At 37.3% G+C, this 140,993-nt stretch overlaps 12 protein-coding genes and 1 non-coding gene across 19 annotated transcripts; 8 read left to right on the top strand and 5 right to left on the bottom strand.

Annotated features, from left to right (window-relative positions):
- The first annotated feature begins 16,889 nt into the window (after positions 1–16,889).
- Positions 16,890–26,531, top strand: LOC137966502 (protein SCO1 homolog 1, mitochondrial). The gene is made up of 7 exons (XM_068813142.1): positions 16,890–17,151; positions 17,685–17,945; positions 24,580–24,670; positions 24,933–25,145; positions 25,549–25,638; positions 25,858–25,990; positions 26,197–26,531. Exons 1-7 carry the CDS (start codon positions 16,999–17,001, stop codon positions 26,303–26,305), a joined length of 1,050 nt encoding a protein of 349 aa, XP_068669243.1. The 5' UTR covers positions 16,890–16,998; the 3' UTR covers positions 26,306–26,531.
- A 5,068-nt stretch (positions 26,532–31,599) lies between these two features.
- On the bottom strand, positions 31,600–42,127 carry LOC137965888 (AMP deaminase-like). Of its 2 annotated transcripts, XM_068812267.1 has the most exons (21): positions 41,902–42,127; positions 41,148–41,564; positions 40,492–40,679; positions 39,195–39,402; positions 38,687–38,865; positions 38,505–38,556; positions 38,245–38,372; positions 37,956–38,135; positions 37,638–37,705; positions 37,395–37,537; positions 36,983–37,044; positions 36,567–36,680; positions 36,276–36,416; positions 33,765–33,917; positions 33,550–33,603; positions 33,344–33,454; positions 33,071–33,244; positions 32,916–32,996; positions 32,728–32,826; positions 32,427–32,580; positions 31,600–32,311 (listed from the first exon to the last, which is right to left on the bottom strand). In XM_068812267.1, the coding sequence occupies exons 2-20, from the start codon at positions 41,512–41,514 to the stop codon at positions 32,512–32,514; spliced, it is 2,571 nt and encodes an 856-aa protein (XP_068668368.1). In that variant the 5' UTR covers positions 41,515–41,564; positions 41,902–42,127; the 3' UTR covers positions 31,600–32,311; positions 32,427–32,511. The 2 variants fall into 2 exon arrangements, with proteins under 2 accessions (XP_068668368.1, XP_068668369.1); XM_068812268.1 differs by lacking the exon at positions 41,902–42,127 and having other exon boundaries at positions 41,148–41,827.
- A 1,474-nt stretch (positions 42,128–43,601) lies between these two features.
- On the bottom strand, positions 43,602–53,577 carry LOC137965975 (chlorophyll synthase, chloroplastic-like). Its single transcript, XM_068812396.1, has 15 exons — positions 53,248–53,577; positions 53,120–53,164; positions 52,921–53,012; positions 52,367–52,454; positions 51,597–51,682; positions 51,415–51,501; positions 46,303–46,368; positions 46,131–46,214; positions 45,968–46,029; positions 45,215–45,290; positions 45,063–45,125; positions 44,826–44,907; positions 44,350–44,426; positions 44,124–44,171; positions 43,602–43,999 (listed from the first exon to the last, which is right to left on the bottom strand). Exons 1-15 carry the CDS (start codon positions 53,360–53,362, stop codon positions 43,937–43,939), a joined length of 1,134 nt encoding a protein of 377 aa, XP_068668497.1. The 5' UTR covers positions 53,363–53,577; the 3' UTR covers positions 43,602–43,936.
- A 502-nt stretch (positions 53,578–54,079) lies between these two features.
- Positions 54,080–56,994, top strand: LOC137965964 (probable protein phosphatase 2C 25). Its single transcript, XM_068812379.1, has 4 exons — positions 54,080–54,953; positions 55,445–55,783; positions 56,187–56,366; positions 56,465–56,994. Exons 1-4 carry the CDS (start codon positions 54,498–54,500, stop codon positions 56,648–56,650), a joined length of 1,161 nt encoding a protein of 386 aa, XP_068668480.1. The 5' UTR covers positions 54,080–54,497; the 3' UTR covers positions 56,651–56,994.
- A 3,312-nt stretch (positions 56,995–60,306) lies between these two features.
- On the bottom strand, positions 60,307–67,376 carry LOC137965819 (ras-related protein RABB1c-like). 3 transcript variants are annotated; one of them, XM_068812175.1, is made up of 8 exons: positions 67,224–67,376; positions 66,834–66,937; positions 65,291–65,412; positions 62,440–62,579; positions 61,379–61,461; positions 60,831–61,035; positions 60,667–60,735; positions 60,307–60,575 (listed from the first exon to the last, which is right to left on the bottom strand). In XM_068812175.1, exons 3-8 carry the CDS (start codon positions 65,334–65,336, stop codon positions 60,483–60,485), a joined length of 636 nt encoding a protein of 211 aa, XP_068668276.1. In that variant the 5' UTR covers positions 65,337–65,412; positions 66,834–66,937; positions 67,224–67,376; the 3' UTR covers positions 60,307–60,482. The 3 variants fall into 3 exon arrangements, with proteins under 3 accessions (XP_068668276.1, XP_068668275.1, XP_068668277.1); XM_068812174.1 differs by lacking the exon at positions 66,834–66,937 and having other exon boundaries at positions 67,224–67,375; XM_068812176.1 differs by lacking the exons at positions 66,834–66,937; positions 67,224–67,376 and adding an exon at positions 63,113–63,181 and having other exon boundaries at positions 65,291–65,373.
- Positions 67,377–68,706: 1,330 nt separating this feature from the next.
- Positions 68,707–73,853, top strand: LOC137965945 (mitochondrial succinate-fumarate transporter 1-like). The gene is made up of 2 exons (XM_068812350.1): positions 68,707–69,239; positions 72,855–73,853. The coding sequence occupies exons 1-2, from the start codon at positions 68,817–68,819 to the stop codon at positions 73,389–73,391; spliced, it is 960 nt and encodes a 319-aa protein (XP_068668451.1). The 5' UTR covers positions 68,707–68,816; the 3' UTR covers positions 73,392–73,853.
- Positions 73,854–75,388: 1,535 nt separating this feature from the next.
- LOC137965336 (mitogen-activated protein kinase kinase kinase 17-like) lies at positions 75,389–76,664 on the top strand. The gene is made up of 2 exons (XM_068811645.1): positions 75,389–76,562; positions 76,615–76,664. Exons 1-2 carry the CDS (start codon positions 75,389–75,391, stop codon positions 76,662–76,664), a joined length of 1,224 nt encoding a protein of 407 aa, XP_068667746.1.
- Positions 76,665–77,196: 532 nt separating this feature from the next.
- LOC137966096 (clathrin heavy chain 2-like) lies at positions 77,197–88,918 on the bottom strand. Its single transcript, XM_068812581.1, has 30 exons — positions 88,692–88,918; positions 88,059–88,263; positions 86,432–86,520; positions 86,239–86,317; positions 86,010–86,137; positions 85,263–85,361; positions 85,032–85,140; positions 84,773–84,852; positions 84,456–84,683; positions 84,305–84,370; positions 84,100–84,216; positions 83,778–83,975; positions 83,458–83,574; positions 83,266–83,325; positions 82,866–82,952; positions 82,555–82,638; positions 82,331–82,465; positions 82,181–82,243; positions 82,006–82,110; positions 81,809–81,921; positions 81,458–81,710; positions 81,203–81,339; positions 80,839–81,117; positions 79,742–80,744; positions 79,126–79,611; positions 78,651–78,821; positions 78,350–78,535; positions 78,080–78,202; positions 77,884–77,994; positions 77,197–77,803 (listed from the first exon to the last, which is right to left on the bottom strand). The coding sequence occupies exons 1-30, from the start codon at positions 88,734–88,736 to the stop codon at positions 77,630–77,632; spliced, it is 5,130 nt and encodes a 1,709-aa protein (XP_068668682.1). The 5' UTR covers positions 88,737–88,918; the 3' UTR covers positions 77,197–77,629.
- Positions 88,919–94,183: 5,265 nt separating this feature from the next.
- LOC137966402 (ERBB-3 BINDING PROTEIN 1-like) lies at positions 94,184–99,663 on the top strand. 2 transcript variants are annotated; one of them, XM_068812996.1, is made up of 10 exons: positions 94,184–94,255; positions 94,342–94,456; positions 94,650–94,734; positions 94,832–94,981; positions 95,116–95,269; positions 97,868–98,083; positions 98,197–98,333; positions 98,419–98,510; positions 98,902–99,084; positions 99,271–99,663. In XM_068812996.1, the coding sequence occupies exons 2-10, from the start codon at positions 94,360–94,362 to the stop codon at positions 99,336–99,338; spliced, it is 1,182 nt and encodes a 393-aa protein (XP_068669097.1). In that variant the 5' UTR covers positions 94,184–94,255; positions 94,342–94,359; the 3' UTR covers positions 99,339–99,663. The 2 variants fall into 2 exon arrangements, with proteins under 2 accessions (XP_068669097.1, XP_068669098.1); XM_068812997.1 differs by having other exon boundaries at positions 94,201–94,258.
- Positions 99,664–100,124: 461 nt separating this feature from the next.
- LOC137965810 (uncharacterized) lies at positions 100,125–110,545 on the top strand. Of its 2 annotated transcripts, none has more exons than XM_068812162.1 (16): positions 100,125–100,234; positions 101,262–101,814; positions 102,279–102,552; positions 102,687–102,997; positions 103,243–103,422; positions 103,807–104,574; positions 105,155–105,249; positions 105,573–105,632; positions 105,702–105,790; positions 105,875–105,940; positions 107,176–107,703; positions 108,027–108,101; positions 108,917–108,987; positions 109,102–109,159; positions 109,257–109,524; positions 109,628–110,545. In XM_068812162.1, exons 2-16 carry the CDS (start codon positions 101,399–101,401, stop codon positions 110,302–110,304), a joined length of 3,936 nt encoding a protein of 1,311 aa, XP_068668263.1. In that variant the 5' UTR covers positions 100,125–100,234; positions 101,262–101,398; the 3' UTR covers positions 110,305–110,545. The 2 variants fall into 2 exon arrangements, with proteins under 2 accessions (XP_068668263.1, XP_068668264.1); XM_068812163.1 differs by having other exon boundaries at positions 105,702–105,766.
- Positions 110,546–125,156: 14,611 nt separating this feature from the next.
- On the top strand, positions 125,157–125,263 carry LOC137966801 (small nucleolar RNA R71). The gene has a single exon (XR_011116291.1). It is a non-coding gene; the product is annotated as a small nucleolar RNA R71 (small nucleolar RNA).
- A 4,329-nt stretch (positions 125,264–129,592) lies between these two features.
- Positions 129,593–132,617, top strand: LOC137965787 (pyruvate decarboxylase 1-like). Of its 2 annotated transcripts, none has more exons than XM_068812132.1 (5): positions 129,593–130,438; positions 130,976–131,626; positions 131,719–131,851; positions 131,964–132,152; positions 132,253–132,617. In XM_068812132.1, the coding sequence occupies exons 1-5, from the start codon at positions 129,750–129,752 to the stop codon at positions 132,421–132,423; spliced, it is 1,833 nt and encodes a 610-aa protein (XP_068668233.1). In that variant the 5' UTR covers positions 129,593–129,749; the 3' UTR covers positions 132,424–132,617. The 2 variants fall into 2 exon arrangements, with proteins under 2 accessions (XP_068668233.1, XP_068668234.1); XM_068812133.1 differs by having other exon boundaries at positions 131,734–131,851.
- A 2,405-nt stretch (positions 132,618–135,022) lies between these two features.
- On the bottom strand, positions 135,023–136,053 carry LOC137966662 (transcription factor MYB77-like). Its single transcript, XM_068813347.1, has one exon. The coding sequence runs from the start codon at positions 136,027–136,029 to the stop codon at positions 135,268–135,270; it is 762 nt and encodes a 253-aa protein (XP_068669448.1). The 5' UTR covers positions 136,030–136,053; the 3' UTR covers positions 135,023–135,267.
- Between the last annotated feature and the right edge of the window lie 4,940 nt (positions 136,054–140,993).

Here is a 140,993-nt window from a genome sequence, read left to right on the forward strand (position 1 = left end):
AATCACATCTTTTTCTCAATTACTCAAGAATTCATAGCATTCATGTCCTCAATATATTATCTCCTGTGCTCAAAGGATTGGATGCTTAGAAAGCACTAGGAGAAGTTTTTTTCCATAAGAAAATGGTGTAAGTTTTTCCTTTTCTTTGTGTATTTTCAATTTTCTTTTTAAAAAGTGTTTTAGAACTTGAAATCTAGAAGGAAAAGGCTTACTAGAGCTACAATCTAATTGTACAATTGCAAGGGGAGATTTGTCTTGTGTAATTGGGCATTACACATGGTTTAAAGAAATAAAATCTCATTTATGTAAATTTCAACTAGTTGAGTTTATTAATAAAAAAAATTTTGAGTAAGGGTTCATGCGGGATGACTACCAATAAGGGAACATCGAGAACAAAAAAAAAATTATCTCCTTTGTGGTGCATGTTTGTAGTACTTTTATTTTAATTCTTGTAATTATGCATTGAATTTTTAAAACAGAAAAGTGTGATTGAAAATTTTGTTGACCTAGGTTGACTCCCATCAATATTTTGATGATAATAAAACTTAATTGAGCTAATGATTTTAAATTAAGCATTTTAAATGTTATGCATTCAAGAGACACAAGGTCAACGATATTTTCCAAGAAATTGATGAATTCATCTCAAGACTTCAAGCTCAAGAGAAGTATCAAGTCATCTTCAAGAAACACCTATAAGAAGTTCGAAGACACTAAGACTAGAGTCAAGTCAAGCAAAAACATATCAAGAACTATAGTAATGTATAAAAATAGTCAATCAATCTTCAATCCAAAAGTACACAAAAAATTTGGAGCTTTAGGATAAAATCTTTCAAAATCTTGTCTAATCGATTCATAATAATGGCTAAAATTTGCTAGAACACCGTAAGATAAATTTTATCATGCTTAGAAGTCATTTAAGAAAGTTGACAATTGGCATGATCGATCATACTATTGGTAGTCAATCATCCAAAGTGGAGTCTAGCAAGCGATATAAAACATGATTAATAAACCTACCTGGCTTGATTGATCATATAGTATCCTACCAAAATGTGTCATAAAGCATGATTGATCACCCAAACTGGATCAATCAAACTACGTTCAAACATAATGAATTATAAAGCTTTATTGACCATACCAACTGGCTTGATCAATTGACCATGAATATGCCACAAAGGGACAGAGCATGATCAATCATACCCTTTACTTGATCGATCACACTAACGTTTTCACAAGCAAGACTACACAACATAATCAATCAATTGGCTAGGATTGGTCGATCAATTGTGATTTTTTGAAAAACATGAAAACCTATTGGTCAATGCTACAATCGATCAACAAGCATAAAAATATCATTACACATAATTGGTCGATCATAACTTTCCACTAATCGATTAGTATGTCAATTTTTTTATAAACAACTAAATAATTGCTAATTTAGTTAGGAAACTTATAAATAGTCCACCAAATGTCTCTTGCAACTAAAGCTCTTGATCTCAGTTGGATGTTCACTTATTAAAATATTTACTTAAAAATAACATTTTTTATATTTTATAAGATTTTATACTATAATTAAAGCATATAACATTTCAAATATTTTATGTACCTATTTATTTACCTATTTAACAATCGGGTTATAATCGGGCACCAAACACCCGTTCGGCTTAATACTCGAGTAAAGACACGACATTGCAGTGCGATGGTGCTCAGCGATCACCATTTCGCGCGTTCCACACGACTATATTACCTTAATTTCTACTTTGTTTTTGCTTGATACGTTGTAAGCCATAAAAGTAATAGGAGCTAAAGAGCCTAAGCCTGGCTCCCCGCATTACTGAAATGTTGTCCTTTAATACGTCAACACAGGGAAGAGAAGCGCTGAGAGAAAAAGAGAGACAGAGCGAGCTTCACCGTTCTAGTTGAGGAATGGGGCTCTGACAACATCCTTCTCCATTATCTCTATCCACCATTTTTTGTATGATGCTCTTCCATCGTGTATATAACGGTTGATTCAACAGGTCTCGTAAGAGCAGCTGCTAGGGTTCCATTTCCTTCGTTTGTACCGAGGACCCTTGCTTCGCCTCCTTCGACGAGTCACCGCTCCGTGAATTTTGCAAAGACCACGCCGTTTGTGGAAGAAATCTTAGCGGGAACTCTTATAGAATCTTGAATTCCCGATTCCGGAGAACGAAACTATGAAGTCGTTCAGGCCGTCATTAAGTTAATGAGTCGACTCATGAGTTTTTGAACCGAACCATGGTTCGCTCGAGTTTGGCTCGTTAACTTAAATGAGTCCTATCCGAGTTCAAAATCTAGATAGATCGAATCGAACCGAGTTAGAACCAGGTCGAGCTCAAACCGCTCACAAACTAGCTCAATTTGATGTCACCCCTAAACACACGATTCTAGGTGGGAAAGACAAGTCAAGGTGCCTTTTGTTTATTTTTTTTAGCTCACTAGAGTCTGCTCTATGAAGTAGTCTATTCTTTATGTTTTTGCTTTTATTAATTTCCTTTTGTTCTTTCTAGGGGTGGCTTCGAACCGAGTTGGCTCGCGAGCCGCTCGAATTCAGCTCAGTTCAATTTGTTATATATCGAGCTCGAGCTCAGAAATAGGTTTATTTAGATTAATGAGCCGAACTCGAGCAGATCCAGGTTTGGCTCGTCGGCTCGCGAACCGGCTCATTTTAATGAGCGGCGATTTGGGAATCGGGGGGAGTTCTAAAAAAAAATTCAGAAAAGTGAGTCCCGTCTCTTCCCTTCTGTCCTGCCGTCTGGGAACCCATACTTCTCTGCCGTTTCAGCATAATTTTCTCGCATAAATCATTGTCCGTCGGCGGGTATTCATGGGAAAGGGGGGATTTTGGTATTCAAATCCCTCGTTCTCCCTCTCCATCTCCGATTCCTCAATCTCTATCAAAGACTTCGATTTTTTTGTCTTCCTCTGCGATTTCTTCCTCTTCTATATTCTTCCTCTTCGATTTCTTCATTTGAAGTTCTTCCTTGCCGACGAACGAAAGCCACGGTCCGATGGGAGGTAAAAATTTTATTTAATTTTTTTTTTTTTTTTGCGTCGCCGACCTAACCCTACAAAATCTGTAACTCTCACTTCGTTTCAGCAGTGATTCTTCATTCTTTAAAAGGTTTTGGAGATATCGCCGAACGACGAACATATCTTCTGTATGTTTTCTTCCTCTGCGATTTCGGAGTTGATTTTTGTTTTTCATTTTTATCTTCTGTATGTTTTCTTCCTCTGCAATTTTGGTGTTGTTTTTTTTTTTCATTTTTATCTTCTGTAAGTCTAGTTAGCCTTTGGTTGACAGGACTCTGGGGTTCGTTGTATATGTTCCAGATAAAGTTAAATACATCATTTTAATCATTTTTTTACCTTTTTTCCTCAATCAATAAGTTTATCTCGTATCGTTTTCTATCATGTGGTTTTTTTTAAGCATGAAGAGAATTTAGCAGACCATGTAGTTGATTATTATCTTATTACTCACAGGCCTAAACTTTGACGTTCCAATTTCCACCTATATTGCTATCAACGGTATTGGTTTTAAATGCATAAAACTTTTGTTCTCTCTTAAGAATCTGCTTAAGCTGAAAAGGATCATTCATCCTTTGCTCGACATTGTATTCTGTATAGTCGTCATTCATATGTTGTCCTACATTTGATGTCCTGTACGATTTTCTCGTGGACAAAGTCTCAAAGCCCTTCTTCTAGTCACAATATGTGGATTATCAACATTTTCAATGTACAGTGCACATCTACTTTTGCTAGTTCACTACTTATATTGATCTCTGTTCATATAGATTGTGTCCATATTAATTATATTTTATCTGGTAGTGGATTTTTTTATCCAAAATGCAATGATTAGTCTTTATCTTTTTTCTGCAGCTTCTATTGTGACTTGGTTCTGTTTTTTTTTTTTTTTTTCAATAACTTGAGAGAATTAAAATTACGATAACATGCTCTTTGAAGCAATTGTGTAGACAAAAATCATGTCCTAACTGCAAAACTGTAAAAAAAAACCTATCTGGTGTGATCAGAGCTTGTTCTTTTTCATGTGTCTTTTTCTTATTCCTATGGAACTCTTTCTATTCCTAAATATAATATTGTGGTCCATAAAACAACCATAATAATTAAATTGTTGTTCACCAAAACAAAACTTTTTTTATGCATATGGAAAACCCAATTTTGTTATGTTAGACTAGTAACAAGTCTACTAAGCATGTATTCATCATACATATTAGATCAGAACATTTCGGAATACAGTACATAATTTTTATTTTTACACTCAATATTTCGTTGAATTGATACGTTAGATACATACGGATGTAAATTATCTCTCTTTTTTGCAATCGATTTTTATCCTTCCTCTTCGATTTCTTCATCTAAAGTTCTTCCTCGCTGACGAGACGAAAACGACGGTCCGACGGGAGGTACTCGTTTCGTTTCAACAATGTTCCTTCATTCTTGGAAAGGCTTTTGGAGATATCCCTAAACGGCGAACACACTTTCTGTTTCTGTAAGGTTTGACTTTTTTTTCTTTTTATCATTAATTTCTTGGTATTGAGGTTGAATTTCATCAGAATATTAGAAGAGAATGTTGGTGTGCTTATGTCCTTCTCTTAGAAGTTTTTAAATTTATATATAAAAAAGAATCGGTATATTGGACTGGAAATTATTGGGTGCAGGCCTATAGGCTCAAAGAGACCCCGCTGCATTGAAAGACAAGGGTCGTTCCCGATTGTCACAACGTCACGTACCTTCCTCTAAGAATAGACAAGTATCTTAAATTATGTGTAGGATCTTTGTTGTTTGGATAACTTTCTTTTCTCTATGTTTTTAATTTGTAATTTTATTTTTTTTAGAAGTAAGAATATCAACACCTCCTCAATTGACATCAATAATTAACACTAGTTCTAGTGTGGCCATAAATAGTGGCTCAACTCCACCAGAGTCACTATCCTCTATCATAGAAGTGGGCCCAGATGAAATTACCAGAAATGAGGATGAAGGTGACTCTACCCATACTTCAAAAAGACAAAAAAAGTCTCATGTGTGGTTGGAATTCAAAGAAGTATCACTTAATGGTACAAAAAAGGCTCAGTGTGTTCATTGTAAAATCAATTTGAGTGTTATTAATAGTGGAGTGACCACATATATGAGTCGACATTTGAAACGTTGTACTAGTAGAAAAGTGGCAATGAGAAAACAAAAAACCTTAAACTTTCAACCAGTGGGAGCGGGGTCTAATGTTGATTAGAGTCCATCTGGACTTCCTTTTATGGATTTTGGAGGAAAATATGATCAAGCTAAAATGAGACTGCTCATTGCTCATTGGATTCTTATGCATGAGTATCCATTCATGATAGTAGAAGAGGAGGGATTTAATTTTGTAATGAAGATGACAAATATGAATTATGAGAAAATATCCCGTAAGACCATTAAGAAGGAGTGTATGGAGGTGTATGAGGCAGAGAAAAAGAAATTGAAATTTTTTTTAAAAGAGATTAACAAGATTAATCTTACCACGGATCTTTGGAAGTCCCAAAATCAAAAGATTGAATATATGGTTATTACTGGGCATTTTATTGGCAGTAATTGGAAGCTACAAAAACGAGTCTTGAGTTTTGTGCATGTTCTTCCTCTTCGTAATGGCGTTGATATAATAGATGCTATTTACAAGTATTTGAAAGAGTGGGAGATCGAAAATAAAGTTTTTAGTATTTCAGTTGATAATGCTGCATATAATGATGTTTGTATCAGAATTTTGAAACAAGATTTTTCAAGGAAAAAAAAATTGGTGTGTGGTGGAAAGTTGTTTCATGTGCGTTGTTGTGATCATATTTTGAACTTATTAGACCAAGATGATCTTGTTCAGATTAAGGATATCATTGATAATGTGCGTGAAAGTATCAAATTCATAAATCTATTTGAGGCTAGACTTCGCACTTTTTCTGAAATTGGATAACAATTAGAACTTGGTGAAAAGAGGTTGGTTATTGATTGTCCAACTCGTTGGAACTCCACTTATGACATGTTGTCTTCTACATTAAAATTCAAAGGTGCATTATCTAGATTTAAAGTTAGAGAACCAACTTATGATTGTTTGTCACGTTTTGATGAATGGGAAAAGGTTGACATGGTGTGTGAGATTCTAGAAGTTTTTAATGTAGTTACTAATATAATTTCTGGGAGTGACTACCCTACTTATTTGTACCTTAGTGAGGTATATAGGGTAAAAGAAGTTCTAGATTTTTATTCTACAAATGAAAATGTTTTCATTAGGACAATGGTTAGTAGAATGAAAGAGAAATTTGAGAAGTACTGGGGTGAATGCAATTTATTAATGGTTGTTGCTTCAGTTTTGGATCCAAGGGTCAAATTAAAGTTGATCGAAATGTGTTTTCCAGTGATATATTCTGAGGAGGAAGCTACAATGAATATAAATTTAGTTCGACACACCTTATATGAGATCTACGATGAATATGTATCCTTATATAATGTGGAAATTAGAAATGAAGAGATTGTTTCAAGTACTAGCTCTATGGGTGTTTCCACAAGTCGTAGGCCTTCATCAAGTTCAGGTTGGTCAAAGTTAATGAGTTATATGAAAACAAAAGAATGTAGTTAATTCACCAAGGTCAGAATTGGAAATTTATCTTGAAGAAGGTGTATATAGTTGTGAGGAAACTTCACAATGTGATTTTGATGTTTTAGAATGGTGGAAAGTGAATCATATGAAATTTCGGGTATTATCTAAGATGGCAACAGACATCCTTGTAATTCTCATATCCACAGTAGCTACAGAGTCTATATTTAGTGTTGGTGGTAGATTAATAGACTCATATCGTTCTTCCTTGGCACCAAATACAGTTCAAGCTTTGATTTGTGGCAGTGATTTGGTTCGGGTTCTTCACGATGTAAAGAAAATTCAAAAGGTGAATTTCTTTGATTGATTATTTATTATGATATTTATTAAAATTTTGTTTTATGATTACAGCCTGAGAAGAAGAGTGTAGAGATAATGTTAACAGTTACATGATTTTTCATGTTTTTCTCATCGTAGTAATTTTAATATTTTTAACGACATTAAGTAACTAGTAGTGGAAGAGTATTTTTTTATTTGACAATAACTAATTTTATTTTTTTGTTTTTGTCATAGGTGGAGATTTTGCTCATGTAGGGATGTATATTAATTGCTAGCATTAAGAGAAACAACTATAGTTTGTAAATTTATAATGGATTTATAGTTTTTATTTGGGTGATTGTAAATTGATAGTAATATTTTATTTAATTTTGTTGTGTTTGATTATTGTATGGAGTTTATTTATAATATTATGCAGTATATGGAGTGTTTAGACTATTTTATAAAGTATATAAACAATTTCATGGAATGTTTATGGAATGTATAAATAATTTTATGGAATGTTTATAGAGTGTTTATGTAGGTATTATGTATATTGATTATGCCCAATTTTAAGTAGAGGTCATGCCGAATTTTATACAAGTATTATATACATAGATTATGCTCAATTTTAATAAGAGGTTATGCCCAATCTTATACATGTATTATATATATAATTTATGTCTAATTTTATGTAGATGTCATGCCCAATTTTATGTAAAATGTATGTATAATTTTATATACAATTTATTTGATATATATTTTTTGAAAAATTTTAAATGTATGTTGAGGCTCAAGTTCAGCTCGAAGCTCGGCTCAAGCTCGATAACAATTTTAGGCTCGAGACAAGGCTCGACTCGAAATATTTAAATCAAGCTCGACTCGAACATAGGGAGGTTCGACCTCGGCTCGGCTCGATGCCACCCCTAGTTCTTTCCATATAGTTATATGAGATATCTTACTCACACCCTGCTACAACAAAAACAGTTAATCATAAGAATTCAGAAATTGTGACTCCACTCATATCGAAGCCTTAATATATTAGATCTCAAAACTATAATATAATTTTCCAAGAACAAATATCATTTTAAATTAAAATTACTTTTAAAAATAATTTTATCAAACAAAATTATTCTATTTATTTATAGTTATTTAAATAATATAAAAAATTAGATTACTAATTCCTCTTAAAATTATAATTATATCTCTTGGAAAAAACCAAGTGGCTACAATCTATATGATAATTTTCCAATTTAACTTATATATGTCTAAATGGATTGCTCCAATTTTCACTATTTTTTTATTAAAACAAAATTTGAGTTCAAGGCTCCAAGACATTGTCTTAGACTATCACCCCATTTCTCAATTATCACAACAACAAAAAATGTATGTCTAGTACATAAATCTCAATTAATTACATGAATTTATGTATAAAATATTTATTATTTACAACATGTCAATATAGAAAATATAGAAAGCACTTAACCGTAGTTATCATGTTATGTTGTACACTCAATATTGTATAATAATGTTGGGGGTGTCAATGATTTGGATTTATCCCAATCTTTATTTAGGCTATTGGATGACCCTCTATGAAATCCAATAAATTCCAAAAGTTAATTTAAATTATAAAAATTATTTAAAAAATTTTAATTAAATATAATAATTACTTTATAAAATAAAATTACTTAAATATTTTTTAAATAATTTAATTAATGAAAACAAATTATTTAAATAATTATTTAAAGTTTTAAATATGTTTCATAAAATATAAATTAGGAAAATATTTAAGAAAAAGACACATGCTTGACCCTATACACAAATTATGAGAAGCCTGAAACATCTTATGAATGTACCATTTTTTAATGCATGTGCCAAACTCTATATGGGTTGCTCTCTAAAATTACTATTTGTGTAGAGAAATAAGTAAATTTATTATAAAAATAAAAAAAAATAGAGAGAGAGAAGTCGATTCAAAAATATCAGATCTCTTGAACAAGTTAAAGTCGCATTGGGAATCTATGACAAAGTATGAAATAAAAAAAAGAATAAAACGACTGACAAAAGGAGCTAATGTAAAGACCAACACTGAAAGTGAACCAAATAATATTTCTTATGATTTCACTTAATCAACAGTTTAAAAGAATCAGAAAGTCAAATTGGTGGCATCGAGCCATGCTAAGCTCGAACATAGCTAAGCTCGAACATACCGTACCAAGCTCGAACCTGTATATGTTAGAGTTCAACTTGATCTGAATACTCTATACTCAAGCTCAGCCTTGAACTTAAAATTGGAATCGAGCTCGAACCCAAAAATTTGAATAGAGTTTTAGGTTTGAACTCCAAACTACATTTAAAACTATAAAAATAAAAAATTATAAAAAAAATAAAAATAAATATTGTGAGGAACTTATGGGGGGTTATCCCCCAAATGGATACATGAAGATCAAGTTCATGTCCAACATGAAGATCATGTCAGTCATGTACATGAAGATCATCTTCGCACTTGGTGTTAGTGTTAACGACTTCATGTGCATTAGAAAGCAGTTTCCAGTGTTAGTGCCCCAACATGAGAAAAACATAAAAAATAAGATAATCTCTAAACCTTTACAGTACACTTAATTACAACATAATCTTTAAACCCCAAATTAGGTATAACAACCATTATTACTACACGAATAAATTATTTAATGTATAATTACATATATTAATATATTTATTAATTGAATTAGATATTTTATTATGCATTAATACGATAATTACATGAGCCAATGAAATACGCACATGATTAATTACAAATAATAAATAAATAACGTTATAAATAAAAAAAATGAAAGTAATACATGGAGTTATTTATAACATATGATATACTTTAACCTAAAAATGAATAATTTAAGAGAAAAAATTGATCTAATCATAAATTTAACACACTATATATTTGTACATAATATATTATCAAAAAATTTAAAACCATTGGTTTAATTAACTATAGCAATCGGATAATTATGCCAAAATAATTTATCAAATATTTATTTTAAAAATATTTTAATTATGACTATTAAATCACTATTTTTAATATAGTAATTATAAATAAATAAAAATAATTATTTTATAAATAAATTTTATATATTAATGATTTTGATGACGATAGTTTTAAACTATCGTCGTCTTCCTCAAGGGCGGGCCAGCGGGCAATGATGACGGCGACGGGCCAGTGGGCAACAACGACGGTGGCGGGCAACGCCGATAGAGGCGTCGCTCCGACAGTACGCAAAGAGGGAGAAGAGAGGGAGGCCGAGAAGCCCAAATGTCAAAATCGAAGAAAACCGAAACTGAAACAGGGGAAATCGCAAGAAATTGGAAGGTCTTTTGGAGGAAAAAATAATAGCGTGAGGGAGAAGGGAGTGAGATGCCGAAAGGGAGAAGAGAGGGAGAAGAGACAGAGAGATAAGAGAGAGGGAGAAGCGAGCGAGAGGTTCAGAGGGAGAGCGAGTCCGAGAAAGAGAAGGACGTTCGCAGCGAGAGACGGAGGTAGTAGAGAGGGAGACCGGAGAAGGACGACGGAGACGAGAGAGGGAGCAAAGAGCTCAGGCTTCAGGGAGATGACAAACGAGAGCGAGGTGCGGGAACGAAATGAGGAGAAATGAGCGAGACGGTCTGAGCCAGAGAGAGCCCACGCGAGAGTCATGTAGATGATTCTCAAAATCGGACGGAAAGCATTTTTCGCCCTTTATTCTTGAGACATGAACTCTTGAGTCATGTATGTTCATGTACATGATATGAATTTCAGCGCTCCCTAACGACATCAGGACATGAACTGCGTAATGCGCATGAAGATCATGTCCTGAGTCATGTGCACTAACCCCCCCTTAGTAATACCATTAAATTGCAAGCTACCACAAAAGAGTCCAAAACTTTACAATGGAGTATACCAATATATAATAAAAAACCTTAGTTGACCCCAAAAAAAAAAAAAAACAAAAACCTCCATCAATAATATTTATTCCATTGGCAAACAACAACATTAGATGACGATGAACCCAAAAGGACAGAACGATCGATCGCTTTTAAGTTTGAGGTAATTAAGTGCAATTATCGACCAACTAAAGAGGGAATTGCAGAGAGCAATAAGAATAAAGGGTATTTTTCGTAGAAAAATCTATACTAACGAGTCAGCTCACGAGCTAACAAGTCAAACTTGAAAAATTTCAAGTTTAATGTGTTATACTTAACAAGCCCTATTTTAAGTTTGAGTTCAAACTAAGCTCGAGTAAAAACTGAAATGAGCCGAGTTTTTTTCAAGCTGAGCTCGAAAAGTTTGCGAGCTGGTTTGTTTTGGTGTTGCACAAGATTTAAACAAATTTTGTTCATATCGACATAGTAAGACGACTATCACCTCTCACCACTTTCCATTGGCTAGAATGTAACAAATTTTCATCTAGCAAAAGCAAAGAACAAAAGAAAGAAATAAGAAAACGAAGCTTATTGGACTACGAAGCTTTATGATTGTGTCATAACTGGTCAGCGCTAACCTGAGGCACACACAGCTTCTAGGACTAAGAAGCTTTGTCAATTTTCTCCACCAAAAAATTTCAACAAAATGAAAGCAGACTGAATCCTTTTCCGCCTAGTGAGCTTGCTTTATATGGCAATGATTGGACAAAGACTATACATCAAATAGAAAGAACCTCCATGTTCAGGTATAGTGATAGTCCCATTTTCCTGTTTGGTAAAGATGAACTGCAGTGGAAGCCAGACTACTCCAACACAAGTTTAGCATAACAGAAGTGTATACAGTAAACACGAGCTCATCTTTTTGAAATTTGAAAATAGTGAGATGACTTTATAATGTGGAATTCTGTAACAACAATGTTCATGGTAGTTCTGCCTTGCTAATATTGTCTCATATTATTGCAGCCATGTTAGTTTACAGGATGACATCTGGAAAAAAAAATTCAAAAGAGCTTTGCATCTAGTTAGTTTCTTTTATATGATTTTCATGGAATTTATTCCTTTGATATTAGTGGGGACTCCGATTTGCTACCTTTTGGTACCCAGGAGTCTCAAGAAACAGCAGAGCGGCTCTTCTGCCATGGCATGTATTCTTTGGCGTCTATATCTATGCGGTTGTTGTTGCCACTGCAGCTACTGGCATCCTAGAAAAGCTTACATTCTTCAAAGTAACCAAATAATCTCACAATACGCAAATGAAGCTTTGTTAGTCAATGCATTAGGGATCCTAATCGTAGTTTTAGGTGGTCTAGTTATTCTTGCTCTTGTTACACCAACAAGTGGCCAAGGAGACGGGGAACGGGGAATAGGGTGAACTGACTTTTAGTAGTTTGTATAATTTCTTCAGAAATTGTTGGGAGGTTGATCTGTACTCGTATAATTTCTTCAGAATAAGGGTGCTCTCGGCCTGTGTATACATGTTAAGTTATCTGGAATATGATGGAAACTTATCCTTCAGTTTGGTGACAATCTCAAGTATGCTGCATTTTAAGAAATGGAACCTGTTGGTACGGGAAATCCTTGGATCGTTGGATCACATTTATGAAGCTAGTCGCATGACTGGGATTTCAGCAAATCCTACCATGTCCACCACCAGGGGTCAGACTATAGTCCCTTAGGGTTCAAACACCTCCTCATTTGGATAACACATTTGATGATGGGTTGGATGTCGAAAAATGTTCAGACAGCAAGTACCCTCTCAGAGATGGGATGTTTGAATCCTGAAGTAACCATAATCGGCCTTCAACTGGGTGTTCAGGTCGAAGAAGCTTCCCATTAATGGTAGGATACAAGATTGGGAGCTTCCAGTAGAGAATATTGGAATGAGAAAAGAAGAACATGAAAAGGAAATAGAGCAGAGACAAGATAATAAAAATGCAGTAAAATAATGAAAATTTGGACGAATGAAGCTCACTTTACCAACTCCGATACTGATGTCACACCCGGATTGATGAGGTAATGAAAGCTTATAATTTAACAAGAGGGGTCACCTACCTGAACCTGGTCGCCCAGGCATGTCCACCACCAGCGAAGGAATATCACCCACCCGAGAGCCCTCTCGTCGACTTTTACAATTTTCATCAAAAGTGGTCGTCTTCCGCCTCCCTCAAGGATCCGAATGTCATCATGGTCCTCCAGAAACCAGATCCTTCTTCCATACCAGGACTCAGATAGAAATGGGGGTACTCGCTTTGCTACATCGACTACAATAGGAAGAGACTTATCGAGGAAGAAATGGGTGTGGAAGCAGGTGATAAGGTGGAAAGCATAGTGGATTTCTGTGTTTCACTTGGAGAAAGGAAGAGATCATTCTAGAAAGTTAAATGGGAGGTTAGGTGGACTTCGTAAGTATTAGGGACAATGAGGACGGTGGAAGTATTTTACAGGTAAAGTGGGTATTTATTTGTGTTAATGTGTATAATGGAAAATACAGTATAAAGTGCTGAGAGATTATTTATTAATAAAATATTTTGATATATCTAATTTTTAGAAAATTATATTAATATTAGTTAATAAATAAAATATATTAAATATAATAATTAAACAAATACTTACTTTTATACTATTAAAATTGTAATCAAATTGTAATTTTTTAATATCTAAATATGAAATAGTTATATAAAAAGGATATTATAAAATATTTACACAAATACTTACTTTTATAATATCCAAAAAAAATTAATGCAATTATTATATTAAAAGTGTTTAAATTCTCACTCTTAAACTAACGTATATACGCAGTTATATTTCTTTAAATTCATTACCCAGCGTACTACGCAAACATCGTAATAATAAAAATAAAAATAATACAAATATAATTCAATCAACTATTTAATATAAAAAACCTACAACTGTACATACAAAATACAACCAAAAAAATATGTAATACCATTAAAACATAATAGTCAATAATTTTGCCACATCTGAATTGCTAATACATCTAGAAATACAATGCTCTTGCAAATTGTATTACAGACTCCCTCTGAGTACTTTTTTGAGTATCCACATCATCCTCAAAATCATTACCACTATCACTATCTTTATTTTTATTTATATTGTTATCTTCACATTGTTCTCCACCAGAATCATCACTTAATCATGTTCTTCATTTTCAAATAAATCCATGTAATCTTTTATGCGTATATAATTATGAAATATACAACAAGCAATCAGAACTTTTACCTGGATATACAAAATCAAATGTGTCTCGTAAATATAGGTTAAAATTGTCACCATTTGTATAAGTCTATTACATTGCATTGAAGTTACACATCAGCCAGTCGTATTGATCTTCTTGTATTACCTTAACAAACATATCATTCTTATCTTTGGTGTCGATCAACTGTGGGGCACAAAATTTGACTTCTATGAGCAAGTTAGGTAATGCCTTGATAGCTTCGAACCATGGAAGTTGTGCATCAGCATGTATGGGACTAAAGATCATCGAAAGGGTTGATGATATATTGTTAATGGCATCAAAGACCATTGTCAGCAAATGGTTCGGATCTCTTCTTACTCTGAGTAGCAGAAATTCTATCCTCAGCATTTTTTGGTGCTTTGCTTCTCAGAGGAGCCTCACTTGGAGACTTTATACTGTTAGGTATTGGGATCTCCCTAATTGCATCATATTCATATGTGTCATCAATCATTGACACTTCTGCAGTATTTGGAAGGTTGTCTTCTAATTCAACGTTTGTTTGACTTGTTATCCCCATGGCAATAGAATTTTCAACAATTAAAGCCAATTTTTCATATAGTGGACAACCTTCCCGCTTATACTTATTGGCTTCTCTATGCTCCTACAAGAAAAAAGTTAATGCTTAAAATACTTAAAATCCTGATTAATAATACAAGAAACATAACATTTTATGTTACATTTACAAACCTTTATGTAATCTTGCCCTACTGTCTTAACTTGCGGTGACTTTCTGCGTTGTTGGATCTCACTCAATGCCGCTAGTGTTGAGGCACGTTGTCATGATCTAATAGGTTTGTTTTCCAAGTCCGCAAGCGGGTTTTTCAATTGTTCATTTGCCTTTTGGTTCATTGTGTCCAAATTAAACATACTGATGCAGTCGTTGAAAACTTCATGTTTCCAAAGTCTATTGGGTAATTTGTTACCCAAATTGACTTGCTCAATGAGCAAATCAAGCATTTTCCATGTGTCATATGTTCTCTTTGAAGTTTTATCTATACTGCCTTTACCTTTCCTCCTTCCACTCATCTAAAACTCATAAAAAGTAAACAATGAATCAAGCATAATTTCCAAGTGCTGAAAAATGAAAGGAGAGGAAGGAATAGAAAGGAAGGAATAGAAAGAAAGGAAAGGTTTTTGGTTTGTGGTGAGACACAATCATTTGGAGATGCTGAAATGCACTTAATAATTCAGCATCCTTTTGTTTCTCCACTTATCACCTCTGATACAAAATGAGGTCGTGATCTTGACTGTATTTACAATATCTCATGGTTGGACCTTATTGGTCTTGCCTACTGAATATTGAAGTATTGAGTGGACCATAAAAGGACAGTGCAATTTAATAGAAGAAAAATCTAGTCAAATTCCTACTTGATAGGCTTAATCCCCACTTAGATGTTAATTTGCAAATTGCACATAATCCAATTTGCAAATGCATAGAGGGGCAGCATGATCAGCAACCCAGCTGATAAGAGCCACTGAGTCACCCTCAACAATGGGGAGGCAGAGAAGGAACCACAGTAAAGCCTCAAGCTATGACAAAGAACATGGATTTCCACTTCAATAGAATCAATTGAACCAAGTGGGGTACAATATACAAGTTTGATCTCCCCAAGGAAGTCATAAAAATTAGTATGGTTGATAGAACTTATTGCAGTATGATGAATTTTATTGGGCCGAATGAGAATATGATGAAAGTTGGAAAACAAAAAAATCTAGAAAGCATCAAAGAATTTGGAGGAGAAACAACCAAAAAAAAAAAAAAAAAACAGAATTTACTAAGGATAGCACTCCAATAACTTTATTTTTCACCCAAAAAAATTGAAAATGAAACCAAACCAACATTACTCCACTCTAAAGCCTTAAACGTAGAAACAACAAAAGAAAAAGCATGGAAAGCACGAACCGAATAACATGGAAAACAAAAAAAAAGGGAAGATTTCTTGGAAATGTATCTGGAAAAAATTTCCGAATTAGAAAACCATGGAATTTCAAATAGCAAGCACTAAGAGGCAGAGGAACGATTCCGAAAATGGAGCCGAAAATTAAAATGAGAGGTAGAGGAACGATTCAGAAACAAGAAGAAGACTAACCTTCGATTTCCAGGAAGAAGGGTTTACCCTAGTTTCTTTCGAATCGAGCTAGAGAGGTTGCAGAGGGGGAAGAGAAGTTGTTGAAAGTCATCGGTGCTGGAGATGAGTCGCGAACGAGAGGTTGCATAATTTTTTTTTCTCCAACTTCCTTTCGACAGACCGATGTAAATAACAGAGGAAAAGTGAATTCATAATTCAACCCGAGTGAATTCACTTTCCCTCGGGTTATGCCTAAAACGTGAAAAAGTGAATTACATTTGTAATTTACTTTCCCTCCTAACTTACAGAGTGCACTAACCAGTTTTTGTGACTTTACCTAGTGTAAGTGAAACTCGAAATCCAAGTCTCCAAAGGCTATTGGCTTGGTAACTTAGTATTATCGGATATTATCAGATATTATCGAATATCTGTTACATAAGTGAATTCATCAACCCAAACCCAACCTGTTATGAAACGGATATCTTAAAGACACTTAAAATGGATTTCATTAACCCATTGACAGTGGATCTTGATAGTAGCGTGAAACTCTTGACAGTGGATCTTGGTAGTAGCGTAAAACTTCGTGGGCTTGTAGACTGGCCCAGGCAATCGGTCAGGAGAAACAACTGGATCGACTCCGCGAACAGATTTCTTCTCTCCCAAGTCCCAAGGTTCATTTGATGACTTTAGGGCTGTTGAACTTGGAGCCTGTTCTTTTCTATTCCATTCAGACTCTCAGATATCTGAGTACCGTCGTTGTGATCTTTGTTTACTTGGACGCGACCTATCTGAGATAAGAGTTGGGGCCAATGGCGTCTCGTCTCCTGAAAAACGCTGCTTCTGTTCGATTCTTTCGTCGTAGCCTCTGCTATTACTGTCACAATGTGTGGTCGCCATCCAAGGATCTGTCTTCTTCACTCCGACGTTGTCGTGCGCTTCCCGGTCCCAGTTCTCCTTCTTTGGTTCGCTCTTTCTTATCTTTTCTTTTTCCTTACTGTCATGATCTTGTTAACCATTTGAACCGGTAAATGTTATGCTTGTTTTCAAGTCGGATGATTCTCTTGCTTCTGGGAGAACCATATTGCAAAGAAGATTTTTGTACTTGTATTGAAAAGTAATATTAGTTGATGATTTTTATGATTGCAGAATCGGGCTGATTTATTTTTTTTAGTTCTACAGAAGTAAAAAAGTTAATAGCTGTTTTTCTGGTTCCAGTATTGTTTGTTCCATATTACTTTTTCTTTCGTGCTTGATTTGGTTTGTTGGATGATAGACTTTCTGCTCATTGTACATATTATTGAGCTCTACAATTTAGCATTTTGTTTGACATTTCCGTATGTTTCATTTTTATGTGAGGGCTGATACGGCTTTGTGGGATGCTGGTAAATTGGTTGTTACATTTTCAAACGCCTTCTTGGTTGGAAGCTTTACATTAAGTTGGCTGTTGTATGTCTTTGTGAATTCTAATTTAATGCTTGTCTCCAACTTTTTTTAGGATATTCCTTTGGCCCCAAAAAATACTTCTATATTACCATACAGATATCTATCAAGTACACCTATAGATCCTGAGCATTCTGCCTCAAAGATCCCCGCAGATGTTGTTTCGAAGGAAGATGCTTCCACAAAGGTTCCTGAGGATACCACCCCTGAGGAAGACACTACCACAAAAAACTCTGGGAATGATGGTCAGGAGAACAAAGAGAAAGCAGGGGATTCTCATCAATCTGGTTCTGCAGGGAAACCTATTCGGGGAGGGGTATTTTCATCTACACTAAATATTTTAATTGAGTTTGAAATGTAGTGATAGATAATCTTTTTCAATGCTTATGCTAGTTTATTCGTTAATATCACACTCATTTACATGTATGACATCTGGTGCTTGAACTGCTAAAGATGTGTAAGTAGTGTTTTTTCTCCCTTGAATATTCGTTGAATTGAGATGGTAGCTGATGACAGAAACCATTGGATTTCTGTTTGGAATCATCATCTGTACATGAAATATGGTATTTTTGGATAAAGAATACTAAATGTATATCATACAAAGAGATTTCATAGGCTTTTAGTCCAGTTATGAATTAGTGCATTATAAGCAAACTTTTAAATGTAATGAAGGGTAGTTTGGTCTCATCTGAATACTTTGATTGTATCTAGAAGAATATCATTAGATTCAGCAAGTTTAGAAGTGCCTATGGTCCAATTTTAATGAGTTTTAAACTTGTATAGAAGGAGATATAAGGTGTACATGGTATAGGGGTACAGGTGGCTTTTCCTCTATCCATCACTTAAGTTAATATAAAGGATTAGAGGTTGTGCTTTTCTCCACTAATCCAGAAACACGTCTTCTCCAATTCTGGTCTCCTTCTTTCTTCTTCTTCTCCTCTCTCTCTCTCAACCCTGTTTCTCTCAATTTCTCACATGGTATTAGAGCGACTCGGTCCATAAGACAGGTGTTTGAAGCATTTTTCTTCTCTCTTGAAGACAGCAACCTCATAATGAAGGGGATTTCAAATTGGATGATGTCTGGTTGGTAAAAATCTCACATTTTTGTTTTATTTTCTACTACAACTCTAGGGTTAATGGTTCTTACTGATAACTAAGCAAGTTAATGACAGATTTTTGCCCCAAGGGGTTTTTGCTGATGTAGGATTGACCAATTTACTACTGTGCGCACCCGATACTGCGCTCCAGTGCTTGCATCATCTATCCTATTGCTGACATCAGCTCTTATTCTTGGAGTATTTTCTGAAATTATTCGATTAATTTCAAAGTTTCTCAAAAATTTATTGTCTTTGGTGTTAGTGCACATTACTACTTTGCCCTAACCGTAATTTGAAGTGGGATCCACAGAACTATTACTGCCATACTTTAGTAGAAGTGAAATTGTTGCTTAGTTTGAAGTCTATTTGATTTCTATAGCTGAGATTGGTGAAGTTACTACCCCATCAAAGGGCGTTATGAATTCAGATGGCAAAAATTCCATATTAATTTCTTCAGAAAGGTTGAATGGACGCAACTATTTGAGTTGACCCAAATTTGTTGGAATTTACTTGAAAGCCAAAAGGAAGTCTAAATTTATCAGAGATGATCCTCTTACCCTTATTATTGATGATTGGGAAGCGGAAGATAGTCAAGTAATGACTTGGCTATTAAATAGTTTGGATTCAAGCATGCGAAACCAGATTATTAATTGTGAAACTGCCAAGGAGATGTGGGTGCCCTTGGAATCCCTATATGCCCAGGAGAGTAATCTTTCCAGGGTATATGAATTATAAGCTACACTCATCAGTCTAAAAAGGGAAGAGGGATTGGTTACAGACTATTACAGCGAGCTGAAGGGTATTACACATGGGATTCATATGTACCACCCACTCACTATTGATGAAAAAGAACTTGGAAGACAACAAGAACTGGTTCTTAGTGCAAAATTTGTGGATGGGTTGGGATCTAAATTTGATGCAGTCCAGGCTCAATTGTTAGCTTCAAAGAATGTGTCATCTTTGTCCACAACATTTTATTGAATTATGAGAGCAGAAATTGTAGTTATGATCAAAGTTAACAAGGCTGATAAGAATATTAGTGTGACAACATTGAACTCCTTTGGTCAGTCAATCTCTACTTGAGGTTGCAGGATGTTCTCAAGGTAGGGGCACAGATAGGTCGGTAGAGGCCGAGGACCGATAGATGGTACGACTGATAGAAAGTGCATTCACAATGGAAGAACTAATCACATTCCAGATAAATGCTAGATCAAGTTTTGAAAGTCTCATATAAAAAAAAAATAAAGTTTTGAAAGCCCATTTGGGCAAATTTACGAACTCGTGAGCAAACTAAACCTTCGACTGGACAAATAGGTGGTATTTTCCCAGGAGCTTTTGATGAGATGCAGCAGTTGGCTCACGCAATGCTCAATTTACTTTTGTCTTAGCTCCTTCATTCTCAGCATAGAGTGCACAATCTCCACTTCATATGGCCACTCTGGCCAACTTAGGTATGTCTACATTACATGTGTGTTTAGGATCCTCCTGGGTAATTGAATCAGGGGCAGCTACTCATATGTTACATTAGAGCTGACGGGTCTGTGTCACCTGTTTAAGGAGTGGGAAATGTTACACTTACTCCATCTATGTCACTTAAGTCGGTGTTACTTGTTCTTATATTTCCTCATAACTTGTTATCTATTTGTCAAATTACCTAACATTCTATCCTTCTTATTGTGTGTGTTAAGATCTCACAACGAGGAAGATGATTGGTTCTGCATGTGAGAGGGGAGGACTATACCACTTGGAAGGATCGTATTTTTTGCCTATGTCTGCTCTCCACACTATTGTTTCACCCTTCCAATGGCATTTACGACTTGGACATCCTTCTCCTAAGAAGCTAGTTCATATTTTTCCTACGTTTCCATCAAAGTTATCTTTTCAATGTGAGTTGTGTCAGTGAAGCAAATCATTGAAGTGTCTTTCCATTGAGTAAAAAAAAAGTAAAAGAGCATTTGAACTTATTCATTCTAATGTATGGGAGCCGTGCCCAATGTCTAATTTGTTTGGATACAAATATTTTTTTTTCTTCTATTGATGACTTCAGTCGCACTAGTTGGATGTATCTCCTATGGGAGAAGTCAGAGGTATCTGATGTATTCCAAACTTTTTACAATGACATAAAAAATCAATTTGATGTTTCTGTTCAAATTCTCCGTACTTACAGTGGTTTAGAAATTATGACTCATAAATTTACTACATTTTGTCAGAATCATGGCGTACTCCACACTCTTCCTATATATTTACTCCACAATAAACGGAGTAGTAGAGAATAGGTATTTATTAGAAATTGCTCGGACATTACTTATTCATATGCATGTACTCAAGTCATATTGGGGAGATGTTGTACTTATGCCATGTTATCTTATTAACAGAATGCCTTCATCTATGCTTGGAAATCAAATTCCACTTCAAGTGTTGAACTCATCTGACACATTATTTTCTTTGCCTTGGATTTTTTATTGTATCTTTTTTGTCCATGTCTTTGGTACTTCTACAAATAAATTGTCCCCATGTGTCGTAAAATGCGTTTTTGTTGGGTATTCTAGGACACAAAAGGGTTATAAGTGTTTTTGACCCACTCTTCGTAAAACATTCGTGTTTGCTTATGTAACCTTCTTTGAGGATGTACCATTTTCTTCTTCTGATACAATAGCTTCACCTTTAGTTATAGTTCCTAGTGTTGTTGCTCCTACACCAGTGGAAGTTGTCTTTAGTTTGCCACAATCTACTACTGGAGAAAAGCCCTTGCGGGTTTATCAACGCATGCAACAAGGTTCACAACAAGCTCTAATCCCCTCTCTCTCTCGCAGGATCCAGCACATCCTTAATTATAGGATCATGAGATAACTGATTTAGATATTCTTATTGCTCTCCGTAAAGGAGTTCGTTCCTCTACTCGTCATCTTGTCTTATTATGTTTCTTTTAATTCCTTATCTACTGGGTGCAAGCAGTTTGCCTTGTCTTTGTCCATCGGTACTATTCCTTCCTCTATGCAAGATGCTCTATTGTCTCCTTAGTGGAAGCATGCAGTGAATGTTGAGATGGCAGCGTTGACAGATAGAGGTATGTGGAGTTTGTATGGTGTTCCTTTTGGTGCTACAATTGTGGGGTGTCGCTGTGTCTACACAGTGAAATATAGAGTAGATGGGTCAATTGAGCGGTACAAAGCTAGATTAGTTGTAAAATGGTACACTCAGACATATGGGATCGATTTATTTGAAATCTTCTCTCCAGCCCGTATAACATTTGTTTGTATACTTGTCTCACTGGTTGTTAATCAGAATTGGCCATTGTTCCAGCTTGATATTAAGAATGTTTTCTTATATGGAAATCTAGCATATGAGGTGTAAACTAAATAAAGTGATTTATGGGCTTAAAAGAAAGCCTCAAAACTTGATTTGAAAAATTCAGCAAGTAGTACTATCTTTGGATTCTCCCGAAGTCATTGTGATCATGCATTATTTGTTATGAAGAGATCATCTGGCATTGTGGTCCTACTTGTATATGTTGATGACATCGTTTTGTCAGGCAGTGATGTTCAAGGTATTGAAAAAGTAAAACAGAAATTGGCAAAGCATTTTCAGACAAAGAATTTGGGTTCTCTGAAATAATTTCTTGGGATAGAGGTTGCCAAAAACAAGTGTAGTGATACAAAGAAAATATGTCACTAACGTGCTACAAGAACATGGTTTATTGGGTGCAAAGCTTGTAGAGACTCTCATGAAGTTGGAAATAACATTCATGATGAGCAAAGTGAAGAACTCAAGGATAAGACTACATTTCGTAGATTAGTTAGGAAACTGATCTATGCAACTGTCACAAGGCCAAACATATTCTTTCCAGTTAGTGTGGTAAGCCCGTTCATGGAATGCCCACACTAGGTTCACTTAGAGTCAACTCAGAGAATATTTGAGGTACTTGAAAGGGTCACCAAAAAAAGGGTTATTTTTATGTCACACAAGAGAATAAAAACCTTCTCAAATGCTGACTATGCAGGCTCTAAGATAGATAGGAAGTCTACTACTTGTCATTGTGATTTGTGGGAAGTAACCTAGTCAGCTAGAAAAGCAAGAAACAAAATGTAGTAGCCCGGTCAAGTGCTGAAGCTGAATACAGGTCAATGGCCCATACAGATAGTAAAATGAAGTGGGGAGCTGAATTTACAGGTCCATGTACCGATGACAATGTACTGTGATAATCAGGCTGCTATCTTTATTGCTAGCAACCCAATTTTTCATAAAAGATCCAAACACATTGAGGTGGATTGTCTTTTTGTTTGAGATGTAGTACTGAAGAAGGAAGTTGATACCCCCTATGTTTTGATCAGGTGATCAGCGTGGTGATGTATTCACTAAAGCTTTGGGCAGGTGAGAACTTGGGATTTCTTGTAACAAGCTGGGACTATCTGATATATAAGCTCCAGTTTGAGGGGAGGTGTTAAATGTACTGAAGGGTAGTTTGGTCATTTTAAAATATTGTGGTTATATCTAGACAACTGTTCATTAGATTCAGGAAGTTTAGAAGTGCCTATGGTCCAATTTTCATGAGTTTTGGACTTGTATATAAGGAGATATGAGATGTACATGTTATATTGATATAGGTGTCTTTTCCTATATCTATCACATAAGCTAATATAAAGGATTAGGGATCGGTGCTTTTCTCTACTAATCCAGAAACATGTTTTCTCCAATTCTGGTTTCCTTCTTTCTTCTTATTCTCTCTCTCTCAACCCTATTTCTCTCAATTTCTCACACAAACATTAGATGACTATAATGTTAGAGTAAACTGTTATTTGCCAAAGCTTGCAGTTACGTGGATGTATATTTTCTCTCCTGTAAAGCAATGTGGTCATAGCTGATCTTGAAAGGATTTTTAGTTTACTGTTGATATGGGATTTGTTTTACAGTACCTTCTTGAGCATGACATCTTTCTGATATTATGTTATTCTATAATGAAAATATCAATTGAAATTCTCATGTTTGGTTTTTTACTGGCAACTGGGCTTAACTGGACCCAGACCCTTGTCTAGCTTATGGGTGTTACAATTTCTGGAAAAAGTCAAAACCCGACTCACTTGGCCAGGTTGGCTGGTTCAACCGGCTGACCCAACCTGGCTAGGCAGAACAGTCACCGCACAGGGGGGTGCAGACATGAACAGGGTGGTGGGTCCTCCCCCCCTTCCTGGATTTGTGTAAATGGGGAGGATAGGGTGGTGTCACCCTTTCCTTCCCCCTCTCTCTATCTCTGTAAAAACAAATAGAACAGACAGAGAGATAAGAAGGGGGCTGCTGCCCCTATATGACAGGGAAGGGAACCCCAGCCCTCCCCCGTTACTAAAAAACACAGAGGGGGAAGGGGAGGCAGAGCACTTCCACATGGCTGAGAGGAGGGCGGGGGCTCTTTCTCCTGCAGGCTGATGTAAATCAACAATTGGGGGAAGATAATTTTAATTTTTTTTTATCCACATTATACTGATGTCAGCACATTTCAACTGGCGGTTGAACCCAGTCATCTCTTGGTCAGTGACCATGTCAGGTTTTATGACAGTGATAAGAACTTGCTTTTCTTGTGTTCTGAGTTATTCTTGTCTTGGCATTTCTATTGAAAAAAATCATGATTTTTATTTAATGTACTTTTTCTTGCATGTTGCTTACACACACAAGACACACCAATCTCTCATTAGACTTCAACCCAGAAAATTATACTTAGAAACCACAAGTCATTGAGCCAACGGTGCAATTCATTGGTCTTTATTTTATTTCCATGCATGTGTTCACTTTTTCAAGTAAAGCTTGCCCACCTCTTATAATTAATAATTTCCAAGCAACTGATTGTGTTAGTTCATGCAGCCAGTATCATGGTTGAGCTTTATCTTGCTGATGTTGACTGGGGCTGGACTAGTTTACTATTATGATAAAGAGAAGAAGCAACATATTGAAGGTAGATTACTATGGTGAGTTGTAGTTTGGACGTATGTCAGCTGTAGAGATGTACTAGAATGAGTTTTTAAAAATTATAGTTTTGATTGGGAGCTGAGGGTGCCTATTTGGAAATCTTAGCCTATGTATTTTTAACATAATTTTCCTTTTTTTTTTTTTTTTGTAATGTCCAAGTTCTGTTATCATTTCCTTCACGACTTGCTGCTTTAATATCTTAATTTCCTATTATTCTTATATTATTTGTCTATTTGTGATTCTTTCAGAACTTAAAACCACCTCTACTCAACCAAAACAGGGACCTTCTGTTGGAAAAGCTGCTATAGGTGGACCTTTCAAGCTTCTGAACCACCATGGGAAGCCTGTAACTGAACAGGACTTTTTGGGGAAGTGGACTTTGATATATTTTGGTTTCACACATTGCCCTGATATTTGTCCTGACGAACTTCAAAAGCTGGCTGCTGCTGTTGACAAAATAAGTATGTTACTCAAATTCAAATTTCAACAACTGCGTTCATTTGGAAGACCACCCATTCTTTAAAATCACAATGAGAATCTATTTTTTATTTTCAAATATGCTTCTGACTTTTTAAAAGAAACAAGGTATGCTCCAGTGCTTTAACTGAAGCTTCACAAATATGGATTATATAAAATAAAACATGGCATAAGGAACAAACATCCACCTGTAAGTAGTTCCTTTTCCATTGATTTGCACCTACTCAGCCTATATTTGATCCCAAACTGTCAGAAATTGGAGCTTTCAGAGGTTGCAGTGATTTACCTTCGGATGAAGGACCTCTAGTAACGATGGGGGTGGAACTTACAGTTTCCCAATCTATTTATTTCAACTCTGAGTTTGTTTTATTCGTTTATTTATTGCAGAGGAAAAGGCAGGCTTGGAAATTGTACCCGTTTTCATTTCAGTTGATCCTGAAAGAGATACAGTCGAGCAAGTACATGAATATGTCCAAGGTGTGGTATTTCTCTCTGTTTATCGTTACTGTCACTTGGAGCTCATTGATATTGTCATCATTCATGAGCACGGTTTTCTGAAACCGGCTGCATGTGAGATTATTACTTAGAAACCTGTTTTTGTGGGCTGATCCAGAATTGGGTTAGCTGACACTTTTTCCCTAACAGCGGAACTTGAGCATGAGTTTCTTATATTTTAAAGCACTTTTTTTATGGCAGAATTCCACCCAAGTTTAGTTGGGTTGACAGGAGACTCGGATTCAATACGGCAAGCAGCACGAGCTTATCGAGTTTATTATATGAAGACTGAGGAGGAAGGCTCAGACTATCTTGTGGACCACTCCATAGTCATGTATGCACTACTATCTCGCAGAGTTTATTTGAATGGAGGCAAATTGTTGCTAGTCATATTTTGCCTGTCGTTTGTGGTCATTTTAATCTTGCTCCAATTTTCTTGCTCCAATTTGTTTAAATTGAAAATTATGAAACTTAGAGATAAATGCCTTCCTTATTGAACCTATTCTATTTTTTTTTCTTTTTTTGAAAATCAAATATCAGGTACTTAATGGACCCGAAGATGGAGTTTGTCAAATTTTTTGGAAAGAACTATGACGTGGATGCGCTTACTGAAGGCATTATTAAAGAGATCAAAGAGTGCAAGAGTTGAAATTTAGTGGGCACAAGTAATATGGATCAAGTTTTGTAGTATCAGTCATCTGGATATTTTGTTCGATGCCTGCGTCTGCGTGTCCAGGCAAATGATTTAATTTTGAATTGAGAGAAAATCAGCTGGAGGACTTTTCTAGAATTTGTCCAAAATCTAGGGATGAAGAGCAGATAAATGTCTTATAAAAAAATATATTCTTTATTGTCGATCTTGCAGAACCTTGTTAATGAAATCAGTCAATTTTTTTATTTCTCGCTTCTGGAAAAATGAGTTCATTAGAAATTTGTTCCAAAACAAAGTAACTTAGTGGATTGGACTGACCGTTTGGAATGTGGAGTCTTAAGTTCAAGCCTCATAAATGTTGTGGTTATTATTAAATCATTAAGATTATTGAAAAAAGTTCAAGCTTAAGAAGGGAGTGGGAGAATGCTCTTGATGAGTTGTGTTCCCATCTCTATTTAACTAAGAGGTTTAACATAATTATTCTTCATTTATACTTGATGACTTAATCCTTTATATCTCTCATTTACATATCCTATATATATAAAACTTGAACCATAGATATATTTTAACATATAGAAAAATATATATATATATATATAAATTATAAATCTATTTATGAAGTGAAGCGACCAAAATACCATTGTACTAATTTTCCAACACTCTCTCTCAAGTTAGAGCATATATATCCAAGATGTCCAGCTTGTCACAGAAGTTTACAAATTCTAGTTTTCTTAATGTCTTAGTAAAAACATCTCCAAATTGAATATATGGGGTGATAACCTTTTTTTTCATCACAGTTTCTTAAAGAAACGATAATCTACCTTAATGTGTTTTCTCCTCTTATGAGAAACTAGGTTATTAGCAATCAAAATAGTTATTTGATTGTCATAGAACACGATCATAGGTTTACACCCACATCAACTCACTAACAGTGTGAGCCATTGCCCTATATTCTGCTTCAGTACTAAACCGAGCCACCATGTTCTACTTCTTACTCTTCCAACTGATTAAGTTACCACCCAGAAAAACACAATATCCAATAGTCAACTTCCTATCCAATTTTGAACCAACACAATCAGTATTAAAGAAAGTTTCAATCTTCAAGTGACCACTAGGTTTAAAGAAGACATTTTTTCATGGTGCCTTTATATGCATTTTAAAATTTTGTGTGCTGCTTCTAGGTAGACCTTATGTGGATGCTACATAAATTGGCTCACTACAATCATTGTAAATGAGGTATCTGGTCGAGTGACTGTTGCATATATAAGCCTATCAATTAATCCCAGATACATTGTCTTGTCATTTAGAGTATTCTAAATATCATGGAGATCATGACCAACTTCCATTGGAGTATTAACCAGTCTAGCTCCCAAAAGTCCATATTCTTGTAGCTTATATGTTCTATCAACATGAGTCTTTTACTTGCCACTTCAATCCCTAGAAAATATTTCAGTAGCCCAGATCTTTAGTTTGGAAGTGTGTTGCTAAGCTAAACTTCACTTGTTCAAAGCTAGAAATATCACTGCCCAAGTATATCATGTACACACACTAACAATACTATAACCCCAGATGGTCTCTTTAGTACAAACAATTAGTTGTCACAATGGTTTCTAAAAAATCCTATAGACATCACCACTTGGCTAAAATTTTTAACCCAAGCCCATAAGTAATAAATAGTTTTTTTTGGTCTATATACTTTATGCATCTCCCCCAAAGCAACATATACCAAAGGTTGTTCCAAATAAACCTCTTCTTCTAGATCACCATACAAGAAATTATTTTTGATATTTAGTTGGCACAAAGACATCCTTGATTCACTACAATATATACCAAAATGCGAACAAAATATAATTGGACAAAGGGAGAAAAGGTTTCAAGCACATTAACACCATAAGTCTGTATGTACCCTTTAGCCACCAACTGAGCGTTATACCTTTCAATAGATCCATCCGCTTTATACTTCACTATATACACCTATCTGCAGCCAACAACTGCAACCCCTAGAGGTAAATCACATAACTATCAAGTTCCTCGATCTAACAATACTTTCATCTTAACATCCATGACTTGCTTCTGCTCGAGAGAATAGAGAGCCTCTTGCACTGAAGAAGGAATAATGCAAGCAAAAATGGACAAAGGCAAACGTTTTGTAATTTTCAAACAAGAAACTAAAATAAACTAAATGAGATAATAGATAACAAGTACCTTTTTGACATCCTTTTGAAGGCAAAGGAAGGTGTAAGTCACTTACATAAGGATCCCTAGATGAATTAGAGTCATGACCTACCATGAGAGAGGAATCTGGTGGCTGAGGAGGAGGCACCTGCCGACACTGATAGACCTGCAATGGTTTCTCAATAGTGACATTTTGGTGAAGATTGAATGTTGTCATAAATCGATAGAGGGATAACTAATATAGGATATGAAGAAATAGAAGGTATGACTACTAAAAAAGTCGACTAAAAGAAAGGAATATCCTCAAAAAATATAACATCGACATATAAAAGCGTTTTTTTCTAATAGATGGACAAAAAACACTTGTATCCCTTTTGTATCTGAGAATACCCTAAGAAAAAACACTTAACGAGGAAACAATTTATCTGTGGATGGCCCCAAAACATTTGCAAAACATACACAATTGAACACACGAGGAGACATAGGGAACAATGAAACAGAGGGCAACAAGTCTTGAATAAGAATCTCACCTTCAAGAACAGAAGAAAGCATCCCATTTATAAAAAACAGATATTGAGAACAACATCACTCCAATATGATTTTGGGAGATTCATATGAATAATCATAGTACGAGCAACTTCAAGCAAATAATGATTTTTACGCTCAATAACTTCAATTTTTTTGAGTGAATATGCAAGAAGTTTGATGAATAATCCCTTGACTTTAGCAAAATATATCAAATTTGTGATTGATTTATTCAAGGTTATTGTCAGTATGCAAATTATGAATTGAAGCAACAAGCTGGCTCTTTATTTCATTTAAAAAAGTTGGAATACATCAAAAGCTTCAGACTTCCCCCTAAAGAGATGATCCAAGTGCATCCACTAAAATTATCAATAAATGAAATGAAATACCTATAATAAAAAAGATTAGTTATAGGACAAGGACCACATACGTCTGAGTGTACAATCTCAAATAACTGACTGGTCTTATGATGTGAGACTGGAAACAAACTTCAGTGATGTTTGCCCAGTTGACACGAGTTACACTGAAAAGAAAGACTCAAAAGAAATTCTAGAAACATTTGAATCAGTTTTGTTGGTGATGGATGACCTAATCTCATATGCTACTATAGAAATGGAACTGCAGAGTGTAGCACGTGTAGATTATTATTTGGCAAGTGGCTCTCTAAATAATATAATCTATCTCTCTCACGAGTAGAACCAATCGTCTTCTTTGTCACGAGATTCTTAAAAATACAATGAGTGGGATAGAACGTCAAGGAACAATTCATTGATTTAGCTAATTGACTGATAGGAAATAGAAATGAAAATTTAGAAATTAAGGCTGGCTGATTGAGGAGATAAAAAGGGCGAAAGAGTGACAACACCAACTCTTTGAACCGAAGAAATATAGTCATCAGCTAGATTGACATGTTTTCTATTCAAGGACTTCTTCAAGTAAAAAAACAGTAAATGTACCTGACATATGTGTAGTGGCCCCTGAATCAAAAATTGAGGATGACGAAAGTAGCACATGGAAAGCAGACATATTTGAAATAACCAAAGTAGCAGTAGGAACAGAAGCATGAGCCACAGATACTGAAGAGGAGGGAATTGAAGCCATTTGTTGCACAATCTATTACTGATGTTGAAATAAGTGTTCCATCTCATCTAGGCCTCCAAGTGTAATCGGAGGTACAACATCAGATACATTCCCACTGCCATCATGAAGAGCAGAGTTAGCCCATGTTGGCTTGCCAAATTTAATCCACCTATCTGAATAATGGTTGGTTCGCCCATAATGGGTGCACTTCCTCTAATGTTCAACATCACCTCGGCCTCTATATCGACATGAGCCATCTCTACCTCTACCTCTGCCAATACTTGTACGACCTCTAGAGGAGTCTGTAGAACCAGGAATAGAATTGGAAGTATTAAGTGCAGTCATTCCATCATCTTAACACCTTTACCCCTTTGGATACAATTGACTTCTCAGCCCTCATAATTCTATTAAACGTGGTGGACAATATAGATACTTCATCTGAGGCTAGTACCTGAGCTCTTAACTCCAACAAATTCAGCACTCAAACCATAAATAAATAAAACTTTGCTAGAAGTAGTTGATTCTGTTGTTTTTTAATTCACATTCATCTGTAGTGAACGGATGATACACATTTATCTCTTGCCAAATGCCCAAAAAGGCCCTATATTACTCTATAACTGTATTATTTCCCCTTTTCAAGGCAAAGAAATATGTATTCAACTCATACAATCTATCAGATAGATTGCTATCCTGAGCATGCAAAGACTCTAATGACACTATCTCTAGATCTTAGTGTAGAGTCAATACCATTAATAATCCAAGTCATAACTCAGTTGTCTTCTAGTTCCCAATCATCATTGGTATGAACACGGGGGGGTCATTTCGAATAAACTTCGTATTCTTCTTAATCTCCAAATACACTTTGACTTATTTGGCTCAATTGAGAAAGATTGATCCTATCAATTTCTTAGAAATAATAACAATTGATTATCTTTCCCATCAAACCCACTAACCTCTCGGATTGCAGTATATATTTCAACTGAATCAACCATATTGTTCATATAGGAACACAAATCAATGATGTGAGCCCCACCTCAAAAATTATAGTTAGGATAGCCATATTATATGCACACTTCAATCAACTCAAATCAATACTTAAACTTCAATTTTAGAGAAAATAATCCCATAAACTTGAGTGTTTACCAACCAATAATAAAAAATAAAAAAAATTATTTACCAACAAAGAAGTTGACCCAAATATGATCTATTGCTCTGATAATATGAAAAAAAATTAAGAATTATAAAAGAGATGAAGAAAGAAATAAGAAAGAGAAAAGAGAGAATAAGAGAAATATCTTGATTGACATCTCTTTTTATTAAGAGGCTTAGTATGATCATAAAAATACCCCTCACTTACACTTGATGACTTAATCCCCCTTAAACTAATTTTCCATCAGTTAAATATCTTGTTAAAGAATGATAAGAAAGGAAAAACTGATGTGATGAACCCAAATTTCAAATTAGCAACGAAACTTATCCTTTTATATATATATATATATGTCCTGCTTTTACTAGTTCCTGCTTATCTCCTGTTCCATCTTCTGAAAATTAGCCTGACTCAAATATGAGAACATAGAATATCCGGTAACATAATCGGCTAATTCCAAGGTAATTCAGAATGGATTATCAGATGCCCAGATGCAGAATGGATGTATCCTTAAAAACTGGTAGTACTTCAGCTCCCTCTTTCATGGGTCAGGGAATGGGATAAACTCCAGTCCCTCTTTACTTCAAACAGAATGGAAAATGCTTAGTTTCCTCCTCTTTCTCCGGCATCAAGCCCAAACAGTTCTTGCAAACGAAAAGAAACGAAGAACAGACAGAAATGCTGTTTTTATGGCTCATTGGTGAGAAGAATATGCTGCTGAAATGGGTTTGTTCCCATCCATCTTTGGAGATTTAAATGGCAGAAAATATCCATCAACATTAATATACGGGGAACTATCCATATAGAGGATACAAGCAAACAGTTTGTTTCAAGCAAACTCCCTTCAGTTTATCAAGCCACTACAGTTATGGCTGTTGGTCATCTTCCTTCGCAGTGTATAAAATTGCTCATTCTCTGAACTCTGAAATATTTGAGATCTCTATCTTACAGTTATCTTACACGTTCCTTGGCCACCTGCACATCCCCTGTTTGCTTATCCTTCGCAATCATGGGAAGGACTTCCAGCTTGAGAGCATTTCACAAGGGCCCTGGGAGTCACTTTCCGAGCCAAAGAACTGCAAACAGATAAATGGACAACCATGTTTATAATAATTCAATCGCTCAAGAAAGATTAATGATTTTTTTTTCATTCCCTTTCATTGATTGGGTGATTTCTGACGAGAGACTTACAATGACTACTTGGAATAGAAACAGGGTATTTTGTGGGAACACGATCTTTTTGAGCATCAAACTTAATAACTATGCCTCTAGCACCTCAGTTATCTATTTCTTCACAGATACTAGCTTTCCCTAAGTACACTCGTTGCATCTCTTCTCTCCATATCTGCATTATTTATCAGAAAATTCATTCAAATGGATACTAAAAAATTTAATAAAAAGCAACCTAAAGGTTCAAAGGATATAAAAGTAATATTGCAATATAATTAAGAAGATTCCCGCATTCCCAAGGGTTCAGGTGCTGATAACATACTGTGTCACGAAATTCAACTCGAATATGAGGCACATTTGTCTTGTGAATGTCATTTCCATCTGGACCTCTCTTGTAGTAAGACTTCCCAATCCAATGAGACTGACAACAGAAAATTAAATAGCTGGGACTCAAGCAAGAATAATCAACATCATCAAGACAGCCACTTATAAAGTTTTCAGATTCCGTACCTTGAGAGCATGTGAAAAGCCTGATTGATAAACTGAATTTCGAGCAATCTCACATAGATCACATGAACTCAGCTTCCACACCTGTTTGCAAAACGGATTAGTAAGCTTCAGACTTTCACTTAAGATGGAAACCAAGAAGGAGGCTAGAGACCCACAGAAGCAGCTATGCTGTACTCCTCCACCAGTGGTTCTTTTGTTAAGTGGATTTGCAAAGGATCATCAGTAGAAAGAGAAACATTAAGACCTCTTAAGAAGAAAATAGGAAACGGGTTGCGATGATAATCCAAAAATAAGGAATTGTTGCTCAACGGTGACATAGCCAACCCAATCTACCACCAAAATATCACCTTGTCAGTTGATTATAATTAGATATGCAAACAGAAAGTCTCCACAAAAACAAAGTGAAAGAGGGGGCAGAGATAACATACTTGTGCAAGATAATATAAATATTGAAGCACAGGAGATTTTCTCAAATTAATTCCATGTGCAATATTATGAGCAGTAAGAAATGTTGCAGCAAGGTGATCAATGTCTCCAGCCTGAAAATAGTATGCCACATGACATAGCCGCAAGGAAAAATGAAAATGGATAACAATGAATGTGACAGCTGAACATTACGCTTCACGGAAAATACCTCGCCTGAATGAGGGCGAAATTTAATAGTTGACATGCCCTTTGACTCACGAAGCTGACACATGTCAAACAATTTTAGTATTTCTTGAAGTATTGCGATATTTCAGGCATTCAGGAATAAGAAAGGAAACAACATTTTTCCTCTGCTTTAGGATAGAAACCAAAATGCTAAACAAGAAAAAAAAAGAGGAACTCCTTTGTGAAGAAGAATAATACCTTATTTAATGTGTACAGGTTTGCATAACAATAGTAGACATAGTATGAATAAGCAGGGTTGAAGATATTTGTCCACTGTTCAGGAGTGGGCATGTGTTTAGTTGGGCGTCTTTCAGGCTTGGTCTCATCATCCACCAAATCCAAACCAACAACCTGAAAAGGACAACTTGAGTTGAACAATCATGTTTCAAGCCATTTCAGATGTTTCATATTTTAAATTGCAAAAGTAACAATTTGGAATGGGAAAAAGGATTATAAACCCTAAGTCCATATAAGTTAGATAACCCCATTTATCATTTTAATCATAGATTTTGAATTTTTTTGACTTTTTATTCTTATTCTATATTTTATTTCATATCCCATGCATTCATAGTTGATGTTATTTTGATTTTTTTCTTATTCTTAATTATTTTTAATGATAAAATAGAGATGATGGCATTGTTGTTGATATAATGAATGAAATGCCATTCTTGTAAATAACGTAACTTCATTAAAGAAGAAAATTTTGGGTGCAACCAGGTTGGTCCAGCCTCCTTTCCCTCATTTGGAATATAATGTTGTGTCACTACATATAGAAAACAAGTATGGAAACTTTCTCAGTTTTGGATTTTAAATTCTCTTAGCATCTGTTACAAAAATGGCTTCATTTTCCTTATAGAGGACAGAAAATAGGGTTAAAAAAGGATAGGTTTTCCAATCCTCCTATGCCTTTTCAGTAAGCGTTCAATCAGAACAGGTCCTGTTTACCTATTTATTTACACAATTACTGACATGCAAATGAGTCAGCAAATAAGTGGGTAAATGGATAAATCTCAAAATCAAAAACTTAATAACTAAGCAAAATGCTCTAAATAGTCATCATGAACTTCAAAAATAATTTTTAAAATTACATAAGCCTACAAATATTAATTAAAAACATAACTAATTCATCCTTTGTAAATTACCTCACAAAATCAAGCCATCTACTACATGTAAACTAAAGAAACATAATGACTGGTATTAAATTCTTCATAATGTAACTAGTTGGATAATCTGGTACAAAATGCCCATTTAATGACCAGTATACAGATAAACAAGGAACCTTACCCAAATCCTTAAATATGTTAACAAATTTTGCTTTGTATCCTATGACAATCATAAAGTTGAAGCAGTGAAATTGGTAGTTCATTAAATTAACATGAAACTACTTCATCCAAGTTCACATTAGAATAAATCTCTGTGAACAGACAAGGAAGTCCTCTTTACATTCAACTTTTTGGACATATGCTTCATGCTCCTTTTTTTACCCAAGGGCAAATTTGGTTTAAAAAATATACCCTCCACCTTTTGAAATACACTAAATATGTATATATAGATAGCCCCAGCCCCCCACCCAAACAATTTGCCACAGACCTTGAAAGACCAATCAGATGGTACCAAGTTTTGTTTTTTGAAAGGAACTCCTGGTAGGTGGTTTCCATTTGTTCAAGGCAGAGAAATTGCACAATAAGTTCCCAAGAGAAATATGGATTCCCAAATCGAATGATCTGAATCCCATTCCCACTAATATGAGCTAGCCACGAAGTTTTTACATTTATTTTACTTTTCAGATTGAGATCCTCATCTTAGGGCAATTCTTGCAGCATAGTCACAGAAGTGTCATAATGAAGAAGAAGGAATGCATCCAACTCAAGAACCAAAGCTTCGAGTGGAAAACAAGGTCATGAAGCACTCTACTACTGACGTGGGTTTACTCTCAACAATCTCACACACATGTGAACTCTCTTCATAGCTATAAACTTGTTTATAATTATTTAGATGTGGCCAATTCAGGCCATCAAATTGATCCAGTGTCAAAAAAAAGGCATCCAACTCCCAACAACACATCTTTTAACATGATTGTGAATGGGCTCACAACTGATGTAGGGTTATCTCTGTTCTTGATTTTTTTTTAATTCTTCATTTGCATTTATCAATTAGTTCAATTAGAATCAATGTGATATGGACCCCTCTCAAAATGAACAATAATCCAGGCTCGTGTGACATGGTATTGGATCTTGCCTTAAATAGCCCAAAATCTGAAATGTCTGATCTGACACAAGAATCAGCTCACTAGGATTTGCAACCATGACCTATTAAGACATGACTCCTTTCTAAGAATCTATAGAAATCTTCACTGTCTCTCTTTTCAAAGCAATTTAACTGTCCTTCAATGTGCAATTATACATTAGCACATCTCTGTACAAATAGAGGAGGACACGAACCCCCCACCTCTTTCTCTGCATGAAAGAGGGAAAAGTGGACACCCTTTTCTTTCATAGCGAATTTCTTATTGAAAAATTGAAAAGACATTACAGATTTCTGTTGGAAGTACTTGGGATCAGGCCTTAAATGGAAATATAGCATCTAAATGGCCACATATAGATATATGACATTTGCATCTAATAAAGACAGCAGTTAGAAATAACCTGTAAAACATCATAAGAAAAATCACAAATATAAATAAAATAGCAGCACAGAGATTAGATAAACCTGCTTCAAGAAGACATGCAATTGTGGATGCGAATCAGGATCAGCTGTAACCTCAAATAGGGGAAGAAAAATATTGTCAAGGATGTTCTGGAAAGAAGTAACTATTCCCATTTCCTTGTACACATTGTACAGACGTGGAAGCTGAAATACAAAAACAGAGTATGTTAAAAATAAGCTCCAACAAGCCCTATAATGTCTTCATTTTAAAAGTGAAAAGAAATTGCAAAGAAGTAAGAGATATGCATCAGTCTATAACCAGAAGTTAACCAGAAAATTAAATTAAAATGTTACCTGAATCAGCCAAACAACATTATCACTGTATAACTCATTGTTCACTATCCAACTAGCAAGTTGGTCCCACTCACTTTGCTTTCTACCATATATCGATATCCTATATTCTGCCATCTGAAAAAGTAGAAAAAGTCATCAACCTGTAGTGAGAGAGCTTAAGGTAAACTTAAGGGAAAAAATGCTTCAAATGATTAAATTCACCACAAAGCAAAAATGATACATCAGGAAATATTGTTCAGACCCAGAAGTTTGAATTTGCACATGGAGACTCAGAAGAAATAAAAATAAGAGATTGCTAATGTTTATAAGATAATTCTCAATACTTGCTTCACTGAATAATAAATAACAGTCATGAACATAATCCATTTACAGATCCATAATGAGAACAAAATATAACCATGCAACAAATAAAGCACCTGGTATTTACTAGCCCCAAGATCAGAAAACACTTGCATTGTCAGCTCGCCGAGGAAACGACCTATTCCACAAGAAATTGTATAAAATTTATTACTAAAATATCCAGAGAGCATTTTCTGATCACAGCTTGTCAATTGATGTGAAGATATTATACATTGAACTTCCCAGTATTAACATGTAACAGGAACACAATACATAAAACTTGTCTCAGTGTCACAGAAGTAAGATTGTTGTCTATCTGTAATACCAGATACTGTTCAATGTTTTCTGATGTATTACTCTATCAAATAAAAATAAGAAAATAAAAGCAATCCAAATAAGATTATTGATCAACATAGCAAGGTCTAAAAATGAGCTGGCAATACAGAAATTTAAGTCCATAATGATAGATATGATAAGTGTAGACCAAACCTTGGATAAGATTATCCTGTTTCAGAAAAATCTCCCTGAGCCTACTCTGACCGCAAGGATTATACTTGAGATTAAATTTATCAAATCGATGAAATGTACTTTTGTCAGCATGAACATCTAACAGATCAACATTCAGATCATACCTAAACCAATTACAACAAAAAGACATTAATCTGAGATCTTTGAGTTTAAAAACAGAGACCAACATAATAAAACTGGTTTAGTCTACAAATTTTTTAATACCCCGTCAAGTCCAAGCTCTCAAAAACTTCTTTCAGTGTTAGATATGTCCCATCCCTAAATATCACAACCTGCATAACACCATATGGTTACAAAAAAAAGCTTTCCTAAAATTGAGTGCTTTAAGTATAGTCATAATAATTGAATATTTTGTACTGTAGTCAAGAAAATGTACTTTTAACTTGTGCGAATGAGATTTTGACCTCTAAAATGTCTGGTTGGAATCTCATTCCCCCGGGAGAACAATTTCTTGTTTGAATAATTGAATGATTTAAAAATAGTCTAAACCACACAATTGTGTATATAAATTAATCAGAGTACCTCATCAGGTTCTTTCCTCAATTTCGACTTTATAAACCTCAAGAGATGCTTCTGGTTCATGCAAGCCGAATGATGAACATGTGTGTCAACTTTTCTAACATTATAGAAGTCACGGTGAGGTGCACTTTTTTGAGCAAGAAACTCTCTATCCGCATTGAGCATCAGATGAAGATTGAATTTCTAAAAAATGCAGAAATGAAAAGATAAAGAGACAAACTAAGGACAGCAAAAAATTGAAGTATAGCTTGGTTTGGAAATAAAGCAAGCAGAGACACATAAAAGGGATTACTTGTTCAAGAAGGACCAAGCGATGATGGCACAGTGTTCGGATATTCCCAGCCGCAATTACTTTAAGGATGCGATGCAGATCGGTAAAAAAGGTTGTCGCATCCACAACAGGGAAAAGCCTTTCAGTTGCTGAACAAAAAATAAGTGAATGAATAACACAGTTTTTTCTCTTTTTTGGAAAGCACATTTTTCAGATTGAATGAACAACACAATTATGAAATAACCTAAGCTGACAAAAGGTATATAAGGTTGGTGTCTTACAATCCTTATTGGCATAAACATGAACTACTCCATCTTCCATTTGAAAGTGATGCTGAGAAAGATACCAAAAGCACATCTCAGTTGACTCACAGCTAAATAGCTAGTATTCCATCACACATAAAGGCATTATTATCCAACAAATGAAAAAGCAATAATAATAATAATAATAATAATAAACTCACATCAGTTTTCTTCTCAGAAGTATACGCAAATGGATTCGGGTTGGATTTTGGAGTGCCAGGTTCAGTGATAACTTCTTTCTCCCAAGGAGCTACCTCTTCCCTGAAAACATAGCTCTCTCGCAAATCAAGACATTCTAGGAGAACCATGTAGGCCTCTGCTTCATCGGCAGATGGCACCTCTAAAAGTAAACAAAAACAAAAGAATGAAGTAAGGATCTCCATAATTAAATTTTCTATCCAAATTAATCTTAATAGTAACAGTACTCTTTATTTTAGAATGATTTTAAAGCAGTTGCTTTGCTCTATTATCTATATCTATTTACAGTATATGGAAAGAGTTATCCATCAGACTTAACAAAGATTTTGACCAATTAACCTGTCACCTATTAATTTAGTTATCTTCAAGATAAGCAAAATCAATTTAAATGTTCCAGTTTAAACCTCACAGCTCTGTAAGTTCCAGACAAGTTTCTCATATTACAGTTGAAAAGGATCGAAGAGTTACTACCAGTAGGTGTAATCTTCAGTCTCACAAAAGTTTCCTGCTCTGGTTCCTTCCTCAGGATATCAGCTGCTACTGGATCAGGTGGAACACCATGCAAATCACCGGATACACTGTGAGAGCGAATCATGCTTGATGCAGTAATTGATTTTTGCTCTCCATTAACATTAACATGATCAGGCAGATCTTGATATATCCCATTACACTGCACCTCCTGCAGATGACACATCCAAAGAGACCTATCAGATGGAGAGGTAAAGGACATTGACCAAAGAGCAAAGAGCTATAATTTTGTACAGGTCCAACTCCTTATGAGAGAGTGAGAGAGAAAGTATGTGTGAGAGAGAAGAGGGAGAAAGAACGAGCGACAAGAAAAAGAAATTGACCATGATGCAACAGAGAAACCATTGTGGCACTGAGAGTTCTTTGTTCAAAAGGAAAAATTGCTAACCTGACTTCATATAATAGTATTTTCTGCAAGCAATATTGAATTTTATCAAGATAATAGAAGATGCAGGAGATCCCTGCCATAGATATGTGCAGAAAATTTTTCAATTGTAATTCTGAAGGAGAAGCCCAGAAGTAAACGTGTGAGAGAGAAGAGGGAGAGAGGCGAGGGGGAGAGAGGGAAAGAGGGAGAGAAGGAGGAGAAAGAAAAAGAAATCTTTATCATGCAAGAGTGAAGATACTGTGGCACAGAGAGTGCAAGAGTGAAGATACTGTGGCACAGAGAGTTCTATTTATTCAGACTGTACTAATTTTTCCAAATGAATCATAATTTTCCAGCAACTTAAACTGCTGCAATATTATCCATTAATCACAAAAATAAAAGTAAATTTTAGATCACTAAAGAAATCTCCTACTAAAAGATCATCCAAAAGCCCAACAATTGTTAAAACTTGAGTATTAAATCTTGATTGAGGATCAATAGGTAAAAGTTGCTTAATAGCAAAAAGAAATCAGTTATACAACGATTGATAAACTGTAGCACAACTGCTTAAAAACACTTTTGCTCACCACAACCTTTTCTTTTAGAAAATCCGTAGTGAGTAAAAGTGTTTTTCAAGTAAATCTGCTACAGTTCAAAATTGCTAACCACAACTTTGGTGATTGGTGCAGATAAAAAAGAAAGAAAATGCACCTAACTCCCACATTAAACAAGGTAAGGTGTTGAGGATAATGAAGCCCACAAATAAGAGTTGAAAAGGAAAGAGATAGATAACTAGACCATTCATGACCATAAGCAAAAAGAAATGCATCTGCAATTGAAAGTTAAGTGAAATAGAAGCCCAAGGAAACCTACATCATTCCCATTGTTGTGCAGAAAAGGATTATCTAGTTTTGAGGTGTCAGGCAAATTATCTTCTTCATCAGATCCCTCTACACTCTCAAATGCGCTAGCACTAGCCACAGGTGACTTGGGAGAAGGTGGTCTAATAACATGACCAGTTCTCTTTGCTGAACTTGCTCGACCTATAGATTGTCTGCTTCCTGTAAAACAATTTACATTGTAAAATAGCAAAGATTGAATTGATATAAACAAAAATATTGAATTGTCACAAAATGCTAACGATGGCCCTTCTTTCAGTTTTTTTTTTTTTTTTTTCTAGTAGACAACTTTCTTGCTTGCCACTTATACAAAGAAAAGATAATAATGCTATTAGTAGAAACATAAATTGAATCCTGTAATTACTCATTCACTTTAGAAACACCTATTTCATATCTACAAGCGAATTTCAAGGACATCTAACATCTTAATTTGTTAATTGTGGCTGAACTATCAATGTCTTTGCCTTTGAACGTACCAACATAATATACTTTATGCATTAAACATAATTTACAAAAAAAAAATCTTTCATTTCTGACATTGTAAACAGTAAACGCTGCAAACGCGAAATTCACTCATCCAACTGAATTCTACACATCTTCACTCAGGCGAGAAATCACGAAATTGCATACCTTCCGCACGCGTATGAAGGCGGGGCAGCCCCGCCGGAATGGACATGCTCCGGTCTTCCGCTATTAAAGGACCGTTCGGCTTCTCCTCCCCGGCTACGGCGGCCATGGCCGTGACGTCCGGCAAAGACAAAGAGGTCCGTCGATATTGCGGTCCCCCCTTCCGACGGTGGTTGCGATTCCTCCGTCCTGTCCTGCCCGAATGCAGCGAGCGGTCCTGCTCGTCGTCCGACTCCCGGTCCTTGTCGACGGAGCGGGCAAACTCGAGCAGCTGAGTTAGGGTTCTGCGGTGCATGTAGAAAGCAGAGACGGCGACGAAGGAAGCGCCGAAGAGCGCCGCCACGGCGAGGTGAAGGGCATAACTGTCCATTTGCGCCCGCTTTTCTCCTGCTAGCTTCCCGTCCTGCGTTGGTCAGAGCACTGCCAAAAAAGCCGCGCTTAAGAAGAGAGAAGAACGAGTTTAACCATGTGTATTTATAGGAGTTTTATAGAGAGGGGCAAGGACTGCAATCTTGAACTCTCACAGTGCACAGAGGCAGGATACATACTTTAGAAACAAAAATCTTAGAAAAATAAAACTAAAAAGAAAAATGGCTTGTCTAATTCGATTTTTATAATCCACTTCAGGGTCGAGTTTGGATTCTTGATAAGATGGGGTAGGGCTCAATTCAAGCATCCAAGTCGCAAGAGATACTGCATCCAATAAATAATCTATCGTTGCCGATAAATTAATCAGACAATCATCCCATCAACTCACCACGCTGGCCAACTTGCTTAGTAATAATAGTAAAGATAAGAACTGCATTTAGGGAGTCATTTGAGCTTCTGCATTTGTCTGCCATGGCTTCTTTTCTCGATCACCCACCACAAAGAAGCCTACCTCTTTCTAATTGATTGAATGTACTTAAAAATAAATTCTTATTTGTCACACAGAGCTAAAGTGGAGGGGAGGAGAAAGTGGAGGCTGTCTTTTCTTAGTACCAAAGATAAGAGGATATCCAAGAAACAAGCAGGTGGATAAAAAATTGAAATTCACAAGGAGATGCTTCTGGTTATAAGTGCCTATCTCTCCCATTCTCAACCATTATCAACTATTCTCAATTAGGGTACAAAGGAATAAAGCAAGAATGAGTGGATCAGTTTGTACATCCCACATGGTTTGTAACCCACCACTGCCAAGATAATAAGATTTGAGACCAAAAGTAGTACAAAAAAGCACAAAAAGACAATCTTGAAAAGTTTCATCTAAGTTTTATTATTCCATCAGTGTTTGTGATCTCCACTGAATGGTAATTTGCCTTATCATTACTCTTTTATACAACCAAAAGCATAAAACATCAGGAACGAAAAAAAATATTACAAAACGAGAATCAATACAGCAAACCAAGTCAGTTTGATGCTTGATGTTCTTCTTTTTCTGGTTATGTTCCAAACATCAACCATCTGGTTCTCCTCAGTTCTTCCTCTTCCTCTCGGAAACTGGGAAGTGCCAGAAAACCATTTCACAGTAAGAACCACAAAAAATTAAGGAACGGAGTAAGGCGAGTCTCCATCAGCAATCGACATCACAGACTCATCAAATTATCTCCCGTCGGCCTCAAAAGCCCATAACGACACGAAGAGGATCTCCACTATCTTTTACAATTCTCACATGCCCGATAATTCATGGAAAGAAGATGTGACGTTGGGATTAAATTGAGGAAGTGGGAGTGACACACGGCTTTATTATCGGGAATTCGTACCGATTTGTCATCGTCAACCCCCCACTTCATTCACCCTCTTTCGACTGAAATAATTGTGTATCTTAGGTACAATCTTTTCAAGACTTCGCCTCCTCCTGTCTGCTTGCTCCATGGAGTCGCTGTCCTTCCTCATTTTTATTTGTTATTCTTTCATTGTAAACACTAAAAACCACAATACTACAGCTGCCGCCACTAACAGGTTTATCTCGATTTACAGAAGAAAGAAATCTTGATTTTCTTTTCGTTCTTTCGATGTAAACAATCGAAGAGCTGAGTTGGGACCTTTGATGGGGTTAAGCATCTGATTCTCTGCTACAAATGACCATCAAGAATATCGTCTCAAATGGAGGAAGAAACCGGGTTCTGGTCTCCTCAGCTTGCATCACAAGTGGGGAGGGAGGACCACGCGACCCTAATGCTCTTTCTTTCTCCTGACTGCATATCTGTATCGAATTTGCAAAAGATCGATGCGCGCTTTTGGACGATCCGGCAACGAAATCCACTGGAGGATGCGAGAATTCATGGAGCCTTTGGGACTCACCTTATGGCTGTCTTGGGGTGTCGTCGGATGAAAACTATTTATGGGCATAAACAAAATCTGAGAGCTTTTTCAGAAGTTTAGCAATGTTGAGACAAGATTTGGGTTTATAGAAATAATTGTGATCATATGTTGATGATATTATCTTGTTTGGAAATGACTCAGAAGGGATTGAAGGATCTTTTCTATTAGATATGATTATAGGCTCCAACAATTCTTCACCTCATTTTATACACAAATTGTCCCCTTTTAACATCCCCTAATTGTTACTCATGGATTGAACATTTTTGAAATACCTATATGTATAATATTCTGATCAATTTGGTGCACCTGATGGAAATAACTAGAAGTTAAAAACTGAAGCTTGAATCTAATTACAAAAATACTCTTTACTTGTACCATTCCCCTCCTCGCCCGAAGCTAGTTGATTGGTGTTTTCATTCCACCGGTAGCCGGATCCAGCAACCGACACAGCAGAAAATTGCAGCAACTACCGTCGCCTGTGCAGAAAGTCAGTGACTGGTTGCAAGAGCTGTTACCAAGAGACCTAGTACAAGAAATGGTTGTGCACTAGCCTGCACATGAGATGGAACCCTTATTAAATACTCTTTCGGAGTTTGATGGAGACAATTTGCTCCTCGTTTAGAGCTCTTAATTAATGAGATTATGTGTTCATCGTTCTTGAGAAAGGGAGTCTACCTGGTATTTCACATCGTACTTTGCTGGGTCCTTCAAAAAGTACTGGAACTGCAAAATAGGAATCATATTTTGGTTTGTACTACTTGTATCAAAAAAATTACATTTCTCACAATGCTATCCTTTTGCAATTTTACTGCTTAGCCATCTCAGATCTCATGAAACTTTATGATAGAAAAGTAACCTGATCAAAACTGGGGCAAATACTATTCTCTACCCATGAACTGACCTGAAAATACACTTGAGGAAGAATTAGACCTAGCAGAGCCAACGCATAAATTGGTTTACCAGCACCAAGAAGATAACCTGCAATTTCCATGGAAAACCATGTAAAACTTGGTATACAAATGCACATGCATTTATATACGTTGTTTTGTTCTTTTCTTAACAGTAGAATCTTGTTGATGGATACATGTAAAGATGTGATGACTGAAAGATATCTGAAAACCAGAATTCTGTTTAAAAAAAAACAATTGGAACAACACTGCCAATGGGTATTTTCTTTCATCAATTGCGATCATTTGTTATGAAAATATCCTTGCAGCTTTACTTAAAAACCTGTACATTTGCATTTTAAAGAGAATAAATACCAAATATGTATTTGTCAAACCTTGTCAGCAAAAATTGGAGTAGAATAAGATGAAAGCAGATATGGAAGGAGTGACCAAACAAATAATACAGGAAATTATAAGAAAAGCATATTACCAGCAATAGACAATTGTGTTATGTCAATAGCACCAACACAGATCCATTTGGCTGTTTCAACTCCAAAAGCAACCGGAAGTGACTGCATGAAACAGCAATCAGAAACATGAATGTTGTGTTAACTTTCAGATTAGTAAGTTAATCAAAATCTGCCCCACCTTCATTTTTTAAGTGCCACTGAACTGATGTTGGCCCCTAGCAGGCCTAATAATAACAGATACAAGAAAGGAAACAGACCTGAAGTCCCAATGCCCTGTCCCCTTCAATACTTTTGAAGTCATTGATTATGGCAATTCCAAGCTGAATCATGAGGAATAAATTTATATCAGCACCAGCAGATACTTTTCATGGTTAAATAGTGAAGCCATATATAAGTCGGAATAGCATACCCCAGCTATACTATACAGGAGTGTCAACACAATTATGTCCGGAGTAAGTGATCCAAATAAAGCTTGACCAGCCCACCTATTACCAGTTAATACAATGAAGAAGAGTAAATGGATCTCAAAATGACCATGGTAACACATTTACAGCACACAGATTCCCAAAAATAAAATTTTGGCTAGGCTCAATCATGGAGATAGGCTGAACAACTTTGTGTAATATATATCATTAAGTGAAAACGTGCAACTGCTAGATAGGCATGATCATAAATCCTGATCTTGAAACTCAGTGAGGCTTTTCTTGCTGGCATTTTTGCCATCCATTCATTTTTATCAACTACATAACAGATCATAAATAAAGAAAATATCAGCAATAATGAAACTAAAAAATGGAAACAAAGACATTGCTAAACCTTGTTCTTTGAATGTTTATCTTCAAATAATTTGGCTTAAAAGTAGATTGAAAAAATTATGAAAATATAAAAAAAATTCATTGTTTTCCCTCAATTGTAAATTGAAAAAGTCATAAATTGATGTAGCTATATCTACTTATTTTTTGGACAATAAAAATAAAAGAGCTACATAAATTTATGATTTCTTTTGTCATAAACTGGTGTAGCTATTTTATTTATTTTACTATAGTTCATGATATCTTAGACTAGCAAAGTATAAGGCAATAGCCACCATATCTGCAAGATTACACTCATTCAACCATGTTAATACTTGAAAGTTAGAATGTTCTAAAGAAATAGCTCATACCAGGGCAAACAAATGTAGCTTGCTCCTAGAGCGAAATTTCCAATCCATCCGTTCTGCTTGAGCTGCAAAATACAGAAAATACTGAAGAGTGAATTCATTGAAAGACTATTGGGAATGGTTTCAGATTCTCAACAACATGATTGGCAGCAAGTAATGTGCAGACCTTCAGAGGTGGAGCAGAATATATGTATGACACCAAGGATCCACCCACAGCCAAATAAAAAACTATAGGAAATTTATGCCCTTCCTGAAATGTAAGGAAATTCAAACACTCAAGGTGACTTAAATCATTCAGAGGAATCAATAAGAAATCATGTCATAAGTTAAAGACTTACCCAAACATCTAATATACCTCCCAATGCAAGGCCTCCCAAAAGAAGAACCCATATCTGTGTTATAACCTGAAACAGATGACCCACATAAAAATATAATAAACTTCTTTTCAGATTTTCTAAAAGTCTACCTTGGGGATCCACTCACTTGTCACAGGAAGTTTGAGAAAAAAACTGAACCTCTATATTGAACAAAATTTTTTATTTCATTAGACTGTCTCTCTCTCTGACAGTGTGTGGGGGCAGAGTTGGAGGGTAAAAAGTCCCACTGTAGTGAGTACAAGTGTGCATGTGTGTATCTTCCCATGTCTTGGGCAAGGCTTTATTTAGGCTAGAACACTGGGCGCAGAGTTTGAGGATAAAAAAGGCCCCACCTTGTGCTTTTGACATTCCAGACTAGTTAAGGAGAATGAAAGATATTGTTTCAGAAAGATTTTTTCAGATTGGGCTTGGAAAGATCTGATACATATTATGTAGAAAAAGACATCTTAACTTCGGGTAGTCATTGATGTGAAAATGGCCCCACTTCAGCAAAACCTTTGTCATATCTTATAACAAAAGTGCTACATAAAAATTGCAAAGAGATGCCTCGAACAGTTTTTTTCGATGCATATTATATAGAAAAAGACCTCTTAAATTTGGGTAGTCATTGATGTGAAATTGGCCCAACTTCAGCAAAACCTTTTTCGTATCTTATAACAAAAGTGCTACATAAACATTGCATAGTGCCTCAAACAGTTTTTTTTTTCTTTGATAGTCGACCTTGAACAGTTGAGAAAAGTTTTCGCAAAAGAAGGGGTTTGCGGATAGTATGTGCATGCCAAATTCATTCATCACAAACAGCTCAATCATAAGTCATGATCTATCTCCAGGGAGAAAGGGGTGTCGAGATGCTGATTACATAACAAATCAATTTGCTAACAAGTCTTTTCACACCAAGTTGGACATTTTGACTTCAAAAGCTCAGCCTGTTAAAGAAGAAATAAAACTTGGTTGGTCCCTCAATATCTGGTGGAAACATGCCAGCCTAAACTGATCTATTTTTCTTGTCTATGCAAATCAAAGGACACTCTTGTGAGCCCAGAATGGCAATTGAGTCTGGCTAGGTATTCATGCAAAATGAAGAGCAGAGAATTCAGTATCTTGCAAATTATTTGGGATGAAAAGAAAGCTGCTCACAAAGTAATTTAAAAATCAATTCAATTTATTTGAAACAGCCAACCAATTTAATTTGTATTAAATAAGTTAATCCATGTACACCTAGATTTTATACTTAATGCCCCACTGATGGTATAATGGTTGAAGCCATTCTCTATGATTTCATCTACTGACCACATATATGCCAGATGAGTGACAGTTTTGGTGGACGATCTAGCAATCATCAAGTGTAAGAAGTGATACGTGAGCTCATCCTTGTCATTTAGCAAACAACCTCTAACAACAAACAGTTGGTAAACTTAAAAATATAAAACACAGATCTGTAAAAGTTCAGTTTTAAGATTTGGCATCACTTATCCAAAATCTCCATTCTGATGAGCCATATGGTTCTGCAGAAGATCATACAATCACATAATGTATTGGCTTTCCATTGTATAGGAGTTCAAGGACATATTTTTTTTGAAAAAAGTTCAAGGGCATATAAAACCTATTTTGGCACTCAACCCTGCTTTAATTATCATAACTAGAAGACCAACTAGCTTCGCTTCGAAGTACAAATACAATCAAGAAAACCATAATAAAAGACTCCCTTCTGCCTCTTCTTTCAACAAACAAAGCCACTTAAGATACCAAAAGAAGTTTAATAATTTTTTAAGCAAAGATGCAAAAGAAACTTATTGGAAGATGGCCCCAAGCCCACATGACCAAGGAAGACCCACATATTCAAGAGTGTTGGAAGATGGGCCCAAGCCCATAAGACCAATGAAGGCTCATATATCCAAGAGTGTTGGAAGATGGGCCCAAGCCCATAAGTTATGGGACCCACCATGATCACGTGAGGTGGCATAAGAAGTCTTACACAATAAGAAGTCTAACAGAGCCAGAATTATTATGGAAGCAGGTCTCACAAAGGAGTTTCAATTTAAAGGTGTTTTAGTCGTGTTAGTCTTCTTTTTATATTGGGTTATTTAATTATGCTAGGACTTATCTTTAAGTGTTAGAGTTTGGATATAATTGGGACAAAGGTAGTTTAATTGTAATTGGACTCTACTACCTTCATCTATTATAAATAGAGGTTCATGTACTCTGATTACATAAAGTCAATGAAGTATTTCTCTTTTCCATAAATTCAACATGGTATCAGAGTAGGTTTTGTGAGTTGACTTGGTCAACCCACAAAGGTAATGTGATCTTTTCTGATTTATTATCTCTAGCAGTTTAGGTTCGTATTTATCTTTTTTTCAGTCCCTATACCCGTTATTTGCTTTATGTTTTCACCTCTATACTGAGCTTTTAATATTGCATATAATATATTGACGGAAAGATATTCAAGTCTACTTTCCAAGGAAAGACAATTTTTTGCAATTAGAGTTATCTACAAAGAGAAATAGATATTTGAAGCAGCAAAGAGGTTCGTGCAGCAGTAGAAAGCTTCAACTTCTGAGCTATTTTATGCTATCAAGAACGAGACTTTATATGCAGAATTATATATCGAAAAAAAGATCTGTAAGTTTATTTTCTTACCTATTCAACCAATTCTCGATCTGAATTGCAAAGAGGTTCGTGTAGTTGTAGAAAGTTTCAACTTCCGAGCCATTTTATGCTATCAAGAACGAGACTTTATAAGCAGAATTATATATCGAAAGAAAGATCTGTATGTATATTTTCTTACCTATTCAACCAATTCTCGATCTGAATTTTTTATATGGAGATATTGATCTTGGAAGAGTCAATGGTCATGCTTGAAAAAGGGGAAAGAGTATTTAGTTTGGTAGATACCAAAATTTATCAGATTATATATCTGAATAGAAGTATATTTTATGAAGAGAATTTATACTTGGATGAAAGTTATTAAGTATAGTTTCAGAAGGAGGAAATTTCATGTCAATCTTATCTATATTTAAGGATATATTCGCATTGGAAGAATCAAAGGTCATACTGGTATCCTATTGCATTGAAAAATCCGAATTTAAACCGATTGTTTTGCATCACTTTTTGAGTTGTTGTTATTGATCAACTATATTAGGAAAATATCTCACTTACCCCTTTTTTTCAGTTACTACATCTGTGTTATTTGGTTCAAGATGGGAACATTGTCATTACCTCCCAGGTTGAGGGGGAGAAGGGGGAGAAGTAGAAGAAGTACAAGAAAAAGGTATTTTATTCCATATATTGTGATAAGTTTTATGTGAACAAAATATTCAAGAAAGAGGGAGCACAAAAGACGAAGCATTTGCATCTAAAAAGAAATTTTTTGCAGCAAAGAAAATTAAAGATTAAGAATCCTGACTCGCAGTAATAATTGTGGTAGTTATTGGTGATACCTGACTCGACTCGACTCGATTCTCTTTCTCCGGCTGGATTATTATTTTGAGGTATTTTCAACATATTGCATCGGATTATTTCATGGGTCCTTTTTACAAGGATTTTTATTATTTTGGTTCGTGTTATATGGGCCCAAGCCCATTTCAGTTGTTGCTATTGTGTTTCTTTGGATGAGCATTATTATTGAAAAAGTGGTGGCCTCAACATCCTATCTTCCTCTTTACCCATTACTTATTGGTTATTTTGTAGCCTTTTTCCTACCATCCTTTATTTGACTCTCACATACATCTTTGGGCCAACCTTTTGCGTGTTGCTTTGGTTGGGAGTTTAAGTCCATCATAGTAGGGTGTTTCAAGTCCATTGAGACTTATATATATACCCGTGGGTCTTTTATCGCCATCTTGTGAATGACAGGCATTACCCACTTATCCCGTCTTTTATTGTCGTCTTGTGAATGACATGCATTTATCACGTATCACGACTTTTATCACCGTCTTGTGAATAACAGGCATTTATCACCCATTTCTACTTGTGAGAGTCAGTGCCCGGGTTGGGACACCGTGATAGAGGAGCTTATTACTATATATATGTTACCCCCCTTAATTGGCATTTGTTATTCCCATCACTTGAGAGTCGTTGTCCTGTGGAGGGACACTGTGATGGAGGAGTTTTTACTACACTTTTGAGCACTACATATGGACCCACTACCTGTGAAAGATAGGAGTGTGTCCTACATCCAGCATGGGTTATGACTGGAGTATGGAGCGATGTCATACGGCTTGGAGTGATTTTACTCTCACTTATCTTATGCCAGTTGGGCCTCATAGAAGAGAGCACCAGCATGAGGGGGAATGTTGGAAGATATGGAGGATTGCCAGTTTATACTAGAATATCCTATACATCATTTGTAGCAAGCAGGGAGTTCATGATGTTCTCTCACCCCCAGCTTGAGGGGGAGTGTTGGAAGATAGGCCCAAGCCTATAAGACCAAGGAAGGCTCATATATTCAAGAGTGTTGGAAGATGGGCCCAAACCCATAAGATATGGGACCCACCATGATCGCGTGAGGTGGCATAAGAAGTCTTACACAATAAGAAGTCTAACAGAGCCAGAATTATTATGGAAGCAAGTCTCACAAAGGAGTTTCATTTTAAAGGTGTTTTAGTCATGTTAGTCTTCTATTTATACTGGGTTATTTAATTATGTTAGGCCTTATCTTTTTAAGTGTTAGAGTTTGGGTATAATTGGGACAAAGGTAGTTTAATTGTAATTGGACTCTACTACCTTCCTCTATTATAAATAGAGATTCATTTACTCTGATTACATAAAGTCAATGAAGTTTTTTTTTTTTCCATAAATTCAACAAAACTACTTCAAACAAGCAAATTAAACAAGCAAGAACAGTTATCTACTAAGAGAAAGCAGTAATCAAAGGTAAGATGAAAGACTCACAAGAAGTTAAAAGCCAATTCTTTTTATTTCTTATTTTTGAAATGACAATCCTTTTTTATTTATAATATTGATGATGAGTTACCAAAAGATCATACACATCTTAATCTCAGATATTAAGTTATCAAAAGATCACATATACGTCACTCTCAGATATTAAGTTACCAAAAAGATCACACATACCTCACTCTCAGATATTGCACCTGAAGGAATAGGACGATAAGGTTCATTTATTGCATCTATCTCACGATCGTACCAATCATTAAGAGTCTACAAAAAAAAGAACAGTATTAACTTTCAGATCAAGAATGAATCATCCATGCTAGAGAGCAGAGACTATGGGCCAACTCTCTACAAGCGGTAACCTGTGTGTAGCCAGTGAGACATGGCCCGGACATTATCATGCACACGATTGATTTAGCAACATCCTCAAAGCTCCAGTGGAAATTTCCTGGAAGATGAACAGGACTAAGAAGAAGGATTGTAGGTTATCCAAATATTGAATCAGCAGGAGATTGATGCTAAATTGCTGGCACCCTACTCAAGTGCAGCACGTTCAACCTTCAAATCATTCAAAATGGCAATCCTAATAAATATATTCCAAATGTCAACCTAAAATAACCACCTTTGGATTGTGCTCCGTGAGCTGTGGAAGAAAGTTAACTTTTTTAATCATGTTGATAAATCTTATGTAATTTGTGTTTCATAGGTCTGTGGGCAAAAGCTTAAATATCTGCTGCAGTAGAAGTTCTCAAGAAAAAAGATTGACATGATGGCCTCGTTAACTAAGATATAATCATCAAAAGCAGATGAACCCAAAGGTTGAGATTTCATTAAAAGCCCCTAGAGGGACGGTCACCATTTTCAATGGAATTTCAGTCATTCATACCGAATGTGAAAAGAAGAATTAACTTGCAGGTTCTGATTCTTTTACACAGGTCATTTTCTTGCAGTAGAGCACCCGCCTATTCCTTAAATAGCACAAGATATGGGGTTTGAGCCCTGATCTAATCTTCTATTTTCAGCTTGCTAATGTCCACCACATAAAAAAATTCATAGGTAGCACCATAATTTATATTATAATAGCTTAAAGGGTATCACCTGATGCAAATTACATGGAAGCAAGATCGGATACCTGAAGCAGCAGCCCCACAGACAACCCCCCAAACCAATGGAGGCCATGTAACAGGCTTTGTGAGTTGAAGTCGAATCTTCCATTTGTTCTTTGCACAAAAGGAAAAATCACATCAGTACGTAATTTATATATGAGCAAATTCTGCCACGGGATACAGTAAAAAAGTGACATTTGCATAAAAAAACAAAAATGAATCACATCAAATCTATACATTAAAAAAACTTTCAAGAAAGAAATTTCAAAGCTGATAAGCAAAAGAGAAGTGCACTAGAGAACCTCCAAGGGAAGAGCACTAACTATCCAGTTATAGCCAAGTAAAAATTATACAATAAATGAATAAAATATGGTAAATAGAAGTTAAAATATGTCCATGAAAACTTCCCACTGGAACGGGTAAGGCTCCAGTACGAAAACTTCACACAACGATCACCAGAACTAGAAAGACGTACAACTTAATCCAAAAACCAAGAGAAAGATACACATTTACATTTATGATCCCCATCATTGGAGCAATAAGAATAATGAAATAAAAACGGTAAAACTCCAGAACTCACACTCTCCTGGGCAGCACCCTTTATCCCAAGCAGCTGATTAATGCTCGAACCATCTTTTGCAGGGGCTGTATCCGGAGCCGAGGATTTCACCGCTATACAAAGAAACCCCGTTCTGAGCTCCAATTCAACACATTCACAACGAAAAGTACAAACCGCGTCAAGATTTTAGCAGAACTAGCATGAGGAGAAATAGACGGACCTTTATTGGCGTCAGCACCAGCAGCTCTGACATAAAATCTCCGCCCTACAAATTCGACTACATTACTTTGGAAATTAAATTAAATGAGGAGAAACACAACCAAAACGGTTTCAAAATATGCAACTCACTAGGCAGAGATAGAAAAGAAGGACACAGCAAAGTGGTTGAACTTGAAGCATGGAGGTGGAGGCGGTGAGCGGGGAAGGAAACGGAGGAACTGCTGCTGAGAAGTGAAGCAGCCATTGGTGCCGCTGTCGCCTCTCTCACTCACTTACAGGTAGATAGAGTTGGAGCGCTATGCTGCAACTGCCCCTCTCGATGCAGGATGAATTCAGACGGAAGAGAGAGAAACAGAGAAGAATGCAGTACATCTCAATCATATGAGGGCACGTCACAAGTAAAAGTTGTAACCTCCGAAGTGCAGAAACATCGTATTTAGGACGAGGAGATGAATACGTGTCCTCTGTCGTGGAAAGCTATAAAAAAGTTGACGAGATGGTAATCGTTCTTTAGTTTTGCAATTTTGCATGGTCAAAGCTTTTGCTTATATTGGGGGCGCTCTGAATAGCCCACAGAGAGTAGGTTTTTACGTTTTTTTTTTTTTTTTTTGGTCCGAAATAAAAAAGTGAAAGGAAGAACGAAAGAGAGAGAATAAAAGGATTGATAAATTAGCTTAACTTTGACCAAGTTTGTGATTTTTTACTAAAAATTCTTTCTGACCAATTTTCCTGTGTTTAACGCTCCCAAATTGATGAAAAAGAATTTATCTCAAGAACCGATTTCTTTCCATGGTATAAACAAGTAAATGGATCTTAGTAACATCTTTTGTCATTAATTTGTAATGTTTTCGATTGGTATTCTCATTCTCTGATGATAATGACACTGTGGATTTTATTTTTGCCAAAACGCGAGTCAAAGAGAGTCCTCGGCACAGCTACTCATTCGCTGGAGCCTCGCTGACGCTTTTCTTCTCTGCTGCCAGTAGTCCCAACGGTAACTTCTCCGCAACCCCCCCTTGCCTTCAAATTCTCCGATCAATGCTCCCCCTTCTGGCCTTCTTGGTCTTCCCTCCGAAGATAAACGAGTGATTCTTTCTTCAGTTACATTACGCACGACCACCCGAATCCTCTTATCCCCAATTCACCTATATAGGTATTGGCTTCCTGAAACCTTCTGAAACGGATCCCCTCAATTCCCCCACAAATCTCTCCATGCGCTTCGCACACGCTCACTCCCCTTGACTCTCTTCGTTTATCCTCTTACTTTCCCCCCTTTGTCGCTGCATATACACGTCTCTCTATTTTCTCTTCTGATTGAACTATCAGATTCGAACACTTTTTTTTTTTTTTATCTCTGCTCTTGCGAAAACTCCAAAATCATGTCGTGTGCCGTTGCTGTTTCTGGGTCTCCTGTCTTCTCGCCGACTCGGGAAACCCTCTTTTGCAAAATTGCTTCCTCTCCGAAAACCCTAACCCTTTCTGGGTCACCGTCTTCGCCCTCTTCCTCCTCTTCGGCGACCTCTTCTTTGCAGTCGCCTTCTTCTTCCTTTAGGCTTAGATTGCAGAAGCAAGTTGGTGGGATTAAGGTTCCGAAGAAAGAGGCCGGTCCTGTTGTTGAGTCGACTTCAGCGCTTTTGAAGCGGAAAAGACCTGCGAGGATTGATATTCCTCTTTCTTCTCTTAGTTTCGCGCAGCCACTCGGGACCGTTCCTCCCGAACAGAAGGATGTAGAGATCGATACGGAGAGGTTCTCGGTTCTTTGCAAGAAGGGTAGGAGGTCGACGATGGAGGATAGGCACAGCGCTGTCGTTGATATCCACGGGGACCCGAAACAGGTAATTTTTTTACTAATCGTCCTTCATGATGATTGTCGGAAAACCGTCAAGCTAGAATTTTTGCCGTTCGCAATAAATAAAAAAATTCTATTTATTTTTTTACCGATCTATGTTGACTTGGAATATCTGTTTCATATCAAGGGATCGTGTATGGGAAATTCTTCATATGTTTATACCAGATTTTTCTCGTACAGTGTTTTAATTCATTTTGATGGGATTGCAGTTTTTCAATCTTGAATAACTATCAGATTTGAGTATGGCTAGTTGGCGAAATATACCAAGTTCTCGTTGTTTAGGGCATATTGTGGTTATTCCCCGACATTCACTTATGAAATCACCAAAAATTGATGATCATCAGCCTTTGTTTTGATACCTTGGTGGTTTCTAATGAATCTTTGATGAGATTTGTAACCAGTAAAAGAACTAGAGATTTTTGTAATTAGATAAAATTTCTGTGTTTCTCTTATTCATCGACTGTCTTTTATTGGCAGGCATTTTTTGGGGTGTTTGACGGGCATGGTGGTACAAAAGCTGCCGAATTTGCAGCAGAAAACATTGATAAGAATGTGATGACAGAGATTATGGAAAGAGGAGATACTAAAGTTGAGGAGGCAGTTAAATGTGGTTATTTAAAAACAGATTCAGAGTTTCTTAAAGAGGAAGTCCATGGAGGCACTTGCTGTGTAACTGCCTTGATAAGGAATGGGGATCTCGTTGTTTCTAATGCTGGAGATTGCCGTGCTGTAATGAGCAGAGGTGGAACTGCTGAGGCACTGACTGTTGATCACCGGCCTTCACGTGAAGATGAAAAAACCAGAATTCAGAACCTTGTAAGTGCACTTTTAAGTTTTCATTCTTATAAATTAAGCAGAATCAAAGTAAAACTGAGGCCCAGATTTGAGTGTGGCACTCGTTGTGCATGGCTTGTCTTATAAAAACTTACTGCGATCAGTCCTTCCTCAGTTGTGCATGGCTTGTGTTGTTGATTGCCACATTCTTCAGTTTCTGAGTTTGTCAAACAAATGAGACTGACAGAAGATAATAACCAAATATGGAGGGCTTCTGTTGGAAGCAAATTTGTGTGTTCCTTTCATGTTTTGCTGATGTAATACTCTAGATCTTCAAATGCTTACTGAAGGGTGTGTCTGCAATGTTTAGTTTTTATGCGGTTCACTTGTTTGTTTTTATGCATATTTGAATCATCTTGAACTCAAGAAAACATCATCTTTGCAGGGTGGCTATGTGGATAACTGCCGTGGTGTGTGGAGGATACAAGGTTCACTTGCTGTATCTAGAGGCATCGGAGATTCTCGTCTTAAACAATGGGTAATAGCAGAGCCAGATACTAAGGTCCTGAGGATCAACCCTGATTGTGAATTCTTGATTCTAGCCTCTGATGGGCTATGGGATAAGGTAAGTTATCAAATTCTCTAATGCTTTCTTCTTCCAAAACCACCTGTAGTTTCTTAATGAATTTTTTTGACTGAAAGACATAGTTCCTGTATTTTCAGGTGGGTAATCAGGAAGCTGTAGAAATGGCTCGACCTCTGTGTGTTGGGACCAATGATCCAGCGACTCTATCAGCATGTAAAAAGCTTGTGGACTTGTCTGTGAAGAGAGGATCCGCTGATGACATAAGTGTGATGATAATCCATTTGGGGCATTTTTTTGCAGAGCAAAGCCTTAGTACCGATTGATCTTCACCTATATTTTGATATCCATTTGCAACCATTTTGCACAGTAACTTGCAAATGTGAAGCTTCCTTTGTAGAACTCGCTAAGGAATTTTATCTCCGAGATTTTCTTCTGGGTGGAGGGCCTGATTAGCTGAGGTTTGACGGTTGCTCACCCGATTCTTTGATTCTTTTTACACCTCTTAGAGGGGAGGTGGTTGATACTCGAGGAACACGGACTTCATTTATTCTGTTCGTTAACCAGTTCTTGTTCCACTGCAACTAGGATTAGAATGACTGTTGCAGAGCTGTGAAAGGTGTGAACCTTCCATTGTTTTGACTGATTAATAAAGAACCCTTGATTTGGAAAACGCGTTGAAGTTATGATTCATTATTTGTTGAACTACTTACACTTTGTTCATTAAGATATGATTCAAGTGACTGAAATTTTCTATTATTAAATTCAGTCAGCAACTCTAACGCGACATCTCGGAAGACATGAATTCCTGTGAAATTGATAGCGTAAGTTGCAGTTGTAGATTGATGAAATGTGAGCATCTTTCAATTTGGGTTTATGATTAGACTGAAGAATGGATACTACTCGGAAAGATGAATCTTCTTCCTGCGGAAGGATCCTGGAATGCCGAGTTATTCTTCGTCGTCGTCCATTGCACCTAACGGAAAAAGCCAGCTGAACCCAGAACGAGGAAGGCAATTTTTACGCGTTTCGGTGGAGTTGAATCAACATTTGAACAAATAATCATATCCTTCGTTCTAATTATTGATAACATCATTCGTGCATCGTTCATCGTTCATAGTTCTTCTTACCCTTCATGCTTTTTACAGCATTAGGCAAAATCATCGACTAATGAGTTTTCCGAAATTTCAAATAACTCGGGAAATTCCATGTCTTCTAATGCTTTGAGAACATCAGCATTGATTATGCACATGTCTCTTGTCTTTTGAGTGCCTTTTTGAAAATAAGTTTTAATTCTCTGTTAAATCATGGCCCCGCTAGCACAATCACATTGATGATATCTCCAAGGGTATATTGCTATAATAGCCTACGTATCATTAAGGTAATACACCAACCTCATATCCAAAACTATTGAACACCTACTTCATAGAGATGGGACATGAACAAAATTCACTTTAATTTGGTGTACCAGTCACTCAATGAACTTGTTTTTCTATTGATCCTTTATCTTGGCATTTCCAATTAGATAGGTTGGGTCGCCACTAAAGGTGACTCAAACAATAGGCTTTAAATTTCCCTCGAAACATATTGTACTTGTCCTCTCACAATTACAACTTCAGTAAATGTGAGTCTCCTCAAAATTTTATATTGAAGCTCAATATGCTTAGACGACTTCGAATTATGATTTTTATTTTATTTTTCATTATAGTCACCTAATTATTACAGTTAATTAAGATAATTAGAATTGGTTTGTCCATCATGAGAATGTCTGATAATAGACCCCTAAGTCTTTCAGCTTCTTCATGGTTTCCAAGTATTTGCCCCACCACATAGTGTAGATACAAAACCACTAGAGGCTTTAGTGTTATCGGAATCAAAAATCTAGTTAGCATCATTGTACCCTTCTTATATATTGTAGGAAATCCAGAAGAATATATTCTGTAATTAATAATATCTTTCAAATATTTAAGAAGTTTTTTTTAATAACATCCCAATGAGTTTTATCTGGTTTACTTGTATGCCTACTCAATCTTTGTACAGTGTAAGAAATATTTGGTCTAGTATAGTTTAATAAATACATTAGACTTCCAATAATTTGAGAGTACCTCAGTTGTGAAACATTATCCAACAATTCTTCTTTAATTTTATGCTAGAATCATATAGTGTGATAACTAGTTTACAAATCTCATATCCAAACTGTTTCAAAACTTTTTTTCATATAATGAGATTAACTCAAAGCAATCTCATTTTTAATTTTAATATTTTGATTCATAAAATTACATTCGCTAACCCTAGGTCTTTCATATCAAAATTATCATTAAGGTATCTATTTACCTCCAATATTTTGATATTTTTATTTCTAAATATCATCAACATAAAGACAAAAAATAATGAAAGACCTATTGTATGTTTTCCAATATACTCATTTATCAAAATCACATATTTTAAAACTATATGATAGGATCACCCTATTAAAGTTTTCATTCCAATGCCTAGAAGCTTGTTTTAGACCATATAAGAATTTGACTAACTTGTATGCTCTTAACCAAGAACCATAAAAACCTTTGGCTATTCCATGTAAATTTATTTCTCTAATTTGTATTGAGAAATATTGTTTTAATATCCATCTGATGTATTTCAAGGTTATATGATGTAGTCAGTGCAATAAGCACTTGGACAATAGTTATCCTCGTGAATGGTGAATAAACGTCAAAAAAGTCGATTCATTTTCTCAAACTAAAACCTTTAACAATTAATCTAGTTTTTTTATTTTTCTATGGACCCATCAAGATTACGTTTTATTTTGAAAAGCCATTTGCATCCAATTAGTCTAGATCCTCGAGGCAAGTTTGTCAATATCCATGTATGATGCAAAAGAATTGAATTCATGTCACTTTTAAATGATTCCTCCTACAGTAATGTGTCACTAAATTTTATTACTTTGGTAAAAGTCAATGGATCATCCTCTATGAGGAATGTGCAAAAATCATCTCTTAAGTTTTTTTTTTCCTAGGTCTCTTACTGTGGTTAAATTTAGTTTGTAACACTATTTCAGTATCCTCGTCTTAGTATCTAGAAGTTTCTTCTACTAATTTTTTCTTTTCTTTCATAAGGCATACAATTTCAAAAAACACAGTGACATCGGATTCTTTAATAGTATTTACAAAAATGAATGTACTACTAAAAATCGATATGTATTGTTGTTTCTTACATATCCTATGAAAGCAGCATCATAAGTCTTAGAACTCAAACTTCATCATCTTTTTAAAATTAAGTTTAATTTTAGTTTAATTTTAGAGAGAGAGAGAGAGAGTTTTGTGTAATGTTCAGTTTATTATCGAAATCTGTCCTACTACCTTTATCATACTAGAAAAACAAGTGCAGAATGGGTAGCTAATGTTCTCTTTAAGCCTTAACTGCAGTTGAGCAGCACAGACACTGGTAGTCTTTGGCTAGTTGCATGAGTTTGCTAACCACACCTGTATAGGAATGAGCTTGACCAATTAAGAGAAGTTGAGAGCTTATAAAGACTTGAAGGAGATTTGGTCCATTGCATTCCCTTTTCAATGTCTGAAACAATTAACTGCCCTCATATGTTCCTAGGGTGAGAAAGCAACAACAAGGAGAACAGACATAATTTGAGATTTAGATATTCTCAAAGGAGCCCTCATATGCTTTCTTTTCAAAGCAGTCAGTTAGAATGAAGTAGGACTCCTTAAAATTCTCTTCCACACCAAGGTGGTGAAGATCCTGCAAGGTCGACCATCCATTCCACAATCGGGGAAGGCAAGTGTGATCAAAGATTAGAGAGGCAAAGTGGAAGAAAAGGCTCTCGGGATGGATTTTTACTGAAGTATTAACTAGTAGGTGAAAGAGCATGCAGTTTTCATCAGCATGGGAAATGAGAAGGAAATACCTCAAAGAAAGCAGAAACTTATTCACACAGAGAAAATGTATAAAAATAGAATGATGACATAAGAGATATACAATGGATAATACTCTGCATTTCATGACACAATTTCAGACTAGCTTTCAAGTTCCCACAAAGATGAAATAAACAACTTCCAACAATTCATAAAACCGTCATAAAAGAAAAAAATTAAGATAAATATTAACATATTGAAAAAAGATCCGACTTTGCAAGAAATATAATATCCATCAAGTGCAGCAGCCTGCATTTTGAGAAGAAGATCCATCTCTCCCTCCTGATGAGCCAGGTATCCCTCCATAACCCACTTTAATTCCATAAGACTAAAACCAAAAGAGTAACCAAATCAATCAGCACCAGACTTTTATTTATGTACTATATTATAAGCCTAATTAGTCAAGAAAAGAAGCTAACCTCATTTGATACATCAAAGACCCCTTCCTGGATTTTCTTATAGATTGTTGCAGCCGTACTTATGAACGCCTTTTGTTTGCATACAGAAAAGGGATATGTAAATTAGCTTGACTAAGATAATTCACACTGGCCAAAAACACTCAGGATGGAAATATCAAACTCACCTCCTCCACATTCTGGGCTGTTTTTCCTGATGCTTCCATGAATATAAGTCCATGCTCCTTGGCAAACTGTTCACCCTCCTCTGTACTAACAGCCCTTCTGTGAGCAAGATCACACTTGTTCCCAATAAGCATGATTGTCATGTTCGCATTAGCATGCTGTCTTGCATCTTCTAGCCAGCTTGCCAAATGATTGAAAGTTTCTCTCCTACTCATAAATGAAAATAGTAATAAAATGTAAATTTGCCAATGCAGTGAATCAAGAAACAAGAATCAAATTACAGTCAGAAATGAGAAAATAAAGGCAAAAAGTTTACAAAGATATCACTCAATTAGGGCAAAGAATAAGAAACAGTGAAAAAAGGTCTTTATAGAGGGTGGATCTAGTTCTGGAACGTGTTGAAAGATATTAATATTTAGGGTAAAGAACAAGAAAAAAAGGCCTTAATAGAGGTGGGTCTAGCTCTGGAACGTGTTTTGTTTTCAAATTTTCTTCTTAGGTGTTTGTGCCAAAAATAAAAAAGGAGGAAAACAGCATGTAGTGCTCCAACCTGGTTATATCATAAACAAGAAGTGCTCCAGCAGCTCCTCTGTAGTAAGACCTTGTGATGGATCTGAATGACTCCTGTCCAGCCTGTAGGATGGTAGGAACATTGTAAGGACTCCATTTTTAAAAAATAAAATAAAGAGAGAAGACTCCAGCGTGAAAGTAGCCTGATGTGAAGTTTAGAGGCACTGAGATCCACTAGGCACTAAGCAACCAAAATTTACATGCTCGCATGATCTCATGGATCACCATGTGAGCTTATACTTCACTCTTTTCAAAAATAGAAATTGATTCCTAGCATTTAAAAGTCCTAGTCATCTTATTCTTTTTCAATAGTCCAGCAAGCAAAACAGCCTTTCTTAATTTCAATTTCTTTTTCAGAGATAGGAAATGAGTTTCCTAGCATTTAAAGCCCTGGTTTTCCCTTTTTAAGAGTTCAGCAATCACAACTCTCTTTCTTGTATTTTTTTTTTTTTTTGTCCGTTTACAAGGATTATAATTGGTATATCTGATAGACTTTTTGATGCAACACTCATTCATGTGGCAATGAAATTTGAATATCCAAAGAAAAACACATCAAAATTTAGATGCCTGTGTTTGTATGTGTGTGTGATAAATATATATATATATATATATATAGAGAGAGAGAGAGAGAAGAGAGAGAGGTGGTATTTGCGCATGCAGTGTCCATAAGATGGTTAAAGCTGTAGGCTGTGATAAAGGAAGTGAATATGGTGATCAACAAAGTGAGTCCTTAGTTAAACTCTCTGCTGTGTTCTCAGCAGTCATGAAGAACTTTATTTTTTTTCAACTTGTGGACGAAGTGGACATGGTGATCAACAGAATGAGTATATAGCATAACTGCCTCTGCTATGTCTTAAGGAGTCATAAAGTAACTCCACCCTTCCAACTTATCCACAAAAAATGTGCAAATAACAACCATACTTAGGAGAAAAATGAATCCAAGTTCTGTGTTACTCACAATGCCAAAAGCACAAAAATGTTGAATCCACATATAATTAATTTAGATAGAGAAAGCCATAAGTTATCAAGCAAGGAACAAACCGTATCCCAAATCTGGAGCTTTATGGGCTTGTTATCAATTGTAATCATTCTTGCCCCAAACTCCACACCAATAGTCAAGTCATGAACAGGCTGGAATCGCTTGTCAGTGAATTGCAAAAGAAGACACGATTTTCCAACTCCTGAAGATAACAACATAGACATAATTTAACATCAAAATCACCACTAGAAAGTAAATCCATATTTACTTCTAACATTTGATGAATGGAATAATACATAACTAAACCATTCACTCAAGCACATGAACGAGAGCACAAGTTCTCACCAAAGTGATAAAAAAAATTAAAAAAAAAAAAGAAGAAAGAAATGTTGAGGTCCATAATGTTTACTATTTTCATGGCTTGTTTTCATATGTAAAAGCTCCATGACTAATAACACTATCAATCCTCTCTTTGCCAGCACAACATGTCATTTGTACAAAGCAGAAGAAGATACACAAGGTACACAAGCAAGCAACTATTAGTTCATCAAAGCTCAGATGAACCTATAGCACAAGATAGACAACTCCAGCCATAAGAATCATCATCCATCATATTATGTGATTATGTGTGTTTATAGCATGCTTATTAAAGAAAGCAAGTTCAATTCTGTCACTAAGTTCAGTAGATGATCTTTGGGCTAATTGGCTACATTCCTTGAAATATGGCGCAAATACCTTGAGACACCGGGTTTGCAATTAATGCCTATATAGCCCTTCAGCATCACAAAAATTATTTACATGCCCCTGCCATTGCATTCTGTCAGTTACGGGTGGAAAAAAGGTGGGCCGAGCGCAAACAAGCAGATTCGAGCTCATCTCAAACCCAGCAAAGATCATGGCTCACAAGCCATTGAGTAAAAATGGCATCAATAAAAAAAAAACAAATAAATAAATTCAAGCGGGCTTACAAGCCATTGAGTACAACTAGACAAGGCGTGGGCTCAAGCTCAGTAAGAACCTAGCTGAGCCCAAGCTGCTCGTGAGCTAGCTCCACTCTATGCCACACCTATCAATTAACTTTAAACTTCATATGTGAAAAGTAGAGATGATATTGTCATTTTTTCTTGTGTGAGTTTATAATTTTTTTTTCTCAGAAGAGAGTTATATTGAAATTGAGCCCTAGTCCATTCCAAAATACTAACCAATTTAGAAGATTTTTTCCAAAGTAATAAACACAAGATCTTTCTAATCCTAAAAAAGAAAAAGACAAGATCTATGTGGTACTATTTTTATACTCCCAAAATAACAAGTCAAAGTCAGCAGACTTCTTCTCAAGTAATAAATAAAGGATCTTTCTAATCCTGAAACTGTGCAGGCCAATTCTTACAAGTTGTCCAATGAGGACTTGTAGTTGTTACTGTGGATTTATAGGGCTAACACATAAATACAAAAGATCTCAAGGGAAGAAGGGAAGAGAAGAACTCTAGCTCTTGAAAGAGAGGAGAGAAGAAACCAAAGAAGAGAAAGATTAGGAAAAGAGAGAAGGGTGTAAGGGCAAATTTGAGCCAAGAGGAAGAGGCTTGAAAGCTCTAGCCCATACCTTGAGACTGTATTTATAGTTGTGGGAAGGTGTTTACAATGATTACAATGCCCTTAGGGTTACAAACTTCAAAAGGAAAAAGACATAGGAGGACATACACCAGCTTGCATAATTACAATTATATATCATCTCTATGAAAATTCTCTTTATTTACTAGTCATGCCACTCCTACACACATTGGTGTCTTTTAAAAGTTACATTGGAACAATTTTCTACCCACCCAGATGTTGATGTTGTCATTGTACCAATTCCTAAATATGAATAAATTCAACAGTTCTAGAAATAATTCATCTAGCAACCTGCATTTTCCTCTTCTACAGCCCCTCTTGCTCAACCTCCAGACCTTTTGCTTCTTTAGCACCCCCTTCCTCTCCATAGGATATTAATATAAGTTGCATCTATAGAATTTATAGTCAAATTATGTTTTTTTCCATCATTAACAGTTCTCCTTCTTACTTTCTTGTGAGTATAGTTGATGAAATACTTCAATAGTTGTAGCTAAAAGTGCTTCATGTCACTCAATCCTTTTCATTGTCAGTTGTTTCATCAGTACTCTAATTTCATTAAACTTTTAATTCTTCTAGGCATTAACCAAAGATTGACTTGTTCTAAAACTCTCTTTCCTTCTTTATGTGTTTTTCACAAGGGCTAACCGGAGCCAAAATGAGAACTCTCAAAAGTTGTCACTACCTCATTGGAGTGGGACAAGCATAGGGTGGGCCATCGTGCCCCAAAGGGGGTCCGCCTATGCAAAAGGCAACTTTTTCGAGAGCTAAAGCCTTCTTAGAGAGGAAAAGAGCTACCTAATCTAAAAAGGAAGCCATTTATAGAATGGACCGCCATATACATGGGCATGAAAGCATAGTGAGATGCTATATGCGTATGGCCCCACCTTAGGGTATGGGTATTAGATTGGGCTAGACTAGCAAGGTATTGACTTAAGTGCTCATTTTTCCTTAGTTGATCTGCTCTAGAACTTTTGGCATATTTAGCTAAATAGCTCAAAATGTTATGTATTACAAACACATAAAAAAGTTGGTCATTTAAGTTCCAATTTCCATGGAGTTGCTTCTTGGTGCAGTGAAGAAGTGCCAATACAACCAAAAACTTAACCATGAGACTTAACAACAACACACAGCAGATATGGGGTAAGTTGACATAAAGTGCAAGACAAAGATAGGTGTTTAGTTTGTTAATATTCTTACACCCAAAAAATCTCTGAACTGACATGGACCACCACCACAGAACCAAGGGCCTCTCCTACAAGTAATGGTCAAAAAAGTAGGAAGCACAGAAACTGAAGAAAAACGAACCTGTATCTCCAATGATGATGTACTTGAACAAGTAAGCATATGACATCCTCGCACAGAATCAATTCCACAAATGTCAAACTAGCCGCTATAAGCTCTGCACTAAATGTAAAACAAAGAGATCCCTGCAAGGCAAAAATATTTTATCAAGAAAAAGAACTTAATAAATCAGTCCTTGCATATCCATGAGTTGAAATTAGAGAGCCTTTACTTAGTTCTGTCATTATCCCAGTATTTGACTCCTTTAGAATATAATTGTGAACCACTAGAGGCTTTTAAATCCACATTCATTTTTAAGCCACAGAATGAAATCTTTCACAAAGTAACCACAAACACGAACCAAGAAAAAATACATTTCAGAAACTCGAGAACTCTATCAAGATACAAAATGTGTATAAAACTAATAAACCAATTCTGACAAAGTTCTGCATACTTACCAAAGTTTACAAGAAAACATTTATAGAAGACTGGTTGAAATAAAGAAACATCAAGAAAAATAAATCAAAAAGAAAAAGTAATCAAGAAATGCAATTTGGTGATAACGTGAGGAATAGAGCCTTCAGCGAAACATATTTCAAAAATATATAGCCCTTGTTACCTCTGACTTATGAACAGCACCAAATAGTTGATTAAAAATATAAAACCATATGCCAAAATAAAATTTTCAAAGAATGCTGCTGTAAAATCATACATTAGCTGCATAAGAAGCATTAAGAAAGAGAAAACAACTTGGTGACGTAAAGAAAGAGCTTGAGAGAAAAAAAATTGCCTGAAAAATTGGATAAAATGTGTCTTTGCAAACGAAGGGGAACTGCAGAATATTTGTATCACCAACCAAAGGGCTCTTCAAAGAGCTATAAAAAGTTTAATTTTTTGACACATTTTCCTCCATATGGAGAAAGATGCCAAACCAGTGACAATCGAATGACATAAGTAGTGTTCGCTAGCACTGATCAATCAGAGGTCCTTCCATGCAAAATTAAATTTGACAGTAATTTTTTCCTCTATTTGAAAAAACTTCTCAAGAATAAAAAGGAACTCAGCAAAAAGCAAATAAAAAAGTGAAGCTACACCATTCAGAGGAGGTAATGAATTTGAAGATAGAAGGATATAAGAGCCCAACTGCTTTTCTTTAAAAGAACATAAACAGAAAGTTCGATTAAACGACTATCACCCCTAAAAATAAATAGACAGCCATGCAAGAATTGATCATAGAGAATATCTAGCAAGTTCACTACGAGGGAGAAAACCAATTCATTGACAAGAGCGAGTAAAGTGGCCTGTGATGGTGGTCTAATAACAAAACTGAGATATCAATGCCATGAAAGCTCCCTATTATTTTGAAGTGAAGAGGAAAATAAAGAAATACACAGTGGGACTTCTCTTCAAAGAGGATGGATTCCTTCTATTCAGCCAGGTAATAAAATTCTTAATGTTTTGTGTTTGCAAGAAATATGTGAACTTATTATGGATTCAATTATTTTACTCCACACTTATTATGTACACTAATGAAACTTCAATTAATTGTGAGTACTGCGAAATTCACCAGATCGTCACTTTTTCCTCTGTTTCTTCACCCAAACAAATCTTCCGTTCATGAACATCGGAAACCTTGGTGAGCTCCACAGCCATAAAAATCCATCCTCGCGACTTCCGATTCATGGACAAAGACCATTATTATCAGACGTAGCAAGGAATAAAAACCCATCCTTAATACAATCTTCTCCAATTGATCATTCAAAGCTCGACACATTCTCTTCAGAAACATCAATAATTTTCAGATAGAAAAGTGCTTTCCAAAATCGCAAACTTAAACCAAATCCGAGTAATCAAAATCCTCGATGCAATTCAAAGCAAAGGAACAAAATACAGAGAACAGGAAAAAGAAAACTCCAATCAGATACAGAATCCGGATTCAGAGTTGCGAGAAGTGTACCGAGATAGCAGGAAGCGAGCAGCAGGGCAGAAGGGATCCAGAAGTTTGCGCCTAGAATCTGTAAAGCCAGACACGTTAACTCAAAGGAGAAACGGGCTTTAAACTGTCGTTTGCGGACGAGCAATCGCAAAGCTTTAAATTTTAAACAGTAATAATGATGATAATCTGTTTTTTTATTAAAAAAAAAAAAAAGCGGCGCTAAGAGAATTCAGCTTTTCTTCTGGTCGGTTGTGGGAAACTGAACGTTAAGGGACAGCACAGCGCCAGGCAGCGTAGACAGAAAAAACACTGAGGGATGGTCGGTTGTCTGCTTCCTAAAAGGTTTTCTCCGGTTTTCTTGCGAGGTACACATTTAAAATTTTCAATTTCTTACTTTCAATATTAAAAACAAATATTTTGTCCTTTTCCTCATCAATCATTTGGCAAAAGATATATCGAATTTTACCCTCAAAATATAATTACTATGATATATATATATACGAGGAGTGATCTAATATAAAAACAATTTGGTGCGAAACATACAAAATGGTTATCTTAGTCGTCCGATTATGATCAACAATTATCTCAATAGTCTGATCAACGGTTATCTAAGCTATTTTGCACCAAATAGCTTTTTGTATTAAATCAACCGTGATATATATATTTACTTACGTGTACCTAATTTTTATTTAAATATTAAGTTTAAATTATATAACTTAAAATTATTTTATTTTTATTTATTATCCCATGCACTAATATTAATTTTTTATTTAATCTAATTTAAGAATAAAATTAAAAAAAATGAATTATTAAAGATTTACTTAAAGCAGACGACATTCTTGTAAATAAATTAACCTTTTTCATAAGAAATAAAATTTTGGGTTCAGCCAAGATTGATTGAAGATTTTCGACTCCTTTCTAAGTTTCTAGACAAAATTTGGGAAAGAATTATTTTTAAACTATTTTTAGTCTTAACATAAGCAATATTCAAATTTTATGTCATATAACATCAAAGTTAATTTAAACTTTGATGTAAAAATAAATAAATGAAGGGTTCCCATTATTATTAAGAAATCAAATAAGACGATTCTTCAACTTATAGTTTGAGGAGAAATAAGATGATAAAAAACACATTAATGGGAGAAATCATAAAAAAAAAAAAAAAAAAAAAGTGTTTTTTCATTTGTTGGCAAGACTAATTTTTATTTGAGCCAAAGGACCCATTACCGAAATTCTACGAGTAGTTTTATAGTTAAAATGAAAAGGTTAAAAAAGTGTAGAACTGAATCATAACAGTGAAGGAAAAGAGCATCCAATGACTGTAAAATATCTAAAAATGGAAGAATGAACGAGTTAACACATAAGGGGGAGATAGAGGAAACTAAAGAGGGAGGGAAGAAAAGAAAAAACCGAAAGCATCTTTGGAGTTTGGCTTTTACTATCTCTTTGTTTAGAGGGTATGGTTGATTTGGAAAGAGTAGTGTAACCAGAATAATAATCTCATACCAAATCCAAGGGTATTTTCTATGTTTGGAAAGAGTGAAAAGCTGCTTGTTTCGTTGGCTTCGCCGCTTTTCGAAGGTAGAGAAAAAGTAGCACGCCGGCGTTGGCAAAATGGGAGAGGAGAAAAGAGAAGGTCAGAGTGGCGGCGACCGGAGCCGTCCGGTGAAGCCGTCGATTCCTCCGTATATGAAAGCCATCTCCGGGTCTCTAGGCGGCGTCGTCGAGGCATGTTGCCTTCAGCCCATTGACGTGATCAAGACCCGGCTGCAGCTAGACAGAAGCGGCACCTATAAGGGTATTCTTCACTGTGGGACAACCGTGACACGCACGGAGGGCGTGCGGGCGCTTTGGAAGGGCCTCACCCCCTTTGCCACCCATCTCACTCTCAAGTATACACTCAGGATGGGATCCAATGCCGTTTTCCAGTCGGCCTTCAAAGATCCCAAGACTGGGACTATTAGCAATCGAGGCCGCATGGCTGCCGGCTTCGGTGCTGGTGTCCTCGAGGCCCTCGTCATCGTCACACCCTTTGAGGTATGTATCTGTTCATGATTATTTTTCGTATTGCAGAAGCTTCGTTTTTTTTATTTTTGGAGTTCGTGGCTTTGCATGAACATATAGAAGTTGCTTGTTTGTGGGAATTTCATGTGCTGCTTAACCTGAGAAAATCTTACAGGGCGAAGCCTGCATGTCTACTTTATGAAATTATGCTTCCCTCTTTCGTTGATGATTCTTTCAAATATTTCACTACTAGGAGCACTGCTTGTGTTCATTTATTAAGTTGTGAAATCCGGGTGTACACGGTTCAATTCCTTCGAATTTCTTTGAGAAAATCATCTGGTCACAATGAAGTATTTTGGTGGCCAAATTTCAAGTTGCAAATATCCTTGTTGCCGTTGTTCAATATACCACCTTTGTCAACTGCGTGCTCTTGCTCTCCGTTATATGGCTGTGGTGGACATCTTCATGGGTTCCCATCGAACTACAATTGGTTGAATTTATAGTCGCTTAAAACGTAAGATATTATAAACTGCCTAAACTGCAAAGAAAGGTATCACTGTCTCATGTGAAACAGAGTCTCGTATCCTTGAACTAAAGTTTCCTTCCAACTATGAGCACCTTGTATCATGTTTGCTTTTTGGGAGTATAACACAGATTATACTTTTGCGGATGTAAAAATAAGATTACTTTTTTCAAATGCATATTTTGTTATTTGAACTATGGGTTTCCATGATTTGATCCATTTGATCTGAAGGAAGAAGGATTTGATGGTTCCACATTTATACGTTTTTTTGTTTTTTTTACATAAAGTACAAGGATTCACTATTGTGAAATTTCAGTTCTATTTATGACTGTGGTCCTATACCTTAAACTGCATTACTGAAGGACTATTACTTAGTAATTTGTTATTAAATTGACCAACAAATGTCCAAGAGATTTCTTCAACAGGAAGCCAGTTCTACAGTTTTGCTCTATCCTCAATCATGCATTATAATTTCTGCCTTTAAAGATTAAGAAGCAACTGCTATTTTAAACCTTCTTAGAAAGAGAAACAACATTGTAACAATCAATAGGGGATGACTGTCTGATCAATTGGCAAAAGCAGTAACGTTATATTATCCTGGTTCTATTTTTTACTCCTTTTGTGCGTTTCTGAAGACAATGCATCAGAAAATTATCCTGCAAATGACCTTCACATAAAGCATTTCTATTCTGATTTTACGAAATGTAGAAATTGATTTCCCTTTTTAAAATTATGACTGCTGTGAATGCCTTCCCAAAGCGTTTTGAAAAGAACAAAGTAAAAACAAGACTGGTTTAGGGTATGGAAGCAAATGTGTAAGCTCAGATCATTTTTTGATGGTGGTTTCACCATTCATGTGAGAAAAGGCGACTTTAGAGTGGGAGAAAGAAACCTTGTATCTACTTTTCCAGATGTTTTCAGATTAGCTAGGGACTCCAATATTTTAGTAACAAATTCTTGCAAAACAAAATCATATTGCTGCTCTCTCTTGGCAATTTCCAAATCCACTAAAAATTTCTCATTTTCTTTGGTATGCAACAAGTAGTAAGAGTTTACTCTTTTATCAGTTAAGAAAAAGGGCATGTATGATTGAAGATCAAAGCTGCAAATTGTGTGGAAATGAGCTCGAGAGTATTGATTATTTACTTTTTTCTGCTCATTTTCTTGTCAAATTTGGAATGCTTTCACATTAAATTCGGTCTCCATCTATATTTTTCCTCTTCTTCTCTGCAATGATTGAGCAATCATCTGTTATTACTTGGGGAAAGATAGGAAAAGATTTTTTGGAAGCTCTCAATGCTGCAATTTCTCAGAATCTTTGGAAAGAGCACATAAATGAACCTTTAAAAACAACCAAAAATCAATTGGTAGTGTCATCGAGACGATCATTTATTGTAATTTGTTTTGGCCAGCAAATTTCATTAGACATCTCATCTGCCTGGCTCCCTCATTTGCAATAATTAGAAAAGAGGAATCACTTTCTGATCTCATCCAATTTCCACCCTCAGATCTTGGTCCCCTCCTGCCCTTGGTTCTCTTAAACTAAACTTTGATAGAAGCTCTCAATAATCCCAAGTTGGCTGGAGGAGGTGGTAGCATTCAAGAGTTGTAGGTGATATCCTTCTTGTGTTTTTCTGCTCCGTTTAGTTTATGTGATTCCACAGTGACAGAATTAAGAACCCTTCTTCAGGATCTAACGCCTTATTCAGCTAATTTTGGTGCCACTTATAATAGAGGGAGATTCTTCGGTTGTAATTAGTTGGGCTTCAGGAGAGAAAATCCCTCCAGGGAGAGTTTTAATGTACTTTGATGAAATTTTTTGTCTCCATCTCATTGTCTATCTATTGCTGTCGCAGTCCAAGAAGTGCTAATATGTTGGCAGATTCTATGGCAAGAGAGGGTGCTTTGGGCAATATCTTGTAGTTAACAATAACATTCCCTCTGATTTGTTTTAGGTTTTTTTTTGTCTGTTTACCTTTCGGTGTTGGTTTCTTTTCTTTTCTGTTTTTTTATGTGATTTCTCCTTTCTTAAAGCTTCCTTAATGAAATCTCTTTCCTTATTGTTATGCAAACTCTGACACATTTTTGGATTTTATATCAGGCTATTCCGCATAGAAAAACTCCCCTTGTGACCTTTTTGCATCAGATCCATAAATTTGAGCAAGTCTTCACATAATGTTATGTCATCGCTCTGGTTCATAGGAGCAAATTTGTATGGAACCACAGGAGGTTGTATGTGGTTCACCATTAAGCTTGTTTAGCAGGTAAGGGAATGCTGCCATAATTTTGAAGCCTAGGGGTGCTTGCAATATCCTTTTAACCCCTTACCTTTGTGAACAAACAAGTGAGGAAACTCTGGTTTAGTCAGTGGAAAATTGAATAAGGAAAGAATGTCTCTTGTTTTCTCTCTGAAAAAAAGGCCTTTGTGGGAAAGCAACAGGTTTTAATTTGACTCAACATGTAATTTTTTCCTCTGTTAGTAGGCTTGACAATTATGTATGGTTTTTATCGTAACTTGGACATGGTGATCTCAAATTAAATATCAAATATTAGAACTACAAGACAAGTTAAATGTTAAGCTAGTAATATATATATTGGATGCCCAGATCAAGCAGTAAGATCTTCTAAAGATCGTAAGGGTACAAAATTTCAGCTAATCGACTGATACAGATTTGCTCATGGTATAGACCTTCTTCTGCTGATTGTGTTATTTTTGGAACCTTTAAGAAAAAAAGGAGAATACCATTTAAAATTTAAGAGGGGATAGAATTGTTAAATGTCATGTAAGGGCATTTTAGTCGTTTTATATTGTCTGTGTATGTCTGTAAGAGTGCTGTCAAGTTTAGATTGTCGGGATAAGATTGTAGTTCAAGTTACATTTTATTTGGACGTGTAGTTAGAGAATTATTGAGGTTTGTCTCTTGGGTGGTAATTGTGTTATTAGACAACAAGCCACTTAAGTGAATAAAAAAAGAGGGGTTGTGCAAAGCCCCCAATGAGTGCCTTCTCAACGAGCTCTTCCATTGTCTCTTCTCTTTTTCTTTCTTCTGCTCTCTCCCTTATTCTCCTATATTCTATCTTTTTTCATGTTACTAAAATCTGTGATGTGTATGTAACGAATGCAGGTTGTGAAGATCCGATTGCAACAACAAAAAGGTTTAAGCCCTGAGCTTTTGAAGTATAAGGGCCCCATTCATTGTGCACGCACTATCATCCGCGAAGAAGGGCTTCGTGGACTCTGGGCAGGGGCAGCCCCAACTGTGATGCGCAATGGAACAAATCAAGCTGCTATGTTTACAGCTAAGAATGCATTTGACACCATCTTATGGAAGAAACATGAAGGAGATGGGAAAGTCCTCCAGCCATGGCAATCCATGATATCAGGGTTCCTTGCGGGGACTGCTGGTCCTGTGTGTACAGGCCCGTTTGATGTTGTGAAGACGAGGCTTATGGCTCAGAATCGATCGGGAGGTGAGATCAAATACAAGGGCATGCTTCATGCCATTAGAACGATATTTGCTGAAGAGGGTTTACTTGCATTGTGGAAAGGTTTGCTCCCTAGGCTCATGCGAATTCCTCCTGGTCAGGCTATCATGTGGGCTGTGGCTGATCAAGTCACTGGTCTATATGAAAAACGGTACTTACATAGTGCCCACATTTAGGCTCAAAATACCTTGATTATGCAAGCACATGATATCCAATTCTTTGCTTTTACTGCACTTGAATGTGACGAAGTAAAAATTGCAGCCAGGGAATCCCTACTACCTTGCAGGCTTCTTGTTACCTGTTTGCTGGGTAGTTCTTGGCTGAGGATGTCGATTAGTGTGATTTTTTGCGGAGAAACGAATTTATGGTTTATAAAATGGAGTGGTGTCAGAGTATTGGCTGATAATATGGTGAAGTAGGAGCAAAGATCAACCGTGAAGATTACTACTGCAGATGCAGGAGTGGCCCAAATTTTCAGTCTTCAAAGTCCGAAATTTTTTGTTTAGCTGTGAGCATGTTCGTGTTGTTGTAGATTCTGAGCAGGAAAACTCGTTGGGTTAATCAGAGATGAACATTATCTCTTCGCTTGTCATATTTCTGAGTGATCAGAGCATTTCTTTTAAATCTGTTCCATCTGACATCGATCATAGATGACATTTTTGTTTACAAGATTTACACTAAGAGCTTATGCAGAAAAACGCAGAAATTCGTTCTGCAACGCCTGTTGCATACACAACGAACCATTTGTCGTGGTTATATTTCAATCTTCCGACTGAAACTCGAGTTCTGTAAGTTCTAACATTGGTTCTTTCACAATTACGCACTCCCTCCGAACTAAAGTTGATCCCTCTCTCTCTGTTCCATTATTGATTGCAAAAAACGTTCTAGGTTCATCTCCCCTCGCTGCCGACTGTAAAACTCTGGTTCATTTCTATCCTCTGCCCGACATGCACCAGCTATGTTTGATATTTTGATGCTACATCTCTATCTTTACTCTCTTGACAAATGGTTTACGCTTTCCTGGAAATAAAAGGTGACAGAGGAGAAGAAGACGCTAGTTAGGCTCACGTACATGCCCCTAGTCAAACTTCCCTCCAACTCCGATTTATTTGTATGGTTTCAGTTTCCAGAAAGAGAGAATCAAAAAGCATAGCTGTGATCTGCCGAGTTCCAATTCAGTAAGCGTTCAGTTACCGTCATGATCAACTACAGCAGATATTTCTGAATTCAATGTATATCAATCACTATTTATAGAAGGGTGAGCAGGTTCAATCGACTCTTTTCTTGATTTGTCAATCCGCTTTGATTATGGGGAGTTGGGATTTTGATCATTCGTCAACTGTTAGCCGTGTGTCTACGATATGGAATATTAATTGAGGTTGAAAAATTCTGGTAAACAGAAATGGATAAGTCTATCCAAAACCAAAAAGACAAATCGGAAACACTGTTTTTGGCGTGTGGAATTTCTCAGTTAAGTTTCCGTGGCCACTCGACTAGTGGAATGTGACTCTCTCTTCAGTTATCCATCTTCTTCTTCTTCTTCTTCTTCCTTTATTGTTCCGTTTTTTTAATTCAATTTGAGTTCTGTGTGGATGTCTTTATTTCTCGCATCGTCGCGTTATAATTATTTTATGGGAAATAATAAAGAAACGAGTAGAGAGGAGTTTGCATGTCAGGAAACTCGTCCGGTGTCAACTCGGCCGATTCGTTTTTGAGGTCAGAGAAAGAAATGACACGAGTTTTGGAGGCAGGAATTAGGTTTAGATCTTTTTCTTGAACAACATGTTCCGAAGTTGATGGACTATTAAATGGGGTTTTGAGGGTTTGGTAGCCCGCGTGTCGCCCTATAATTGTAGACTCGAACGATCTACTAAACCGAATCGACGGTCAGGATCTGAATAATTAGGATAAGGACAAAATAGAAATTTTGGATCTTTCTATCTTAAAATCTCATACAAGTTACAAGCCTTCACGTCAGTTCCTTGTTAAAAGGCAAAAAGGACCAACCTGAGCTCGGAGCTCCACCACGACGTCACTTGAAACCGTTTCTCAGATAATTTCATTTTCACATCTTTACAGATAACGAAATCCTACTATATAAATAGCTCGCATGAGTCGCATTTGTTCTCATTCCCCACCTCTTTTTTTTTTTTTGTCCATTCTCAAGTCTAGAATGGAAACGAGAGAAGCTCGTTGGACTAGAGGCGCCTGTATTGGAAGTGGCTCCTTCGGTACGGTGAACGTGGCGGTGAACAGGTCCAACCGCCGGGTCTTCGCGGTCAAGTCTGTGAATGTGGGTCTATCTGTTGCTTCGGCGGTGGAGGCGCTGGAGAATGAGATCGAGATAGTGAGAAGCTTGGATTCTCCTTATGTGGTGAGGTATCTCGGCGATGATCGGACTGAGGAGGCGCCGGGGGTCGTGTATCGGAATTTGCATTTGGAGTATATGAGTCGTGGGACCCTTGCTGACGTTGCAGCTAGAGGGGAGCTGGAGGAGCGGGTGATTCGATCCTACACCCGATCGGTGCTCTGTGCTTTGGAGTATCTGCACGCTCGGGGGGTGGTTCACTGCGATGTGAAAGGAAGGAATGTGCTTGTGGGTCACTCTGGCGCGAAGCTGGCGGATTTTGGGTCAGCGAGGAGGGCCTCCGCTGGTGGCGTTGGAGACGGGTGGCTGCTGGGGACGCCGCTTTGGATGGCGCCGGAGATCGTGCGTGGGGAGACGCCGGAGCCGGCCGCGGATGTTTGGTCTCTGGGTTGCACTTTGATTGAGATGGCAACCGGGAAAGCTCCGTGGTCGGAGTGGGGCGATTGCGCGGCGTTGAACGCCACGGAGGCCATGTGTCGTATTGGTTTTCTCGAACAATCACCGAAACTTCCGTCCCAATTATCGGCGACCGGGTTGGATTTCTTGGAGAAATGCCTGAAAAGGGTAGCCGGCGAGCGGTGGACTTGCGAGCAGTTGTTGCAGCATCCGTTTGTAAAAAGTGCCGACCCAATCGAGCAGTCCCCGAGAAGCGTACTCGACGGAATTGAACCTGAATTCCTCAATGACGAAGATGGAGACAGCGATCCCGGTTATTCAGCTAGCAACTCCAGCCATCATAATTCGTTAATTACCGCTAGAGATAGAATAGTCCAATTGGCATGTAAAGGAAAATTTGACTGGGAGAGTGAAGGGTGGGAGGTTGTGAGGGGTCCACCACAGAGTTCGGGGAGTGAGCAGGTAGATGGAGGAAATGATAGAAGAGGAGAAGACGAAGAGATGAGACTGGAATATTCTTGTAGTTATAGCAGTAATGGAGGTGAAGGCGATTGCTGCGAATGTGGAGATGTCACTTATGCAGGTGGATTGCCATGTGGAGATTGTTGCTCTTACTGTTATTGTTTTTTTTGCAGTCATGGAGCTGGCTTCTGTGGTCAGCATGGGTGGGGGAGAGAGGATTTAGTTTGGTTTATTAAGTTTTTCATCATTTTATTGATTACTCGTTTTGCAGTACTCAGAAAATTCGGGTCCGTTAAAAACATCTACATGGCAGCTGACGCCCATACGGGAAACGGTTTTTATTTCAAAAGGGGTGGCCTTGAGTCTTCGAATCTCTCACGTAAAGCTTTGCCGGCTGCGGGAAAATTGAAATAGAATAATATCCAAGCGACATATGATACGGAACTCACTATGTTAATGAGTAATAGCTACTGGCTCCAGAGGCGCACAAAAGACCAACATTGCACTGATCACAGTCGAAACTTGATTATGAGGTAATTAAAAAATACAAAAAGGTTGCTTAAAATAATGAAAGTAGCGTAAGCAACGAACATCATTTTACTCCACACAGTCGAAACAAAAGCATGCTCGGCATGCCCATGACGTTACGAGTCACGCCTTTACCACAACTTCATCTCCAGCCACACATTGTGTAGATGTTAAAGAAGTTTCTAACATCCACATAGTGTTCAATTCAACATATTAAACACCGGGCCTATAAAAAAAAATTAAAAAACAATGGGGTGATTACATAGGTATTGTTTCATAACTGAGGATAAGAAAAAAGGACTCATTATCCATATCGGCGAATATATTGCGTCTCCAGGGGAAACAAAGTGAGACCGCTCAAATATATGTGTATAAATAGATGGTACTCCATATACAAGTTGCAAGCACTTCACATCAACCCCACCAAACTCACCCATCTTTCATTACCAAGAGTCCTAGTCAAAGACATAAAATGCACATCTCAGCCTCAACGGCAGCAAAAAAATGCCTCTGCTACCAAAAGAATGCAAGCACTAACGATCGACCTACTACGCGATGACACGAAAAAGGCTTATTTGAGGCCTGTCAAGCACGCCGCCCCCACTACGAAAAAAAAAATACCCATCTGCCAACAAATTATCTTCTCCATTTCTTGACAGATTAGTACCCGCCGGCCATCGGAGGCATCCCAAATGGTGGCATTGGAGGCATACCCATACCACCCACTGATGGTCCACCCATAGGCGGTGGGCCAGCATAGGGTCCACCCATTGTAGGTCCTCCCATACCTGGAGGTGCAGGCAAAGCAAGGGGAAGCAGTTGTGCGTACATATTCTGCAAAACAAACGCAATTTTAACATCTATTCCAAAACAAAAGAACACAAGGGAGAGCAGAAAGTTGTTATGAAAGTTACCTGTTGTGCAACCATATCTTTCTCTTCTTTCTCTTTGGCTTTCACTTCACTGAGTGCTTCAATTTTGTGCTTTATAAGTTCATCCACTTTGCTAGTGTACTCCCGGACGAACTTCAAACCCGCAAAGAACAAAGATTAGTCATAAGGCAGAAAACGAGTTAAAGAACCACAGCAGAAATGGTACAATATCTCTCACCTGGAGAAGGTATGGGAAGGCAAAGTCGATCATGTTGTTCATCCAGGCAAGCTCAAGAGCAACATCTGGCCGGATCAGATCATAACAAATAAAGAGGCATGAAGCAAAGCATTCCTTCTTTCCCTGCAAAAAGAATAGTAGCATTCCACAGTTGATCAACTCACAAATCAAGTACCCTCTACCAAATGTGGTTAATGACACCTATCTCGAAAGCTCAATAACTTAAGCAGAAACCTGAATTTCAAGAAAAGACAAGCATGACTTTCACACCTGATCGATGAAATAAACAAGCAACTCCTCACAGAGTTCCCTATCCCCTGATTGAGAGCAAGTCTCCATGGCATCCTTGTAAAGGTTGTCTTTCTTAGATAAAGCAATCGACTGCTTCCATCTCCCTGCTTTCTTGTAAATATAGGCAGCAATTCGCCTCATTTCAAGAAGTTCATGTTTCTCAACCTGCCAAAATCACAAAAAATAAAAAATAAAAAAATAATCCACGAAAAAAATGTTGCCAGCACACTGGAAATATAACTAAAAATAAGAATAACATCAACAATACTAATTATTTCACCTTCTGAGCAAGACCAATCTGGTCAAAGTTATCATGCAAATCAATTGATTCACGCAGTCTATCATAATCCTCTTCCTCTACATAGATTTCATTCAAAGCCTCATTCACGGCAGACACATTGTTACTTTGTACAGCAACCATGTAAGGCTTCACAAGACGTAGGTGACCAGCCTGGATACCACAAAAGAAAAATATTCAAGTAAATATTCAAAAAATCCCATCCAATCGTCATTTTTTATTATCAGCTGGGGCTACTTTCCATCCCCGGCACTTGAATAATTATAATCCTTTTTTTATTATGTTGACTACACAAACAGACACCCTTGGTGAGACTTTAATCCAAGACCTCACACTAGAACCCCCCTGCCCAATGTAATCATTGGGCTAAAGGCCCAAATCACCTCTGTAATCTTTTTTATATTACATCATATTTCATAGTCACAAAAAAGTAAAAAAGAAAAGTACGAGAACACACCTTTCGCATTATATCGACTACACGTGTATGGTCCACTCTCAGTGCCAACACATTGAGGAGGTCATTGATAAGGTCTGGGTGCTCCTGCAAGTAGAAGTGGACAGCCTTGTAGTAAAGCTCCACATTTGCAACCTTGACAACGACATCCTTGAACTGCATATGGTCCCATGCCTCCGGGGAGTGGTTCATAATGGTTGTTGCAGCATTATCAAACTCATCATACTGAATGTACAAATAGGTGAGCTCCTTCCAGTGCTGCTGCTCATCACATGCTCGTATAAGCTTGGGAATGTTGAGACGGGTAGAGAAAAGTTTGATATGTTCCATGAGCTTCTCATAACGGTATCTAGCATACAAAACTCCCAACTCCGTAAAGATGCCCATGTGAGCCCTTTCTAACCCTAGCCCACTCTCCATGAGAGAGATTAGTTCATTGAAGCACCCTCTGTTCTGGTAGTAATCACTTACTTCCTCCAAGTCATCAACCTAGAAGAACAAAACCAGATTAAAACCATTATCAGGTTTTGAGCAACATAGTAAATACAAACAAAAGCATCTTTTCCAAAAAAAAAAAAAAAACAAAACAAAGAAACAAAAGCAATCTTCAGCTTCCCACCTGTACAATAATGTTGAGCCCACAAATTTGAGCCAATCTGAACTCTTCAGCATCCACACAGGCAAAGCATACTTCTTTCCAGGTCTTTGAGCTATTTGCCTTACGAGCTGCATCAACAGCACCTTGGAATTGTTTGAGTTTTACAAGTGTAACAGCTAATTTAGCCCAGTTGGAAATGAAGGCATATATAATCTTTGCAGCTTCATATAGCGCCTCATCATAGAGACGGTCCCCAACATTAGGAAGGTTGGCAACATTTGGCATGAGAATGAACTCCTCAATGTCACCCAACCTGTCTATTTTAGCATATGCATAAATGAGCTCACTATCCACCTTTGGTTCTTTGGTCTTTTGCCTCACCATTAGAAGATACTTCACCAGATCATGGTAGACATCCACATCCTCAGCAGCCCTGATAACATCCAAGAACTGAGTTGCATCCTCTGCTCGAATAAATGACTCAATGGCATCACTTACTAGGCCTTCACGGAGCTGGGCCTTAGCAACCTGACTCCAAACAGCATCTTCTTCAACCCTGAAAGCAAACTCCACAGCACGCTCAATACTTCGAAGGTTGTCCAACAGGACATTAACAGCCTGTACGTTCAAGTTGAACTTCTTGAAGATGGCAAAGGCTTCCTCATATAGCGCTGCTTCCACTGCCACCTCCCCAACAGCAGGGCCATCAAAGTTGTCTAACCTATTAATATAATCCATCACCCTTGAGGGATCAGCTTTGATTGCTGTGAGGATCAATAGATTCTGCAGGTTGAAGTTCCCACTGAAGGCAGAATTTTGGAGAACAATCTTTTCAAGAAGCTCAATCAGTTCATGTGGAAGATCAGCAGTCATGAAAGCTTTAACAGCCGCTGAGACTTGCTCAGGGCTCTTGCTCTCAGGTAAGGCAGTAGAAACCACTTGATCAATAAGCTGTCTTCTAAATTCATTCTCAGGGATGAGAACTTTCTCCCACAGATCTGGATCCATCCTCTCCACAACATATCTAAAACAGAAGATGTAATAAATCATAAAAATGGATGAAAAAAAACTCAGATCCATAAAGCAGTCATCAGTAACTAGAATTGACTAATAACTACCTAGCTTGCAGCTTGAACAATGAGTTTTTGTTGGTAACATTAATGAGCTCATCATCACACTGTCCCCGTCGATATGCAACAACAGCCAAGGTGGGATCACGCTTTTCACAATATTTACCCACCACTCGAGAATCATAGTAAGGATTGGTAGTGAGGAAATGTTCTGGGTTATTATTGCTGTCTATGATAATTTTGCCCAAAGCATTGTGAACATGCACATCCTGGCTACCTTCACTCACAAGATGCTCTAAGAACTGAGTAAGTAAACGTAGACGATTCCTGCAACAAAGGAAAAGACAGACCATGAGCTGAGATGAAAAGAGCATGGGGAGAGAGGAGGAGGAGAGAGAGAGAGAGACTGCACCTCTTCTCACATTGCTCCACTAGAGGCTCCACTGGAAGGAGAGAACGGACAGAAAGAATAAGACCTTTAATGAAATCTTCAGGACACTCATCATCCAACAGCTGGCCAACCACTAAAGGGGCATTTCCAGGATTCACCTATAAAACAAATATACAACAAATGTCATTATGTAATCACAAAAACAAGTTGATTCAGACTTGAAACACCTGCAAGATATTAAAACAACAAGCCACACGTTACTTAGCAATGCCTTACTTTTTGAACATATCCTTCAATATATCGAAGCATGTTGTTGGAGTAAAGGTAGTGGGTAAGATCTGGAACAAAACCAAAACGATCACAAACGTTTATCAGGGGCCTGGCATCGGGTAGTTTCACTTCCATGAGGAAATTCTTTGTCTTCTCAGGATCATAGAAATTTGATTCTCTAGTCACACGTTCAACCTCTTTGATTTGTCCAGTTTTGGCAGCAGCCTCAATGTACTTAAAGTGTATATCTGGATCCTCACTGTTCAAACAAAAATAAATAAAAATAAAAACATTAGAATCCAGTGAAAACTGCATGCAATGCAAAACCTTGTTTCTTTAAACTAAAGAACAAATTACCTGGAGCTCAAAGAAGACCCAAGGAAGAAGTACAATCCTTCATATGATTTAAATTGCTCAAAGAGTCTAATGCAGGCATCAACACCTAACTGCTCAGAATACTCTTTAGCAGCCTGAATAGGAGCAGACAATGTACAAGGTCATGCATTGAAAGGAAAGAGACTATAGATGTTATGCCAAAGAAAGTAAATACATGCCTGAACAATAATCTGAAGATTCCCTCTCAAATTGACAAGTAGAAGATCTTTCATGCATTCCAGAGCCCACTCTCTTGAGAGGGTCCCGAAAAACTCCACAAGGGCCTAGAATATACAAAAACATTTAGTACTTGGAAACTTATCCTCAGATAAAATGACAAAAGTATAAGACAACCTGTGGCTCTATGGCATGAGTATTCACAATTACGCGCTTAATGTCAGGCAACTCCGTGTAATGCTAATAAAAAACACAAAGATTGCAATCAGTAAACTTTATCAGACCTTTTATTTTGGTTTTTTTAATGATATTATGTAAAATGTCTACCTGCAGAGCTCGCATGTATAAACCAGCTTTTTCACAAAGCTGTGCTATTCGAGGACGGTCATAGTGACTGAACATGCCATTGGCTAAAATAGCATCTGCTACATTGGGAAATGTCACTAAATTAATTTCCAAAACCTGTCAAAGAAGAAAAACATATTAAGTAGCTGAATCAGAAAACTGAGTTGTAAAATAAATAGATTCAGTATAACAGAAGATGAGATTACCTTTGTCTGAAGATAACCATGTTCAGGTAAGTTAGGCTTCAAAACATCCAACAGAAAGGCAGTTGCTTCCCGGATCATGTTTCTCTAAAATAGACAATGAAAAATCAAAGTGCTTAGGCAAAAACTAATACATAAATAAAAACATACACAACTTTGCCAATACACATCTTAGCCAATAGATTCAAATGCTTGAGCAAACACAGAGATTATAACATAATATTTTTCTATCTAAAAAGGTAACATAATCTTTTTGAACACTGATCAAACTTAATCAATTCATCATGAGAATTTCAAGCAGCATGAAAAAGAACCTGAAGGAAGAGATCTGTGATTGTGTTGTAGTCAATGGGACAGCCTCCCTCCATTTGTGACATCATAAGAGCAAAATTAACTGCTCCCTGTCATATGAAATCAAATAGTAAGAAAACCAAAATGTACACAAAAGGAAATGAAAAACAAACAAAATAAGACAACCTACAAGTAACAAGCAACAGACTTGAGGCTTCTGAATAACATCAGTTCTCAAAAATAGAATTATGGGAATAATTTAAGAGGTGCACAATGATAACCAGATAAAAATAATGGTAAATCTCATTCAACGTTAACCGATTTCAAACTTTGGAGCTTCAAATATTTCTTGTCAATACAAAACAAGTAAAAATTAGAAAAAAAAAAAAAACCACCGCATTAATGCCAATTGCAACATATTACCTGAGGATCTGTTCGCAGGATTGTTTGCAAAAGGAAGAGGTAGTCAGGTGTATACCCGACCTGCATGTAGGATCAACTCTAGCTGGTCAGCAAGCATGAGACCTCAAATACCACATTTCAACATTATAACTTACAAAAGTACTTAAGATGTTAAACAGTTTTTGCCAAGATACTAAACAATATGCAACTTACCTGCTTTGAGTATATAAGAATCTTATCAAATTCCCTTCGTTCAGCAAATGCTGCAACAACTTTCGGGGTGGCCCTTGCCTTGATATAGATTTTTAATGCAAGGTCATTATCCACAGTCTGTAACAGATGCAGTCATCAACATATCAAGAAAGTTAGAAAGATGAACCTATAGCCACAATTAAAAATGTCACATGAAAAAACGTAATAGAAAGAAAACCAGAAAGTTTTAAGTGATAATGTGCTTATGGTGCCAGTTCTACATCAACAAAATATAAAACTATGCTCTATCCAGTTAAAATTGAAGACTATTATTAACCAACCTTCACAAGATCCCCCAGTTCCTCGCTACATTCAAGTTTGTCCTCAGCCAACCAGTTCTCCAAAAGGTTCTTTTTATTCTGATTCACAACAAGGCGGGAGAGTTCCAAAGACTCAAAAGCATTAAGTTTCCCCTTTGTCAACAAAGTGCCGAAGTACTGCAACAGTGGCGGTGTTTGCCCAGCTTGCACAGGAACACTCTGTGTAACAAAAATAGTATTAGATACCCAGCAGAATGGCAAATATAAGATAAATAAATAATAAAACTGAAAATTTGTTATTTTCTTGCAAAATTAAAAATCAGGGGGGAAGGGGGGAGCGAACCTGAAACTTTGCAACAGTGTCTGGAGTACGAAGAATGCCCTGTGGAGAATCTGCAGCAAGTTCTGCAGCCTCCTTATACTTTGTCTGAGCAAACAATTCTTGGAACCGCTGGACAACCTGAAACAGAAAGCAGATATTTTTACTCCAATATAATTTACTGTTAAAAAAATGTTCAAAGTATGAAAATCAGCTTAGTCTGTATTACCAAATTCTCAGCCCCTGGAAGATTTCCCCTTTTAGCAAGATTGATAGCAAGCTCTAAGTTGTTCAGCTGAAGCAGACAACAGAATATGTTAAGATAAAATATTAAATCAGCAAACATGAAGAAATAATGAAAAATTTAAAGCCGGGCACACCTGGCCACTGACAAAAGGCACAAGCGTCACTTCATTGACAGTTGCAAGTAGCACCTGTCCTCGCCTATTAACTGCATAGAAGCCTCCTAGTGAAGAAGCTTCAGTTGTCAAAAAGATAGGATCTGGACTTATCCGGTTTCTGTAAACTGCTGTAGCAGTCTCCAGGTCATAGACAAATAACAGTCCAAGCTTTGTGATCACATAGATAAGATTATACTTGTTCGAGATCTGCCCAAAATAGTGAAACATAAGCATCTAATTGGGAAAGAGAGGAATCGTTTCAGAGACATATGAATGTATAATGAGAATCATGTTACCTGCATTGCCACAGGGAAATCATCAGCAAAATCCGGAGGGAAGAAAAGATCTGCTTGTTTCTTCGTAAAGCCAGGCTTGCCTGAAGATGACATGGAAGACGATTAGAACACCGAAGTGAGAGAGAAATATCATCATATTTATATTTCCCCCAGGAAGTGCACAAAAAGATCTATAAAATGGAGATTGTAAGAAAACAGACATTTGATTCTGACTACACGAAACAAATGCACTAAAAAGAAAAGGTCAAGCGGGATGAACCTGGCTGAGCTCCAAGTTCAATTACATGCAACTTAGACGTAGTTTGCCCTGCATTAGTCGTCTTGGAAGCAAAGCAGATTAGGGTAGAAGGACTTTCATTTCCAGCAACCTGATTGAGATAGAGAAACATTTGTGAGCTTCCAGAGCAAAATCGAATGCATAGATGGACAATGGAAAACTGATGGAAAGTACAACAAAGAAATGAGAAAGAAACAAGAAAAAAGCCCTCACTTTGAATTGAGCAAAAGATGCTGCATGCGCTTCAAGAGCTTGACTGCGCTGCTGATCCACAGAATAAAGCTGCATATTCCCTTTGACCAGTTGTGGTCTCTACAAGTGACATTTATTTGTGAAAATTAGAGTAAAATATTAAATTTCAAGTCACTTTGATCTTGTTAGATTAAACCCCAAGTATTTGTTCTTATTTATGAATCCACCCCGGTTATTAAGTACAGCTCCATGACTTTAACAGTAAATAAAAATTTCATTTGTTTAGGAAACATTAATATTTTCCAATGCTTTTACTAAGGTTTGATTTCTTATTTTTACTCAGCATCTATATAGGATTTCCAGCTTCTCCTATCTGATCATTTCAGTTTAAACCTGACAACATCTAAACCTTAAAAATATTAATATCTTGTAAAGAAAAAGAAACATTAAATTTCAAGTCATTTTGATCTTGTTAGAAGAAACTACAAGTATCTGTTCTCATTTACAAGTCCATCCCGATCAATTAGGTAAAAACTCCATTTTAACCATAACTAGAGATTCCATTTGTTAAGGGAACAGAAATATGTTCTGACGCTTTCACTAAGGTCTGATTTCCTATGCTTACTTAGCATCTACATAGGATTTCCAGCTTCTCCTATCTGATCACTTCAGTTTAAACCTGACAATTTCTAAGCCTTAAAAAGACTAGTTACATATCTTGTTATGCACAAGAAACAGTGCATGGAATAAGAAATGACACTTCTATACCTCAGGAGCTCCAGGCGCAATTCCTATCAAAATCAGCCATTTCTCAGAAGGGTCACAGCGATAGTTGATTATTTGATTATTTGCCAAGTTAGCTGTTCTTTCAAACATCTTTACAGGCTCTGACTCACCTGTACAAAGGCACCAATGATTTGTGTTATAGGATTAGCACCCCATAAATCAAGAATCAAACAAGAAGACAATGAATAGAAGTTAAGAAATATGAGATTACCTTCTACTGACCAATGATAAACTGCAGTTTGTGTGACCAACCCCAACATCTTCGGGGTAATCCACTTCCAAAAGACAACCTGCACATATCACCAGGTGAACGATGAACACGAGAAAATCCTCTTAACATGCCAAAAAAAAAAAAAAAACAGTGGTTATATTGACACTATGTTTACAAAGAAACACATCCTCACCTGCTCAGGCATCTGGTATGATTTCATTTTTGCCTTCATCTCAATATTGAATATTTGCAGATGATCCTGAGTACTTCCAGGAAGTTGAGCTAGAAAAAAATTGCTAGAATGATTAGTTGAAAGGAGCACGTCTTGAAAAACTTTAGAGCCATCAGACACATCCACTGTATCACTACATATATTTTCCTATAGGTTCCAGAAAAGTTTCCATAGAATTTCTCGAATTTACCACCATTTGAAATTTTTATTTTGTTTTAAAAAAAGTATTTAGATATCATGCTCTAATTAGTACAAAGTCAGGAAACATATACCATGGCTATTCCAGCTAATAAACCAAATAAAAGAGCACATAAAGTTTTATATTTGGGACATAATGTATGATCATCCAGAGTTCCTATAATAGTTTCAAGAACACTGGCATCAGGAAGAATCAATTGCAAAAGAGAAGACAATCTAAAGGAAATCAGAAATGATTGAAAAATAATACTTAAGCATGGCATAAGCTGGCTTTCATTTTAAAAGTAATACAGTGGGTCAAATAAATGGAGGTATAAGCACTTGCGGAAGTGGAGAGAAACAAAAAGAAACTATTACTTGAATGATCAAACCATATGCCTGGACAAGCATGTATCCACAAAATTACCAAAAGGCAGAGTCCTCCTCCTCACTTAACATCTCAGTCAACACTATACTCACTTAAATGATTTCCCTCTTGATCAAATACAACAATAAAGACTATAGTCTTCCATGTACAAGATAAACCTTGGTGACCAGGCACGTGTATAGCTTCCTGGAATATAACTTGATTTCATCACATGCAGCAACTCACTCAGGTAATTCAGTTTCAGCCTTTTTAATATAAAATAAAATGGAGGCAATACATGAAAGATTATTAACAGCATGAGATTTCACAAAACCTACTTATGAAGCATACGAAATCTTTCAATTTTTTAATTGAAAGAAGTACAAGGCTCATCTTTTTCCAGTTATATTCCTTCGGGCTTTTTTTGTGAAGTGAATATTTTCAATCTGCAATCATTTTAGCAAGAACAGAAATTGATTAACCTATAGCTATTTTAAGTTACAAGCATTCACCCAATAGCCTCAGATGACCTTCGAAAACTGCTTTTTTCTTTTTAACTAGAAACTATATTCCAGATGAAATTGCTTGCTCAACCTTTAAGGATTTTCATAGGCTGATAGCTTTGAAAGAGATTGTCCCTGTCAGAATTTATTTTTTAAATGCAACTGAATAAAGAAGTAAACCTAAGCTGATCATGCACACCTGCATGGTTACAATAAAAGACGATAACAAATACAAAACATATATTAACAGGAAACAAAAAAAATACATACTTCAAGGACCAAAAAAATAAAAACCAAAACACGCAATCTTCGAGGAAAGGGTATCCTTCCACTTTAAAACAAAAAAGCTTAAATATGCATACTGAAACACTAAAGTCAAACTTCTTTCAGAAAAACGAAAGGTACAATAAAAAGGGACACTGTCAGTAACCATAGGACAACGTTTTGTTATGAAGCAAACAACACAGAAACAGATGCAATGATAAATATCCATAGGAAAATCAGAATATACATAATTTCAAGAATTTACATAAGCGGGTACCTTTGAGGGCAAGAATTCGGCTGTTGGGGTTCATCAAAGATGAATCTGCAGTGATTGGTCTTCGTAATGGCTGCATTGGCATGCTCATGTCTATGATTACAACGCTGTTTTGTGGTGCAGTTTCTCTGACACATATAAACTTGTCGGATTCCATCGTCACGTGTGTGAAAGTAATGAATTGAGGATTTATACCGAGGCTCGGTAACTGACCAAAAAAAATAACAAATTTAAAAAACAAGAAAACAAAAAGTCAAGGCAATTCTTAAAGCAAAAGTTCATTTAAGTCAGCAAATACGCATAATGACAGGTGCCTATAAATACTACCCAACCAACCTTACTGAAATCACACTCTCTAATATAGATCTGTACAGATCTCGATCAACTAAAAATCTAAATAAACTGCATCTCCGGTAATGATCCACTAAAGAGGACTATATGAACAATCAAGGCAACAACGGAGTCACTCTGAATTCCCCGATTAGTATGTAAGAAATGAAAATCTAAGTGTTGGTACAAAGGCGTACATGAATACCTGAATTCGGCTCAAAGTCCAGAAAAAGCCCATAAAATCTCTGAATCCGGAGGAACAAACAAGAGGAAAAACAGAAGAGAAGAAAAGCGCGAGTAACTCACTGTCAAAACCTCCTTCATGGTGATGGGAGCATTGGCGGCAGCCATGGCGCCCAGATCGAAGCTCTACGACCTCTCAAGAAGAGTTCTTCTGCAGAGATCGCTTTCTCAGGGTTTCAAAATTGCTAGATCTGAAACCCTACACAAAGAGGAAGAAGGAGAGAGATCTGAGGGAATACCAGAGCGAAAGAGGAGGCTTTTATGTTCCTTTTCTTTCGACCCTCTGTAGCTTTGTGAGCGTCAGGGAGACATTCATCTCTTAAAAAATGAAGACCAACTAAAATGCACAAACGTGAGCACGTGCGAAGCGCCGCCTGTAGCTGGTCCGGTCTCATGGCGAGAGTATCATCGACTCGAGATTATACACGCGCCACGTAGACGTTTTCGGATGGAATGTTCCTACGTGGTCCGAAGATGAATTAAGAAGAAGTAAGATAACGAAGAAAGAAAATTACAAAACCGGTTTGGTTCTCCACCACTCAATGAAGTGGTGCTCTCTTAAAGTAAGCCGCTTAGTGCATAGCATCTATTGCTATTTTATTTGGTTAAATCTTCTCTCTCTTGATAAATTTTAAATAATATTATTTTCGTTGTTTTTCTTTTAATTTATAAATAAATTCAATACTTGTATCCTTATAGCTTTGTTCTTATTCTTTACTAGATTTATAGTCTTAAAAATAAGGGGGAAGGGATCCGACGCCTCCCCTCGTTCTTCAGGAGCCATACAAGGGAGGATTTGAGCTAGTGTTGTACGTCTCAATTTTTTAAGATGTTTTGAGTTGCTAAAAGTAAATGTTGAAAATTTCAATAGCCATGAAAAATGATTATTGTTTTTAGAAATAATCATTAAAAATAGTTTTATTTCTTTTATTTTTTAAACCGAGCAATTCTTTATAGTTTAATATTCGTCAAACTAGTCTTGTATGAAATAATCAGGATGGTGCACACTTTACTAATACATGAAATATAAATCGGGTAGAGAGAGTAGTCAATGATCAAACCACAACTTCATCTTAGTCTTTGACAATAGAAGATCGAGACATGATTATTGTTGTTAGAGCTAAATATAAATAAAAATGGCCTATATCATGCTTAAAACTCATTTTTCACTAATGACAATGGACTATATATATATATCATCCTTTATAGGCATGACCTATCATCCCATATGCATGATCAATCATCGCATGAGTATAATGGATAATATATAACATTTTTATGCCATTTTATAAAGCGTGATCAATCAACCTATTTTTTCAAAGGGTTGTTGAATGGTTGATTGATTATACGATCAATCATTAGGCTTAGTGAACTCAAAAAACATAATCGTTAAGCATGATTGATAATGATATATTTTTGTTAATTGATCAACATTGTTTGCAGTTTTTTCGAAAATAATAAAAATGGTTGTTTTTACTATAAAAAATCATAAATAAATGCCCATACTCGTATGTGAGAATTCGGTAAGTTAATATTGGCATACCAAACATTTGAAAAAATATTTTTATTTAAATTCTGATTTTACCATTCTGAAGAGAAAAAACTTCAAATTTTGCCTAAATCTTCCGATTTCTCTTTTATCTTAGAGTTTGTTATGAGTTGTTATATATCTTCCTTGGTGAGATCATTAAATTCTTTGAGTTTTGGCACATAATAAGATGTTTATTGCCTTAGAGTTTGTTCTAAGTTGTCCTTTATCTTTTTTAGTGAATTCATTAATTTATTCTGTAATTAGGTGACCATCTTTTAATTTTTTTAGCTCAAATAGGTCATTAACTAGTCACATGACAAATATCTCAATCCATGGGTTGGAGGAATAATTTTGTTTTTACCTTCCAATATTTATAATCAACTCCATTGAATAACGGGGAATGGTTAAGTGATTGTTCTTCAAGAATAAACAATTTATCTTAAGATGATATGAAGTCAAGATTTATAAATCAAGTAGATTTTGATTTCAAGAGTGCAAAGGTTTGCTCATTGTTGCCCCAAGTGGATGGGGGAGCGGGGGGAGTTGGGAAGGGTGAATTGAGTATTTGCAATTTTAAAATAAGTTTACAAATTGAAAAATAAAACAAATATGAAATGTAAAATGCATACACCACAATCACACACAAATGTTTTATTATCAATGTTCCTCTAACGGTGTTCACCACCCAATAACAATTGTTTGAGAAATTTCACTAATTAGCTCTATGAGATGGAATTTATACCAAAGAGATTTTGACTCTTTTAAGCCATGTGTTTATCACATACATGATTACCACATTCTCCCATGAAATTTAGCTAGATCATAGTTCCAACAAACCTTTCTATCTAGAATCAAGGTTCTATATCAACCTATGAATTGAAAGATAAAAATACAAATAGAATAAAAACTTAGATTCTCGTAACTGATAGAGAGACAACCTTCTTATTTGAAATTTCCAAACCTCCAAATTTGAAGCAAGAATGTAAATGTATTTGGAGCTTGACTGTATAACGATGCAAGAAGAAATTTGATAGAAATGGGATTTTGCAAGTAAGGGTGGCATTGAACCGAGCTGGTTCTCGAATAGCTCGAGTTCGGGTCGGCACGATAAATCCTGAATTCAAGTAGAGGTTCGGGCTCATTTTAAGTAAACGAGCCAAGCTCAAGCGAATCGCGGTTCAGTTCATCGCCTTGTGAGTTAGCTCGTTACTTAATGAGCAATTTCGAGCCCGAACCCCTATTTTTGGCAAACCTTCTTCCTCTCTTCGACTTTTTGTCTTCATGCATTTCGGGGAGTCGGCAACTCAGGGATTCGAGAGGCTCGACAAATCTTTTGTTTCTCCTTTCAACTCTCAATAATGCCTCCCACTCAACCTTGCTTCCTCTGCAAATTTCTCTCCATATACCCTTTTCGACAACCTTTGAAACCCTTATCTTCCTTTCTTTTGGAAAACCATGTTCTTCAACAAAAGTGAACCATTTAAGGACCTCTTTCATTCGCAAACCCCAACGTGTCTTCCTTATCCGTTTCAAACATTCGTCATCTTCTGTTCTCTAGCCGTTAGAGTCTCTTGACCCAATTCAGGGATCATGTGACAATTAAGTATTTTAGTACCAAGTTGGACACAGGTCGTGATCACAACGAGGAAATAGACGAGAACAATATGAAATTTGCGGAAGCTCATGAGGAGATTGAGATGGCATTGGAATCAAAATAAACTGTTTATTTCAAAGAAGAGGTGGAATGCTCTCGGGATGCGCTGAAAATTGTTTTAGATATGTTTGATAACCTTTTGGCTTAACTACTGGAAGACGATAAAGCAACATTGCAGAGATCGATGGACCTTAAAATTGAGCAACTGAAAGCGTAACTCAAACTATTGGATAATTGAAGGAGGTTCGTCTGGTTTAGGGCTTTCTTCATTTTTTTTTGTAATTGTTAGGGAATTTCTTCATTCTTATCATTAAAGGAGATGGATAGATGTTGGAACACGCTTTTGGCAAAGATGAATTCTAAGTCCATTATTTGCATTGTGTAGAAGTATTATTTCAGCTTGATGTGTCAAAAACCTATCGAACATCAATGCTATCAAACAACTTCTTACTCTTCTTGCTACTAAATCCTCTTCGCTTTAGCTGCTATGTTACTCTGTTGTTTTTGCTCACTTTTGCTTATATTTGAACTTACCACTGCCAAAATTTGTAATTTTTAGCATAAAAATTTGGTAGTTATGCAATTGAAATAAAATTAAGCATCAAGGCTTATCCATCATAGTTGGATATGTCTCATAGATTGTCTCGTTTATTTGCTAGAAAGCCAACAAGCATATGATTGGTCCCCGATGATCATCAAATGGTCCAATCATTTGGAAGAAGCCAATCGAGGTGTTGTACTGGTTTTTGTCAGGTATTAGTTGAGGCACATACGTTGTGAACTTTCTCTACTTATTTTAGGTGAACAAGTATGGAAGATTAAACAACACCCTATTTTGTGGAAGAAGAACGTCCACTAATGGAACAACTTTGTCTACAATAAAGGCAACCACATCCTGGACAGAGCCAAAGTGATCGACTGACATCACCACTTTGACATTTTTTTATGTTTGTCTATGCACAATCGAATAATTATCACAGCAGAAGTTACAAATACAAATTGGGTTCATTCAAATATTACTTTTGATGTTCTTGACGAAATAGATCACTTGTTTTTTCATCTTAAACACTATTTCCTATTTGAATGGAATATGAGTGCTACCTGCTACTATTACAACAATATTATCATCCATTCATATATTTTATTCTTTTATTTTTGTCATAGGTAAGATTTTGCTCATGCGGGGACATAGTATATTGTTTTATAGCATGAAGAGAAAGAGCTAGAATTTATAACTTTATATTGGATTCATAGTTTTTATTTAGGTGATTGTAAATTGATATTGGTGTTTCATTTAATTGTTTGTGTTTGATTATTATATAAAGTTTATGCATAATATTATAAATAAATTTATGTAGCGTGTATATTCAATTTTATGCAGGTAATAATATGTCTATGTCATGCTCAAATTAATGTAGAAATCATGCCCAATTTTATGTAAAATATATGCATAATTTTATTTATAATTTATTTGACATGTATTTTTTGCAAAGTTTTAAATGTATGTTGGAGCTCGAACTCGAACTCGGCTCTAGCTTGAGTTTGAACTCAGTTAAAATTATTGGGCTCAAACTCGATTACAATTTTAGGTTTGAAGATGGACTCGTCTCGAACTCGAGTTTGAAATATTTAAATCAAACCCAACTCAAACATAGGCAGGTTCGAGCTCGGTTCGATTCAATGCCACCCCTATTTGCAAGGTTCCTAGTTTTTTTTTTCCAAAAATAATTTTGAAATGGATTTCAAGTAAATATTGCTTTAAATGTGTAGGATTGTAAATAAAGGTTTAGTAATAATGGTAAGACACATTTGGTAAGGACTAGGGTATTTATAGCTTTAAAAAGCCAAATTAGCCATTATTTAGCTAGTTACAAAAAAAAAAACTTACAACTTAATGATCGATCAATGCAAAGTAATAATCGATCAACCATGTATAACAACTATATTTTTTTCCAGAGTTTAGGCTAATTGATCGATCAATGCCTTTTTGACATATTAGAAAGTTTAAGGTGATTGATTAGTCCTCCTCGATCGATCATGATTAAATTTTTTGGCTATGCAAAATTAAGTATGATCGACCATACTTTATATCACTCAAATTTTAATGAACCATTTGTCCATATCTAGAATTTGATCCTAAATGGAATTAGGACATCTAGTGGGTCGCATTTATTAGAGAAATTGGTAGAACGCTGCCAGCAGTCTCAGCTCTTACTAAACATTTGAGACACGTTGACCGCCACATTCCATTTTCCATTTTCCATTTTCCATATCGAGCTTAAACGGTGGGTGGTAGTGGTACAGGGTTAAATCCGTCCAATAAAAAAAGTGGAAATTCCTCTTTTAAGGACTGCATTTCTCTGCTTCCTCGTCACCCACTAAAACCCTAACACCCTAGCCAAACCGTCACCTTGTCCATTGAAACCTCGTAACAACGCAAAGGTCGTCTGTCTCTTCTTCCATTTAGGGTTTTCAGCCTTTTGTTCACATTGTTTATATTCACTTTTCTTCTTGTTTTCTGTTTGCAGGCAACTACTGTATACTGAATGATGTCGGACGACGAGGCGAAAGAGGAGAAGGAGTTGGATCTTACTTCTTCGGATGTCGTAAATAAATATAAAAGCGCAGCCGAAATCGTTAACAGTAACTCCGTCTCTCTGATTCTGTATAGGTTTTGTTTTATCTTTTCTTTTTGTTGCTAGTAGTTACTGTAGAGGAATCGAGTTTTTATAGTTAAATACTGAAATCGTTTGTTTCATTGTGCTGAAAATTTCATTTGTTTTCTGTCTTCGTTTTTAATCAATGGCGTGTGCATTTTTTTATATTTTTTTTGCAGAGGCCTTGCAGCTTGTTTTGTCTGAGTGCAAACCGAAAGCTAAAATTGTAGATGTTTGTGAGAAGGGCGATGCCTTCATCAGAGAGTAAGATTTTGCACACTGGCTAGCTTATCCAATTATCCTAATATCCGCTTTATATATTTATTCGTCTGGGATTCTTGATAACTTTTTATTGGTTCAGGCAAACTGGTAGTATGTATAAGAACACAAAGAAGAAAATCGAGCGAGGCGTCGCATTTCCCACTTGCATTTCCATCAACAATACAGTCTGTCATTTTTCACCTCTTGCAAGTGATGAAACCGTTATGGAGGAGAACGATATCGTGAAAATGTAGGATTTCTTATGAATCTTTTTTTCTTTTCATTAAAATCTCTTTAATTGGGTCTTAGTTTCATCTCTTTCTGACTTCTTATTTTCTCCCTTCAGTTTAACGTTTAATAACTTATTGTCCTTTGTGGTTTCAGTGACATGGGATGTCATATAGATGGGTTCATTGCCGTCGTGGCCCACACTCATGCTCTACAAGAAGGACCAGTAACTGGAAGGGCAGCAGATGCCATAGCTGCTGCTAATACAGCTGCTGAAGTTGCTCTCAGGCTTGTGAGGCCTGGTCGGAAGGTAAAATATTTTATTTTTACAGCAGCGTCTTTTTAAAGTCAAATTTTTTTTTTTTAATTTACTTTTTAAAGTCAATTGATTTGTCACTGTTCGTATCAGAATACATTTTTTGTTCATTTCTTTGCTCTGCTTCATTATTTTAAATCCGATGTGCTGTTATGAACCTCTCAAATTAAGCTCCGTGTGGTGTGTACTTTATGTTTTGTAATTTTATTTTAATCTACAAAGTTTTGATTTGCTTTCCATTGTATTTTCTTTTCTTAGCTATCTAAACTATGTTTCTTTTGTTCTAGTCATGCCAATTGGTTTTTTTTTTTTTGCTACAGATGGTACTTCAGTTATTTTGTTATCTTAAGCTCTTTTGCAGCTAATTAGGACATTTTTGGCTCCGACAGTAAAATTAGTTATAACTAGGTTTATCAAATATTAATTTGCCACTTTCAGTTAACAACACTTCATCGTGATTTTTCCTTTTTTGGTTGTTGAAATAACATTTCTTTTAAGTTTGCCTACATCTGGACATTGCAATTGGCTGTTTGGTTTTGCTACTCAGATTCAGCTGTCAGAGCTTCTCTATTTATTTGTTTTGGGGAAAAGAGTTCCATTTGGTTTCACTTCATTGTTCTGCTCCAAGTTAAGTGACGAACAAATTATGATATTCTGTGCATGATGATTTGTTTTTCCATTTTGGTAGAGCTTGTTTCACTGATGGACATTATCAAAGATGGCACAGTGGATGTGGTTGATGAAAGTCCTCTAGTGAGTAAAGCCAATGTTTCTGTACCATTTGCATTTATTCAGAATAAATATTGAGTACCACTAAAAAAAAGTATGAGGTTTAAGCTCCAATTTAAGTACTCATCTCCTTTTTGAATCTCTATGCCCTTCAACCCTGTGGTGGGTCAACTTAGTCCTCTAAACGATGATGATCAATCTAAAGCTATGGAGTCAAATCCACTTGAAGCTTTTGTCATAGTTACTCTGATAGTGGACTACGATTATCGACATTTTGTAAATATTAGAGTGCATGCATATTCATGTGGACTCACAACATGATTACTGATTATCCAGTCATTCATTCTCTATTTTGAGAATGTTTATGTAGAAATCGTTTCCAGTGCTAGCTGACCGCTGGATTATTTATGCTTGATTCCTTGATATTGAGTATTCATCATAATTGTTGGTCATGTTGTTGGTTTTTTGGTTAATGATTTTGTGTACTCATTATTGTAGAAATTAGACTGTTTCTTTTTATTTTGCTTGTTTATTATGATGGAATTTAAAGAGTACCAGAAGACTCTAAATTATGGAGTTGGAACTTTGCTCTTGGAATTCAGAGTGAACGAACAACCAATACTGAATGTACTGCACCGAGAAAGTGCCTTGTGCACTTGTTTTCCTTTTTGATTAACTTTATAAGGTAGCAGTTTCCATACGTCTACACAGGTCCATCAAGATAGTGCTTGTTAAATTGTATTTTATTTTGTGGATGTAGAAGCTTAAGGGAATTTATCCTACTTTTGTGTGCTTCACTACTATGTGGAATATTTTGAGATGTGGTTTCTCTAAATGAGGAAAGCTAATCAGAAGCTATGGATTTATGTCCAAGTGATGCATTTGTCATAGTTACTCTGATAGGAAATCACATCAATGAGTGTTCTTCTCTCATAGCTGATAGTCGCAGTGAAAACTCTAAAATTAGTGATTTGGTACGAGTACATGATCTCTGCAGTTTATTAGTTTAACTATTCACGTTTGTTCATTTATGTGGAAGTAGGAGGTCCTTTTTTTTAAAAAAAAAAGCATAGGAGGATGACTGGATCTGCTTAGCTGGCACCAAAAGTTATATATGTCTTCAGTTTTTTTAACATCCTCTAAATGATGAACTTTTTTCTTAAGTTATAGACTATATTCTACATTAAGCATTTGTCATAGTTACTCTGATAGAGTGGTGTTGTATTCACTAATGCTGTCATCATCTTTTACTTGCTTTCATTTCTTTGTGATCACCTGTTTTTAGGTTCATCCTTTGTACAATTGAGATCTTGCATATTTTCTTATAATATGCTCGTATAATTCTTTTAATGCATGGAAACTTGTATGTCTGAACTTCTGATGTGATGGCCATGTATTATGTTCCTCAAGTATTCAGGATTGGATGTCTTGTGGCAGCTATTGTCTCTGAATGATGAATTTTGATCTTAAGCTATGGATGTTACTCCATCTGATGCCTATGTCATAGTTACTCTGAAAGATTGGAATAAGCTGCCGGTAGTAATTGAAAGTTTATCCAAGTTATTTTCTATACTGTTCAATGGTGTTACAAAAGCTTCTGTGGATTCTTGTGTAAGTTACTTGAGATTGTCCTGATATGAATCTACTTGTGATACAACTTACTCTCTGGGACTGAGGGTTCCTTTGAAGTATATCTGTAGTTTTTTCCTCAATAATTCAAAAAATATGAATCTATTTGAGATATAACTGACTATTTGGAACTGAAGGTACCTTTCATGTATATCCATAGTCTTTGTTCTCAATAACTTCACAATATTTTCCAGTGGCATATGATTTGATTAGATTGTTTGGTTTGTGATGCAGAACAAAGACGTGACGGAAGCTATACAAAAGGTCGCTGCTGCCTATGATTGCAAAATAGTTGAAGGTGTGCTCAGCCATCAGCTTAAACAATTTGTCATTGATGGAAACAAAGTTATCCTCAGTGTAAGCAATCCGGAAACTAGAGTTGATGATGCAGAATTTGAGGAAAATGAAGTATATGCTGTTGATATTGTCATCAGCACTGGAGATGGCAAGGTGAAGTATTTTAGATGTGTTGAATCATATTGTTTTAAGAAGTTAACTCTTTTCTTTCACAACATTTACAAATTGTCCATATTTGAAGAATCTGAATAATTTGTAAAATGCAGCCTAAGCTTTTGGATGAAAGGCAAACCACCATCTACAAGAGAGCGGTCGACAAAAACTATCACTTGAAAATGAAGTCGTCAAGGTTTATATTCAGTGAAATTAGTCAGAAGTTTCCAATAATGCCTTTCACTGCAAGGTTGGCCTTCTATTATCTTAGTGTATTTGTTCTATCATTATCAATTGATACCCATTATACTGTTCTAATCACTATTTCATAATAGAGTGCTGGAAGAGAAACGGGCTCGGCTTGGTTTAGTTGAATGTGTGAATCACGATCTTTTGCAGCCATATCCTGTTTTGCATGAAAAGCCTGGTGAGCGTTTGAGTTGTTTTTATTATAGGCTGCCTATTAATGGACAAGATTCTTCAGAACATGTTTTTCTAGTCCTTAAATTTTATGAGATACTTTTATCATCATAAACCCTACTAGTTCACAGGCTACTGGAATCATCTGTATTCGTACATTTATTTTTCTGAGTCAAGAGTTTCTCTACCTTCATACTTTACTGGTTTAGAGAGCAGTTTTTTGTGCCCTGTGTTCTTCTTTCATGACTTGCTCTATTTTGAGCTGTGAGCTCTCAAGTGATTGAAAGTTTTCTGATCTATGAATTACATCCGTTTCAATTTAATAATGTTACATTCATTATGAGGTTCTGTAAGTTTGTTAGGGTGAGATTCATTTAATTTCATATTTGTTGGTGCAGGTGACCTTGTCGCTCACATTAAATTTACAGTTCTATTAATGCCAAATGGATCAGATAGGATTACCTCCCATCCCCTGCAAGAGTTGCACCCTACCAAGTCAATCCAAGACGATCCTGAAATCAAAGCATGGTTAGCTTTAGGTACAAAGACAAAGAAGAAAGGAGGTGGAAAGAAGAAAAAAGGTAGGTGGAGGAATTGCTCTGTTCATTTTGGTTAACAGTCCATGAAAACTAGTGAAATTGCTTGTAGGTTCTGGCGATCCAGTTCAAGTATACCGTGGAAAACATTAAATTGTATCAGAAATTGTTGGGCTAGATAGGATGGTGGAAAGGTTAGTAATTTGATTTGTACATCACATTCTTTTGCAGGCAAGAAAGGTGAGGCTACAGAGGCAGAACCCATGGAGACAACCGACCCTGCAAATGGCGCCTCTTAGGACAGATGCTTAAGATTTTGTTGTTGAGAGTGGATTGCTTGTTGCTTGTTGCTCAAGCTGATTTTTCTAAGAAGAGTCCAGTAGGCTTCCGAGTTTATTGGGAAAACGGGGGGAAAAGCAGAGGGGACAGCAGCTGAAAGCGGGAGGTTTTGTTGCAGTGATGAGCGCAAAAGGGTGTTAAACAGTGTCGGCCGTAATAACGTTAGCTTTCTCGAGAGGTTTATTGGAAGACAAAAGGGGAGGTTCTGTACTGGGTTCAATTTATCAGCCTTTTCAATGTTGACAGCTCCTATTTCATTAATCAGCAAGCTGTATTATTTGTGCATTTTGGTACTATCTTCGTCCCCTTGTCGGAGACACGGTTAATGGTTTGATGAGCCATTATGTCACTGGGTTTGATTTAAACGACAATCAATGGTCATCTACTAAGGGCCGGGATATTATTACATTTTTTTAATCATGATTAGCAATTTATAAACTCCTAAAATCCCCTAAAAGCTACGAGCCTGGAATCCAAGATGGTGATTTTGGACCCTTGAAATGTGGGCCTACCCGATCCATTCGTTTATTGGATGTTGCAAGATTTTTAAAATGCATCAATAAATCTTAGTGTCTAAGCTTCTCTAAATTAAAGCATAATTTAAATTAAGAACGATTAATCAATTAATCGAATATTATTACAATTTCCCTCTCAAACGTGTGTAGGCACACGTGGCTCTCTTTCTCTGCTCAGTATAGAAGAAATAATATTGATCTATTGTTCGTTTTATGCGTGAAGCAAATTTTCTTCGCGCATTGTGATCCGAATATCGAACTCGCCACAACCCTCCGAAGCAACTCATAAACTCTTGTATAAACCCTAATTTTCTACTTTAGTTCCTTGTTGATGATCATAGGTGAGCTATTTTTCACTTGCTTCGCTTTAGTTCTCGCTTTAATCCGTGATTTTAGGCGTTTGGATGGTGATTCTGCTTGCATGATTGAGTTTTGCGGTGTTGTGGCTTTGAATGATTGATTTTATTCCCTTGTTGTTTGTCTTAGCTTTAACTTACGTGTTTCAACTTTTTGGTGCTTCTCGAGATCATGACTTCAATATTATGGAGATATGCTTCTTTCAAAACTTTGTGAATCTTTTCGTTAACGGTTTCCGTCAAACTATTTTCTCCAATTTCATGTTAGTGAGGCTGGATTGAATACCGTTGGATAAAAATATGCAGCTGTGCTGTTTCCGATCTTACTTATTTGGTGCATGAAATGTAGCAATTCAGCTGTTTCCTGAGTTTTCTTATGCGCTGCATGAGAATGTAGAAGCATCATACTAAGCTTGGATATGGAATTTATTGCATGTTTAGTTTACAGTCGAGGGAATGCTTCATGCTGACAGCTTAGCTTCTCAAGGTTTTCTCGGATGCTACTTGCTCCCTACTGTTATGAAAATTTAACTTCCTTTCTAGATTCATTTTATTTGCTCCCTACATTTATTTTGTTCATAGCTGTCAATGTGATAAATTGAGATCTCTATACATGGACTATAAATGAGTTCCTATTCATTATATGCCTTTTTGAGAAGTATTTTGACTATCTGTTTTGCTTCTTATGTGTACATTTCACAGTTCAATCCTTCCTAGAGTTTCAATTTCAGGGTTTCATATGTCTAAATGACTTAGCCTGAGGTTGTTTGCTTTTTTTACTACCCTTCTTTGGTTAATTTGTACTTCTCATCTAGGATGATTACATTTGGTGCGTTAAGCTGACATTGTTCTTGTTTAATGTTTTAATTTCTTTCTTGAGCAACATATTTTGTTTATCTGAAACTAATTTTATTTATTATTTATGTTCTCCTTTTGTTTAAAACCTGTTATGGCTCCCCTACTATATTGATGCTATTTGTGGTTCTATGTGTTGTTTCTCTGCTCTTTGCAGGTTCTCCTGCTTCATATTCGTCGTTGCTACTCTTTTGAAAATTTAATTTGGTGTCATATGTAGTGGCTCTACGCACTTTCAATGCTTCCATTTGTCTCTTGCTCTTGTGACTTGGCAGCCTTGAAGATTCTGATGCAATGGCTACTAGTAACAAATTTGACTTGCCTTCTGGTAGCCCAGAGGGTTCCTCATACGCCAATGGTCCACGGAGCTACTATGCTGTTTCTTCATTGGACAGATCAGGAAGCTTCCGTGAGGCTACTGAGAACCGAGCTATGTCGTCCCAGCCACATGCGTCAAGAAGTGGGTCTACGTTATCTCATGGTGATGTTGTGAATTTGATACAGTCTTTGCCACTTGACATAAAACAAATGGCAGCTGGTCAGAAATTCCCTCGACAAGGGGAGATCAAACGGATGATAACTACTGCTCTTGGCATTTCACAAGATGATGCTTTAATTGGTAATGTTAATGTAAAATCTCTACCTTCTTCTTTGCAAGGGGAGATCAGAAGAGTCAAGGCTATTCTCAGTGATGGATCTAACAAGGCCAGGTATTTATTGTATTTATTTGTTCTTTTTATTTCAATTTTAATATGATTATGTTTGCTGGATTAATTTAACTATTGATTTATTTTTGTGTTATCGGTATGAGAAGTGGCAGAAAGTAGTATCAATTGTATCCAGCTGGTATATATTAAACCTTAAAAAAATCTCACTCCATGTGATAATTTTCATCTTACCAGCCATTCCTACCTGTTTTTTGAATGATATTCCTACCAGTTCATTTATATTTCCGGATGCATTTTTTGATTAAACCATTTGTAGATTATTTTTGTCAGCTTAGAATCATAGAAGTGATTGTTCAGATTCTTGAATTGAAGCCTATCTAGTGTAGGGCATTCCAAATGGTGAGACCAGGTAGCATGATATGCACTACTTGCTGTCTTCAGTACTTCTGTCAGTTCCTTTTGACATTGGATTATTTCTCGGTCCTGACATACTTGATCTTTAATAGTTCTCGTTCAAAAGCGTTTGGAGAAGCTGCACTGGTTGTGGACAAGGCTCGTCAGAGTAGTCTCTTAAGGAAAAGATCTCGATCGGATATCTCATTTAGTGAGTGGCTGAATGTTGCGGGTCTAGGGGAGCGGTCTGTCCCTGGAGGAAGCGCTCCTAAGATGGGTTCAGAAAGCCATCTGACAGCTGCTGGTTTTGAGGTGGTGCCTCAAAAGCCCGAAGAGAAGGGAAAGAATGCAGTCCCCAGCAAACGTATTCGGACATCCATGGTTGATGTATGGCTTTCATCTTGAGATTCTGCATTTAGTTCCTTGTCTTGTTCCTTTTCTTCCTTGAATAGTTTATGTAAATGTGTCTTCTATTTTGAACTCCTTTCAAAGGACTTACTTGCAGTTTATAATTTCTCCAGATGGACGTTCGGGCTAATGCTCTTGCTAGGCCCATTGCATCTCTAGATAAGGACAAGGAATTGTTCAGGCTTGTAAATGGCTGCAGTGCTATTCAATCTGAAGAAAAAGGTCAGGCATTAGCAACTGGTACAGTGGAAGGCTGGGAAAAATCAAAAATGCGTAAGAAACGATCTGGGATTAAGTTTGATATTTCTGGTAGCGGTGCTTCAACTAAACCACCTCTTGATGGTGAGCGGGACGTCAAGCGGGGTATCCAGCAAAAACTTGACAATGATGCACGAGCACGTCTGAGCACTTCCCAGGGCTTCAGGTGGTGTTTCATTTCTCTGTAGCTTTTCTACTCAAGTTTCAAGGAAATGTTGTCAACACAAACGGACAAAATTCTGTGAATTTTCTCTTTCTGCCTTTAAGCATGAGAGTTGCAGAGCACAGAGTCTTTTTTATTTAGAATAAGTTATACCGTAAATGAAAATACTTTTACTTTGGAGTATCATTTACGTGGAAAAGTGAATTAACATCATCTTCTTTGTGTACTTACTGTCTTAGCATGTGCAGGTCTGGACTTGCCAATGGTGGTGCTGGAGTTGGAAAATCTGAAGGAACCTCTCAGCAGAGTGGCCTAAGTAACCGTTCTACACCTCGTATTGATCAGGATACTGGGGCTCCGCTGGTTCAGCGAAGAGATCATGGTGGTGGTTCGGACAAAGAAAGGATCACTCTCAAAGCTACTAGTAGGTATGTTAGAAGCGGTTATGGGTTTCTGCAGGTTTTGACTAAACTTTTCCCTGCTTCCCAACCTCTTCCAAACACCCTTGCAGCTACATAAGAAGTTGACCCAAACCCTTCCCACTCACCTTGTTTTTTCTATTCCTTTGAAATTAAGGAGTTAATTATTTTGTTTTATGAGTAAAACTTGAGGATTGTATATAAATAAGTGTGGAAAAATACCAGTTGGAGGTTGGTTTTAAGAAATCTGTCCTTTTCATGTATGTTTTACTCAATCCTGTCCCTTTACTGTTCGTACTCTATTGTAACAGTACCTTTTCTCTTTTTTTTTCTTTCTCATAGAAATTTTTATTTCTCTGTATTTTTACATTTGTTCCTCCATCAAATACCCAGGTCAAGTCCACGTGAAGAAAATAGTGCTGCTAGACCTGGTCCTGATCTTATGTTGAAAATGAATGTGTCTGCCCGGGCACCAAGATCAAGTTCCTGTTTATTATCCAAGCTATCTCCAAATATTCCCCGTCCGATGGAAACTCCTGAAGAGTTTGAGAACTCGCAGTCTGTAAACAAATTCCACCCAGTGGGTGGGCCTAACCGAAAGCGTATGGCATCTGTGCATTCATCATCACCTCCTGTAACCCATTGGGTTGGACAAAGGCCTCAAAAGATTACACGAGTCGCTAGAAGAACAAATTTTGTTCCCCTTGTTGCATCTCATAATGAAGCTCCACCTATAGACACCTCGATGGCAAGTGGGTCAGGTACAGAAAATGGGTTAGGATTTAGTAGACGTTCAGCCGCTAATTCACCACAACAGGTCAAACTGAAAAGTGATCATATTTCTTCGACTGGCCTATCAGAAAGCGAAGAGTCTGGTGCTGTTGAGAGTAAGGGCAAAGATAAAGTCAGTAAAAAATCTTGTGATGGAGATGATAAAGCAGGAACATCTGTTCAAAATGTAGCAACTATGATGTTGCCTACAAGAAAGAATAAGATGGGTCTGGATGGAGATCTTGGTGGTTGTATTAGAAAACAAGGGAGGACTGGACGGGGTTTTGCTTCCTTGAGGTCTACATTGACTTGTGGAACAGAGCAGCCTAAAAATGGAGTTACATTAAAACAGATGAGAAGTGCAAGACTTGGTTTTGATAAGAATGAGAGGTGAATTTTTCCTTTTCTTATATATAAATTTTATCTCTTGAATTTTTGTTTTTTGTTCTGTTTTGTTTCCTCTACTTGCCCTTTTTTTTTCTACTTATGGTATATCAGCTTATTGCTGCTCACCTAGGTAATTATGGCTGCATTACAAAGGAGAAAGTATGGGCAGTGAAGAACAATGGAAAACTGTGTTTGAATCCAGATCATTTACTTGCTAGAGTAGATAATTTAAGGCAAAACATTGCATAAATTCACAAGCACAAACATGATCATGCACCCACACTCACGCACAACTAAGAGTTGCCTATGGTCTGAAGGTTGGGATTTAGTTTGCTAGATTTGTATTGAAGGTCTAAACCTCGAAGCCAAAATTTTGGACTATTAGAAAGGAAGCATCTAAATATGCTTTCTTTTTGTGGATTTTTCTTATCCAGCCCCTCCTCTCTCTGAATAAAGATTTAGTATTTTGGTCATGTTTTCATGTTCTCATCTCTGCATAATTTCATGTGCTCTATCTTCCTTTCCATCTCTGTATATTTTCAGATTTTTGCCAAGCTAACTACAATATGTTTCCTTGACTCAGCAAAGCAGGTCGTCCACCGAACAAGAAGTTGGCTGAGCGCAAGGCATACATACGCCAAAGGGGTGGCACTAATAGTGGATTTTCAGACTTTGCTGGTATTTGATTTGTGTCATAGTTATTCATTTTTTTTTTTTTTAAATGTGGACTCTTATCTGCACATGAAATTTTAATTCCCGTTACTAGAGAGATGTGCACATGTGATTGGATGGTATTTGAGTCATCCTGTTTTTGCCTCATTCCTTGCTTTGTACTACCCCCAAGAAGTGCTGACATGGTATCTAAATGACGAGAATAGAATTTTCAAAATTAGTGGATTTAGTAAAGTTTTTTGCCTTGCCTTTTGGGTAGAAATAAGTGTTAGCATCTCAGTACTTGCTCTATTCACTTGGAAATCATAGAATGAGTTTCCTTTTGACAGGAGAATCAGATGATGACCATGAAGAGCTGCTGGCTGCTGCAAATGCTGTTTTGAGTACAAGTATTATCTCTTCCTTACCATCATAGTTATAATAGCTTACATGGGAAACTTTTAATTATTCCTGTACAGGTAATGCATTTTTGAGCCCATTCTGGAAGCGAGTCGAGCCAGTCTTTGGTTTTGTCTCTGAAGAGGTTGTAGCCTTTTTGAAACAACTGGTAATTGCTTTGCTATCTTGCTTTTGTTCCTTGAGCTTTTTCTTATTGGTCACTCTGCTTTAACATAATTTTGAATGAGGTCAGATTCTCCTTGCTGAGCGGTCTCTTGCCAATATCCACGGTCCAAATGATGTGGATCCAAGTTTAAAGGTATGACCCTTCATTCAAAATAACAATCTTAGTTTGCATCTCTGTGGGTTGTCATTCAATTTCTTTTCTCTTTTGTCTTTCAAATGACTATCAGCTTTCAAAAAGTTAGATGTATGCATGTAATCTCTTCTTTCCATTTTCATCGTAGAAGTGGCCTCTTTGGGATTGGCCTACATTCCAAAATCATTATTATCTCAAAAGCTGCATTCTATGGCTTCACTATCGATTCAAATAACTCTAGAGTTTTCCTTGTTTCTGTATAAATACCATAGAAGGAATTTTCATATTGTTGGTTTGGGTTGTTAAACTTGACCAAGAATTGACTTATCCCTATGAGATTTGCAAAGTCCATCTCTGCTTTCTAGCAGGCTTGACCCCAAATCAAAAGGTTGGTCATGGTTTGAGAAGTTCCGATCAAAGGTTGGTTGGGTGCTCTTGTGCTGCAGATGTGTGCAGGTTTATGTTCAACCAGGGTTACTAAGCCTTAGAAACACAACAAGAATCCTAGCAGATCTTAAAGCTTGTTTGTTTGCAATTATCGTTAAAGTGTAATATGAACATTTTTTTAATTATGATCAATTAACTATTTAAGATTTTTGTAGTATCTTAATTATTATTTTTATTTGAGTCATGCAATTTTTGTCAAACTGTTCAAGTCATCATTTCATAGTTCTATGTGGGGAGCCCTCAATTTTTTTAATGTTGATGTTGAGGAATGCCCCCAAACTTTTGGGTCATCACAACAAGAACCTGCATCCTAGCCTTGTCAATGGTTCATAATGCGAGCAGCTGCTTAGGGAATCTTTCGTATTGCACATACCTGCATGATATGTGATGGAGCAATCAGTGGAATCCACAGACACCAAGAGGGAAGGGAGGATTGTGCCTGCAAAAGTAATCATAAAGAATTTCTTTGGTGGCTTGGGCCCTTGACTCAATGGCCACATTGGGCGGGGAGGGGGTTTCATGTGTGAGTTCTGGAGTTCAAGTCTCACTACGCGTAAAGGGTGTTTGTGTAATTGACATTCAAAAAGAATTACTTCATAAAGATAATAAATGCTTATTCCACTTTTGAGTGTGAAATTTTTGTCCTACTTGTTTGTCATGAAAATACATTCCAAACTAAAAAGAATGCAAGTCTTACCTTTTTATCTGTTTTTGTTTCAATTTTGTTTGGATGTTTTGCTCTGGATGTTGCCTTTGTTTGTCGATCTGATCCATTGCTTTGTTCTTAGGGAGATGTTGGATCTACTTTGTTGCCAGCTATGGAAACACACATTAATAAAGAAATCTGTGAGAGTGCCACAAGCAGAATTGGGCTAGAAGACTCTGAGAGGATCGTTGGGGCTAATGACATGATTCCACTTTCAGTGAGAGTGTTAGCAGCTACAATTGATATTGATGAGCTTGAAGAATTATGCTGCAGTACTCATCAGTCTGGAAATGAATATATGCCAGATGAGGGATTGTGTTCGAAAGACAGTGAAACATTAGAAAACTGTCATACTGTTGGCAGTACTGCTTCAAATGGTTATAGATTAAATGCAAGCAGAAGATACTGTGACGAGCTGGGACTAGATTGCCTGTCACAGGTGGATCTCATCTCTGATGCACATGTTGGAGTGAGCCCACACTATGGGTCAAAGGAGAATGGACAGAGGGCCTACTGCAGGGTTGATGATGATTCTCAATATGCTAATATGACCTTGGATGAAAAAATTCTTCTGGAGCTTCAGAGCATCGGGATTTTCCCAGAACTGTTGGTAGGTATATTTCAAGAAAATGGAAAAATAAAATATAGAAGCTTTCTTAGTTTCTTTGTCATTTTCTTCCGTTCCTAAAGGATATCGTTATTCTTTTGTGTGAACTTGTGGCCTCGGCATTCTATGTCTTGGTACAAAGCTCTGAACTGAACATGTCATTGTCTCATCTGTTAAAGTTTCCGTTGGCTTCTAACATGTGGTGGTGCTTTTTTTTCTTGTTTTTTGAGAGGTGTCAATAGTGACTTTATTACCTGTGTCCTAAATTGTTTTTACTGGATGCCATTATGTACTTCTGTTCATTCAATTTGTCTGCCTCATTTCAGCCTGATCTAGCGCCAGGAGAAGGCATTGGAATTAGTGAAACAATCAGTAAGTTAGAGTGCGAGCTCAATGAACAGGTATTTTCCTAATGAGATTTTCAGTGTCTTGTTCATCAGCTGCTCTCCAATTATTTTGTTACTGTGCCATTTTATTTTCCTTTGTTTGTATGAGGCACGTTTCACTCATCAGCCCTCTACATATGGTCCCTTAACCATATATCGAGACATGTTTCTTATGTGCTCTTAGTTATGTTGAGTCTGGTTCACTGAGAGTTACTCATGTCTGCAGTTTGAAGTTTGGACAGAGACTTGATAAAATTTTAGAAACATATGGGTTATGGGCCCCATGAAAAATCTGGAGACTTTCATAAAAAAATTTAAAAAATATGGAAAATAGATAACATACTTGAAAACTTTCTAAAATATGTAAAGTTTCTTGTGGCCTTATGATGATGTAAAATTTTCTCCAAGTCTTCATTTACGTACTGGATGACTTACATATGCCAATTCATATGTTTCATCATCACAACAGAAGTTATTCTATGGTTTTCATCGTGTGTCTTTTAGGTTGTAATCCATGTTTATGTTGACTTTCCATGCATTTAATGTCATTTCTGCTTAGACTTGTTGCGAATTAAAGAATTGGGAATGTATGGCAGCCCATCCTTGAGTAACTAAGAATTCTTAGAGTCTTGCGCAAGTTTGAGCAATATAACAGTGCAAAATTCAGACTAGTAGATATTTGACATATCCAAGTAAATGTGCTGTAAATGTGCTTGAGAAGTCAAGAATTTAATTGATTTTACTATGTCAAGCAGAAGTTCTTCATAATCTTAAATACCATGAGAGCATGATACTGATCCCTCATAAACCATTTTTGTTGATTTAAATAGGTGATAAAAAATAAAAGTGCATTACTGAAAGTTGAGAAGGCTGTCATGGAGGCAAAGGAGGTTCAAGAAAGGTAACACTATACGCGTCTTTTGAAATTTTCTGTGCATGACTGATTATGCATGCATCTTTTCCAACTATTTCTTGCATGATGGATCTAATTGTTGACATTTTTCTGGCTATTTAGGAAATTTGAGCCACTTGCTATGAACAAACTTATTGGAAAGGCGTATGACAAGTACATGGTGAGACTCACATGCTGATTCCCTGAAGCTCTCTCTTTTTTAATTTGTCATGAAAAGATCTTTTATTTGGGTAGGTAATGAATCTTTGCCTTTACAGGCTTATTGGGGTCCAAGTGCATCTGGTGGGAAAAGTTCCAGCAACAAAATGGCAAAGCGTGCTGCCTCTTCTTTTGTCAAGAGAGTTCTGTCAAGATGCCACAAATATGAGGGTACTGGCCGAAGCTGCTTTAGTGAACCTGCTTTTCAACATTTGCTCATAGCTTCTCAGCGAAAAACAGAAAAAATAGATGTTGCGGGAGGGGTAGGTCCTGCTGATTCATCTATCGAAAATGCTGCTTGTCCTTCTGAAAAGAGGGATTCTTCAGGTACTATTCTCAACTCTTGCAGAAGTTGAAAGATCAGTTTGCTAGGTTTGCAGTGCTTTTTATTAATTGCCACTCCTTAACATCTTTCATCCATTTTATTCAGGTCATATCTCGGGTTTAAATTTGCAATATTGTCAGGAAATGGATGGTCATGATAAGTATAATTCAGTTGCTGTTCCGTCACACAGTCATTTACCTGAGAAAACTTCTGGGAAAGAAGATATTTCTACAAATAGACTGAAAAGGAGAGTTTTGTTGCTTGATGATGTTGGTGCCAGTATTTCCCTGCGAGGCCCTTCAGGTCTTGCTGGCTCTCTTTCAAGTGGTGTGAAAGGAAAGAGGAGTGAGAGAGAGAGGGATGGAAAAGGGCATGCCAGTGGGGCTACTCCTAAAGTTGGACGACCAGCTTTGGGCAATGCAAAGGGTGAAAGGAAGACAAAATCAAAGCCTAAGCAGCAGACGACCCAGTCATCTTCGGTGGAAGGTCTGCTTGGCCAGGCTTCAGAACTACCTAAAGCATCTTCCTCTCAAGTCTCCAGACCGTCTGAGATGGCTAGTAATGTACATAGGAAGAAAGGAGACGAGTCTGGAAAGCAGTCCACCCTAAATAAATCTGAAGCTATTGAGACGGATGTGCTGGGTGTTTCTGATGACCTTGACGATCATGGGCAGGATCTTGGTTCATGGTTGAACATCGAGGATGATGGGTTGGTGGATAATGACTTCATGGGTCTTGGAATCCCTATGGACGATCTCTCTGACTTGAACATGATGGTTTAAAGGGGAAGATCTTGTAAATATCTGTGAATTATGCAAGATAAAAGAGTACAGACCACAACATCGGGATATATAAGTAGGTTCTATAGATTCTTTTAGGTTGTCTAGAGAAGTTATCTGGGAGCAAATCCTTTTTTCAGCGTCAACACGGTACGCTTGAGCTGTAATATCTAATATCGAACTGAGTACAATTTTTGCAGTAAGAGCACTTGTCAATTGTACATAAATATTTCATATATCGAATAAATTGATCAGTTTATTTGTTGTTAAGTGATTGCTGCACTTCTTCTATCCTACAAAAGTTGCTTAGCGGTCTGTTGTGGTTTTTCGGATTACTCGTCTTATCCGATGGTGGTTAGTGGTTTAGTTAGTCGTTAATCCCACTTAGTTCTTTCAAAGTGAAAGTGCAACCACTGTCAATAGGTAAAAGTAGTGTTACAACAAATTTCCATATCCTTTGATGTGCTTAACCCCGTGCTTGATGGGCAAAAAAAGTTAGCCAAATTTCTCTTGCTATGTGTGAATTGAAGTTAAGAAGGGGTGATCCAATACAAAAAACTATTTGGTGCGAAACAGATCATTATCGGACGGCTGTGATAGCCGTTGATCATGATTTGATGGTTGAGATAACTTTTCACACGTTTTGTACCAAATGGTTTTTTGCATTGTTGAAGCTAATATGTAATTATTTACAACATTACAAATAAAATCCACATCAAATTAGCTCTTCTAAATGAGCTTAAAGGATGATTAGTAACGCTAAATTGTAAAATTAGAAAAAACCATTTAAGATGAAAGCAAATATAGGATTCTAAGAGCAACCCACTATATCAATTAGAGAGATTACAAAGTATATATTATATCAAAGAAATTGTAAACTATTTTTCTCAAGTGTTTGCCCAAAACATATGGTTTACAATATCTAGGAAGTAAATATGAAATTGCAATAGGAGAAAGAAGATATCTCACACCCATGAAGTAACACTACTTGTAATCCTACTTCAAATCCTCCAAAACTACTTCCAATGGCTTACAGAAAACCTATTGGTTGATATAGAACACCAATCCAGACCTACCTCAAAATGTTGGAAAGCGGTGTAACAAACCCTCCTCTTGAAGAGATTAAGCAAAAGAAACCACATTGTTTTTTCTTTTATTCTTCCCTCTCCTCTCTTCCTCAATGTTGCTACCCTCTTTTTGTCAAGAGAAATTTCACTTTTTTTTTCTCTCTTTTCACTTTACTCTTTCAACTTATTTTATGAAACTTTTAAAATTTCCAAATTTGCATCTCTTTAGTTAAAAGTGGGATTGCAAGTCTTTTTTATTGGGTTGTGTGGAATTGTAGCTTAAGATTCCAATTTTTTTTATGATAACAAACTAAGATACCTAAAGTTGGTTTATGAGTGAAATTTTGGCAAAAAAAAAAAAAAAACATTTGAATCATTTTTAAAAAAAGATTCTAATCCATAATAAAGGAGTCGAGTACACAAAAAAAAGCAAAACAAAGAGTTAAACCCCAATTACAGTAAGTTTTGAATTTAAATAAGGAGTTGAGCCTTATACTAAAGCTATAGATGGATTTGAGTAAACAAGTGAGGAGCCAACTCCATCAAATGAAAAAAACAAGGAGATCAAATCCTACCAACAAAAAAAGGAGTTGAATGCATAAGAGTGGATCGACCCCAATACTGGAGGTACGAAAGAAGTCGATCCCATAAAGAAGAATTCAACTCCATTAGGAAAAAAAAAGAATAAGGAGTCGAATCCTGTTAACAATAAGTCTTGGATTAAAATGAGGAGCCATCCCTACAGGGAAGAGCACACAACAAGAGTTGACTACATAGGAAGGAGTTAACCCCATTTGAGGAGAAAACAAGAAAAAAAGAGTAAACTCCCGCTAATAGTAAGTTTCGAATTAAAATGAGGACTCACCCCTGTAGGGAGTAAAAGCCAATGGAGTCAAGCATAGAGATGGATTCAACCACAGAAAAGCCATAGGAAGAACAAAGGATTTGACCCCAGGAAAAGGAGTCAACCTTAAACAATAGAAATTCAACTTTTTTGTATGTCAAAATTTATAAGTTACTTACAAATATATTCAAGAAAAAAAATAAGTTTTATCGATTGTCTATCATAAATTTTGAACCTTATTTTCACCTTTTTCTCAAAATACCAAAAACAATCTTATCCATTCATCACAACTAGTTTTTAGAATGTTGGAAAATGTAAAATATATATTAAATTTGACATAAACTTCAAGATATATTTGCTCACATGAATTTTAAAGTTCCCAAGTGTTTTCACAAGTGCTAGTGCCATTAAGAATCCAAGACTTATTTTTGGAAAACTTCTCATTGAAAGTTAAGTATTTATGAACATTAATTTTAATATCTGGTTACAATACTTGGTTTTTGATTTGTAGAAGTCCACTATTACATTATCATATTATTATAAGCTTTAATTTTCAAATCAATTATTAGGGCATCAATCAACGAGTTTTCAACATTTCAGAAAACTCATTGATTAATTAATCCAATTTGATTGATCGATCATACTTTATACAACTGGCTATGTAAAATTCTTTATGGTCGATCATGAAATAGGGTATGATTGATCATGCTTTACACAATCATCTTGGGCAACATTTTTTATGATCAATCATGCTGGAGTCAATGATTGATCATGCTTTATAAGTTATGCCAGACTGAATTTTGGATGATTGATCAAACCCATGTAGGTTGATCGATCATGCCATATGCCAATGTACTATTTTGATATTTAAGCATGACATAGGTTTTTCTAATGGTTTTGGCATTGTAAAATTTTTTTTATATATATTCATTTAAACATAATTTTAAAATATTTCTTGTGCTAAAGCTCCGTAACATAGAAGTTCTTAAAATTTTGAAGTTTCGTTGGTTATTTACTTATGTAGCTAAATTTTCTGAGATTTTCTAATGATGCTCGACCTCTAGTCTTCAAATCTTTGTTCATTTGTTTTGTGTAAGTTCTTTTTCTCAATAACAATATTCAATGTGTTTTTTCTTCGGGTCTTGACTTGGCAATTTGATTGAGTATTCTTTTATCTTGAACTTTTACCATAGAATTTGTAATATATGTGTTAGAAGGCTTGTGCCCAAATACATTGATAATACCATTATTAGCATACTTTCAAGCTACTCTTTTTGTTACTATTAAAATAATAAATACCAACATGATTTCACCACTTGTCTAACAGTTTGGATCCACCTAAGCCACCTATTTGGATTGACCAATTGAAAAAATCACCTCAACCACACATTAGAGAAGAAGAGGTGCATGACTTATCCAAAGCTTGGAAGTATAAGCCTAACCATCATAAAGAACACATAATAGGTGAACCTACTTATCTAGACTCACTAAAAGCAAAGCTAAAAATGACGTAAATCAAAGCTTTCATGTCTCAAATAGAACCCAAAGATTTTAGAAAAGTACTCAAAGACCTCCATTGGGTTGAAGCCATGCAAAAAGAATTAAACCAATTCACTAGAAGTTAGGTATTGGACTTAGTTTCACCACCCAATAGTGAAAATATGGTAGAAACCAAATGGGTATTTAGAAACAAATTAGATGAATCAAACAAAGTAGTGAGAAACAAGACTAGGTTAGTTTGACAAGGTTATTCTTAAGAAGAGTGTTTGACAATGTTGAGACTTTTGCACTAGTAGCAAGACTTGAGGCTGTTAGGATTCTATTAGCTTTCACTTGTTTCAAAAACTTTAAAGTCCTTCAAATGGATGTACTTGTTTGCATTTATAAATGATGTTATAGAAGAAGAAGTGTTTGTAGCACAACCACTTGGCTATGAAGATTCAACGAAGCCAAGTCACGTGTTCAAACTTAAAAAAGCCGTATAGTCTGAAACAAGCACCAAGAGCATGGTATGATAGGTTATTTTTATTTTTATTTTTTTATAGGTCAACCACTTGGTTTTAAAGATTCATCAAAGCCAAGTCATGTCTTCAAGCTCAAAAAGCTTTGTATGATTTGAAACAAATACCTAGAGTATGGTATGATAGGCTAATTTTTTTTAATTGAAAATGACTTTACTAAAGGCAAGGTTGATACCATGTATTTCATAAAAAAATAGAGGTCCACTCATATTAGTTATTTAAATCTATGTAGATAACTTAGTGTTTGGTTCTACAGATGAAACCTTGTGCAAAGAATATTCAGATCTCATGCAAAGTGAATATGATGGGAGAGTTAAACTTCTTTCTTGGGCTATAAATAAAAGAAAACAAGGAAGAAAGTTACATCTCTCAAGCCTAATAAATTAGTGTATCTCTTAAAAAAATACAACATAGTAGACAGAAGGAGTGTAGTAACTCCACTCAGCTCCACAACCAAGTTATTCAAAGATGAGGTTGGAAAGAGTGTGGATCAAACAAGTATAGAGGCATAATTCTGAGTATTCTCCATTTGACCACAAGTAGACTAAACATTCAATATGATGTTTGTCTATTTGTTAGGTTTCAATTAGATTCCAAGGAATCTCATTTGGTGGTTGTAAAAAGAATTTTTAGATATCTTAGGGGAAACCTTTATTATGGTTTGTTTTATCCAAAATTGATGGCTTTTCCCTTGTAGGATATACGGACTTTGATTTTGTAGGTAGTCTTGATGACAAAAAGAGTAACTCCGTGACATGTCACTTTTTGGGAAGTTGCCTGTGTGATGGTTCTCAAAGAAACAAAATTGCGTAGCCGTCAAGGCTGAATACATATCGACAACTCTATGTTGCATGTAAATACTTTGGATGAAGCAAATCCTACAAGACTACGATCTAGACTTTGATTCTATCCCCATCTACTATGGCTATACATCTAATACATCTACTACAAATTTGTCATTGAATCCTGTGTATCAGAGTAGAAACAAACATATAGAAACATACATAACTTTCTTAGGGATTTTGCTCAAAAGAGAATCATAAATCTGACATTTGTCACCACAAATGATAAAATAGTTGATATTTTTACTAAATCTCTTTGCTCTGAAAGCTTTTAAAAAAATAGAAGTGATTTGAGACTGGTAAATATGGAATCTTTGTAAAACTTCTTCATAGAGAGTAAAATCCACAGAGTGGAAGCGAATCCTATCTAAAGAAAAAGGGGAGGAATTGAATCCTTTATGAACTAGAGTTGAATCTTCACTAATGAAAAGAACAAAAAAAATTTAAGGGGGATCAAATCCTTTAGAAATAGGGTGAAATTCTCAAGGAAGAGGAGTCGATACCTATTGCTTCCAATAAGTCTATAGTGAGTTAGAGGAGTCGACATTAGTTTTCAAGGGATAAAAATGCTCACACCTATTCAAATAAAAAGATTTCATCTTCCTTCTCCTGCAAAATGTTTCCTCTCCCTATACCTTTCCGTTCTCTCGATTTCTTCTTTTGATCTCAAAGTCATCCTCCATGACAACCAAGAAGGCCAATACCACACCTCTAAATCCACCGGCTATGGTGATGCTGATCCCTGAGATAGACTCATAGGATGAAACTCCTCTTATCTGACAGTCCAAATGGCCACAGGGCACTCAAGCCTGCAAGGCACCCCCTAAATCAACAAAGCCTCAAACCATCTAAGGAGAACAAGAGGGCTCTCATTCCTAGTGCCCACTGCAAAAGTTCAAGGCAAGGAATAAGATTGCCATGCTTCCCCTAAGCATTAGATGACCCTCGGTCTCTAGGGATGTCCCAATTCCACCATGGCCACTCAACCTCACTCCGAATCACTGACTGTAGTTGGAATAAAAAAAATTGGACTTCGAGAAACAACACAGAGAGTTAATTGAAACACCTCCAAGTAAATTATCATGCAGAAATGGTTATTTTGCAAGAAGAAAAAAGTCAATCCAGGTAGATTGGTTGGCTTTTATCATTTTCTTGAGCTTCCACATTTAGAAAATTTGTAGAAAACCAACAAATTTAGATATTCTGCATGTCTCAAATTTATCCTATGAGTTATTTGGTTGTGCAATACTTTTACTCCCACATGTGGGTGGAGTACTCCAATAGGTTTAGGGAACTCATTTTTCACTCAGCCATTCCACCTAGACCAAGAATTGGGGGAGGGGTACCCTAATAATTTTCACGATAATGCATTTGGTTTAACCACGAATAAAATCAATGAAGACCTTTATTGAAGTTGCAAACTAAATGATCCAAATTCCATGTCAATTCAAGACTGGATGGTCTCATTGAGAGTAGGGTATTACATTGACAAGAAAAAAAGTTGTTAATGTTGGATTTAGGATCCCATGACAAGGTCCTCGACCAAGGTGGAGAGAGAAGAGAGGAGGAAGAAGAGGAGAATAAAGGAAGAGGTAAAGGGAAGAGATGACTAGAGAGAAGGAGAGAGAGAAATCTTGGGACGAAGTTGAGAGAAAGGGGAGAGACTTAATGATCTACCCCATGCCTTGTGCCTCTATTTATAGTTGTGTAAGAAGGTTCACAATGATTATAATGCGCTAAGGCTACAAACTTTGAAAAAGAAAAGATATAAGTAAACAAATATCATCTTCCTTAATTTCACCCTTGTGCCATCCTTATGAGAAGACCATTTAACTACCTCATTTGCCATCTCTTGGACATAGAAGATGTATTGACATTGATGCCACTTCAAGATGTTTTCCAACACTCCCCCTCAAGTTGGGGGAGAGAAAACATCGTAGATACCCAACTTACCATATATAGTGGTTAAAATCTTGAATGTGATTGGTTTCGTAAGAATGTCTGTCACCTACCCTTGTGATAAAACATGTCCGAGAGATAAGATATTGACCTGAAATTTCTCCAATATAAAGTGGCAGTCTATCTTAATGTGTTTTGTTTTCTAGTGAAAGACCAAATTTGAAGTGATATGAATAGCCGCCTCGTTGTGGCAATATAATTCCATAAAAGCTCCTTTATAGAAACCCAATTCAGTAAGAAACGATCTGATCCATAGAAATTTACTAACAGTGTAGGCCATATCTTTGTACTCTGCTTCTGCACTAGATCTCACAACAACATTCTGCTTTTTGCTTCTCCATGTTTATGCACTACATTTCTTTTGCAGTAAGTGTAGTGAGCCAGTTTATGGAATGTCCTCGAAAATTATACTTAGATGTTGCACAAAGAATTTTGAGGTATTTGAAAGAGCACTAGGAAAATGTCTGTTCTTTAGACCTCTGCACTACATTTCTTTTGTTGTAAGTGTAGTGAGTCAGTTTATGGACCGTCCTCGGAAAGTACACTTAGAAGTTGCACAAGGAATTTCCAGTTATTTGAAAGGATCACCAGGAAAAAGGTCTTTTCTTAGACCTAACAATCATATGAAGATAAATGCTTTATCTGATGCAGACTATGCAAGTGATGTAGAATTTAATTACATCGACTTTAATACCTCGCAAGCGTACGAATCGTTCATGTAATTTAGTGGGAAGTGAGGGTCATATCCACAGGGAGGACTGAATTTTGTGTATTCTTCAGTCAACTAGCCTAACCAAATATGATGAATTAATATGAACTAAACACTAATTATATCCTAAATTATCAAGCAATCATCTGGTTAACTACTTGCACAATAGGAAACGTCAACTCTGGATTTTACGGTGATTCGTGCCTCTCTCGAGCGCCACGTAACCACGGATCCAATTTCTCAATCCTTGCGTCTAACCCCTCTCGGGCGCATAGAGTGAAAGACAGAAATCGGATTAAAATACCAAAATCCAACCTCAATTATAATCCTACCCTAATTAGCTAATTTAATCAAATATCCGGAAAACAAATATTCGATAAACATTAATTATCAAATCAGATTCAATAAACATTCAAAACCTAAGTTCAAACTATATAAAAAATGAAATTAAAAAATGATGAATTACTCCCCTTCTCCTTCCTCTCGCTCGGGCAGCAACTTGTTCTCACGGGTGCTGCAATTTCCTGAAATCAATGGCTTCGGGTTGGCAAGAGTAAGTGGCCGGAGGTAGAGATGACGCCGGTGACGAAGGTTGGAAGCCGACGGACGGAGGTAACGTCCGGCGAAGAATGAAACAGAGATGAAGTTCTCTAACCGGCTCTCTCGAGTCTCGGTCGGAGTCGCTCTGGGAATGGTCGAAAATACGTAACCGACGCCGGAGGATGGTCGAAAAACGGAAGTGGCACCGGAGAAGCCCTCTCGGATCGCTTCTCGGTTTGGCGAGCGACGACTGTCGAACTTACCTCGACGGAGACTCTCTCGAGATCTCCTCAGGTTTGTTCTCGGTTGCTGGACGGCGGTGGACGACGGTGGCGAGGCGAAAGACAGTGGCCCGGCGAGCGACGGTGGGAAACTCCTCTCGGGTCTCCCCTGTTTCCGGTGCTCTGTTCTGGCGAGCAGAAACTGTCGAACTCACCTCGACGGATACTCTCTCGAGCTCTCCTTGGGTTTGTTCTCGGTTACTGGATGGCGGTGGATGACGGTGGTGTGGCGACCGACGGTGATGCGGCGACCGACGGAGGAAAACTCCTCTCGGGTCTTCCCCTTCTTCGGTCGACGGTCGTGCTTTGTTTTGGTCGATGCTCTGTTTTCTCTTCACGCTCGTTCCTCCTCCCCCCGTTCGACGCTCCCTCCTTTCCTTTAATACCATCTTATTTATTTTAAAACGATTTGACCTAAAAATCACCTCCATTTCACTAAGGGCATTTTGGTAAATATCTCCTTCTCTACCAAAATTCTCCTGAAATTCTATAATTAAATTTATAAAAAGCATTTAAGGAAGAAATAAACCTTAAAAACAATGAAATATAATTCAGGAGAGAAAAATATGCAATATCGACAGTGATTAATGCCAAATTCAATAAATGTTCATTTCATTTGAAAACCGATAAATAACCACCTATAACACAATTATAAAGGTTATTCTATTATAATTAACCTAGTTCTCATGTCAAAATATGGCATCTATCACACCCCCAAACCTAAATCTTTGCTAGTCCCTAGCAAAACAACAATCGAACCAAAATTAAGCCTAGGAAAACAAAATGCCACTTTCGTAGGGAGCACGATTGCATTTAGCGCATGCAACAAGCCGTTAAACCCCTACTCTGTAGTAGTGGACGAGTTATGTCTCGCGAGGGTTTGCATGGAATTTACCCACAAAATTCATCTAAATCAATAATATAAAAAGAAAAACTGAAGAAAATTTACTCCTCATTAGCATATGACTAACACTTAGTATCGTAAAATATCTGAAAATCATATGAGATCTTGCGAAATTTGAAAACCTGTGTAAAATATAGCCTATTATCAATCCAAATACAGTCATTGTTACTCCACTTGAGCTGATGTGACCCATAAGCTATTACTTCAACAGAACAAAGAGGCAACAAATAACAATAAAATCCTGGTCACATCACAATTAAGAGAAAATAGTAGAGTAAGCCTGTTGTGTGACAATCTCACAAAAGAAATATACCAATTTCAATCTTGATTTGCAACTTCTTTCAAATTAAAATTCATCATCAAAGTTAAGGAAACTCATTGCTTCCAGATTTAAAACCATTTTACGCTATTACCAGCGCACTTTTGCTATTACCAGCGTAATTTTTGTTTCATTGAATACTTTTGGTATTACCACCATTTTGTATTCTTCTTCACTGCACATGCACTTATTTTTAAGTAACCGACTATTCCGGTGCATGTCCCTGGGTTTGCCCAGGCTGTTTCTGAAGTTATCTGTCTTTTGCAAGCAAAAACATTTCCATTTGCATTCATACATTACAACAAGGAATTTCACTGAGGTATAAAAAGGAATGAGTTCAAACAGGCATACAAGACTATTCAGACTAACATAGATCAACACTAGATTTACATGTTCTCTTTTGCAACTAAGTTCCAAGTCTAATGCAATAGTAAGTTATCCCACTGAATTCTCATGGATCACAACAAATGATATCAAATTTCTAATAGGCATATTCTACACAGTTTTACGAAAATTTTTGAAACACATTTGATCAACTTATTTTAACTCTACTAATGTTAACCACATACTAAGAGGAGTAATTTGAAAACCACGAACAGAAATCAAAAGAAAATTATTGCTAAGACATAAAAGAGTCATTCCAACCCACCCCCAAACCTAAACCTGACATTGTCCTCAATGGGGAAAAGTTAAAACACTATAACGACTAAAAAAAAAAATAATAATAATAAAAAAAAACCAGCTTAGCTAGTTATACTCCAGTAGGGTGAGGGTTAACCTCCCTCAGGGCTCCTAAATCCATAGGTGGGACCATAGGTGTTTGGTCATCAACAATAATATCGAAAAGTCAATAAAGACCCCCAGGAATGATACATAGTCTCCCTCGAAGAAGGTTTACTCGTATAAGCCGTACCCGTAGATAATCATCCGTAGATGAAACCGCTATCCCACATCACACTTTGAAGAAATCTCCGTGTGACTGGCCACTGAAGGTAACATGAATCACGCGCTGAACACAAGTCCTTAAGTTATTCACCATAAGGTTTTCGTTCAATACTTCAAGATCGAACTGGTCAATCCCGAACACTAGGCGAAATGGAGACATCCCAATCGGAGTCTTATAAGCGGTTTGATAGGCCCATAAGGCATTGTCTAATCGAGTGGACTAATCTTTCCTATCAAAGCGAACCGACTTCTCCAAAATCCGTTTGATCTCCCTATTAGAGATTTCCACTTGACCACAAGTTTGCGGGTGGTACGGAGTGGACACCCGATGAGTGATGGAATATTTCTTCAATAAGGTCTCAAATGCTTTATTACAAAAATGAGATCCCCCATCACTGATGATCGCTCTCGGGGTACCAAACCGATTAAAGATATTTTCTTTTAAAAACTTTACCACCACTTTGTGATAGTTTGTCTTACATGATATAGCTTCAATCCATTTTGAGACATATTCAATAGCAACAAGAATGTATTGATAGTCGAACGAGACAGGAAAAGGACCCATGAAGTCAATACCCCACACATCAAACAATTCAACAATAAGAATGGGGTTAAGAGGCATCATGTTCTTCCTAGACAAACAACCAGTTCGTTGGCATTTATCACACACCTGACAAAACTCATGGGCATCTCTAAATAATGAAGGCCAATAGAAACCACATTGCAAGACTTTAGCCGCTGTCTTTCTAGCACCAAAATGTCCACCACATGCGTGGGAATGACAAAATTCAAGAATGTTGGCAAAGTCTGGCTCATGTACACAACGCCTAAAGACTTGGTCAGAACACACCTTGAACAAATAAGGGTCATCCCAAAAAAAATGTTTGACTTGGGAAAAGAATTTCAACCTATCTTGTTTACTCCAATAATCAGGAATCTTATGAGTTACAAGATAGTTGACTATGTCAGCAAACCAAGACAACTAGGATACTTGGAGAAGTTGTTCATCAGGGAAGGAATCATTTAAAGGAAGGAATCCTTCCTGAGGTACTACACAGATCCTAGATAGATGATCAACAACAACATTCTCACAACCCTTCTTATCTCGAATCTCAAGGTCAAATTCTTGCAATTGCAAGATCCATCTAATCAAGTGAGGTTTAGTGTCCTTGATGGATAATAAGTACTTCAAAGCAGAATGATCAGTGAACCTTTGACCCTAACAGATATGATCTGAATTTGTTCAAGGCAAACACAACAGCTAGCAACTCCTCAGTGGTAGTGTAATTCAATTGAGCATTATGAAGAGTGCGGCTAGCATATTGAATGACACAGGGCATTTTATCCGTCTTTTGCCCCAAAACAGCCCCCAATGCATAGTCAGAGGCATCGCACATCAACTCAAAAGGCAAAGACCAAATAGGGGGTTGGACAATGGGTGCAGTGGACAAACATTTCTTCAGTGTCTCAAAAACATGAATACAGGCATCATCAAAGGCAAAAGCAACATCTTGAGCAAGTAAATTCGTCAAAGGACGAGAAATTTTGCTAAAGTCTTTAATGAAACGCCTATAGAACCCAACATGGCCAAGGAAAGAACGCACCCCCTTCACAGAAGTAGGTGGTGGCAGATTGGCAATTAGGTCAACCTTGGCTTTGTCCACTTCTACACCCCGCTCAGACACTATATGTCCTAAAACAATTCCTTCTTTCACCATGAAGTGGCATTTCTCCCAATTCAAGAATAAATTGGACTTAATGCAACGGGACAATACGAGTGAAAGATTGTGCACACATGTATCAAAACTAGAGCCAAACACAAAAAAGTCATCCATAAAGTCCTCTAAAAATTCACCAATCATGTTAGAAAAAATACTCATCATGCACCGTTGGAAAGTGGCGGGCGCATTGCATAAACCAAAAAGCATGCATCTATAAGCATTGGTGCGAAACGGACACGTGAATGTGGTCTTTTCCTGGTCTTCTGGAGCAATGGAAATTTGATTGTAGCCAGAGTATCCATCTAAGAAGCAATAAAAATTGTGGCCGGCCAATCGCTCTAGTACCTGATCAATGAAAGGTAGTGGGAAGTGATCCTTCCTAGTGGCGGAATTAAGTTTTCTATAGTCAATGCAGACACGCCACTTGGTGGTAGTTCTTGTGGGAATCAATTCACCACTCTCATTTTTCATTATCGTTATCCCCCCTTTCTTAGGGACAACTTGAATTGGACTCACCCAGGTGCTATCGGAAATAGGGTAAATGATTCCTGTCACAAGCAACCTGATGACTTCTTCTCTCACAACCTCCAGCATATGGGGATTTAACCTACGTTGCATCTCACGTGAGGCTTTAGTCCCCTCCTCCAAATGAATACGATGCATGCATATGGAGGGGCTAATCCCTTTTAAGGCATCAAGAGTCCACCCCAATGCCTCTCTGTGTGCTTGTAAAACTTCAGTCAATTGTTCCTCCTGTTCAGTACTCAAATCAGAGGAAATAATGACTAGTAATGAGTTCATGGGCCCCAAGAACGCATACTTCAACGTGGGAGGAAGTAGCTTAAGATCTAGCTTGGACGTTTCAAGAGGTTTGTCCATGTCAAGAGGAAGATCCTGTGGATGATCAGTTGTGATAACCTCATAAGCTTCCTCCAACAGAGGTACAAAATTGAGTAAAGAATCAACCTCTCGGAAATATGTTTCCTCATCAAAATAGTCCATGTCGAAAGATGTTATGCAAGACTCAAAAGATTCAAGAGTGGATTCGTCATCAAGCATAATAGTTTCTATCTTAAATGCAGGACTCAGATCATCAGACTCAAGTGGGTGGTGCCCGACATTAAATACATTCAATGAGACCTTAAAATTTCCAAAAGACAACTCCAACTCACCACTTTTACAATGAATGATAGCATTAGATGTGGCTAAGAAGGGACGTCCTATGATGACATGAATTTGGTTGGTCACAATGACTACTGGTTCTGTATCAAGAACAATGAAATCAACCGGGAACAAAAATTTGTCTACTTTTATCAAAACATCTTCAACTATTCCTCGTGGTATCTTGACAGAACGGTCAGCTAGTTGAAGTGTGATGGGAGTAGGCTTCAATTCCCCCAAACCTAATTGCTGGTACAAAAAGAAAGGAAGCAAATTCACACTTGCCCCTAAGTCAAGAAGAGCTCTCTGGATGGTATGTTCACCAATGACACATGAAATTGTGGGACATCCAGGATCTTTAACTTTAGGAGGAGTGTTGCGCTCCAGAATTGAGCTTACATTCTCAGTAAAAAAGACTTTTTTGTTAACATGTTGTTTTCTCTTCTGTGTACAAAGGTCTTTCAAAAATCGGGCATAGGCAGGGACTTGCCTAGTAGCATCAAGAAGTGGAATGTTAATGTGAACCTTACTAAACAGCTCCAACGTTTCATGAATGCTATCTCCTTTCCTAGGTGGGCCCGATAACCTCTGCGGCTAAGGAGCTAGTGGGACTTGGTTAGGGATCTACTTGGCTGTTGGTGGAGAACTTGGAGGTTCTTCACCCAATGATGTGTCCCCATTGTCATCCTTTGACTCCTTAGACTTAGTGGTCCCTACCCCATTGTTCAACTCACGACCACTCCTAAGGGTGGTTATGGCTTTGGCTTGCTCATGGTGGGGTTTGGAACTCAACCCACTCTCATTGTGCTTTTGGGGTTAGGAATGGTTTGACTCGGGAGTCTATTTTGTGCTTGTTCACTCATGTGGCTGGCCAACTGACTCACTTGCATTTCAAGTTTAGCAATGGAGGATTGTGTATTCTGCATGAATAATTGAAGTGTATCCTCAAGTGAAGGTTTTTGTGGAATCAATGGCTGTTGAGTGAAGTGTGGGCGCGGAGCTTGGGGTTGAGTAAACCCTGGAGGACCCCCAACATGTGGGCCCTTAGACCATGAGAAATTTGGGTGCCTAGCCCAACCCGGATTATATGTTTCTGAAAAAGGATCGTTCTGGTTTGGTCTATGAAAATTCTGGACTGCATTCAAGTCCTCAATGAGCTCTGGGTAGGATGAACTAGATGGACACATTTGTGTGGAATGAGATGAACCAGAGCATATGGCACATACAGTAGATGGTTTAGGAGCAGGTGAACTCTTGGACACCATAAGGGCATCATTTTTTCTAGTCAACCCCTCAATCTTGGCGATGAGCATAGGTGTTTCACTAACCTCGTAGAGACCCCCTCTTTTGGCTTCGTGGGATCTCCTATCAACATTAAATGACGAACCCCATTGCTGAGATTGATCACTCAACGTTTCAAAGAAGTCCCACGCCTCACTACCACTCTTACCCATCAAACTCCCACCACTCATTGCATCTACCATGGATCTAACCTGGGGTGTAAGACCTTGATAAAAGTATTGCACTAAATGCCATTTCTCAAACCCATGATGCGGACACCTACGGATCAAATCCTTCCATTTCTCCCAAGCCTCATAAAAGTGTTCACCCTCCTGCTGCATAAAGTTGGAGATTTCTCTCTTGAGGGCTGTAGTTCTCTGAATGGGAAAGTACTTGGATAAAAATTTTGTGACTAATGTGTCCCATGAAGTAATGCTGCCCACCTCCAAGGAATTAAGCCAAGACTTGGCCTTATCCTTAAGTGAAAATGGAAAAAGTCTTAACCAGATAGAGTCATCTGAGAAATTCTGGAATTTGAAAGTTGCACAAATATCTAAGAATTCCTTGATGTGGTAATATGGGTCCTCCTTCTCCAACCCATAACATGTAGGGAGGAGTTGGATCACACCCGGTTTCAACTCATAACTAGCGGCAGTAGTAGGTGGCAATATAATGCAAGAAGGTGAGGTGAAGTGGGATGGGATAGAATAATCCCTCAGGGCTCTACGGTCACCTGCTGCAGGTAACTGTAATGGTTCACCCTCATTGGCCATGGTAGCTCCTAACTTGACTTCGGGTGTTTTCCTACAAATATGTTCTACCTCTTCAACAAAGGGAGCTAATGGTCCACCTAGGGAGCGGCGGGTGACCCGGGTTCGATCCCCGGCAACGGCGCCAAAAACTTGATGTAGAATTTAATTACATCGGCTTTAATACCTCGCAAGCGTACGAATCGTTCATGTAATTTAGCGGGAAGCGAGGGTCATATCCACAGGGAGGATTGAATTTTGTGTATTCTTCAGTCAACTAGCCTAACCAAATATGATGAATTAATATGAATTAAACACTAATTATATCCTAAATTATCAAGCAATCATCTGGTTAACTACCTGCACAATAGGAAATGTCAACTTTGGATTTTACGGTGATTCGTGCCTCTCTCGAGCGCCACGTAACCACAGATCCGATTTCTCAATCCTTGCGTCTAGCCTCTCTCGGGCGCATAATGAAAGACAAAAATCGGATTAAAATACCAAAATCCAACCTCAATTATAATCCTACCCTAATTAGCTAATTTAATCAAATATCCGAAAACAAATATTCAATAAACATTAATTATCAAATCAGATTCAATAAACATTCAAAACCTAAGTTCAAACTATAAAAAAAATGAAATTAAAAAATGACGAATTACTCCCCTTCTCCTTCCTCTCGCTCGGGCAACAACTTGTTCTCACGGGTGCTGCAATTTCCCGAAATCAATGGCTTCGGGTTGGCAAGAGTAAGTGGTCGGAGGTAGAGACGACGCCGACGACGAAGGTTGGAAGCCGACGGACGGAGGTAACGTCCGGCGAAGAACGAAACAAAGATGAAGTTCTCTAACCGGCTCTCTCGAGTCTCGGTCGGAGTCGGAGTCGCTCAGGGAATGGTCGGAAATACGTAACCGACGCCGGAGGATGGTCGGAAAGTGGGAGTGGCACAGGAGAAGCCCTCTCGGATCACTTCTCGGTCTGGCGAGCGACGACTGTCGAACTCACCTCGACGGAGACTCTCTCGAGCTCTCCTCGGGTTTGTTCTCGGTTGCTGGACGGCGGTGGCGCGACGAACTACGGTGGGAAACTCTTCTCGGGTCTCCCCTGTTTCTGGTGCTCTGTTCTGGCGAGCAGAAACTGTCGAACTCACCTCGACGGAGACTCTCTTGAGCTCTCCTCGGGTTTGTTCTTGGTTGCTGGACGGCGGTGGACGACGGTGGCACGGCGAATGATGGTGACGCGGCGACCGACGGAGGGAAACTCCTCTCGGGTCTTCCCCTACTTCGGTCGACGGTCGTGCTCTGTTTTGGTCGATGCTCTGTTTTCTCTTCACGCTCGTTCCTCCTCCCCCCGTTCGACGCTCCCTCCTTTCCTTTAATACCATCTTATTTATTTTGAAACGATTCGACCTAAAAATCACCTCCATTTCACTAAGGGCATTTTGGTAAATATCTCCTTCTCCACCAAAATTCTCCTGAAATTCCATAATTGAATTTATAAAAAACATTTTAGGAAGAAATAAACCTTAAAAACAATGAAATATAATTCAGGAGAGAAAAATATGCAATATCGACAGTGATTAATGCCAAATTTAATAAATACTCATTTCATTTGAAAACCGATAAATAACCACCTATAACACAATTATAAAGGTTATTCTATTATAATTAAGCTAGTTCTCATGTCAGAATATGGCATCTATTAGCAGGGTCCACATTGGACATAAAATCAACCTCTCAATATTATATCTTCCTAGGAGGAAATTTGGTGCATTGGCGAAGTAAAAAGTTAAATGTTGTAATCTGTTCTAGTGCAAAAACTTAATACAGGGCAATGACTCATACAATGAGTGAGTTGATGTGGGTTAGAAAAATCTCACGAGAGTTGGGTTTTAACCAAGATGAGCCGATGAGAATGTTTTATGATAATCTTTATTACAATTAACCCAATTTTCCATTAAATGACTAAACATATAGAAGTGGATTTACTATCCCACGACAGAAAAAAAAATATGCTAGTTAACCTTTTCAAACTTTTGCATTGTGATGTGAAGTTTGCTGAAGCAGCAGCTCCTTCGGTGTTAACCCATTGTTACTAAGGGCTAACCCTGGTTTATCTGATGCTACACTTTGTTTCGGAATGATAATTACTACCCATTTAAGCACTTAAAGTTAGTAAAACAACACCGCACAAGATGTTTTTCTACAAAAATGAAAAGAAAGAAAGAAAGAAAAAAAGATGGGAAAATTAGGAAAAAAGCTTAAAATCCAGAGTGCTCTTTTGCTTCTTAGAAGTATGCTTCTGGCGAACCATTGTTCGTGGAAGAGAGGAGTACGGCAGCACTCCAAACTGTCTTCCAAAAATATTCTCAAACCAGTAAAAAAGAAGCAATTATTACCCACGTTAATTTCTTAACAATCTCCATAAATTTGGCGCAATCACTTGATGCCAATCGGGCAAATTTTCCATACAATTTGAACAGATTGACACTCACATTCCTCAATCCCGTTGGAAATGGTTTTGTGGGAGTAAAAAATTTTGATAACCAAGTCACTGAAAGGAAAAAGGTGCCGAAATTTCCTCGATTGAATTTCCCACATTAGCTTTCCCATCTATATCTACAGCATATTTTCAGTTCCACCATGAAAAGGCATCTGAAGCTATTGTAGAGGAAGTCGAAAAGTTTCTAATCAAAAGGTAAAGAAACGTCAGAATTGTTTTAGTGGACGCAGGCATCCTCTTAGCTTTCCCAAATTCTTGGTCTGGTAATATAGCTAGTAGTTTTTCCTCTTCCTTTTCGCCTCGTCCGTCTATATCGAACAGTACAATTCAAATATATAGGTTTTTACGGAATAAGTTGAATGAAAACCAGACTTCTTTCGTTTGGACTTTAGGGTCTCATACTGCGAGCAGGCAAATAATCTCCATTAAAGTGATTTACGTACAGTTTTGATTTTGGCCTGACAACGTTCGTAGTCGTCGTGTATTCCTGCTACAGCAGTGACTACTGGCTTTTCGTTTTCTGAAATAATGAACATGATTCATCTTAATCCAGATAATTGAAAAACCACTTGCAACATCGCAAACACCATCTAGATGGGTATTTTCTTTCTTTTTTAGTGATCATAACTAGACAACAGCTTTCTTTTTTCTTTTTACTTGCATTCGTTTACGGGTGGGTGGTCGACAATCAACTGACAAGTGACAGATGCATTTCGTGTTCAAAACATAAAACAAAACAATGTTCAAAACCACTCTCATGAGTTCCAGTTTCTGATCTCGTGGACTCCCGTGGAATCGCCGTCTCATTCTTTTTCGATTCAGAAAAGCGAAAGCGTCAATCAAGGTAAACATTGATCAAGAAACAAGAAAAAACCTTAAAATGTAGGCAGTGACGACTATAGTTTAGCATGATACTCGACACGCCAGGAAAAACAGCTCCAGTCCCAATTCCCGTCATCCCGCAGAGGGAGAACATTCTTAAATCTTAACAAGAATCGCGATAAAAGCACTAATATTAAAGAATATTTTAACAAGAATCGCGACGTCCCGGCCTGGATTCACCTGTTTTTAACCCTGTTGACCGCTCCAAGGTCGCCTCCGTAAATTATCGGACCCAATGATTCGATCCAGGTCTGTTTCCATCCTTTTTTCCTTGTGTTCCAAGTAGCAGAGAAAAACAGAGGCGAGCAAAACCCGTCCCCTTGTTTAGAGATTATCGACACCGTTGGGTGCTGTGGATCCACAAGAATTTCTGATAGTGAACGCCCATAGCAGTCGTTAAAGCGCTCGAAAACGAACCCAAGTTTCTAGCATCTTCAACGACACTTGTCGAGGGCTCAACGCCACGAGTACCGATAACCCAGCCCCAAGGAACTAAACCAACCTCCCCTCAACAAAACCGCCCCTTGTTTCTTTCTTTTCCCACTGATATAAAATGCGCCTTCTCCTTCCTTCCCCTTCGTCATCTCTCTTTCAGTCACGCCACATACACAGCGACTTCAACAACAACAACAACAAAAAAAACTACCTCCTTTTCCCTCTTTCTGGAATCTGATCGGTTTCATCCGTCTTTAATTTCTTCGTGTCATTCTCTCTTTGCATGGATACCAAGATCGGTAATGGCACGTTTGACAATGCCAAGCCTGCGTGCAACGACCTGGGTAACCTCCCCTCGGGCCCCACTGCTGCGGTCCAGTGTTCTCCCTCCGTCGTTGCTTCCCCGGAAGCCACCCTTGGTCGCCACCTCGCCCGCCGGCTCGTTCAGATCGGTGTTCGCGATGTTTTCTCGGTGCCCGGGGATTTTAACCTCACCCTCCTCGACCACCTCATCGCCGAGCCTAATCTGAACCTCGTCGGCTGCTGTAACGAGCTTAATGCTGGGTACGCGGCAGACGGGTACGCCCGGGCGAAAGGTGTTGGTGCCTGTGTTGTGACATTCACTGTGGGGGGGTTGAGTATCCTCAACGCCATTGCCGGGGCCTATAGTGAGAACCTTCCCCTGATATGTATCGTGGGTGGGCCGAATTCCAACGATTATGGGACCAACAGAATTCTTCACCACACTATTGGGTTGCCTGATTTCAGCCAGGAACTGAGGTGCTTTCAGACCGTCACTTGTTATCAGGCGGTCGTCAACAATCTTGAGGACGCCCATGAGATGATCGATACGGCCGTCTCCACCGCGCTTAAGGAGAGCAAGCCCGTGTATATCAGCATCGGCTGTAATCTTCCGGCGATCCCTCATCCCACTTTTACTCGGGAGCCCGTGCCCTTTTTTATTTCACGCAGGTTAGCCTTTTGAATCTTTGATTAAGTTTGTCATTTTTCCGATCGTGCTTTGTCGTTGTTGAATTTTAAAATATAATTCATGTTATCTAATATTTACTTCGTAATTTGTTTATAATTTACATTGTTTCTGTAACAATTAGTCGAGACGCTCTAAGAATTTATATTTACTCTTCTCGCTGCCTTTCATCGATCCGCTTCTGTCTCGTCGAGATTTGATCGAATGTGGATTCTTTATATCGATGAACTAAGCAACCAATTTACGAGAATTTATTCTGATTCCGTACAATGTTCCCAGGAACCAAATCGAGAAAGTTGAAGTTGATTGTGCACAATTACTTATTTTCTGTCATGTTGATTCACGATTCCTGTTCCCAATCTTATGATTCCTATCCTGAATCTGTAACATCTGTTTTTTCTTGGATTATTGTTGAGGATTAGAAATGCAATCCTAACATTGCTCTTCGTTCGCATCTTCTTTATAACATCTTCTCAGTCTCGTCGACGGTTAATGAACTCCACTTATCTGTAACGATGCAGGGTGAGCAACCAAATGGGTCTAGAAGCGGCAGTTGAAGCAGCTGCAGAGTTCCTAAGCAAGGCTGTTAAACCTGTCTTAGTAGGAGGCCCCAAACTCCGTGTTGCAAAAGCAGGCAATGCCTTCGTTGAACTCGCTGAAGCCTCTGGCTATGCTGTAGCAGTGATGCCTTCGGCCAAAGGTTTAGTCCCAGAGACCCTGCCACGCTTCATTGGCACCTACTGGGGAGCTGTGAGCACTGCTTTCTGTGCTGAAATCGTAGAATCAGCTGATGCCTATCTCTTTGCTGGTCCCATCTTCAATGACTACAGCTCAGTGGGTTACTCTCTCCTTCTCAAGAAGGAGAAGGCCATCATGGTGCAGCCTGATCGGGTTGTAATAGGAAACGGACCTGCATTTGGTTGTGTTTTGATGAAGGATTTCCTTCAGGCCCTTTCAAAACGGATCAAATGCAACACCACAGCATTTGAAAACTACCGGAGGATATTTGTTCCTCCCGGTGTCCCCCTGGAATGCAAGCCCAGGGAACCTTTGAGAGTGAATGTACTCTTCAAGCATATACAGGAGATGCTCACAGGTGAAACAGCCGTGATTGCTGAGACTGGGGACTCCTGGTTTAATTGTCAGAATCTAAAATTACCAGATGGTTGCGGGTAAGTGTAACTACTGAAACGGAGGCTTCTTTTTTAGTTCAATTCTTCCTTTTACTGCTTTCTTCTTCCCTAGTTACTCTCAGATGAGTAAGGTTTTCGTGGTACAGATACGAGTTCCAAATGCAATATGGATCAATTGGTTGGTCTGTTGGGGCTACTCTTGGGTACGCCCAAGCTGCAAAAGAAAAGCGGGTGATTGCTTGCATCGGTGATGGAAGCTTTCAGGTATTTGAATGCGAAAAAAACTCACTTTTCTCTTCTTCAAGCATTACTTCTATTTGCTTACTCATCTTATATTGATTTCTGAACTGAACTTTCTTTATAAATGATTTTGCAGGTAACAGCTCAGGATGTGTCAACAATGCTTAGATATGGACAGAACACTATCATCTTCCTCATTAACAACGGTGGCTATACCATAGAGGTGGAAATTCATGACGGCCCCTACAATGTTATTAAGAATTGGGATTACACTGGACTAGTCGATGCAATTCATAACGGAGATGGGAAGTGCTGGACTACCAGGGTGAGCATACTAACAAAATTCTTCTGAGTGTTGCATTTCCTGCTCTCCATTTGATGATACGGTTCCTTGACTTCGATGCTCGTATGTGTCTGCAATTCAGGTCCAATACGAAGCAGAGCTTAATGAAGCAATTGCTACAGCAATGGGTGAGAAGAAGGATTGCTTGTGCTTCATTGAGGTGATTGCACACAAGGACGATACGAGTAAAGAGCTGCTGGAATGGGGTTCCAGAGTCTCCGCCGCAAATAGCAGGGCACCCAATCCTCAGTAATTCCAGTTTCACCTTTGATTAGGTTAGAGGAGGGTACGATTTCGATGGTTTCCCACAGCATATGTGGTTCTTTGTTTAGTTATTGCTTCCCATCGCTATGTTTTGATTTTAAAAATTTCCAAAGGCTTCTATAAGAATTTATAGCAAATCGTTGCGGACTGGACATTCTTCCTTTTGTTTCAAGCAAGCAACATCGTTGATCCCTCTTAGTAAATAACACAAACACTTCCCAGGAGCTTGCTAGAAGATGGTTTCGATCTGAAAATCAAGATTCAAATTATGTAATTGTTCTTGCCTTGCTGGCGTTTTTCCCACGGAAAGTCTAGGTAGCATTCATCGTAACTTCGGTTAAATGGGTAAAGACCGTCACTCTCTTGAAATACTTGACGAAGTTGTTGGAATTTATGTTTGTATCGATCGGACCGGGTTAGTCTTTGTATAAGATCCGTGGGGTTGTTTTCCTAAAAGGTTCGAGCCTTTTAGTGCACTGGTTTCAACATGGGATCAGAGCGGATGATCCTCATCCTCTTTGTATTTTCGGCCAGCGGTCCTCTCTCGGCGATTTCGGCGACATATCTTTCAGCGACTCGTTTCGTCCATTTTGGCGACGGTCATCGGCGACTCGTTTCGTCCATTTTGGCGACGGTCATCGGCAACCTGATTTCAGTTCTCTATTTCAGCTGATCTTCTGATACAGAGGTTAGATTTCATCTTCCTCCTACATTTTTTTTTCGACAGAAGTTAAACTTCTGTTTTCTCGGCGAGATAACGCCGTTGCTGTGAAGGTTGGATTTCGGTAGTGGTGCTCTGGCGCTGTTGCCGTGAGAGCTGATTTGCCCCTGTTTTTTGGTAGTGGTGCTCTGGCGCCGTTGCCGTGACGGCTGATTTGCCCCTGTTTTGGTCGTGGGGCTCTGGCGCCGTTGCCATGAACTAATTTGTCTCTGGATTTGGCCGAGAGCTGGTGCTCTCTCTGAATTTTTTTTTGCCTCTGGATATGATCGTGAAGGTTAAGTTTCCTTCCTGGCCTTTTTGTGGTTGGCCGAGAGGTGTGATATATTTTTTTTCTGGCCTTTTGTGTTTGGCTGAAAGGTGTGCTGTGGTACATTTGTTGTTCAGAATTTTTATGCTGAATTCTTAGGTTATATACCAGACCTTCATTAGAATCTTCTTGGGGGCTCCATGGAGACTTATTCATCAACGGGCGTTTCCGATTCTAGTCTTCGTACCAGTTCAACTCGTTCCAATTTTGACGAACCATTGAACCCATACTATCTTCACCATTCGGACAGCCCCAGGCAAGTTCTTGTCTCGCAGCTACTTACTGGTGAAAATTACACCAGTTGGAGCCATGTAATGTCCCTGGCCTTATCCGTGAAGAATAAAGTGGGCTTTATCGATGGTTCCATACCTGAACCTCAGAGTGCTGATCCTCCTTTGCTGAACTCCTGGACCCGGAATAACAATATTGTCATCTCTTGGATTTTAAATTCGGTTTCCAAGGAAATCTCTACGAGTGTTATGTTTGCTGCTTCTGCCCGCGAAATTTGTCTCGCTCTTCGGGATCGTTATCAACAACGCAATGGTCTGCGCATTTTTCAACTTAAACGGGAATTGATGAACTTGCGCCAATACAAGGATTCCGTTAGCATTTATTTCACGAAGCTGACGACCTTTTGGAAAGAATTGAACAATTACCGTCCTTATTGCTCTTGTGGAAAATGATGTAGTGGCGTTAAGGATCTTATTGATTACCACAACATGGAGTATGTCATGTCATTCTTGATGGGCCTTGATGACTCTTTCTCCCATATTCGTGGTCAGCTGCTCCTCATGGATCCGATGCCTCCTCTTAATCGTGTTTTTTCTTTGGTTGTCCAAGAGGAACAACAACGAAGGACCCCTCATACCTCGAGTTCGCATACCCCCACCGACACAATGGCATTCGTGTTTAAATCTGGGCAGACAGACGTTCATAAACTTGGCCCACAAACCTCTTAGAAATTTCACTCAAATTACAGTGCTCCCCGGAATCCATGAGGAGCAGGTGACTACGAACCTGGTATCAGAGCAGGTTGGTCTCGAGTTCGAGTCCCGCTCCCACCGAATTTTGTCTCAGGTATTTCTGGTGAATTTGTCTTGAGTTTTTCCAGGAGTTTGTCCCGGGTTTTTCCGGTGAATTTGTCCACGAGTTTTTTCGTGCGAGGGAGTGTTAGAATTTGTATTTATATCAACCAGCCAGTCCTTTATAAGATCCGTGGGGTTATTTTTCTAAAACGTTCGAGCCTTTTAGCGCACTAATTTCAATACACTCGACAAGTCTGATCAAAGAAACGGATGAAATCTGTCGTCGTCTTCCCTGAAGAGGAAAAGAGACGATTACAGAATGATGGATAACAAGTCATTGTGTCGCCTGGGCCAGTCCTGACACAGAGTCGGGGTCGGTTGGGGGGGGGGGGGGGGGGGGGGGGGGGTGTGAAGAAAAAGAGTAATCCATGACAATTGAGAGGAGAAACCAGGAAAAGATTTCTTGCTTGGAAGAATTGCGGACTTGGGGCTCAGGATACTACAAAAAGTACCAGGGGCTGGAACTCTGAAGGCAAACTCGCAATTAATATCCTCTTTTTGAATCTGTATTCACTATTCAGTACATAATCTTCTCGTCGTTAATTTGCGATCAAAAGGGAAATTATACAATTGATCGAGGAAGAAATCAAACAACTAAAATACTCTAGGAAGATCGTGATCGTGATTCCTGACATTCCTCACCTATTCAAAACCGGTTTCTATTGCTTTCATCGATTGCCTACATAATATATACGGATTAAATGGATCCAACAATTTTCTTCAGGCTTCCGAAAATCTCTGATAGTTACCGGCATCCAGCGTGAAATTTAAATCATTTCCCATTGAAAGCAATTTATTTATGTAACTCCGAACTTCCTTAGAAACCATCTCCTGCAACAGCTTCGGCAACGACGTCTCCTCCTCTATTAACTTCGTCTCCGTTTCCGTCTTCTCTCTGTCGTTATATCTGAAGTCCTTGGAGACCATCCCATCTATCAAACAAGTGAAACTCATCTCCTCCTTGTGATCTGTTTCCTTTTCTTCCTCTTTCGCCGGCGTTTTCGCTTCCTCTACTGTCTGCAAGCTCTCTCCCGGCAGCGACAACGTCAACATTGTCAAGGGATCCTCTACGCTGTTCTCCTCCGCCGAAGGACTTACCCTCCGCCGTTTCCGAGTAGAGTCGGAGTCCGACTCCGGCTCCGACTCCCCCACTCGCCTTCGGAGGGTGGAGTTCCAGTGGTTCTTGATGGCGTTGTCTGTTCTTCCAGCGAGAAGTTTGGCGATGGCCGCCCACTTGTTGCCATGCGTGGCGTGCGCCGATATGATGATGTCATCCTCCTTCGTGGAGAAGGGAAGATGCTGCACGGAAGGGCTCAACTGGTTGCACCACCGCAGCCGGCACGACTTGCCCGATCTCCCCGGCACACCCGCGCTAATCGCCGACCAGTTCCGCGGCCCGTGATGCTTCACCAGCCTCGTCAAAAGCATGTCCTCCTCAGGACTCCACGACCCCTTGATCCGATCCCTTACTCCCACAACCATCTTCAAGAAGAAAAGATCCACCCTTTTTTCAAGTTTTTCCTCCCCAGAGGCCACAACTCTTCTCTGCTCTCTGCTTTATATAGAATCTCGGCCGGTCCGGCGTGAACCGAAAAGTGCGCACCAATAAAAAAAAGGGAAAACTGCCTTGTTCTTCTCCAACTCGCGAGATCTTCACCGAGAAAACGGGTCATAAAATAACTCGCCGCGTCCCCAAGTGAGACGCTGACCTGCTGAAGCCGATTTTATCGTGATAAATAAAAGTCAGATCTCGCGAGGGGCGAGTTTCTAGTGGTCTACGGGGGGGTTAATTCGTTGGGTTGTTGATGAGGTTTCTTTTTAGTTAGATGTAGTTAAGGAAACAAATTCTCCTTAATAGTAACGGTGATCTCAGGAAACTTTATCGTCTACGGTAACCCGCCGTACCAGTCCACCCATGACTCGCCCGTTCTCATGGGCCCCACTAGTAACTTACTATTAGTAGTTACATAATTACCAGTCTAGTGACGTAGCTTGCCTAAACTGCAAAAATGAACTAGCACGATTGACGTGAGGAAATTAAAAGTTGAACATCGAACCAGGAGACGACGTGTGGTTCTGTGGCCGTTGGGCTTTAGGTTTCTGTTTGGGTGACAGCAGTAATGAATGCCTATAACCGGTAATTCCGTTTCGGGAATCTATCCGTCCCTTGATCTGGAATTCGTTTCAACGACTGGGATGATTCGTTGCAAAAATCTGTCTTGAGTGGAATGTGTCCAACAAGTGTAACACTGCACGGGGTGCAGCTGGGTTGGACTTCGGAGTCCAAGTGGTCCGACTGAAATGCCTCTAAAAGTCATACGTAACGACAGATCGTACAGATAAACACAGCCGATGTGGCCTAATCGAAGACCGTCGGTGGAGGGCCCACAACATAAGGAACAGGGACGACCCATGGATTCAATCTTTTCGTCTGCAGCGTTCACACACTTAAAGGATTTAAGTTGGGAGTGTTTAGTGGCTTCGGAGTGGAGAAGATGAGGAGGGAAGAGGAAGTAGGGTCCAGCGTCATTAAATAGTGGCCGAGGTGGGGACCAGTTCTGAGCGAAATTGGCCGCAGATAGGAGACGGGATCTGTTTAAGTGGTTGGTTTGTCAAAAGAGGTTTGACCCTGGGGCTCATGGCCTCACAGGAGCGGTGGCAGGTGGGAATGCCGGGACTTGTTTTCAAGCTTGGGAGGGACCAAGAGGAGGGCGGCGCCGCGTGGCCCAACTGATTTTGGAAATCTAGACCTTGGTTCATTAGTGAGCAAGACATGCACGGGATCTAAGTGGGTGCATAAAATGTAGTGGAAATAAGAGAATGACTTACTTTATATAATATAAGTTACTTTTATAATTAGTAATATAATATAATATTAAAATTGATTAATATGATAAATAATTAAGTAGTGTATTTTATTAATAAATTAAGATAGATTATAGTTTAGTCTAAATTAATACAATAATTAAGAATTAAAATTAAATCATTCATTTAATTAATTATAAAATATAGAATACTCAAACAAAAATATTTACTTTTATGGTGTCTAGATACTTGATCAAATTCTTAGTTTAATAATATCTTAATTATCACTCTTAAATTAGTAATTTTATATAATATTAAAATATATTAACATAATAATTAATTAATTAGGGTATTTTATTTATAAATTAAGATAGATTGTAGTTTAATATAAATTAATACAATAAATTATGAGTTAAATTAATTAAAAAATATAGAATACTTTAACAAAATGTTTACTTTTATAATGTCTATATACTTATCAAATTCTTAGTTGAACAATATCTTAATTATGACTCTTAAATTATTAATTTAATATAGTATAAATAGTAATTAATTTAATAAATAAATAAAATCTAATATTATTTATAATATAAGATAGATTTTAGTGCAGTATAAATTAATAATATAATTACAAAGTAAAATAAAATTATTAGAATAATTAATTATAACAAATAAAAAATAAAAATACTTTGATATAGGGAAGAGGGTTCGAACGATTAGAGGGAAAGAAAGGGTTCAAAGGCAAGGGAGAAAGAGAAGAGTTGAGATGGCAAGAGGGGGGAAGAAAGAGGAGCTGAGAGGATGAGAGAGAAAGAGAGGAGCTGAGACGACGAGAGGAGGCAGCACGAAAATGTCGAGGGAGAGGAGGACGGAGAGGGAATGTGAGAGGGGGACGTAGAGAGTGTCGAACGAGCAAGTGAAAGTGAATGAATTGGGTTTAGGGTTGAAATTCACTTTCACTTGTTTTATACTAGAGCGAGTGAAAGTGAATGAACAAGTGCATTCACTTTTACTTTCCATCGTGTGGGCACTTACGTTTTTGCGTAAGTGAAAGTGAAATTGCACTAACAAGCCCAAAATTAACAATCTACTAAATACAAATTATTTTTTTCCCCTTTAACCTCAATTGTACTTATCTTATTTTTAGAAAAATTGTATAATTTATAAATATTTTATTAAATAGTAAAATACATTTTAAAAAAATATTTTTTGTTATTCGGTTTCTGTATTAATTGTTATAAAAATCTTAAAACTACAAAAGTAAAAACAATTGTGAGAAAATCAAACTCTATGCTTGTAGAAGCAAGTAAAGATTTAAAACGTTAAAAAATGCTTTGGGAAATTATGTAACACTGTATAAAGAGTAGATGTTGTCAAGGAATAGTCCTATATAGATTAGTGAGTATAAAGATTTTGAGTTTATTAGTTGGGAAAGAAGCTTCCTAAGTGGGCTAGTCAACCCAACTTCATATGGTATCAGAGCAAATACTCATATATGGGCTTTCTCCCAAATTATCAACATGTAGAGCCACAAAAAAAAGAACCTGCACGTGAGGGGGAATGTTAAAGAATAATCTTATATATATTAGTGAGTACAAAGATTTTGACTTTATTAGTTGAGAAAGAGGTTTCTTTAGTGGGCTAGTCAATTTGGGATGGGTCATGGATCCAACTTCACATATGTGATCCTTACACTTAGAATAGCTAATTAGTTGAGTCTTCCACAAGATTAAAACCCTTTCGAATCACCCTTACGTCAAAATATTTTCTTAATACAGTCAAATGAATTTTTCGAACAACACCTCGATCTTTTCTTAAACACGATGAAATTCATATTCTTTGACAACATAAATCTAATAAAAAGCGGTCTCTGGAAAATCTTTACGTAGAATTGTTGGATTAACTGAAAGATGACAAGATCCTTCGACTCTTGGCGTCGTAAGTAGACGCAGACGAGATATTTGATGAAATAACCTTTCCAAGAACTGCTTCCAGCGAGTCCCTCAGAGAGCTCCAGCAGACACCGTCTTCCCCGCTATTGCTGCAAAGGATGAAAACATTTCTCACCCTGCCCTCTATGGTGGTCATGTCCGCTTTTACTGTTCTGAGTCTCAGGCCATCCATGACTCCGATCAGATCCGAGAACAAATCCGGCCGGTCCTCGCAACAGAGAGAGACCCTCAGACTTGGGTAGTTGTGGTTGAGCTCAACGGTTACTTCATCCAACTCCGTTGGGATTATGGAACATTTATCAATCTCACATGTTTTCCTCTTGAGATCCTTCACATGGTCGATGACCTTGGCCAGCAAAGAGGCTTTGTCTAGCTGCGCGAGTGACAGCTCGTATTAGTTCATAGGTAATAATCAGATTTAACTGATGAAGCAATTTGAATTCGGTGCTGCTTTGGGGTGGATTTGATCCTTACATAAACCATGACAATTCAGTGGAAGATAAGACAAGTGATCAGTATTCATTAGACGATATATAATGCTGGTGGGGATCAAGATGGTATGCTTCATTAAAAGGGAATAATGGAGTCGCAGTGACAGTTCAATAATTAATATGAAACAAAATCTAATCTTAGTAAATCGTTTAATAGGTTCATTAAAGGGGAGACATACTGGTGGAGAACTCTGGAAATCGGGAGAGAAGGCCTTCTCAATTCTCATGCTCGCTTCTGAATGGTTTTTCCTTATTCAGACGTTTAACCCTTGATCGTCTCTCACCATGCGTCTATATTCCCCCCCAACATTAAAGAAGGACAGAGACCTACGATTTCATTTTTTTTTTTTTTTTTATTGAGTTTACTGAGCTTCTGAGACTGAGATGATCTGAACAAAAGCTGAAACAGTACAATGGATTCGATATTGTTTTAGTTCTTGTTGAATGGTTGTTCTGGAAATAACTCGGGTGCTTCAACAGGGAACTCATTCTTTGACACATGTGGGATGGGAGGAGGATTAAGAGATTTGATTTTTAATGGGTAAGGTCGAGATCAAATGGATTCGAAGAACCGAATCGTGTGCTGTGATGATCAAATTCGAGTCTGATCTATTGACTAACAATCAAGCTCGGCTTAAGCAGCAGGGAGTGCTTTGCTCGAAAATTATGAAACAAAGAGAAAGGGAGATGTAGCAGTACCTGGTTGGCGCTAGGAATAAGACGTCTCAGAGTGGACAGATGCCCATTAATCCTCGCCCTTCGTCTCTTCTCCGCCTGGCTGTGGCTCTGAGAACTCGCCTTGGTTCTGCCATCTGAAACTCCATTAACCGAGGAAGAAGACGACCCACAAAGAAGATTGGATGTGTAGCCCCGGGAAGACTGAGAAGGAAAGTGGAAGGAAGATAAATGGGTGAAATGCCCCTCTTGAGGCCAGCTAGGGGTTGAGCCTTTGTCCATCATCAACCTTCACCATTGAAAAGAAAACGACCTCAATAGCTTTTCGTTTTTTAACGACGCCCACCCTAGACTTTTCACTGGCATTCTTTAACCATTAAAGCCACAGAGATCTCTCTACTCTCCAATCATCGTCTTCTTCAAAGGCAACACGTGTTGCCTTAGGAGGAGAGCTGCCTCTCCTATAAAGCAACAAAGCGAAATTTGAGGAGGTGCACCCACTTTCTTCCATGTCTGAAAGTGA

This window comes from Aristolochia californica, unplaced genomic scaffold (genome assembly GCF_029961685.1).
Source record: "Aristolochia californica isolate CCGP_79_NKW_82.1479 unplaced genomic scaffold, dmAriCali1.0.hap1 SCAF_5, whole genome shotgun sequence".
Classification (NCBI taxonomy): Eukaryota; Viridiplantae; Streptophyta; class Magnoliopsida; order Piperales; family Aristolochiaceae; genus Aristolochia; species Aristolochia californica.

Bases quoted from the DNA above. Each gene is read 5' to 3' on its own strand.
- LOC137965964 (XM_068812379.1), top strand. From the start codon at position 54,498: ATGTCGTGTGCCGTTGCTGTTTCTGGGTCTCCTGTCTTCTCGCCGACT. The intron at 54,954-55,444 runs GTAATTTTTTTA...TTTTATTGGCAG, and splicing joins TCCACGGGGACCCGAAACAG to GCATTTTTTGGGGTGTTTGA. The intron at 55,784-56,186 runs GTAAGTGCACTT...TCATCTTTGCAG, and splicing joins AAACCAGAATTCAGAACCTT to GGTGGCTATGTGGATAACTG.
- LOC137965810 (XM_068812162.1), top strand. From the start codon at position 101,399: ATGGCTACTAGTAACAAATTTGACTTGCCTTCTGGTAGCCCAGAGGGT. The intron at 103,423-103,806 runs GTATGTTAGAAG...TCAAATACCCAG, and splicing joins ACTCTCAAAGCTACTAGTAG to GTCAAGTCCACGTGAAGAAA. The intron at 105,791-105,874 runs GTAATTGCTTTG...GAATGAGGTCAG, and splicing joins TAGCCTTTTTGAAACAACTG to ATTCTCCTTGCTGAGCGGTC.
- LOC137965819 (XM_068812175.1), bottom strand. From the start codon at position 65,336: ATGTCATATGCTTACTTGTTCAAGTACATCATCATTGGAGATACAG. The intron at 62,580-65,290 runs GTTCGTTTTTCT...TGTTATCTTCAG, and splicing joins CATCATCATTGGAGATACAG to GAGTTGGAAAATCGTGTCTT. The intron at 60,736-60,830 runs GTGAGTTTGATA...TGCAAACAAAAG, and splicing joins CAGCCCAGAATGTGGAGGAG to GCGTTCATAAGTACGGCTGC.
- LOC137965336 (XM_068811645.1), top strand. From the start codon at position 75,389: ATGGAAACGAGAGAAGCTCGTTGGACTAGAGGCGCCTGTATTGGAAGT. The intron at 76,563-76,614 runs GTGGATTGCCAT...TTTTTTTTGCAG, and splicing joins TGGAGATGTCACTTATGCAG to TCATGGAGCTGGCTTCTGTG.
- LOC137965787 (XM_068812132.1), top strand. From the start codon at position 129,750: ATGGATACCAAGATCGGTAATGGCACGTTTGACAATGCCAAGCCTGCG. The intron at 131,627-131,718 runs GTAAGTGTAACT...CAGATGAGTAAG, and splicing joins AAATTACCAGATGGTTGCGG to GTTTTCGTGGTACAGATACG. The intron at 132,153-132,252 runs GTGAGCATACTA...TCTGCAATTCAG, and splicing joins GGAAGTGCTGGACTACCAGG to GTCCAATACGAAGCAGAGCT.
- LOC137966402 (XM_068812996.1), top strand. From the start codon at position 94,360: ATGATGTCGGACGACGAGGCGAAAGAGGAGAAGGAGTTGGATCTTACT. The intron at 98,084-98,196 runs GTGAAGTATTTT...TGTAAAATGCAG, and splicing joins TCAGCACTGGAGATGGCAAG to CCTAAGCTTTTGGATGAAAG. The intron at 98,334-98,418 runs GTTGGCCTTCTA...ATTTCATAATAG, and splicing joins ATAATGCCTTTCACTGCAAG to AGTGCTGGAAGAGAAACGGG.
- LOC137966096 (XM_068812581.1), bottom strand. From the start codon at position 88,736: ATGGCTGCCGCCAATGCTCCCATCACCATGAAGGAGGTTTTGACA. The intron at 84,684-84,772 runs GTAACATGATTC...TATTTTGGGCAG, and splicing joins ATTTCCCTGTGGCAATGCAG to ATCTCGAACAAGTATAATCT. The intron at 82,111-82,180 runs GTTGTCTTATAC...TGTATATTCTAG, and splicing joins CTCATGCCATAGAGCCACAG to GCCCTTGTGGAGTTTTTCGG.
- LOC137966662 (XM_068813347.1), bottom strand. From the start codon at position 136,029: ATGGTTGTGGGAGTAAGGGATCGGATCAAGGGGTCGTGGAGTCCTGAG.
- LOC137966502 (XM_068813142.1), top strand. From the start codon at position 16,999: ATGGCGTCTCGTCTCCTGAAAAACGCTGCTTCTGTTCGATTCTTTCGT. The intron at 17,152-17,684 runs GTTCGCTCTTTC...AACTTTTTTTAG, and splicing joins GTCCCAGTTCTCCTTCTTTG to GATATTCCTTTGGCCCCAAA. The intron at 17,946-24,579 runs GTATTTTCATCT...TAGTTCATGCAG, and splicing joins GGAAACCTATTCGGGGAGGG to CCAGTATCATGGTTGAGCTT.
- LOC137965945 (XM_068812350.1), top strand. From the start codon at position 68,817: ATGGGAGAGGAGAAAAGAGAAGGTCAGAGTGGCGGCGACCGGAGCCGT. The intron at 69,240-72,854 runs GTATGTATCTGT...TAACGAATGCAG, and splicing joins TCATCGTCACACCCTTTGAG to GTTGTGAAGATCCGATTGCA.
- LOC137965888 (XM_068812267.1), bottom strand. From the start codon at position 41,514: ATGGACAGTTATGCCCTTCACCTCGCCGTGGCGGCGCTCTTCGGCGCT. The intron at 38,557-38,686 runs GTGAGTTTATTA...TATCTTTCTCAG, and splicing joins CTTCTGAGAAGAAAACTGAT to CATCACTTTCAAATGGAAGA. The intron at 32,827-32,915 runs GTACGGAATCTG...TTCTGTTGTCAG, and splicing joins GCTTTTCACATGCTCTCAAG to TCTCATTGGATTGGGAAGTC.
- LOC137965975 (XM_068812396.1), bottom strand. From the start codon at position 53,362: ATGGCTGCTTCACTTCTCAGCAGCAGTTCCTCCGTTTCCTTCCCCGCT. The intron at 51,683-52,366 runs GTATCCGATCTT...TTCATCTTCCAG, and splicing joins CTGTGGGGCTGCTGCTTCAG to GAAATTTCCACTGGAGCTTT. The intron at 46,369-51,414 runs GTATGTGTGATC...CATCTGTTTCAG, and splicing joins GTGCAATATCTGAGAGTGAG to GTTATAACACAGATATGGGT.